Raw genomic sequence first — 144,179 nt, 5'->3', positions numbered from 1 at the left:
CCATCTGTTCGTCAACTCAAGCTGAAGCGATCTTGGGTGCTGCAACAGGACAATGACCCAAAACACACCAGCAAATCCACCTCTGAATGGCTGAAGAAAAACAAAATGAAGACTTTGGAGTGGCCTAGTCAAAGTCCTGACCTGAATCCAATTGAGATGCTATGGCATGACCTTAAAAAGGCGGTTCATGCTAGAAAACCCTCAAATAAAGCTGAATTACAACAATTCTGCAAAGATGAGTGGGCCAAAATTCCTCCAGAGTGCTGTAAAAGACTCATTGCAAGTTATCGCAAACGCTTGATTGCAGTTATTGCTGCTAAGGGTGGCCCAACCAGTGATTAGGTTCAGGGGGCAATTACTTTTTCACACAGGGCCATGTAGGTTTGGATTTTTTTTCTCCCTAAATAATAAAAACCATCATTTAAAACTGCATTTTGTGTTTACTTGTGTTATATTTGACTAATGGTTAAATGTGTTTGATGATCAGAAACATTTTGTGTGACAAACATGCAAAAGAATAAGAAATCAGGAAGGGGGCAAATAGTTTTTCACACCACTGTATGGTGAAATGCGTGGACAGTTGTTTGTGGTATTAAAACATTTTACTACATTACCAAACTGTAGTCCTTGCTTCTAAAGAATACTATCAGCCCCTCTTATTTATATTGCTGTGCTCCACTTAGATCAAACTCATTCTGAAAGAAAAGGCAGGCAGTATGGCATAGTGGTTAAGTGTCTTAGTTTAAATCCCACTACTGACACCACTATGTCACCACGAGTAGGTCAGGTCATCTGCCTGTCCTCCAATAGGAAAAACAAAAGAAATATAACAGATCATAGCCTAAATATTGGAAGTCACCTTAGATAAGGGCATCAATCCAATGATAAGTAAAAGAAAATAAGAAGTCTAACCCTAAGCCTAACCCTAACCATAAAACAAGGCTAGAAAGAGATCTCACAGAATATAACATGCTTTTCAAACCAAGTTCTCATTTTTTACTCCTTTTACCTCAGTCGTATCTCGGATATCCAGTTTTGTCTAAAGTTTTTTTCTCCAAAGGAATTGTAGGAGAAACATCTGTGACAAAGCTGATTGTTAAATGAAACTTAAATGAGAGTCTCATGAACATTCAAAGGTCAATCATTCCTATATGCTGTCACGGTGCTTACCTGTGACATCCATTTGTGTGGCCTGACTTTCAGACCACTTTAACTAGTCTTTAAGGCATAGCGGTGGGCTTGTGTGCAACCAGCAAGAACTGAGCCAGAAGTACAATACATAGTAGGCAGCTACAAGAAATAAGGAACGCAAGTGATTTGAACCCCACAAACGAAAAAGAAGCTAGTTAGTCTGATGCAGTGTGTTTTACATGTCACGCTAGAATGTTAAAAAAGAAAATAAAGGGTTGAGACTGCAGCTGAACTCAATATAACTACAGTATAAAACCTTTCACATGGCCACAGGCTCTTCTATGGCAGCACATTAATGACTGTTAGAAAAAAAGAGGGGGGCTCTTGATACCTGGGAAATGTGAAACCGTACTGAAGAGCCATCACACACTCGAGTCATATGACACGCCCAGCAATTTCTAGTTGTGGAAACTGACATACTTGGGCAGTGGGCTCAGTAACCTCACTCGTCAAGTCAGGCATCCCCTCTCACTAGAACGTGCAATCTGTGACATCAGCTTTACCTCCAAATAACAGGCTTCTAGCATTTTCCGATATGAGATTTCACTTGGACTGCACGGTTCATTGATCTGTGTCTCCTTGGACTCAAATCCCAAAATACAGACAGATGAGCCTCACACGGATTGTGGTAAGGATGGGTTCCTTGTATAAAATCAGATTTGTATTTTGTAATGCCTTTGCTGGTGTGCTAAGCCCATAATAGACAGTGAAAGTAAAAATGCAAGAGAATCAGATGGAAAACTTACAACTTCGCAAGGTTGTCCAATTCAGAGTTGAAGAGCAAGATATTTAAGTAAGGAGACTTTTGTTCACAACTTACTTTTATGAATCTTCTCCATCACCAGATCACAGGATTAAAAAGAGGAAAGTGTAAATGTGGCCAGCTAAACTGAGGCTGGTTAGGTAACTCCAATGGCCTTTCATGAAGTCAGATCAGTGCCACTTGCCTTGATGGTTCCTACTTTGCACCAAGTGCTGCTGGGAGAGGAGGATTAAAAAAAAATCTCCTGAACTAACAGAACAAGGAGTAGACTATGAACACTCCAAAAAAGAGAATATGTCCATAGATGGTCAAGAAAACACTAACATCAGCGGGTCATTGTGTAATTGATTTTTAGTAATGCCCATCATTACTGTATTCTCATTGCTTTATCAGCAGAATTTGTCAGAACATTTGAACAATTGTGATGAGGACAGGACATTCAGACCAGATTTATTCACCTAGATTGTCTAAAATAACATTTAGTCAAAATCTTAAAGTCCTGTCAGACATGCAAGCTTAGGATGTCTCTCACAATAGAAGGCCAACTAATATTATGGAGAAAGATTAGAGTGTAACACAAAATGAATGGTGAACTGGAATGGAGAACTATCCAGAAGGCTAATGATGTCCCTTCCATCCAGGACAGCATCCGCTCCTCTCCTTCCTCTTCCACCCCCCTAAACCCACCTGACCCAGGTAGTCCTAGTCATTCTGAACTAAGCCCTTAACAAAGAAATAAGTCTCCAGAGAGCCAAAACATCACAACTGACACGTCCTTTCCTTTCCAACCAACCAAACTGAACATTAGACGTAGTCACCCGCCAGTGATTCAACTCTTCTTTTCATTTCTTTTGAGTTATTTTACAGACCTTAAAGTCCTGCTCTCCACCATATTACTTTGTTATTTATTCCATGTGTCAATGGCTCTTTCGTGTGAAGAAAAAGTTTCTAACATTTGTACAAAGTCTACCGTTAACAAGTTTGCAACCATATCCTTGTGTTGAAGAATCAAAAATTAAACCAAGAGCCCTGGATCCACTGTACTAATTCCTTTCACTATTTTAAACTCATTCAGCCATGTTCCCTGTTAATCTCTGATTGCTTAAACTAAAACGGGTTCAACTTGTTCAACGTCTCCTCATACCTCGCAGTTCTGAATCAGCCTAGTCGCTCTCCTCTGGGCTTTCTCTAGCACTGCTATGTCTGTTTTGTAATATGGAGACCACAACTGCACACAGAACTCCAGGTGAGACCTCAGTGTGTCTTATATATTTGAAGAAACTGATAAAAATGTGTGATTTTAATATGGTATTTCAGTTTCTAATAGACTGTATGAGTATAGAAGTATCATATTCTTCAGGGATCCTCAATCTTTTCTAATCTCTGATATTCTCTGCCGTCTTTTCCAGTTCTTCTGCAGAGGCAATCTGCATCACCACCACCTGATCAGGGCCCCATAAGAAGCCCTCTGAGATGATAGAATGAAGGTGAGTGTCTCAGTTGTCCAAGAGACCAACTTCATCAAATCCTATCATGAGAAGCATGAAATCCAAGAGGTTTGATTTAGGAACATTTGTTAGGTAGAATACTCAGTGGGGTCTGGGTGGTCTTTTTGGCCTTGGAACTCCTGCAGATTCTGGGTTTTTTTTCCAGCCTAACTGGTCCTCCCGGCCATCTGACCTTACCTTTTTGTTACTTATTCTTAAATATTATTGCACATCTTAATTGTTTTTCTTTTCTTGCAACTTTTGTCATACTTGGCAAGCACTTTGAGCTACATTGTTAAATGAAAATGTGCTATAGAAATAAATGTTGTCGTGGTTGTTGTTGTTGGATAACTTAACCATAACGTCCCTTGATTTGTATTCTACTCATTAAAGGTGATATATAACCAGACAGACTGTGCACTGTCTTGATGTTGTCATCTGGTAACTCAGATTGGGCTCATCAATAGTTCTAGTATCAACATATCCTTCTAGAAGGGTTGAACTGGGGTCCTCGCACTGACAGAGACAGGACAGACAAGCCAGCTGACCTATGAAGTCTGGGTGACCTGCATCTCTGTTATCAGTGGAAGGTGTCATCACCACCCCAGGACACTGAGCATGGCTATCATATCCATGAGGATGGTTTTGAATTTAAATTTCAGATAGGGAATCTATCAACACACTGTGAGCAGAAAAAACAAAAATCCCAAGTTTATTTTGAAATTTCCTTTAATTTACATATTATAAGTAAACATCTCAAAAGAAAAACACTAAGCAAATTGTTCTTTTACTATAAAATAGTAGGAAACTGACATTTTGTAATGCCCTATAAAATTCAGATGTTTTTCTATCTAATCTGAAAACATGATATTTATTCTTGTTTCACTTCCAAACATTTCTTCTAAGTGGGAAGCTCACCTTTTCCAGTTACATTCAGTGTAGGAGCTCCCAGCTCATGGACAGTCCCCTCCACTTCCATCTCTTTTACGTTATATTAACGTCAGTGTCCATTTCCTTTCCTCTGATCACAACACCCTTCACTACCCCTGCTTTACACATTCAGGTTCACATCTCATGATGAAGCTCTTCTCCTGCTCATGAAGTCAATCACAGTCTTTACAGTGGCCAACATGAGTCTCCAATGCTGTCCCTCAAGTAATCTCACCATTGGAAAATTCCAGTAATCCCTAAATTTGGAGGCAGTGAAACAAGAAAGGGGCATCCAGAACTAGTCCCACCATGAAGTGTGCATCGTTTCTGCTCTGGATGCCCAATGGTCATCATACACCCGTATACCTACCAGACACACATGGGTTTAGAATATCTGGTTTTCTAAAAAAATAAAATGAATGGAAAAAATTATCTACAAGTGAAAGATTTACTAAGGGGTGTCACTGCCGGCCTGCGGAGTCGTGGGATTACAAATCCTTTCACCACCACCCCCTCATGTCCACTTTCATTTGTGATGCGTCCAGTCCAGTTAGATTAGTTCTTCCCTGTTTCCCTTTGTTTTTGCAGCTGATTATTTTTTACAACACTTAAATTATGTCCGTGTCACCCGCGGTCATCCCAATTTTCAATTTCACAGAGAAAAAAAGTTAATGAGAAGAAACAACATACAGCTCCACACTAAGGAGCTAAGAGTCCGAGTTGAGAAGAGTTCCTAGTGACCAACCACTTCTAGATCTCATAGTGAACATCTTGTGTCTTGTACTCATCCATAATTCGGAGAACGTCTTCCAAGATGGAAGGCCCCAGGTCCAAATCTAGGCCGAACAAGGACTCTGATTTTGGGATGCCCAGAGACTCACTGTTCTCACTGACCAAATCCTCATTGCTTAGGCCTGCATCAGAGTCCAAACTCAAACCTCTTCTCGGGTCTAGGGGCTGGCAACCATCCATCATGGAGTCCTCAGAAGACGCCTCCGAAAAGGAACAAGAGGAAGCAACCAGGTGCCTAAAGGCTGGAATGGAGGCAGAGTAGATCATCTCCTCACCACTGTAGTAATGGCCACTCTCGCTGCTTACAGACATGGACCTCTGACCGTGAGCTTCCTCCAGGTGCAGTCTGGGAGGTTTCGGTGGTGCCTGATCTTGTACAAATGATGGTAAAGAGACTGTACTTTTAAGAAGAGTGGAGTGTTGCTGAGGGTGGTGGTGGAAAACCCCATTTTCGTCACCAATTAGATGGTCCAGTTGGTCTGTTGCTGCACTCTGAGTTACCACTTTATTGAAGGAGTGGCGATTCAGACTTGGAAGAAGATCCAGCTTCCCTTGCAAGAAGGCAACATCACCAAACATGTCCCGCTCTCCATCTGGCCCGATGTGGGCACTGTGCCGGAAATCACCCATAGGTGGACTAATCATGTCCCCTGACAAGACATCTCGGAGCTTTAGCTTCTTGCCCTTTTTTGGAGTGTTGGTCTTCAAGTACATTGGTGTCTTGGCTGGCATTTTTGGATCAAGATTGTTGCCCAGAATTAAGCCTCTACAGGTCGGCACGTTAGTAGGTGGCTATATTATTATAACAGGATGTCTCTCGCTTCCGATCCTTGACTTTAATTGGTTTCAATTAAACAACCAAAATTGGATCAGGAAAAAAGAGGACCACTCTGCTTCTCTGCACTCTATGACAATAACTTTAGTTTGCTTCAAGCCGTCAGCTTGGCCATTAGTAGTGGGATGATGGAGGAAGGACAAGACTGGAAATGATCAATGTCACAGTGCAGACTAAACTCTGCAAGTCCAAAGGATTACACCAGGAGCAAAAAAAAGCTGGCCAGTCAAGGGGCCTAACGTTGCTGTCTGGATGGCGTTGAGTTTGATCTTCTCTCTTTTCTCAGGATCTGTCTACGTGAGCCACCTCAGCAAAGACTTGCCTCTCTGTATGACCTCACGTTCCAGAAATTCCACTCCGTGCTGTGCAAAGCCGTGGAATCTGACAGCAGTATGTGGTTCAGGAATCCTGTAAAATAAACAGAGAGGAGAAACCAAGATGAGAATGAGCCATATCAAAAGAGACACTTTAAAATGTACTGACAATGAGCAGTGGGGTCTGCAAGATCATTCATCACTTGGGGTGACCAGGCGCTTATTAAGAGCACCTTTTATTAAAATAAATGGCATCATGCCTCCCTAAGAAGACTTTGGTCGGTGGCCATATGTCAGTCTAGCAGAGATGGCAGTCTGTTCAGATTAACCAAATTTATCTTTTATTTTTCATCCCAGTAAATTCTATTCCAAGCCACTCCACATGTATGGTGTCATTTGAACCATGTGACCACAGGCATTGAAGGTCAATCAAAACCACACAACAATGATGGTTCTTGTCTTTCTAGTAAAGTTATACGATGGCCAGTCTAGCAACCTACTCAACACAAATACAGAAGTCCAAGAAACACAAAAATGATTGAAACTGTAAACAGATGTTTGAAAAACATATCATAATGCTGAAATCAAAGGCTATTCCAGAACCAAACAACAATTTGGTTAACTAATCATTCCAGTTCAGTTAAAACTCTCAGAGTAAATCAGATGGTACGACCAGCCGTACTGTCCATAACAGTATTGTGACCACACACTGTGGAGTAATGATATGACTGGTCCAACAAGTCCATTCAAGACAATTTACCAAATCTGAGCTTGTAAAACATACTGTAGCTAGACAATTGCCCCAAGAAAACAGTTTGACCAGTGTAACTTGGAAGTTCCCATGCCTGTGATACCTCCATCTTTCAAGACCTAGACTGACATTTGTTAACTAAACATTTGGAACTTCACCACATGTTCAAAGAGGACTATCTTTATTAGATCATTAGAACAACTGTAATAAGAGCCTGCCATTTAGCCCAATAAGCTTGTCCATCCTATTCACCTAGATTGATCAAAATAACATCAAGTCGAGATGTGAAGGTCCTTAAAGTCTTACTCTCCACCACACTACTTTGTAATTTATTTCACGTTGTCAATGATTCTTTGTGTCAAGAAAACGTTCTAACATTTGTGTGAAATCAGATCATAAGTTTCTAACACCAGTCGGTGGTAAGTTTCATGTCAAGTCATTCTCAAACTCGCTTAATCCAGACCAGGCTTATGAATCTGGAGTGCATCCTAGCTAGCACACGACACGTGGCAGGAACCAGCCCAGCACTGGGTGCCAGTCTATTGCAGGGTGAACACACACACAAACACACCTTCACACCAAACACACATTAGGGCCAATTCAGCATCGCCATCACCTGCATGTCTTTGGACAATGGGAGGAAACCCATACCATCATGGGGAGAAAAAGCAAGCTCCATGCAAGGAGGACCTGGGACCTTACTACAGCAAGTGTGCTATACAAATAGTAAACAATACAAAGTCCATATACATTTATAGAGTAGACCAGGGGTCCTCAAGTCCGGTCCTGGAGGGCTGCAGTTGCTGCAGGTTTTCATGCTAAACTTTTAATTAGTGACCGGTTTTTGCTGCTAATTATCTTCTTTTGAATTAATTTTAATTGACTTTCTCTTGAATCTTCAGACTCCTTAATTGTTTCTTTTTCCTTAATTAGCAGCCAAACAATAACGAGATATAAAACATGACCAGAAAACTGTGTCCAGTATACAATATCTGAAAATAAAAGAAAGATGAAGGTCTCGAGAATATTGATCTGCTCGGGTCCGCAAAACATTTTCACAGTGCTCTTAGAAAAGAGAAAATCAACAATTTCGGAAATGTCTACTATTACACAATGAGAGCAGCAACAAGCCATGGAATTAAAGAACGGATTTGATTAACAAAAAGAATCGACTCCTAATTAAGGAACTGGACAAAGTGAAATTGGTTGGAGTTTGAGGTCCTGACTTAGTTGGTCTTCTGTTGTGTTCTCATTCACTTCACATTTCATTTCTGTTTGGGTGCCATTTAAGGAAAGAAATGAAGCAATTTAGAGGAATGATAAAGAAATTCAGGGAAGCCAATCTTAAAAAAACAAGTCAATTAAAATGAAAGGAAAATGAGTCAATAAGCAGCAAAAACTGGTCACCAGTTAAGGAAAAGGTGAGAATGACAATTCACAGCCACTACAGCCCTCCAGGAGCAGAGTTTGAGACCAATGCTGTATATCGTTACAGGGTAAGCATAGTCATCTTAAGTAATGTGCTCAGAGTCGCTCATTGTCAATGACACAGCTTGAGCTGGCAGCCTTTATACCCTGGAGTGCCTTCCACTGTGAATGAACTTTGATTGTTATGTTTCAGTTCTTATCCAACTAGTGTAATGTAAGTATTGGCAAGTAAGCAGACTGATGAGAAACACCCAGTGAGTCATTAATGGGGATTATACTGAGAACACTGATTTTTTATAGTGCCTGGAATCTTGACCTCTGCAGGTTCAATACAATTATCTTACGTATTTCTGTACAGTAAGTGCCGACTAGTTAAATGGCTTACTCAGAGTCACACACTGATTTCATGGTGGAGCTTGAATGGAAAACTTTGTGATTTTATATTGTGCCCTTTACAGTAAAGTCCACTCCAGATCTCTTCATATGTTGTAACACACTACTGACGTTTTCATTGCAAGTATTGGCAAGTAAGTGGCTTGATTGCCGTTAGTCATTAGTGAGGATTTTAATGAAGAATCTCGACCTTTTATATAGTTCATGGAACCACATCTCCAAGGTATTGTACAATTCTTTCCTTGTTTCTACACTGTAAGTACAAGCATCTTAAGTGCCTTAGAAGAATTACACAAGTAGTTAGTTATAAGAAATTAACTTGAAATTTTGAGACGTTATGTAGTGGTCTTCATAGTGAACTCCCTCTTAGATTCCCTTATAGTTAGAGAACAATTGTTCCCTTACTACTTGAATGTGCCTACTCAAAGCTTAAGTGGCTTGATCAGGATCACAGTGAGACAGTTCTGATGATTTCACTGCAACCTTTGGGATTTCATAAAGCGCCTTCTATACTGAATGCCATGCCAGACTGCTCTAAAAGTAAAGGACAATTGTACCCCTAATCCTACCATATCAGTACCTACACTTTAACTGGCTTGATCAGAGTAAGTGACTGGTGAAGATTAAACTGAGAAAGTTTATATGGTGCTTTCTGCACTGGACACCCTGTTTATTAGTCATTACGATGATTTCACTGCAGACCTTCTTACATTATTACAGTTGTTTCCATACTGAATGCCATGCCAGGCTGCTCTACAGGTACAGTTCAGTTTTAATCTTACTTCATGTGAATGCTCGTAGTTTAAGTAGCTTATCAGACTCTGTGGTAAAGACTGAACTTGTAGTTTTATATAGTGCCTTCCACAGTGGACACCATCGCAGGGCTGTTTTAAAGTACACTATAACTGTTTACACATTTCTACAATGAAAGCAGTGCAAGATTAAATGGCTTGATCCAAGATAGAATGATGGTGGGGAATGAACTGAAGTAGGGACTGTGAACATCACTCCATCCCACAGTTCTTAGCAGGTATAGACCATTTGTTTTAGCTCCAGTTCAGTTCCACCATGTTAATACTGAGTTACTCAATGTAGACCAGACTGGGCCTGAACAATCTGTCTAGTTCTACTGTAGATTACAGTCCAGCATCTTAACCATTAGCATAACACTGGCTGCCACCACACAGAATGTTTTAAAAAAGGAATAGTCTTTGATGTCATAAATCAGAAGCGGATTTTAGGTGTAGATTTTAATCCTAGGGATTTTCAGAGTCAGCAGGCCTCCCTTCCGCTGTCAGAGTGGAATATGATTTACTTCTGCAGGAGATGGAATTGACGTGGCCGTGAATGACGTGCTTTTATTAGAAAAGGGAGATTAGGAGGAATGTTTCTAGTGAAGCCTGGAGATTATGTAAAGACTATTTACTTTTAAATCTGTGGCCGCTTCAACAACTAAAGGCAAAGAGCCCAAGATGAGCAGAAACAACAAGCAGTCATTTTGTCATAGAGCACCTTTATGGCAATCGTATATAAAATAAAGGAAGGAAGATAGGTATGGACTGGATTGGTCCACCAGGGTTGGATGGTTCCTTGTTTAACCAAAGGTCCCTTATAATTGACGGAGGACACGAATGAATGGATGTGCTGGCCGGGATGGTTTGTTTTCACTTTCCCAGACAAGACTGTGTAAAGAAAGGACAACAGGAGACCCTTATATGCCCCCCCCACCCCACCCCCAATGCCCAACACTGTTAGATCATGGCATCCCTTGGCTTGATCATCCGTGTGAACATCTGCAGGGTGACCTGGGAATTTCAGCCCTGTTGGACAGTCCGGTTGGGTGATGTGGATGCCACCAGGGGGAAGTTCACAGGTGGTTCCGCCTGATTCAGATGGTCTTCCACTGTATAATGTTGTGACACTGGAAATCCTCCTGGGTCCAGCATAAAAGGCAGAAGGGTGTAGCTAAAGACATCTGGAGCTCTGAAATTCAAGAACTTCTCTCAACAGCCAATCAGACTGCATATTTATGTCACATGTCAAAGCAGAAAACCTGAGAAGGCTGCAGCACAACATGACCGTGTCACTACCCAAGAGAGTGTCATACTTGATGACATGTCCTCCGCAAGACACAACTACTCGGCAGTCATAATGATTCATTAATCTCATAACTCTCCCACGACCCTAATCTTTACCATACTGTAAGCATGTTTTATGAGAACGATGCTCAAGGTATGCAGTCAGCATGGTGTGTTGGGAGGACGTCGCAAATAACCGGGCATTCATGTATAATGTAAAGCAACCCAAACATCAAAGAGGATTCAAGTGCATTGTTTAGTGCCTTTCTGATGGTATGTTTTTAAAGCATTTATTTGAGCCTGGGACTTGTGTCTGTGTAGTTGTGTCTGGGGATTGGGACACTGAGACACCCCTACAGGCCACAACACACTTATACCCACCCACACACACACACACACACACACATACATACACACTCACAATTATGTTTTTGTTTATCAAAGGCACTTGAAAGTTGCAATACGATGCACGTTGGTCAAACATGAAAGTAAGAATTTCACTGTACTCTGTACATGTTACAATAGCACTACATACTGAATAACTAGATTTATATACTAGGGGGCTTCACCCCCTGTTCGCTTGTCGACGTCCCCAACTACACATGGAGCTCGATTCACTCCTGAAAGAGACTGCTTGAGACTTACGTTTGTTTGAAGTGTTTGAATAACGTTTCTGTCTCTAAAATCTCCTGTGTATCCGCAACTCTGTGACCCAAGCGCGACAGCGTGTGTGGGTTTCTCTTTCACCAAACAACAAATCTTTTAATTCTCGCGGATACGCTTCTTCATTGGGAAGAAACACTACTTTTTCCAGATGGAAACACCACGATCTACAAGTCTCCAACTTAAAGTTTAAATTCAAACAATATATTCCATCTCTTTTCACTGTTCCGTTATTTCACCAAGTAATAATTTCCATTTGTTTACGCTAATGTGATCATTACTATTATTTTTTTTGAGACTTTCGAATTTTCGTACTGAGCTTCTCACCTTATCTTTAAGACAAAGTCCAAACACCCTGCGGAGGAAACTCATTAAAGATAGGGTGAGAAGCTTAGTTATCTGGGAGGAACTCCGAGTAGAGCCGCTGCTCCTCCGCATCGAGAGGAGTCAGATGAGGTGGCTCGGGCATCTGATCAGGATGCCTCCTGGACGCCTCCCTGGTGAGGTGTTCTGGGCATGTCTAACCGGGAGGAGGCCCCGGGGAAGACCCAGGACATGTTGGAAGAACTATGTCTCTTGGCTGGCCTGGGAACGCCTCGGGATTCTCCCAGGAAGAGCTGGAAGAAGTGGCCAGGGAGAGGGAAGTCAGGGCATCTCAAGCTGCTGCCACCGCGACCTGATCTCAGATAAGCAGAAGAGGATGGATGGATGGATGGATGGATGGATGGATGGATGGAATTTTCGTGCTTCCATTATCTCTAACCTGCTCTGCATGTGTACCCTGCCAACGTTTTTAAATTGTTTACGACGTTCTACTTTGTCATCTACTCTTGTCTTGTATCACGGGACATGAAAGTGCCTCTCTGAGAAAGTCATGTCTCGTCTCTCTCTGAGAAAGTCTCGTCTCATTCCAAGATTTCTTTCTATAACAGAGAGACATGCATGTATGTACAGTATGTATGAATGTAATAACAGTGACACTCACCAGTAGAAGTGGATATGAAAATGAGATGTACAAAATGATAAAAATGAATTACAATGTACATTAATGCAGTGCTTTTCTAAACTACTCAGTGTTTTTACACAGAATGTAGGGAACCACTTCAACAAACTAGGAGCACATGACGCTTTTTGGTGTCACACCGTGACACCGTCAGGGATTTACAGCCCAACTCCTTAACCTGTAGGCCACAGATTTAAATACACAGATGCCGGATTTGATCCTCTAACCTTGAGGTGTTGGCAGGCTGTTAATTGCTGAAGCGCAATGTTAAAGAAAACATAATGAGCCCACCACCATTACCTACAAAAATGTGACGCTGAGGCAACTTCCACACTACGATGGCTTTTTTAAATGAAAATGACCTTCACCCACAGTAGCATTTTCACATTGTTTACGACAGTATCGCCATCCGCGCTAAAATGATCATAAAATACATATGACGTAGATGTTCGCCTACACTGGGAAAATCCTTAAAGGGACAGCTAGCTTGGGATTTATCTGACTGGTAAATTATTTGCCTTTTGTGCTTGTATACAGCATTCAGAATTGCGCAAAATGCAATTTAGATGCATGCAGGAAAACATAAAAAGCACCATGGAAAACTCTTCTGTGCCAGCTATGTTGAGATATTTTGTTTTCCATGTACGGTGACCAGTCAGGGAATGAGACATTGTAATAAGCAGGATCCAGTCAGGGAAGGGGCACATAATAAGCACAAACAAATCAGAGCGCAATTACAGTCCGCATTTTCACCACTCACATCACAGCACTGAGGCTGCGTTTTCAGAAGTACAAGGCTCTGCAGATTGTCTTAAAAATGTCTTCATGCTCAGCTGGAGAACTGTGGACAAACTCTTCAAGTCACGTATCAAGATAGGGACCTCCTAAAGAGTCATAAGAGGGGAAATCAGCCTGCTGTTATTAAAGGAGAGCTTATCACACCTTTCAGTGATGGAGGGATGGGGTGAAGTGAAGGACTGGTCATCTTATAGGACCCCAAAACCAGCTGGTGTGCTCGTTGGACACAATAGTATGGGGCTGCCCAGAGACTCATTTGTGTACATTCTATAGCGGAGCCATGTCTGTATCACACAGTAAGAAAGAAAAGACATTCACATATTCATCCTCAGGAAGAAGGAAAACATTCAGCCCATCCATCAAATAAAAGCCCCCCACCTCTTGTCAAACACATCTCAGCCTACTTTTCTCCATGTATATTCTCCACTTAACTTTAATATGTCAAGAGCTCCTTTCATGAAATCAAGTCTTGTCAGTTTCTGAATAGTGTGGACTTAGCAACCAGAGTTCCTCAAGTGTTTAACTTTGGGGCTTTGGTAGTTCACAAAAAAAAAAAAACACATCACAAATGATGAGGATAAGAGCCCCTTGAGGATAGCATGGCAGTCCTTAAACTGTGCCCTACAAGGCACTGCAAACATGCTTGAGGTAGCCCTACTTTTTGATAATAAAGTGTGCCTGTTGCCTGTACCCTCCTGAGATTTGGCAATACCATACCGCAAGATCTAATTAATCTCTCTAATTATTAATACCCCTTAATAAATCCTAAAGCAGTGTGGTGTAGTGGTTAAGGCTTTGGACCTCAAACCCTGAGGCTGTGGGTTCAAATCCCATTACTGACACTGTGTGACCCTGAGTAAGTCACTTCACCTGCCTCTGCTCCAATTGGAAAACCAAAAGAAATGGAGCCAATTCTATCATAAAGGCGTCAGCAAAATAAGTAAAAGTAAAGAGTTTCTGTCTATTTACCTGCTCGTTAAATCAATGAAAATTCCTTTTATGTAGTGCCTTTAACAAGGAGGACCATTAAAACATTAAAACATGTGTCTTATCACATCATCCCCTGCTCCATTTATTAATCTGCACCAGCCATCTCTATCAAACACTACCCCTATTTCTTACCCAGTCGTTGTTATATAGTGCCTTTCATAGAATTTATCATCACAAGACAGTAGCAATCAAGCTGTCCTCTATACTTAACGCTACCCCAGGCCCAGCCACACCATTCCAAGGCGAGGAATGCAAAGGTTGGTTCCCCAATATTTATTTTATATGGCACCCATCACTTACCCTTCATAACTGTCACTGGAATGCCACTTTATCAGGCTGCCATTCAACCTAGCTTTCTAAAACAACTGTTCATAGCAGGCGGCATAATGAGGTGCCATATTTCATCAAGCCACCAATCCTTTTAGTATCATGCAGCGCCATCAGGAGGCATTATATTTCATAAATCTCTATAATGAATAGCACAGGAGCATTCCAACCAGCTTGACCACAAACCTTCTATATCAGGCTGAAAGGATCAAAAGTGATGCCCATCTACATGGCACACCTTTCACAGAGAGAAGAATTCCAAAGCTTTATCTCACTAAGCTTTTCCGCATTTTGTCTTCCTCTACTTATGGTTACTCCACCATGAGATGAAATGCACAGCCTGCTCAGACCTAGCCAAGTGAAAGGAGGCCATATTGGCCAATCCCCTGCTAGCTGCGGGCTTTTTAAATGTGTGGGCCATTGACCTCCTGGAGACATTAGCATTTCCCTGTTGCAGGCAGTCAGGCCCCAGGAGAAAAGCCCAAACTAAAGAAATAAAAATAACCCCATCTGGAGCCCTAATGGATACCAATTAGCAGATGTTATCAGCAGGGGAAAGAATGCAGCTTAAGCATCTTAAAAACAAATAAAAATGAAATGAAGTGACCCTCCAAGGCCTTTGGCCAAACCTCTCCTCCCTTTACTTCCCTCTCCTAATAAATCTAGCATTGCCCGTGTCCCTCGGTGGGATTTATTGTGGGCCCTCTGCTTTCCTTCCCACATCCCAAAGACATGCATGGAAGGTAAATTGGCAGCTCAAAATCAGCCCCTTATCTGTGTGTGAGTGAGCGAGCGAGTGAGTACAAGAGTGTGCCCTGTGATGGAGTGGCATCCTGGTTTCGGCCTCGACTCTGAACAGGATTTAGCAAATTCAAAAAACAGTGGGATGCAACCTGGCTGCCCTACTCCACGGTGCGGTCGATAACTTAATGATGCAGAGGTCTGTCATAAAGAGAGTCTCTCACAAGCCTCATGCGGCACTAGGCTGACTCATCTTGTCTGAACACCTCTGAATGGAGACGTGAGGACACCTCAAGTCTGATCCATTGTTATCCTTATCATTATCTGTGGCGGACAACTTTATCCAAGATTACAATCTAATTACTCGCACATACACTTTGTACAATGGGAGTGCAGGTAGCTAAGGTTTCTTACTTGGGGGTGAAAAGATCCTTGGCAGGAACTGAACCAACAGCCCTGTCTCTTTTCTTAATGGAGCACTTTTCTTTTAATCTTTTAATCCATTTTTCTGAAGTATACATTTTCCAAGTGCACGACAGTGTTTTAGCAGTTCTCTTGTTAACCATTCTTTCTACCTGCTGTGTTTATTCAGGCAGATAGCACTGATGACTTGGCAATTCGGAGAATGGGTTCAAAGCCTGACCGCACCACTGCCTGTGGACATAGAAAATACTCCCTGTGCCTGCAGGGGCTTTTCCCCCGATGTACCCCAAGATTTCTCACATGCATTAAGCAAATAAGAGACTCTAAAGTGGTCTGGTGGGAGTGCGTATGCATAAGTGCACCCTCAAATGGGCCGGCATGTCATCCAGGGACGTCTCCAGTTGTGTGAATGAAACTGCAAGAACATAGCGGTGAAGGCTTTGGACTTCAAACCCTGACGTTGTGGGTTCAAATCCTCCTACTGACATGGTGTGACCCTGAGTAAGTCACTTCACTTGCCTGTGCTCCAGTTGGAAAAACTAAAGAAATTGTGTCTCAAATGTTGTAAACTGCCTTGGATAAAGGAATCAGCCAAATAAATAAATAGTGTGCTTTAGCTGTAAACGGATCCTGAACTAAATAACCAGGTTCAGGGGAAACTGATGGATGTTTATTAAGAGAGAGACTAGGCTAGCAGGCTGCACATCCTAAAGGTAGGAATGAAGAGGCCATCTAAAAGGGGAGGACTGCCAGCAGAGGGCGCCACCTCTGAAACACTGGGCTGCAGGACAATAACAACAATAATCTGTTTTCAAACCAGTCTATCCTGAGCAGGGTCAAAGGGCAGCTGGAGTCATCCCAGCAGGCATCAGGCACAAGGCAGGAGCAGCTCCTGGACAGAGCGGCAGACCATCGCAGGAAAATTAGCTACACAGTTTCACCTAATCTGTGTGTCTCTAGACTGTGGGGGTAAAGCAGAGCAAAGCCACACGCACACGGGGAGAACATGCGGGGAACACGCAAACTCCATGCAGTGAGCACCTGGGATGTGAACCCCAGTTTTCTTGTTGTGAGGCAGCAGTGACACATTTACACCACTATGATGCCAATAATAAAAAGGCTAAATAGGAGAAATATATACTGTATATAGACACACACACACAGATATTATTTTTTAGATATATATTTATAACTAAGACAGTTTGTAGTATTCTGTGTGTATATTTTTCATACTGTATACATTTACACACACATATATACTTTTTATTCCTGTAAAATCTTTTTCCACTTTCATGTCAGGTCACTAATTGTTTATACTATTCTCTAATGAAAAACATGCAATTTAACTCCATATTTAATTTCTGACTGACCTCAACTCAGCTTCTCCAGGAGCACATTCTAACCATCATCCATACATCCACCCCTCTATATCCTAACTACAGGGTCATGGGGGTCTGCTGGAGCCAATCCCAGCCAACACAGGGCGCAAGGCAGGAAACAAACCCTGTACAGGGCGCCAGTCCACCGCAGGGCACACACACACACATCAAGCACACACACACACACTAGGGCCAATTTAGAATCACCAATGGACCTAACCTGCATGTCTTTGGATGGTGAGAAGAAACTACGCAAACATGGGGAGAACATGCAAACTCCACGCAGGGAGGACCCAGAAAGCAAACCCGGGTCTCCTAATTGCAAAGGCAGCAGCGCTACCCACTGCCCCAGCCACCCTATAACCATCATACACAATGCAAATATAGCTGGTACTCCATACATGTCATACAGATTGGGGAAAGCTTATAATTTTATATAGCGCCTCCCAGAGTGACTACTACAGGTGTACTATAATGGCCCCCTTTTCTTCTACAGTTTAAGCGGCTTGATCAGACTCAAACAGTCATGGGAGACTCTCATAAATAATATACATGAATGTTACAATAGTGTTGTCTTTCAGCTTTTTCCTTAGGTGCCATTAACTTTCACACATCATTCACTTTTAACTCATTTATCATATCATATGATTAGGAGAAACAACTACATGCAAGAATGCAGGGAGCCAGTAGATACTATAAAATTACAAGAACATGCGCTAATCCTACAAAATATAACAGATGTAAAGACTTCACCCCAAGAGAAAGGGCCAACTCAAAGTAATGAGGAACTAATAGACAGGAAGGAGTTTAAAAGCTGCAACGTACAAAAGGTTTCAAAATATAGAAGTTACTGGGTATGGCACACAGTAAAACATATAAATGAAGAAAAATAAATTATACTTTTATACGTAGAGATTAAAAGTAAACACACTGTCACAAAGATAATTTCTTTCATACAAATTTATAATAATTTTAGACGAATAAAATTTAAAAACCACACAAAAAAGGTGTCATTTTGCTTGACTTTTCAATACCACGCAAATCTAATCATAAATAATTCAAATAAAAGCATGAACATATTGAAACAACAGCAAACACGTATAAGAGAAGATAATAAAAGATACACTGTATACATGTGCACATTCACTTCTCATTACTTGGCTCATGCCTTTATCCCACACGACGTACACCATCGGAGCTCCAGGGGGTTACATTTCTTTTTTTCCCCCCAAGTGGAGCCCATGCAGGCAGGTGAAGTGACTTGCTCGTGGTCACACAGCGTTAGTAGCAGGGTTTGAACCACCACAGCCTTAACCACCAAATGTAGACTTGTGTAAGAAATGAAAGGAGGAAGAGCCAGTTCACCTCTTCAAGAGGGCAGCTTCTTTTCTGTCAGACTAAATTAAAGAAGACTCTATAATGTGAGAGCATATATAACAGAGAGGTGAGACCCCCGTAAATTCCCGTCATCTTACAGCACTCACATCTAATCTGGAGAGCTGACCGCCATACTGTATCTGTCGATGTGCTTTCAAATCCCAACTCAAAGCCTGTGGTACTTGATGATTTATTAATTTTCAGTCAAATCTCTGCTTAATTCTGCATGCAATAGAGACATTGTGGTATTTATTTCATATCTTAATAGTTTGTGCTGCTGTCTGAGTTACTTTGTACCAGTACTACCATTACCGTTGAACTGAAATATTTTATTGATAACATAATGGTCTGCGGTGGGTTGGCACCCTGCCCGGGATTGGATTCCTGCCTTGTGCCCTGTGTTGGCTGGGACTGGCTCCAGCAGACCCCAACGACCCTGTGTTCGGATTCAGCGAGTTGGAAAATGGATGGATGGATGGATAACATAATGGTGGTGATTTTGAAAGACTGAGCTCTGGAACCTTTGATATATTGTAGATTACATAAACATTCTTCAACTCAAGAAAATCTAGACTGCTTCAGATATATATATATATATATATATATATATATATATATATATATATATATATATATATATATATATATATATATATTTTTTTTTTTTTTGTTGTTCTTTATGTCACTTTATACAATTTCTTGTATTAGAAATTTGTTAGTTTTCAAATATCCCTTGGGGTCAGAGCGCAGGGTCAGCCATTGTACAGCACCCCTGGAGCAATTACAGGTTAAGGGCCTTGCTCAAGGGCCCAGCAGAGTAGGATCTCTTTTGGCAGTGACGGGGATTCGAACCAGCAACCTTCTGGATACCGCAAAGATCCTTAGCCCGGCCTTCTTTCTGTCTCTCAAGTTTTAGTGCCCCTGAAATAAATAGCCTATAAAGAGCATACAGATAATCCAATTAGGGTGGTAGTCAAGTCTGACCTTGCTGCCTAAAGTCTCCAACGAGAACAAGCCTTTGTGTTTCCATACACTGTGTCTGTCAGTTTAGGTCCTTCAATACACTCTTAATGATGTGGGCACTTTACTGGGTTGTGTGGTCCCTTGAAGAACCATTAATGTCAGAGATCTGCAAAGGGTTCTTTACATATGATATGGGTTCTTTGGGCATTGAAAAGGCGCCTAACAAGTAGACAAAACAGAAATATTTAGTCGGAGAACTAGCAGGACACTAACTGATCAAGAAAAATACATTGTATTGCATTGTATTTCACAAATCTGCTCCTATCTATTCATGAATATTTATGAAACCTATTCTGGACCTAAAGGAATTAAGATTTTCTTCTGGAACATTCATCACTCTGAAGAACCCTTTTGACACCTTTATATTTGCATTTATCTCTCTTTATTTCTTTGTTTTACGTTCAAGACACTCCAATGGCATTCATTTCAGATCTAAGCGCTGCATGACTCTGGGTATGTTGCTTTGTAAAACTGCTCATCATTAAAATACAATCAGTAACATAAAGCTGGTGATTTCGAAAGACTGAGCTCCGAAGTGAACACAGCCAAATACGGAAAATCAAATACTGTACAGTCAAATCAGAAAAACATCTGAACGACTGTCACAACTGTTCATTATTCTCTAAATTTAGTTTTACTCCCACGTTTCCTCACACTGAAGGTCTGTTTAAATGGTTTAAAATCTAAAATCCTTGAATTTACCGACTATTGTAAATGACAGGGGAACCAAAGTACCGGGCGGCAAAGACAAATACAAGATATCAACTTAGAAATGACATTGTTTTGCCATTTTATAATCCTGTTGATTTTATTCTAAAAAAAATCGTAATATTCCAAACTTTTTTTTTAAATGGCAGTCAGGGTCGCCAGAAAGGGGGGCTTTTCGCGAATATTTATCAAATCAGCGAAAGAAAGAAAGAAAGAAAGAAAGAAAGAAAGAAAGAAAGAAAGAAAGAAAGAAAGAAAGAAAGACCTGGCTACACTAACTGTAAACATATAACAAATGGCGTGATTGATAACAGAGGGTGCATTTACAAAAAGCTTCATTGATATTTCTCCACCTCTTTTTCTCTCTCATTTATTTAAACTACTATTTTACTTTCGCATTTTTTATTAACGACAATTGCATTTTCGAAATTTTGAGTCCACTAATTTATTTTTCGTTTTACTAGCAGAGATATACTGGTAGGACCCAAGCTTGGACGGGACGTCAGTCCATTGTGGGTCGAAGCGATGCCACGCAATTACTACTTAACTTGATCCGGACTGCGCGTTCTATATTTGACTGCGGTTGTATAATCAATGAATACTGAAACAGAGCAATCAAGAACGTCAGGATCTCCCACACTTACAAATTAGACTGGCAACTGGTGTAGTTTACACTAGTCTACTATAACAACTTAATATTAAAAAGAAATTCAAAACCGAATTATTTTGGCTACGAAAGGACTCCTAAAAGGTTTCTAAAAGTTGTACTTGCCTGACACAGAGACTCGCCAAGTGGCGCAGGTAATATTTGAGAGAGAAGCGCTGTAGAGGCTCCGGAGTGAAATCCGTCGGTACCCTACAAAATCTGCCTTTCAGTGTACCGCTGACTTCATTCAGCGCTCTGATGTAATCCTCTTAGGCTCTCAGCCGGACTGACAGACTCTGCAGGGCGGACGAGTGAGTGAATGACCAGAAGCATTGGGAGTGGGAGGAGCCAAGGGCGGAGTCAGAAGCATCCCTGGCCGTCTTGGAGTTTACAGCTCGTCACCCTTCATTTGCATTTCCACTCACACGCTCATTAGTCCTCGATTACATTTTTCCAATTCCTCTCCATCCTTTTTCCGCAATCCTTTATTTGTGTCCTTCATTCTAATTCATTAACTAACTGGAAAATTTTCACAACTTTCAGTGACAAACACACACATGTATTGTCAACAGGTACAGCTGCAGTAGTGAATCCAGATGTGCCTCCCACCCTTGAGTTTACTCATCTTTTCTGATTCATCTGATTGCAGTGCCCGAACTCAGCCATGCTAATGTGTTCCCTTTCGATTGCCGTTTTCCGACTATTTGGGTCAAAGGAAATACGCCATTACAAGCAAAATATACAATCACCTTCGCACAATACACAAACACCGTTTGATTGAGCCTCCCAGCCTATAGAATATTTGCATCGACACTCTAATCGACTTCAGAAGAACTACAAAGGACTATGAAAATAACGGCCTGGAAAGTGTTACACATCCAGATTAGTCCTATTAGACCTGTTACTCATATTAGTGTCACTCGTGGTTTATCTCTTCTTTAAGACGACTGTTCCGCAATGATGTGATGTCATTATGAATTACTCCAGGTCTGCAGCCTGCTGAAAGCTTTTTAATTATAGAGATAAACTAAACCAAAAGGGCGTGTGATGTGTTCAGATCCCCAGACTGAGTGTTCTTTATGTGGAGTACAAATTCTCTGCCCCCTTCCTTCCAGCTAAAATGCGAGCTATTAGCTTATTAAGTGAGACCGATTGTGAAACTTTTTATGTTCTTATGGCTTCCACCCCGATTTAACTCTACATTCAATAGAAGAACAATACAGAGACTGAATGAGAGACGATACGAACTAAATACCCAGTAAAGTTTAACGCCTGTAGACACACACATACACTTGTACTGTAGGCATATGGTACATTTATATACACATATATGCTTAGATAGATAGATAGATAGATAGATAGATAGATAGATAGATAGATAGATAGATAGATAGATAGATAGATAGATAGATAGATAGATAGATAGATAGAACAAACGGGTCAGTTCCTGGCGGAGTGTTCTCTCTTTCTCTCTCTCTAAGCTTTTGCGCGACAAACTGAGAGACACAAAGAGCAAGCGAGCGCACGATAGACGAGAGAGAGAGTGGGGGCGAGAGGCTCGTATGTCATCCTCAGCGCACCTCACACATGCATCATACACATATACAGTACTTAACTCCTGAGCTGCAGCTCCTGTTGCACTAATCTAGTTGCTGATGAGAGCTGGAGTATGATGTAATGCTGTATTACTTTAATTGCAAGTTAATAGCCAATAACATACAGTATGTACCGATTATGGTGCATCAGCCTGGACAGAACTCCAGGCCCGTTTTTGATCCCTGTCTATTCCAAGTATATAATTATTTTCCTGAAAAGTTGTGTTGTTAATCCGGTGAATGCACTTGACCTGAAATGCTGTTGTTAACGGTGGCAGACAGTGCAGTTCGACTACGAATGCAATCTATGGGCTCTCCTAAACGGTCCGTTTTCCGTAGAGGTGATGTCACACGTTCCGTTCTTGCAATACGGAGTTTTTCTATCATTTGTAAAAAAAAAAAAATATCAGTCTTCAAGAAAACAAAGTTTTTGGTTTCCAGACGGACGTAATGCTTGGGCCTTTCACTTCTAATCCTGACTCATTGGCCGTCTTTAACAGATATTAGGCTACAATTATGGGATCCGCTGACGGGAATTCCTGCCACGCAGTTTCCCTTCGCGGATTTCGAGACAAAGGCGGTGGACAGAAATTCCCTGATTTGCAACGTCTAGGATTAATGTGGAAAGGGGAGTGATGTTGTATTTGAGCCTTGTGAAAACAGGGAAAAAGCAAGAAGGGTTTAACTATTCTGAAATCGCTTATCCAAAAGGATGTCATTAATACATTTTTACCAAGTTCCATGGGTGAAGTTATGTGTGTACACCCTTACACAAAAAGATGCCAAATGAATAAAAAAAACAGAATTAAGAAAAAAATGATGTAGGTCTTTAACAGGTAACATAAATAGCCATCAATAGATAATATCAAATTTGGGTTTTCTTGTTGCACACAGTCGCGCAGGCTAAGTTCAGGTTTTCTTATGTGTTGCATCTTGCTTGGTAGACTATAATTTACAAAAGATTTCTATTTTATCCACTTATTAGGAACATCTTTAAAGCCCAAAGACCCAGTTTGACACAAAAAGAACCTTAAATTGTCATTTACCAGTTCTACAAGGAATCACACAACCCAGTAGAACCGTTATTTTAAGTACGTAAGTAATCTGCACACCTATACAGTCAGTGAAGCTTTATGTTCCCATGCAGCTTTTTTAATTTATAAAAACGATAAATGTTTTAAATTTGGATGTTTGTAGCCTGTTTCGAATCTGGTCTTTTTGTATCATTCCCACCTTTCAGGGTTGGTTCCTACCTGGCGACTCATGCCGCTGGGACAGGCTGTAGTCCTTCACCACCCTAATGGCCTGAGCGGTGAAAGCACTTTGAGATTAATAGAAAATCATGGGTCACAAAAAACGGTGTGTCCATTCGCAAAGGCAGCATCCCTTAGAATTAGAGCATTAAGCAAAAATGTTATTTTCTGCAGACATTTCTTATTATGCTTAAATTCCAAAGACAGTGAAAAGGCGCCAGTTTTGACCATTGTGCTACATCAAATTAAACCTATAGTTTAAGACAAAAAGTTTTAAAGAAATAACATACATGTCCCACTTATGAAAGCCTTTCCATCCATCCATCCATCCATTATCCAACCCGCTACATCCTAACTAGAGGGTCACGGGGTCTGCTGGAGCCAATCACAGCCAACACAGGACGCAAAGCAGGAAACAAAGCCTGTGTAGGGCGCCAGCCCACCGCAGGGCACACACACACATACACACTATCCTGTTGTATATATTTAGACAAAATCTGGAGTATTGGTTTAAAAATTTTGTTCCAAATGTGTGGTACTAGTTTAGTATAACACAGAAGCCAATCCTAAAATAATGGAAGGAAAGCAGGGATCAGAAGAAGGGACACCACCTTAACGTAACTGGAGAATGAAACTGGGGAACCTAAAAACTGAAGTACACTATTAAAAATCACAATTCTTTATTGTCACTTTACTGGGTAGCATGGTTCCTTATAGATGTTTTATTTGACAAAAAAAAAGCCATTTCATTCTGGGAAGGGCTCTCTGCTTATGAAGTTGGCACTTTGGGCTTTGAAAAGGTTCTATGTAGAAAAAACCGAAAGCTTTACTGGAAAGTAGGCTGCCTAACGGGATACTGAGACATCAAGAATACATGAGTCATTGTAAGTAGTAAGAGCCCTTTAAATAAGGACGCCATTGCTACTGCACATATCTCTTCTCATCTATTCATGCTTGTGTATGGAAGCTGTGACAAATCTAAACAAATTAGGGTTCTTTCTGGAACCATCCTGTGATTGCTTCTTTTGGAAACCAAAAATGGTTCTCTTATGGCATCGCTCAGAAGCACCACTTTTTCACCTTGCAGCGGCCACACGAAGCACAAGTAGGTAGAAACAAGTGGCAGGGACATGGACTCGGTTTTATGGAATCACTTCAAAGATGTCTATAGCTTGTTTTCACTGTTTACTCGTATAGGAGTAGAGCTGAAGACAAGTATTGTATCTTAAAACATTGAGGGGCTTTACAATGTTATCAGTGACAGATTGAGTAGGATGGATGTCACCACCCCCACTTCTTATTCCCTGGCCAGCATCACTGCAGGAGACAAAAAAACGGAAGCTGCCTTCAAATTCATTACATTTAATGAAAACCGCAACTGTCATTTGACTCGGACATCTTCATTTTATGAATGTGGCAGTAGAGATGACACCAATTCAAAATGAAATAAGCTCTTTAATAACCTCTATGGTTTTAGTGTCCCACAAGTCTTCAAAGCGAAAAATATTAAACTGCAAGAAAGTCACATCTTTGAACATTGACAAGGCTGCCAAAAAAAATAACTTGAATAATCGGCTTTATGTGCACCTTGCAGCTGAAGATAAAATAATGCAAATATTCTACAAATTAGCCAAGGTTCAGCATTCAGTGCACCTTATGGAAATAAAACCTTTTAAGGAAAGCATAAAAACACACAAGGATCCAGCAAGCATTCAAATATTCGTATAATATAAAGAATCCACTGAATGGCAGATCTAAACAGTTTTGCATGAACAGGTTAGGTGGACAGGTGACGCTTTATCGGCCCCCTGATGTGTGTCTGCATGTCTTCATCCTCTGGTGGGCTGGCATCTACTCTGGCGATTGCTCCTGCCTTTTGCTGGTATAAGGATACAGCTTCATTGTGACCCTGTTCTGGAGAAATGGGTTTGGAAAATGGATGGATGGATGGAGGGAAGGATGCGTATATTTAAGAATTAGTGGCTCAGGTAACACAGCTTTGGAACATATACCAAGAAGAGTGGCACATTTGTAGGCTTATAGGGTTGTTTCCTTAAAACGTAAGGAAAACTGTTATCTTGAATAACAGAAGTGTACAAGGCAGGATACCCTTGAACTCTGCTGTGATTACTTTTTTGTAAAGTGTAAACCATGGATCAATTTAAATAAGTTTTCTTCACAATTGAATGCACTGGTCAGGGTTGGTGTAGGCCTGTGGTACACTAATTATGCAGATCCAGATGGTCTGGATGACTTTGATTTATGCGGGGATGATTCCAGTTTGGCATGAAGACAATTCTTCACGTTGTCGGTTCTCACACTTCTCGATGGTCCAGGTTATTTTCTATGTAATAAACTTAATAAGTTATAACGTAATGAAAATTGCATTATTAGATCTGGACCACCCTATAGTATACATAGGACATCAGACTACTTTGTCCACATGAGATGCCTCTAGCATGGCAGCACATCACTGTTTCGTGTTTGTTCAACAATACTTTCACAACATGTACCAGGAAAAAAAAATTTGCAATAGCAGATTCAATGGGCAACAGGATGAAGCCACACACATGCAGTATTAGACCAACACATCCAGTTTTGATGGCCACAGTGCATATACAGGGTGAACCAAAGTGAAGTACCACATTTGTCAAGGTAGGTCATTGCACGAGGCAGGCGAGTGGGATGCAGTGGGGGTCCTTTGATAGGTGAACCCTTGTAGTTTTCAGTCGGCAACATACCTTGGTCCTGTGCGCACCATGATTTCACTGTCAAAACGTTCTTCAAAAACAACGAATCCATCATCACTACGCAACACGCCTTCCGAATGCACTTCAGCATTCCTCCGAATGGTGACATCCCAAATCGGAAATCAGTTCTTCAGTGGGTGGGTGGGTAAATTTAGGGAGACAGTTACAACATTGAACAGAAAATCTCCAGGCTGTACTCGGACAGGTGAAAACATTTAAGGTGTAAGGGCATCAATTTTGCAGTCTCCTAGATGTTCAGTGCACAAACATGCTTCTGCCTAAGGCATTTCCAACACGACTTTGAGGAGGATTTTGCATTCTACACAAAATGATGGTAGTGCAGGAACTTCATGTTTGTGGGGCTATCTCAAGTCAAAGGTGTACACACACTAACTTCAAAACCTTGAAGCCATCAAGGACGCTATTCACCATGAAATCGCTGCCACCACCTTGAAGACATCATTTTTAAAACAGATTCTATTTTGTATACCCTATCTTGTGTCATAAAGAAATGTAATTTATCTTGTGGGCGGCATGGTGGCGCAGTGGTAGCACTGCTGCCTCACAGTATGGAGACCTGGGTTCACTTCCTGGGTCCTCCCTGCGTGGAGTTTGCATGTTCTCCCCGCGTCTGCTTGGGTTTCCTCCCACAGTCCAAAGACATGCAGGTTAGATACAGTGGTGATCGTAAATTGTCCCTAGTGTGTGTGCCCTGCGGTGGGCTGGCACCTGCCCAGGGTTTGTTTCCTGCCTTGCACGCTGGGATTGGCTCAAGGAGACCCCGGTGACCCTGTAGTAAGGATATAGCAGGTTGGATAATGGATGGATTTTATCTTGTAGCATTTTTGTTGAATTAATGTTTGAAACGTGTTACTTCATTTTGGTTCACCCTGTGCAATGGATGGAATCACTGAACAATGGCCGTCCGTCCAACATTTTCACAGCACTCAAGGCTGACATCTTTTCAGTAAAAGTATTTAATGACAGACACAAAATCCTGAGAACACCTGGCTATGCATACGACTGAACACAATTTTTATCAAATTGACCGAAATTACTCATCATGTTTTACCTTACATGGCATAAATACAAAGGTTGACACCCTGGAGCCGATTCATCACAACGCAAAAAGTGTGGGAATGTCAAAGAGGCCATCTGGTTTTAGAGCTTACACGGCAAATTAACACTTGAAAGTCTGTACAGTGAATTTATTAGAACATTGCATGATTTTTAACAAAAATAGACCCTACAAAACTCACTAAATGCTATTTACCAATGTTTTCCAAAATAAAACAAAGTTTTGAAGAACTCTAAAGACCAAAATTGTGTTCCCTTCTCCTTCAGATGGAATGGGACCAGAGTGCTTTTAAAATCAGAAACCCACTGGTGTTGTACAGAGCTGTTATCATCTATTCGTGCTTATTTAGAGAGCCAGTATCAGATCTAAATAAATAAAGGTCCTTCTGGAACATTCTTCTTTTAAGAACCAAAAATGATTTTCCTATGACACTTCTCTGAAGAAGCAGTGTGTCCCTTATATTTTTCTAAATGCCTATGAGTCTGGTTAGAGATTTAAAAGATCTCCAAACAATTAAAAATCAACCCTTCCACTTATTATTATTATTATTAAGATTTCAAGAGTGTACTACAGGACAGATACTAAATTGTCACAGCCCACAGATATATAAATAAACTTAATAATAATAATCTAATAATAAACTTACTTTATCACTAAAGTAGAGTTGTGAGGAAAAACAATGAAGATGAAATGTCAAAGGAAATGAACATGTCATTTTAAGATAAGAAAGGCTGAGAGGAGACCTGATGGAAGTGCTCAGAATTTCCCCAAGGAATTAGTAAGGTTTTTGTGAGTTGTTAGTATAAAACACGTTTTTAACAAAATCATATGGTATATTTCTCACAGGGCTTAGAAAATATTTATTCACATGGTGAACAAGGGCACATGGAGCAGGTTACCAGCTAGTGGAGACTCGAGTGGAAGCTTGGGAGCCTTCGTTTTTTGTCGTTAATCCTTAATTGTCCGTGTTACCCGAGAGAAATTTAATGTTCTGTATTAATAAATATTTTTAAAGCCCAGCATGATCCCTGGCCCCAATAATGTGAGATCAAATGGATCAGTTAAAAAACGCGGCCGACGTGCAGTTTTTTAAGTTTAGCTAAATACAAACAGAACATTCAGTCTCGGATGTTAGTCAGCGCATGTCTCCAATTACAGTAAGGTAAACGAACATCGTAACACTCCGAAGACCATTAAGCGATGACCAACACTTTTTAAACTTTTAAAACAATGGAACATGTACAGTATATAAGAGATCGCAAATGGTTAAAGATTTGAACCTCGATCCTTGAGGCTGTGGGTTCAAATCCTGCTACTGACACTGTGTGACCACGAGAAAGTCACTTCACCTGCCTGTGCCCCTGAGTCGCCTTGGGGGTCAATAATTAAAAAGCGATATTCCAAAACATGCATCGGCTCAGTGAAATAACAGAATTACGAGAAAATGAGCAGAATGTAATGAATGCCTTAAGATTTGACTTACAGAAGCTGCCGCCGTTCTGTCGTTCCCTCCGACCCGTTTCTGCCAGGCTGAACTTTGCGCCGTTGTCAGTCTCCGAAGTTTCTGTTCTCACCTCATCAGCCCTCCGGCCTTCTTATACCCCCAGAGCCCACAGAGACGTGCGTGACTTTCATCACCCCTGCAAAGAGCGCGACGTGTATTACACCCCCACCGCGACTCGCAGATTTGATTGAGAGATAATGATGGCTCGAACGCTTAAGATGCAATAAACTCCGACCATTCAGCTAGTTTTTGATGGATGCCTCTAATTGACGTACTTGAATAAAAAGCAATTGTTTCAAATCCCCTTTACCTCTGATAAACAGTGAGAAAATAACAATATACTGTAAAATGATTTGTTGTACTCCCTTTCAGTTTTCTACCTGCAGGATATTGCAACTTGGAAATTCGACATCGGAATTAAAGGATGATTTGATCCAACACCTGTTTTATTTGCAATATTTCCTGCCAAAACATCACGAGTCTTTAAAGAAGTGTACGACTAATATAAGATGTTCTCACAATCCATTGATCAACGCTTATTGGGCTGCGAGTCAGGCTTGGGACTTGAACCTGTCTTCTGTTTTTTTCATCTACCTCCTCTTAAATCCACTTAAAGCTGATTGCTGTCATCAGAGCTGAATGAGATTATTGATCAAATGGTATGTATATGAGTATACTCTTTAAAATGGCCGATTAATGGACTTTCAGGATTGGTGATTAGCTATAAGTCTGAGTGGCTGCTAACTACCCCGTTCAAATACGACATGAATGAATGAAACGCAAAAGACAAAGCGTTTAGCCATCCATCCATTCCCGAATTGTATCGAAAATAACTTGTTACATAGATTTACGAATATTTGACAAATAACAGATAGTTACCGATGATAAAGGCAAGGACATAACGTAAATATATCCATTGAAAAATCAAATGATCCAGCCTTTGGAGTTTTTTTTTTTTGTTTTTTCTGTCCACCCTGGCCATCGGACCTTACTCTTATTCTATGTTAATTAATGTTGACTTAATTAATGTTTATTTTTTATTGTGTATTCTATTTTTCTATTCATTTTGTAAAGCACTTTGAGCTACATTTTTTTGTATGAATATGTGCTATATAAATAAATGTTGATTGATTGATTGATTGAAATGAGTGGAGTTTTAATGCTGCGCTTTACCCTGATAAACTTAATACATCGAAGATCAGAGATATTTGTTAACTTGTATAGCGCCTTGACAAATTCCTATATAACCTGGGCTAGTATGTACATCTTAAAACGTGTACTTCAGCTCCTTTCGATTTTCTCGGCGAGGAAATAATCTTTACCTTTTGTCGTCTTCATATTTTATTTTCCCTTCCGTTTTACACTAACTTCATAAGGTGGCTTAAACTAAACAATATTTTGTAAACCACTTCCTTTTTTGTAATTAGCAAAGTCTTCAAAAAGTTCAAATATAAAAAATAATCACATGGTTATTTAAGTATAGAACTCTTTTTAAATAACACTTTGGCTGACCCGATGGTCTCTGGGGTTAATAGGGGGCTGTCAGTCCTTCACCTTAATTCTCCTATCTACCTCAGGATTGTGTGTTGACAAATAAGCCACTCGACGGGGGTCGTTCCTTCGCAGGACACACACGGGCTCAATCTACACTCTTACAAATAAAGGAGAGAATAGGGAAACCAAAAGAACGATCCACTTGAACATTTCATAAAGATCCTTTATAGACGGTTCCATGATTTGTGAAATACCAGTGGGCTCCTGGATTTTAAAGGACTCCCCCTGAATGCAGTAACACAAGCTAACTTTAGGTTTTCTTGATCTGACAGCATCTTGTTAGATGGCCCACTACACAGTTAAGATTTCTGTTTTGTCCAAATATCGGGAACCTTTTCATAATCCAAAGAACCAATTTCATAAGAAGAGAATCCTTATAGAATGAAATGGTTCCATGACGAACCACACAAGCCAGTAAACTGCCATTTTAGTACCAATATTTTTTTAAGATTGATAGTTACCAGTTAAACTAAATTCACGTCTTTCGACGACACGAGGGTCCCCAGGCTTTAAACCCAGGAGACTGGAGCTGAGTGGCAGCAGCTGGCTACCAAGAAACCTAATCCTCAGAGTTTAAGGAACGCCGTATTTGCTAATGGACTTTCCATTTTATATGACCTTTGATTTTCTATTCATCTTAAAAGTGTTTTACAGCTACACTTCCATATATCCGTTCATTATTTGGACCCGCTTAGACCATTAGGGTGGTGACGAACTACAGACTGTCCCGAGGCTGGAAACAACCCTGGTCGATGGGATAAAAAGAGACAAACAGATCCAAAGGAGACAAAGCAAATGTCCAAATTTAAACCGTCTTTTTAAAATAAGTAAGCTTTATTGAAGCTTAAAACTTCAGTATCCTCACTGACTGCATATTGGGTTCTACCTGTACTCTTAAATGAAACGTTCTGGGCTGTGCAGTTCCTTGTGGAATTGGTAAATTAGCATTTAGGTGTTTTTTTTTTTAAATAAGCTATTTGGCAGCGTAAGGGTCACGCGGCTTCATTGTCTGCATAGAGATGCACGCTCAGCCTACACTTTCTTAAAAAGACTGACTCTCAAATGGCTCTTTACCGAGTTGTGTGGTTCCTCTGAACCATTGCTTGACAAAGATCCATTTCATGCTGCAGATGGAATTCGATTGTTCTTTTAGGATTCCTAAGTTGGTGGACAAAACAGAAATTTTTCATAGATCAAGAAAACCTGAAATTAGCCTGTTATTGTAAGCAGCAAGAGCGCTTTTAAGATCTGAAACCTACAGGGGTTTTAAAAATTAGTTATCATCTATTCGTGCTTGTTTGTGGTGTATGTTACAATGCTAGAACTTTCTTGTGGGGCGGCACGGTGGCGCAGTGGCGCAGTGGTAGCGCTGCTGCCTCGCAGTTAGGAGTCCTCCCTGCGTGGAGTTTGCATGTTCTCCCCGTGTCTGCGTGGGTTTCCTCCGGGTGCTCCGGTTTCCTCCCACAGTCCAAAGACATGCAGGTTAGGTGCATTGGCGATACTAAATTGTCCCTAGTGAGTGCTTGATGTGTAGGTGTGTGTGTGTGTGCCCTGCGGTGGTCTGGCGCCCTGCCCGGGTTTTGTTTCCTGCCTTGCGCCCTATGTTGGCTTGGATTGGCTCCAGCAGACCCCCGTGACCCTGTAATTAGGATATAGCGGGTTGGATGATGGATGGATGGATCTTTCTTGTGCATAGTCCCCAAGCGGCATTGCTCTGAATCTCTCTGGCACCTTAATTTATAAGAGGTTATGGTTAATCACAGTGCAGTAAAAAAAAAAAAAAATCGTCTTTAGGTTATAGCTAACATGAACGAATTCCGAAGAGATCGGTGACAATTTTCGGAAACTGCAGACCTCAGAACAAGTCTCTCTTCTAATATATGAAGGTTAAGTGGATCGGGAGGAAAAGTAATTTATTTTATTGTTTCAATACTTCTGCGCATGTCTAGGGCAACCTGAAAATAGAGAAGAAGAAGAAGAAATAGCCCTGTCAGCTGTTATGAGGCGCGAATCATCCTGCGAGCACAAAGACTGGCTGCTGACTTTAATGACTAATAAATGTGCAACACTGCCGCTATCTTGGACGCTACCAATCAGCCGAGGTCACAGTGTCCCCTTCACTGATTACCTTGAAAGAAATGTGAAAGTTGCAGTTTTTGGAAATTCATAGCACTGTTTCTAAAAAAAAGTGGCAGGACCTAACACATACACAATCTATAAACGTCGTTTGTCATTCATTTTTCAAACACTTTTAATGGCCACAATAAAGTGAATCCTGTGGCAAGGCAGGAAGAATCCCAGGACAGCTCATTATTATTATTATTATTATTATTATTATTATTAGTAGTAGTAGTAGTAGTAGTAGTAGTAGTAGTAGTAGTAGTAGTAGTAGTAGTAGTATTTTAGAACTCATTCATATTATTCAAATATTTAGTACAATATTCACATCTCATGTTGTAACCTCTGTTGGAAGTGTTGCCAACTTTTTTCTTGCCTTTTGTCAAACTGAATAAAGCCAGGTACTCTCTCTCCTGACTCCTGGCTTTTGAAATGATTGGGAGAATCACACACACACACACTTACACAGACACACACACACTTATATATATTCTTTCAGGTGTTTCAGTGGGTAGGTCTCACCATCGAACTGTGTCCAACCTCAGTCCTTTGTCTGTGTTCTCCCTGTGTGACGGTGGCACATTCCCGGAGACATGCTGGTTGGGTGAACTGTCGGTTTCACATTGGTTGCTGTGTGTATGTGGTGGGCTCTGTGATGGACTGCTTCTGTGTCCATAGCTGTTTCCTGCCTTGTTGCCAGTGCTATGGTGCCAAAGTGGTTCTTCAGAGTAATGCCACAGAGGAGACATTTTTGGAAAGAACCCAAAGAAAAATCATGTACAAGTGGTAAATGAACACTTTAAGTGTATGTATGGGTCAGCTCTTCCACACTTTTAAGAATTCATTTGACACTGTAAAAGTTTATTAAACTCTGGTGGTTCTGCTGTGCTTTCTTTAGATCTGTAGCAGGCTCCATAAACAACCCTGAATAGATGATAACAGATCTGTGAAGTACTAATGGCCTCATGATTCTAAAAGAGGCTCTCACTGCATTAAATAAAATAGAATCAGGTTCAGATTTTCTTGATGTGCTAGTATCATGCTTGGTAGCCTACTATAATGAAAATGTTTGTCCATGTGTTACAATGAAATGGTTCTTCGTCAGGCAAAGGTTACAAGTAATGTCACAACTCAGTAAAGTGCCCTTAAAGAATTAAGAGTGTAGGCACAAGCCTTCCTTGTCTATCACATGGATTCACGACTATGTATGCTAGGTTGTGTATTAAGATACATGTATCTTATATGTCATTAAATATTTTAGAAATAAATAATAAAAGATAACACAGACAATCAAACAATACCCTATTAAAATGACTGGTGGCTGTGCCTTTAAACTCTGGTTCCTTAATGGCACTTTACAGGGTTGTGTTTTCTTATAGAAACTTATATTGACAAAGATTCATTTCAGTCTGAGAAGGCTTCTTTGCATAATAAATTGGATCCTGGAGTTTGTAAAGGTTCCTAATATGTGGACAAAATAAAAATCTTTAATGTATTGAATAGGCAACCTAGCAGGATACCAACAGATGAAGAATGCCTGAATGTGGCCTTTGTTTTTGTATGCAGCAGGACATCATGAACCCATCTGTATACTTCGTAAATCTGTTATCGTCTATTCATGGCTATTTATAGAGCCTGTTACCAATCGAAATAATTTAAGGCTCTTTCTGGAACCTTCGTGTGGGTGGCTCTTTTGGGAACCAAAAACGGTTCCACTATGGCATCGCTCTAAAGAACCAATTTGGCAACTTTATTTCTGCGTGTAACGTGCACATGCAGTCAGTGGTTTAATCTGACAGACTAGTTTTGTATATTCACGCGCTTTCCTCAAATTGTTAAAATTGTCCCTTATTGTCTTAATGTTTTTGAACAATAGTATGTTATGGCATGCGCAACATGAAAATATGTAATATACTACAGTATATCTTTTTCCCCTTGATCTTTAGGATGCCACGCCTGGTGTTCTTGATTTTCACTATGTGTTATAAAATGAATAGCCAACGCGGAAACAGCCAGTCATTTAGAAAGTATCTAATCTCCATAACCCAAGAAGAGTCCGAATTTATCCTGAAACTGCATGTGTCCCTGCCACGCGCACGTTGCGCGTGCCGTTATTTGACTTTATAGGCGCTTTCTGAGTTTGCCTGACCACAGTTTTGCTGGAATCATCACTGGGACTGGCAGCTTATCTCAGAATTTAGGAACCGTAAAGAACATTGTGATAAGAAGAAACTTTCGTGCAGAGAAAGATCCAGTAAACTAAGTTTGTCTTAATTACATTCACCTCAGGAGTTGCGATGCTATGATCAGTAAATCAGCCACGTGGTCAAAGCGAAACTGGAATAATAAGAATAAAGGGCAATAAATGATAGTTTCGTCTGTTGCAATATGCATGCATTTTTTTCCGGAATATTAATCGTAAGATCTAAAAGCTGTATTGATGGAAGACAGCTGCTATTCTCGATGCACACAAACAGAAGACATTCCTGGCGCAGCTCTCAATAAAAGTTTATCGTCCTTAATTAATCTTGTCTGTGGAGACCGCATGCACTCTGACCTCTTATCTCAGATGCTGGACGTGTGCAGATTTAACAAATTCTTTAAACCCGATGATTAAGAAGAGTCTGCTAGACACCCTTTTCTCAAACATCAAACAGCTTTTGTCGCTGGTCCTCCTCGGGGTTTTGTTGATTTATTTTGCCTCGCTGTTTGGTGGCTGCCGATGACTTAATTAAGTCACGACTCTCTTCCTTAAAATGGCTCCGCAATTCGCATTTAAAATAGCCTTGGAGAAAACTGGAAGTCCTTGCTGAAAAGAGAGGCTCGTATCGGAAATGCTCCAATTCATTCTTAACAGTTCTAGCCGAGTATTTTATGCATAACACATTCCTACAGCTCTCCTTTGTGAGGGTTCCTGCGGCAGCCCCCCACACTAGCAATAAACCTGGTCACGTTGCTGTCCGTGTCGCGTAGTGACACATCGGTGCAGTTTCAGTCACAGCCTGCTCGTTGTGAATTGACGCTTAATGTTTTAACATAAATAAGGTCAAGAAACACAATTACACTATTAGGGCAGAAACCGTTAATAGACTCGATGTGCAGACTATGAGAATGTGCCCTGCGATATACCAGCGTCCCGTCCAGAGATTTTAGCTTTACTACTCACTTGGCAAAATAGGAACAGGTTTGATGTGCGAGGCAAGCATACATTTTAAAATACCGCGATAGATAGGCCGATCATTTCACTCTGGGAAGGGTTCTTTGCATATGAAATTGGATTCTAATAAGTGGAAAAACAAAAATCTTGTATGAAGATTATGAAGATAAACATGGTGGCGCAGTGGGTAGCGCTGCTGCCTCGCAGTTAGGAGACCCAGGTTCGCTTCCCTGCGTGGAGTTTGCATGTTCCAAAGACATTGGCGATTCTAAATTGTTCCCAGTGTACCTGTTTGTTTCCTTGCGCCCCTGTGTTGGCTGGGATTGGCTCCTGCAGACCCCCGTGACCCTGTAGTTAGGATATAGCGGGTTAGATAATGGATGGATAGTAATAAAAGGCAATATATAAAATAATGATAAAAATGAATGGCTCTATACATAATGTTAGATAAATATGAAACACACTATATAAATACTGTAGGTAGATTTGACAATCAATGAATAAAATTAGGGCAAACAGATAGATATGAAAGGCACTGTAAAATAGTGATTGACAAATAGACATGAAAGGCATTATATAGATATGAAAACCATCAAATGAAATAGATATGCAAGGCACTATGTTAAGTAAGGATAGATAACGATACTATACAAAATACTGATAAACAGATGTGAAAGACACTATATAGCCGATACATTTGAAAATCAGTATAAGATTAAAGGACACATATAAAAAGCATAGATAAATAAATACGCATGCAGGCAATATGAAGTAAAGTGGTTAAATCTTTGCACTTCAAATTCCACTACTGACACTGTGTCACCATCAGCAAGTCACTTCACCAAGGAAAAAAATGAAGCCAATTGTATCTTAACTGTAATAAGTGCAAAGACATCAGCTAAGTAATAATATGAAAAGCACTATATAAAAATAGATACATATGAAAGGCATTCATATAAATAATGACAGATAAATATAAGAATTACTATATTAAATAAGGATTGATAAATTGATATGAAACACACTACTCAAAATAATGATAGACGATTATATATCAAAGGTGCTATACAGTATACCACTTTGCGGCCAGTGCTACACTATATACATTAATTCCGTATTTTTGTTGTTATATTGTCATTGTTTTGTCTGGAGTGGCCTGGCTCTTGCACTGGACCTTAAACACCACCACTGTGGTTTCAATCCCCGCCTCTGGCTCATTGTTGAATCCCAAACACGTAGTTTAGTTTTCCTCTGGGCAATTCGTAAATAATGTATATAAACAAATGCACTGTATCCTGAAAGTGTACGTCATATTGGATCAAGTCTTCAGGAAATGTGCAATAATAATCTCGACGCCAGATGTTTATTGGCATTGAAACAAACATGTTAAGTGTAAGGTCCGTTAGGATTTGCCACCTAATGGAAGAGCCGGACCGACGTTTACAATCAGTGGGAGCGTTTCGGGTGGCCGGGCCTGGCCTGTCATTCAGAGCGACCAGTGAAGTAAACTAATAGTGATATTATATACTGTTTTTATACTTGAAAACGAGCAGGCGTTATTGCTCTGTAGTGGGCACAAATCCTTTCGATTTAACGTTGGATGGTTTCTTTTCTGGTTTCTGGTCGGATGGTTTCTTGTTTTCCCTTCGCGTGAGTCTCACGCTCTGGCAGTTAAACAGGAGCGCTTGTCATGAGAGGCGCACACGTCTGGTGCTTTTGTGATTAACGTCATACATGAAGATTGATTAAAAGTTTATAATATACTTTGAATTATAGTTGGATGTTGTATTGGTTTTGGTGTTTGTTACCGTGTATTTCTTTTATTTTATTTTTGTTTCAAATTTTAATGATGTGTAGCGTATGCTCACATTTTAAATTTTTTTTTTCTTTTTTCCTTCAGAGTGACTGAATAGGAAATGTTTTATTTTATTTTTTATTAATGAAACATGTACGTGAATGGAATGATTTGTGTTTTTAAATGTACCTGTTCTTTATTTCATCATAAGTTTGTTAATTAACTTGTCTTGTTTTTAGCTTTATTTTAATATTTTTAAAGTGTGTCTCTCGCGCTGTGACAGGTAAACCTTAGCGCTATGATGAGTGAGTGGCTGAATAGGTTACACGAAGTGTATTCTTTAAAAAAAAATGCTTGACAGAATTCTGTGGTACTGAGACGTTTTTTGAGTCTTTTGTCTATTGAAGAAATTAAAAGTGGTCTTTTTTGACCAACACTTCAAACTTTGTGGAAGTCAGCATTGCCATCCAGACACTGACAGCTGCTGTGTAGATTCCAGACTCACAGTTGAAATTGCAAACATAATCTATGCACTGTGACTTCCACTGACAACTACATTTTGTTGTTCAGTGCTTTTTGCACATTTGTTTTGATATAAATATAGAATTACATGTTTTGTATATTTATGAAGTGTTTACATTTATGAAGTGTTGTTCCACACTTTATCAGAAGTTGTCTTGAGACTAATATTTAAGAGTGGAATGTATGTGTAAAAGCTGAATCTACTGTCTCCTCATTCATAAAAAAATTTCAAGACAAAATCATGTTTGTTGTTTTTTTGAGTCTATGCCTGTACAAGAAAACTGATGTGTATTGTGTGGCCGGGGTTAGACTTGGGATTCCCGGTCTGAATAAGCTTCCTAGTCCGGCCCTGTCTAATGGTGTAATCATTGCGACACGTTTAGCATGTTTGGTCGCTTACGTCATCACGGGGAGAAAGTAACAGTCCTGGACGGGACACCAGAGCACACTGGCGCAGCGTTAGGGTTTGATCGTTCTGTGTTTCTGCCTCCAGACAGTGGTTGAAGATACAATCCGCGTGGACTGAAAACGCCATATTAATATTGACTCGGGTTTTCTGTGTATTCCCCATTGTTGTAACTGCACATTCGGGGTCTGACCTGTCTTGATTATTTGTTCTGTGGGGAGCGCATTTCGATATAAATAAAATTTGAGGAAAAATACCGCGACTTTATTATACATACGTAAGGCTGTTTTCAACGTCCACACGTGCTTCATCGAAAATGAAATGCTATCGCAGGTAAGTTTTGCAAATGCGCATCCCTAACGAGTTCCTAAAGGGAGAGGCGGACTGACACTTCTTATCTCTGCGGTGGCAGATTGGCGTCTTTCCTTTATCCCCGCTTTGAAATGCACGATCTGCACTGATAAGCGGATGTAGGTATGCAATACAGGGGGACGCAAGCATCCGCTTTACTGTAAAATTGCAATTAAATTAAAGAACAACACGGGTTATGCAAATGGCACAGATTTTACTGCATCCCTTATCAAACCCGGTTCAGAAATGATAGGATCGATTCAAACTAGAGATACACAAACTAGTACATAAGGAGGATCCTCCAGCATTCTGCTAGGCAGCGACTGTAAGAAATAATCCTATTTAGGCGGTAAAAGTCGGACCAGTGTATGATAAATAATTGGAAAAGAAAACCACTTTACTGCTTATTTTTCCCAGCCAAATATTAAACATGTTCACCAGATTTGCGATCTGCTGGTGCTTCGTTCAGGGATTGTTACAGCCTTGATTCCTAATGCATGCTGGGATAGGCTCCAGCTTCCCCGTGACCTGCTCAAGCTAAGCGCGTTTACAAAACGGATGGACTGGCGTTTGTTAAATATATAGACAAGAACCCAAGAAAACATATTAACAACAGAAATAAAGTAAGCCACCAAAATATTGTACTCTGGTAAGCAGTAAAAAAGTTGTAAATGTGAATTAAAGGAAACAGAAAGAGTCATCCGCCAGCTAGCTCATCTGTTTGCGCTTTTGTATCGTTAAGATTCAGACTGTGGAGTCTCACGTTGTTTGTGTGAATTTTCTCTGATTTCTTGCGCATCCCAGGTTAACGGAGTTGCCCATCCGGTATGGCCTGAATGTGCCTGGTGCCCCCTATTGGCAGAACAGGCGCCGGACCCCTGCGAACCTCTAAGTGAGAGAGCGGACCAGAAAATTCATGGTCATAATTTTGTGAGGGTACAAAAAGTTTTGCGTTTTATTTATCATGTCATCAGTAAGAATCTGTAAACGTCTGACGTTGTGAATTCTTCCTTTTCTTTTGCTGGCATCATAAATAATAATCTGTGCACTAAGCCGTCACAATAAAAATAATCCTGTTTATAGTAACAGATAATTGTTAATAAAGAAGGATATACACAGGAGGTATAAATCACAGTAAAATAATTAAAAGAATAAACAATGATGTATTCATCTGTTAATATAGTGAGAATATACACATAAACTGCGGTGGGCTGGCGCCCTGCCCGGGGTTTGTTTCCTGCCTTGCGCCCTGTGTTGGCTGAGATTGGCTCCAGCAGATCCCCGTGACCCTGTAGTTAGGATAAAGTGGGTTGGATAGAACAACAACAACAACAACAACATTTATTTATATAGCACATTTTCATACAAAAAGTAGCTCAAAGTGCTTTACATAATGAAGAAAAGAAAAATAAAAGACAAAACAAGAAATTAAAATAAGACAACATTAGTTAACATAGAAAAGGAGTAAGGTCCGATGGCCAGGGTGGACAGAAAAAAAAAAAAAAAAATCCAGACGGCTGGAGATAAAAAAAAAAAATCTGCAGGGGTTCCAGGCCACGGGACCGAAATAATGGATTTGGATGGATGGATATACACATAAAAATGAAAAAGTGCTCCAGAATGCAAAAAATTAATAAATACATAATAAATATAAGCATATATACATAGGCCTAGAAAGATGGCAACAATGAAGTAATGATATACGCTGTGTTAAATTATGTCTATCAATGAGTAAGCCATCTCAAATACACCCAAAAGAAAGAAATATCTAAAAAATATATGCATGTCAAAACTCCAAAATCCAAAAAAAAAGTTATATTTTTGGTTATTATTTTGATGATATATATATATATATATATATATATATATATATATATATATATATATATATATATATATAATGTGTTTATTTTGGATGTATACAATCTCTATATATAATCTTCATTTGGATCTTGATCTTTGTTTGTCCGCGAATTAATTCGAAGCTAAAACATAGGCATTGCATTAAGAATCTCCTCCAGGCTTATACTACTGAAGACTGTAGTACTCCAGTCACACCTCAAAACACAGACATTCAAACTAAACAAATTGTTGTGCTTTAAATTAACTAAAGAGATCTTCATTTAGATCTTGATCTTTGTTTGTCCGAATTCCAAGCATCGAGACCATCTTCCAGTTTAGTACGTTGTTGTTACTCACGGATGTCAACAATGTGCCAGAATAACGAAAGGGGTTGTGGACACTGTTACGCTGGTTAGCTCCTGAGGCCTGGTTAGAGAATGAGATTGCTGAAGATAAAAGGTATGTGCCTACGTAACATATGAATGAAAGAAAGACAGTAAAAAGAATGACAACGTAACAGCACGTTCCGGAAATTATTATTGTTACGTTGTAGCCGGCGAGTGCTGCGCGTCTCACAGTTGTACCGTGGCTTTCTCACATGTCAGTGAAGTGATCCCTATTTATGCTTTAAAGAGCCTGAATACCTATGTGTCCCCCTTTTATAACCATTGCTCCGTGTATATTGCCTTACTCTTTGGATTGCCACAAGGCAACCTGCGAGATTGGAGAAAGGTTGAGAATACATCGTGAGAGGAAACGACAGCATCGTGAAAACGAGACGGACTGTGAACGGACAGAAGCAGAAATGCTCCCACACCACCACATAATTACTATTTGGACAGTGATTCCAAGTAGGACGTTCCTATCGAATCAATATCTAAGGGTTTTCTTTTGTAATTTTGTTTCCCTTATAAAAAATCATAATGCTGTGCGACGAAGGGCCCAGATCACGACTGGCAGCCAAGTTTAAACAGGGAGCCCTTCACAGACAACTTTAACACGCGCAACATAGTTGGGCGCACATGGCTAGTAACTTATAATTTGGTAATTGTTTTTTTGAAATTATATATGTTTACTCATTGACAGCCATCAACTAATTTATGCCATTAGTTAATTGTTGCCATCTTTGTAGATCTATATATATGTTTATTATTTGTTTTAGCTTTTTTTATTCTGCAGTACTGAATCATTTTCATGTGTGTCTCTATTTTCTCACTTTGTTAACTGATTTGTTGATTACTGTGTTTTTCTATGAATATTTCATTGTTTATTCTTTTAAATATTTTACTGTGATTTATACGTCCTGTTTATATCTTTCTTTATTAACAATCATAAATAATGATCCATCACTGCTAACTACTGGATAGAAATTTTAACTTTATTAACTTGTTATAATTGCTTTCACTACTAAAATTTATTAAACTTTCTGTATCTTTGAGGTATTAATTCCTAAAAGCACCATCACATTGTCACAGCAGGAGGACCTTGTGGTCACGCGGTTCTTATGTCACATGGGGAGATCTGAGGTGGAGTGTGGTGGCTGGACAAATCATCATGTAGAAGCAGGCCCATATGGTGACACGTATGTTCACAATGTCCGGTCACATTTGGCTGTAAGCCATCCATTCATTCAAGTTGTAACAAAAATGTCTTTAAGAATGCAATGTATGCAATTTTCAGATTCAGCAGAAAGACTCATCTGTTCAGCCCCGCAATCCTATCGTTTATGGATATTATAAACGAAGGCGTGGGCTGCGTGTGAGTGGGACAAACTGGTAAAGTGACCCTTTGTTAACTGTAACGGCACGGCAGTTTTTGACGTATGGAGACTTGTGAAATGTGAGGCATTTCTGTGGTCAGAATTTACTTTCTGGTACGTTAGTCAGCTCTGTGACATGCATTCATTTTTTGAAGTTCGTTGCATTTTTTTAAAGTAATATATTTTACAAAACAAAAAGTGTTTGATTTGTTTGACCAATAAGCTCCCTTCAATAGCTGTCAACTAGAGCATAAGCTTGAAATGTCAATTTCCATAAATGTATTTGAAATCAACAGTTCCTTGTACCAAAATGAGCAGAGGGGATGTCAGAGACCTATAGTCTTTTTATAAGGAATTCTCCCCTTTTGGTTTTTCTTTTAAAATGGTGGTCTGCTGCCCTATAAATAAAATCCAGGCTGTAATGAATCTGTGTTTTGGCTCCCTATAATTCTGTTTTTGAATAAATAACACTTATTATCTTGCTGTTTATCATTTTACTATTATAAGAATACTCCACCTAACATGATTTTTATCAGAATCAGAATATCTCTATTGTCATTGTAACAAATACAATGAAATTAGGTGCAGTCACTGCGGTGTCAAAATATAAATAAATATAGTTACAAAAGGATAGGAAAGGCTAAGAAGAAATGAGGTAGAACACAAACATTCAACATAAGACCTTATTGCACATGACACACTATTGCACAAGATGTCTTCTATTGTACTGCTGCATTGGAGGTGATTAGGTGGCATTCAGTGCCCTAACAGCAACAGGGTAGAAACTGCTATTCAGTATGTTAGTCTTTGTTTTGATGCTCCTATATTTTTTCCTGATGGCAACAGTTGGAACATGTCATGAGCGGGGTGTGAGGAGTCTTTTAAGACGTTTTCCGCTTTCCTGAGGCAGCGAGAGCTGTGCAGCTCATCCAGAGAGGGTGAAGAACAGCCGGTGATCTGCTGGGCAGTCTTTACAGTCCACTGAGGTGTTTATCTCTGCGCTCTTGTGCAGCTGGCAAACCACAGCACAGGCAGATAGCACAGGATACTCTCAACAGAGCAGCGATAGAAGGGCGCCAGCAGTTTTTGGGGGATGTTATTTTTCCTTACTTCATGTAGTTTGTAGTGGTTGCTGAGTAAAACGTTTAATGTTGTATTTTCAGAACCAAAATAATAAAGTTTCTCATAAGACCCAATGGTGGTGAATGCTGGAAGACAGCAAACATTATCAAAAATGTTTGTGAAAACTGTCTCACATTGCTTGTGTTATATCCATGCATCAAATTATCCAGTTGTATGCTCATAATATGCAAAACACATGCGTTTTTCGGTTCACCGACAAAATCACGATAGACATACAGTATGAGCCCCAACAAAATGAGCGCCGACAAACTCGCTAACTGGTTTTCGACAAATGCGCACCTACAAAATCGCCACGAGAAAATTGCAAAAGAGGCCAAGAGAGTGGGATGCGTACGTGCACATTATGTACACATTATGTGCTATAGGTTATAACTGTATTCAAACATGCTAATTGCACTGAGTTTCGTTCCTCCGGAAGATGTTGGGTCCGCTTTCGATGAACTGAGTGAGAGTAGACCCGACAATCTCCAGAATGTTTATGATTACTGGGAGGACAATTACGTTGGTCGATTGAGACGCAATCGTATACAAAGCGGAATTACCAGCAGTCAGGCAGCCATCAAGTCTAAATACGCTCAACTATCAAGACGTCTTGCTGCAATTCTTCCTACATATGCAGGGCGTGATCTTAAGGACTATCTGCGTGCCGCGTCTCATAATATTGACTTCTAAAATAAACATTATTATATATGCTTTAAACTAGTAATTCATATTTAATGAAACTTTTGCGATTTTGTCGGCACAATTTTGTCTGCGCGATTTTGTCGGCGCGACTTTGACGCCGCATTTTAATGGGTGCTATTTTGTCGGCGCTCATATGTCTATCGCGCAAATGTTGGGTCACTGTGTTTTTCTGCTGAAATACTGTTAAATGATTAACTCCAGAGAATGAAGTAGTCCATAAACAAGAAGACACAGAGTAGTATTTTTCAAGTGAAGACAGGACTCTTAACCAATGAATACAATCTAAACTAAATGTAGCCTCATTTTTTTGTTCTATTTTCTTTTGCTGTTGTCAAGAGCTGGTCACCATTGTGTCCTGTTCTATCACAAACTTCATTATGTCCATTTTCTATGAAAGGATGAAACTGAAAAGTTTTCTCCGCCACCACTACAAACTACACAGAGTAAGTAGCATTTAAAAAGATATTTTTGGGTGTAGTATTCCTTTAAGATGAAAGCACCATTTTGCAATTTGTTTTGGTATAGTTACCTCCATAATGAAATGATCATCGTATGAGCGCAGTTATGTTATTTTTGGTTCCTACACCCATTGTTGCTCACGTGACACAGAAGTTACCTAATGTACTCATCGTTATTTCTTGTCTATGGAACATGGTGATGCTATAGCTTCTGGCCTAAAAGCCGATGAGTTCACAATTCAGAACGCACTGTTTGTGCCCAGTGTTATGATCTTCACTTTGTATTATTTTTTGTGAGTTTCATCTCATCTACTGATCCTTTTTTATTAAGAAAGGCATGACCACCAAGCATTCGATGACAAGCCTCCAGTTCCCATTCCCATATCTTGTCTCCACAGTGGGGCTCAGGTTTCCCTTTTCCAGGCAAGTGTACTGGATCCTTGTGAATTTTTCCCATAATGGCCTTATGAACGGAAATTCATCTCATCCCTCACCTGCTTCTCAGCTGATAGAGAGAGTTGGGGTTGAGGTGCTGCTTCAAGCAGAGGAGTTTAAGTATCTCAGGGTCTTGTTCACGAGTAAGGGAAGAAGGAAGCAGGAGGTCGACATGGAGATTGAAGCAGCATTTGCAGTAATGCAGACTTTGTACTGGGCAGTCATGACGAAGAGAGAGCTGAGTGGAAAAACAAAGCTCTCGATCTACTAGTCAATCTATCTTCTTATCCTCCCCTATGTTCACAAGCTGTGGATAGTGACCAAAAGAACTTGATTGTGGATACAAGCGGCAGAAGTCAGCTTCTTTCAAAGGGTGTCTTTCCTTAGATATAGAGTGAGGTGCACAGACATTCAGGAGGAGCTCAAAGTAGAGCTGCTGCACATCAAAAGGAGCAAATTGAGGTGGTTCAAGGCATCTGATTAGGATGCATCCTGGATGCCTCCATGGGAAGGTGTTTCAGGCATGTCCAACCGGGAAGAGACCTTGGGCCAAAACAAGGAGGTGGTGGAGAGAATGTATCTCTGGGTTGGCCTAGGAATTCCTCAGTATCCCCCTGGCAGAGTTGGAAGAGGTGGCAGGAAAAACGGATGTCTAGGTATCTTCACTTAGACTGTTGCCCTCATGACCCAAACCCAGATAAGCATCAGAAAATGGATGGATGACCAAAACTGAATCTGGTAATTCTACAATGTGCATTCATAACATAAGTGACAATAATTAGTGACAGTTTGGTGAAAGTAATACAAGCCAGTGTGAGGACATTTCTCCAATATCATTCTGACTTCTACTTCGTGTTTCTAGTTTTAATGTTCAGTTTCGTCTCACTCCTGGTATTTTGACTCATGCTTACTCCATGAAAGAAATTTAGCCTATTCCTTTATAGCACAGAGCTCTCTGGACCTGACATGTCACTTTAAGCATGAAGTAATGTACAATGGGAAATATAGAGTGCCTTCAGAAAGTTTTCAGACCCCTTTACTTTTGTTGCTTTTTATTATGTTGCAGCATTGTGCTAAAATAACTTATTTAAATTCATTTTGTCCCTTGTAAATGTTATGTAGGATACACAGGCATCCTGACTGGGATGGAGATTAAGTTCTTACCTGAACAGGATTCCATAATGGAAAGACCACAGGGCTGGAGACGCAACCTGGCCAAAATGCCCCATAATCCTCGTCCTGGCTGGAATCACTATCAGGAGTGAATTGGTTGAATGTGGATTATGGGAACAGTTCATGACGCCACACAGAAGGTAGCAGTGTTCCTAGAGCCTGATCCAAATCAGGACATCTACTGGGTTGCATGGAAATGGGTGTGTGGAAGTGTAGCCCTGTTGGGGTCCTTGCATGCCACCACAGGGTGCTGTTGGAGGATGACAATATTGTTTTGTAGGTGACCCAGAATCACTCACAACATGTAATGCGGTGACATCAGAAGCAGGGTTTGGTTTGAAAAGAAGCCCACCGCCTCACATTGGGGAGTCAGAGTCAGTAGGATACGCTCTTTGAGTGAGGAAGAATCGACAGAATTTTGTGTATTAATTATTGATCTATTGAAAAGTTGTATTTGGAAAGGTGCGGGGAATTAATAAATACCTTTTATTTAAATCCAGAATTGTGTTGGGCATTACTGTGTCTGTGGTTTGGGGCTCAGGAGCGACCCTGGTGGTTACACCATCAAGCAACACTCAGTACTCCAGAATGAAAAGCAAAAACGGGATTTTACACCTTATTGTTAATTTAATACAAATAAAAAAACCTTAAAATCACACTGACATCAATTTTCAGACTCTTTTCTTTGATGCCTGAAATTTGGTTAGGGTGCATCCCATTGTCTTGGTCATCATTAAAGTGTTTCTACACCTTGTTTGTTGTCCACCTGTGGACAGTTTAATTGATTGGACATGATTAGGAAAATCATACACTTGTCAACAGAAGGTGTCACAGTAGAGGAGAAATCAAGCTATGAGGTCAAAGGAATTTCCTGCAGAGCTTAGAGATGAGACTGCGGAGATGCACAGATATGAAGAAGGCTACAAAAAATTCTGCAGCACTGACTGTTCCCAAAAGTATAGTTGCCTTCATAATTTGTAAATGAAAAAAGTTTGGAACAACCACAGCTCTTTGTAGAGTTGGCCATGTGGCCAAGCTGAACAATTGAGGGAGAAGGGCCATGGTAAGAGAGAGATGACCAAAAACCTGATGTTGAATCTGTTTGAGCTCCAGAAAACTGGTGTGGAGATGTGAGAAACTTTCAGAAGAATAGCCATCACTGCAACACTCCACTAATCTGGACGTTATGACAGAGTGGCAAGACAGTAGCTTCTTCTCAGGATAAAAAAAACATATGGAAGCCTACTTGAAGTTTGCATAAGGCATCAAAAGGACTCTCAGACAGCGATGAACAAGATTCTCCAGTCTGATGAAGGCAAGATTGATGTCATGCCTGAAGGAAGAAGCTAGGCACCGCTCATCACCAGGAGAAAACAATTCCAACTGTGAAGCAGGGTGGTGGCCGTGAGACTCTGCGGGGTTGAGGACAAGATGAACAGAGCAAAACACTGATATATCCTTACTGAAAACCTGCTCCAGAGAGCTCTGGGCTGAATTTACTTTTTAAAAGGGCAATCAATAACCCCTGCAAAAAGCAATGACAACACAGGAGAGTTTTAACAACAGTCCTGTGAATGTCCTTGAGTGGCCCAGGATCTGCGCAGAAGAGTCACACAAAAATCCCCAATTCCAGGTGTGTGACACTTGTTGCATCAAAAACAAGAGACGACTTCAAGATGTAATCACTACAAATAAGGCTTCAACTAACAACTGAGTAAAGGGTATTAATGCTTGTGTCAACATGATTTTTCAGTTTTTATTTTTAATAAATCTGTAATGATTCCTAAAATCTTGTTTATCATTGTGGGATATTGAGTGATCCCTAATGAGGGGAAAAATTAATTTAAATTATTTCACACTAAGGCGAAATATAACAAAATGTGAGAAAGTTAAGGAGTCTGAATACTTTATGAATCCGCTGTAGGTGGTAAAAATCCTAAAAAGACTGCATACCCCACAAGATGATTTGAGGATAGAATTGTTTACCTTATGGAAAAAGAAACCGTCAACCATATGACTAGCTGAAGATGTGAAAGGACTGGTGTCAACTGCCAAGCTTCAAAGGCCAGGGGTGTGTGACTTTTAGCATGAAAGACAGAAATGTCTTAGTATATATATATGTATATATATATATACTAATAAAAGGCAAAGCCCTCACTCACTCACTCACTCACTCACTCACTGACTCATCACTAATTCTCCAACTTCCCGTGTAGGTAGAAGGCTGAAATTTGGCAGGCTTATTCCTTACAGCTTACTTACAAAAGGTAAGCTGGTTTCATTTCGAAATTCTACACGTAACGGTCATAACGGTCGATAACGGTCGACAAAATCCGCCATGTTGAACTTTCTTATTTATGGCCCCATCTTCACGAAATTTGGTAGGCAGCTTCCCTGCGCTAACCGAAACCGATGTACATACTTATTTCGATGGTAAGACGCCACTGTCGGCCGCCATATTGAACTTTCCAATGTCACTAATTCTCCAACTTCCCGTGTAGGTAGCAGGCTGAAATTTGGCAGGCTTATTCCTTACAGCTTACTTACAAAAGTTAAACAGGTTTCATTTCGAAATTCTACGAGTATCGGTCATAACGGTCAACAATGTCCGCCATGTTCAACTTTCTTATTTATGGCCCCATCTTCACGAAATTTGGTAAGCGGCCTCCCTGCGCTAACTGAAACCAATGTACATACTTATTTCGGTGGCATGACGCCACTGTCAGCCGCCATATTGAACATTCCAGCGTCACTAATTCTACAACTTCCCGTGTAGGTAGAAGGCTGAAATTTGACATGCTCATTCCTTACAGCTTATTTACAAAAGTTAAGCAGGTTTCATTTCGAAATTCTACGCGTAACGGTCATAACGGTAGACAACGTCCGCCACGTTGAACTTTCTTATTTATGGCCCCATCTTCATGAAATTTGGTAGGCGGCTTCCCTGCGCTAACCGAAACCAATGTACCTACTTATTTAGGTGGTATGATGCCACTGTCGGCCACCATATTGAACTTTTCAACGGTCTTTGTTACTTATGGGCCCATCTTCAAGAAATTTGGTACGCAGGTTCCCAACGCTAACTGAATCCTACTTACGTACATATATGTCCATAGCCTGCAGCTCAGTCACTGTGTGAGGTGGCGTTGGGTCCCCCATCCCAACGCCTCCCACATTGTTGGCTGCCTGTCTATATAAGGCCGTCTGTCGCTCCGTTCTCTACATTCCCTTTCTTACTTCGTCACGGGATTCACGTCTCCCTGCTGATAACTGCAGCCTTTTTATTTAATCCACTGCTTCTCCGCTGTTTTATTGTTCATTTATTACGATTATAGTTATTGTTTAGGTATTTTAGACTTACTTTACATTGTTCAGGTACCCATTTCCTTTATCATTCCAACCATACCCCTATTTACATGTCTATTGAGGTGATCACCATCGATCAAAGAACTGTCGCTTACCGAGTGGTTTCCATGCCCGAAGATGGCACCTACCTTTTCCATTCTCTGTGTTACATATTGCACGGCCATATCAGGCTCACTCTTGATATCTGGAGGAACATTGTGTCTTATGTATTGAAGTTTAAAAAGGTTTAATTTTCTTCTTAATAAAAAATTTAAGGCAGTACTTCGCCTGCGAAGCTCGGGTATTTTGCTAGTATGTATATATATATATATATATATATATATACAGTACACAATATATATTGTGATGCCTAAGGGCACGTAACGCCACCCTAACATCAACACAGACAGGCAGGACACTACTTGCCACACTGCACATGGTTTATTTACAGGAAACACAGTCCATACAGCACAGTCCCTTCTCTGAGCCAGTGCTTTCATCTCCACTCCACCTGACTCGCTTCGTCCACTTCCTCCTGACTCAGCCAGTGAGTGGTGATGACCGGTTCCTTTCATAGGGCACCCGGAAGTAGTCCAGGTGCCCAACAATCTTCTTCCTGCAGCACTTCCGGGTGTGGCAGAAGTGCTGCCAAATAGGGCCTTGCAGGTGCCCAGGTATCCCCTGGCAGAGGTCATACGCCATTGGAAGCCAGGAGGGCTGCCCTCTGTCAGTCCAGGGGAGAACAAACAGTCTTGAAAATCCCCTGTGTCCTTCCATAGTAAAGGCCCTGGCTGTCTACCACAATATATATATTGAGATGAGACTATTGCCAAGAGATTTTTTTCAATTCCCAACCTCCTCTTAACCATTTTCAACTATGCACACAGTCCTCTTACCTCTCAATCGTGTGAGTGCTTTTGTCAGACACACTTCCTGCGCTCTCAGCTCTTATAAATGTTTACAGTTTCCTCACTTTCCCAATAAAAGAGGACTTATTACGTCCAAACCTTAGTGAAGAATTTCATCCCAAAGGTTATGAACAGAAGAAATGAGTACACAGGCAATCCTAGCACCAAGAAACTATGTAGTCAAACAAATTAACGCAAAAATTGTTGATCAGTTACACAGCAAATTGGTTAAATGCGTATCAATAGACTATGCTGAAACAGTTGGTGGTGATGGTGTGGAAGATGAAAACATCAACTTACAATATCCCGAAGAATGTCTACAACCGTTAACACTGTACGGTCTTCCACCGGCTGAATTACTGTTGAAAGAAGGATGTATCATAATGTTATTGAGTGATGGGCTATGCATTTTGACAAGATTAGAGAGAGAGAGGTTTAGGAGCACACACTAATACAGTGCATTGCTGCCCCCTCCACACGACAAACCAACTCAGGATCCCTGGTTAGGACCCAAGTGCAGCCATGCAATGGGTGATACTTCAGCCCCACACTAGTTCAGATGGAATGGAACAGTGTTAGGTTTTTTATGGTGACTGGAGTGCCAATCCTGCCACAAACCCTCAAGTTTTTCCCTGCAGGTTGGAGGGCCTACATGCAGGGATGGCTGCAGATTAACGTCATACCTAGGATGGAGCAATTGCAGGTTAAGGGCCTTGGTCAAGGGCCCAACAGAGCAGAGTCCCTTTAGACAAGATTAGTTGTATTCAAAATTGGTCAAACAATTCTGACATGTAAAATGATACTCGTATTAAAACCTTTACAGTTTCCTGTTAGAATAGATTTTGCTATGACAATTAATGAATCACAGGGACAAACATTCAAAAAAGTCGGTTTATTTATTAGAGAGAAAGAAATGATATTCACTTAGTTACACTTTTCGTTGTCACGATGTAAGTCCAGACACGGAATCGAAATTCAATGCAATATTGACAAAAAGTTAAATTGTAAATTGTTTTTACTGAAGTTTTACAGTAAAAGTGTACGTTTAAAAAGTATTTGCACGTTAATTTCAAAGCCAAACAGAATGAAAGCGTATAATGCAACGATACCTCTAACGCAACATGAAACATAATTTTCTTTCAATTTATTACGTTTTACTATTTTTTACTATGGTTAATTACTCGCTGTAGTGTAAAATAGTTAGTTCCATTATGTATATGTAACAATTCCCATGAAAATAACAATCTGTTTAAATTGTACATCTGCTTCCCCATATGTGAGCAGCAGAGTTGTGAAGTGGCTAGCGTGTAGCGCCTGCCCGGGGGTTAGCGAGCAAAGCGAGCAGGGCAGAGCCCCCTAGTATAGATAGATAGATAGATAGATAGATAGATAGATAGATAGATAGATAGATAGATAGATAGATAATTTTATATACATATTTATATATATATATATATACTCAGCAAAAAAAGAAACGTTCCTTTTTCAGGACTGTGTATTTCAACAATAATGTTTTAAAAATCCAAATAACTTTACAGATCTTCATTGTAAAGGGTTTAAACAATGTTTTCCATGCATGTTCAATTAACCATAATCAATCAATTAACATGCATCTGTGGAATGGTCGTTAAGACCTTAACAGCTTACAGAAAGTAGGCATTTAAGGTCACAGTTCTAAAAACGCAGGACACTAAAGAGACTTGTCTACCGACTGTGAAAAACACCCAAAGAAAGATGCCCAGGGTCCCAGCTCATCTGCGTGAACGTGCATTAGGCATGCTGCAGGGAGGCATGAGGACTGCTGATGTGGCTAGGGCAATAAATTGCCATGTCCGCACTGTGAGACGCCTAAGACAGCGCTACAGGGAGACAGGAAGGACAGCTGATCATCCTCGCAGTGGAAGAGTCCGGATCCCAATCCCATTGAGCACGTCTGGGACCTGTTGGATCGCAGGGTGAGGGCTAGGGCCAATCCCCAGAAATGTCCAGGAACTTGCAGGTGCCTTGGTGGAAGAGTGGGGGAACATCTCACAGCAAGAACTGACAAATCTGGTCCAGTCCATGAGGAGGAGATGCACTGCAGTACTTCAAGCAGCTGGTGGCCACACCAGATACATACTGACTGGTACTTTTGATTTTGAGCCTCCCTTCATTCAGGGACACATTGTGAAACATTTTTAGTTTATGTCTTATGGTGTTGACTCTTTTAGTGTTCATACAAATATTTACACATTAAGTTTACTGAAAGTAAAAACAGTTGAAAGTCAGAGGACGTTTCTTTTTTTGCTGAGTATATATATATATAATTACAGTACATAGTAATTAGGCACGCAAAACACATTAAATGAAAATAACAATGGACTGTAATTCACAAAAGCACTTGCATAGACAAACTGCCAGAAACAAAACAATCAATACAAAATACCAAAATAAATAAATTCAACAAAAGAAAACAGAAACAAGGGGCAGAACGGCAGTTAAACCATAGCAGGTATTGGGTAGAGAGATCTTCAAGGAGAAAGGACAAATGTTTTAACTTACTTATACCCAATCAAAATCAAAAGAACTGGTTTCACGATCATACATCCTATTTTCTAAAACCATGAGTCACTATAGGTTATGGGAAGAGAAGCTTCCTGTGTAGAGGAACCATAAGGGGTTTCCTTTACTGCATTTGCTGGCACACACAGCCCTGTTAAGGAAGGGAGGCTTTTCCTATTGATGGCCAAAGTTTACACCTTTGACAGGATTTCAGGATCATCCAAAGGTATCAAAACAATCTGCGGTCTTTTAAGTTGTTTTCTAAATTCAGAAAGTATTCAGACCCCTTCACTTTCAGCACACTTTATTGTGTGTTTGATTTATTTATAAATGTATGCATTTTCCATATTTGCCTATTATGATGCACTCAAAAACCTTTAATGACAAAGGTCTGCAAACTTGTTAAACATAAAAAAACCTGAAATCTCTCTCTCCACCCTGTTTGCTTAAATTCTCCTTGATTGGAGTCCCCCTGTGGTAAACTGATTTGATCGGACATCATTTAGAAAGGCATAGAGCTGTGTATATAGCATCCTACAATTCACAATTCATGTCAGGACAAAAACCAAGCCATGAAGTCCAAGGAACTTTTTACAGACCTCCTTGATAAAATTCTGGTAAGCACAGATCAGGGAAAGGGTATAAAGCCATTTGTAAAGCTTTGCATGTTCCCAGAAGCACAGTGGCTTCAGTAATTGCGAAATGGAAAAAGCTTGGAAAAAATGTGATTATTCCTATAGTTTGCTGTCTAGTAGCAATGGCTAACCAGGCAAGACCAGGAACCCAATGGTCACTCTAACAGAACTTCAGAAGCCCCCTGCTTTAATGGGAGAACCTGTTAGAAAAATGGCCATCTCAAAAAACACCATCAGTCAGAAGAATATGACAAGTGACATTTAAAAGACCCTGAGGGCACAGTCTAATGGGACAAAAATTGAACTCTTTGGGCTAAACCCCAAGCACTATGTCTGTCAAAGACCAGGCACTGCTCATCAGCTGACTAATACCATCCCTATGGTAAACCATGGTGGTGGCAGCATCATGTTATGGCAGAGCAGGGAGAGGGAGACTGATCACAAATGAGGAAAGGATGAAGGCAGCCAAATACAGAGAGGTCCTTGAAGAAAACCAGAGTGCAAATGACCTCAGACTGGGTCAGCGGTTCTCCTTTCAGTATAACAATGACAAAAAGCATGTAGCTGATGCTGGTGTAGCTGTGTGGGACAAGTGTCTAACTGTCTGTGAGTGGCCCAGCCAAAGGCCAGACTTAAACTCCATAAAGCGCCTGTGGAGAGACCTGAAGATGGTTGATTATAGACACTTTACATCTTCATCCTGTTTGTAGGCTTGGCATGTCAGGCTCCTTAGCTAGTAGGCCACAGTGTATTACACATTCATAATTTGTTGAAATGCCATTTTAGTGCAGAGAAGGCACTGTCTCTTAACAGTCCTGGGTGACAGCTTATAATAATAATAATAATAATAATAATAATAATAATAATAATAATAATAATAATAATAATACAGTTTATTTATACAAGGTGCCTTTCTAAGAAATCAAGGACACAGAGCAAACAATAAATAAATAAATAAAAAAACACATTATAAACAACTTAAAACATAGGAAAATACAGAAAATATAAAAATTAAAACTAAACAAAGCCACTGTAATCATAGAGAAGAACCCATTTTAAACAGATGCATTTTAAGTTTACATTTAAAGGTTGAAAATGATTCGATATTTCTAAGCTCGGCAGGTAATGAATTCCAGAGCTTGGGAGCAGAACGGCTGAATGCTCTTCTCCCCATGAAGGTTAGACGGGCGAGAGGGACGGTCAGGTGGATGGAGGAAGAGGATCTAAGGTTACGGGAGGGAATGACAACATGAAGAAAGTCAGACAGATATGGAGGGGCGAGGTTATGAATGGGCTTAAATGTTAACAGCAGAATTTTTAAAATCAATTTGAAACTTAATTGGGAGCCAATGGAGCTGCTGCAAGACCAGACTAATATGGTGAATAGTCGAGTAATGATGTGAGCAGCAGAATTCTGGACTAGCTGAAGCTTATGGAGAGATTTATTAGAGAGACCAAAGAGGAGTGAATTGCAGTAGTCCAGATGAGAAGTAACAAGAATGGCGGTGGTATGGGGAGTGAGGGAGGGGCGAATGTGATTAATATTACGTAGGTGGAAATAAGCAGACCGGGTGATGTTATTAATGTGAGATTGGAAAGACAGAGTACTGTCGAGGATGACACCCAGACTCTTGACCTGAGGTGATGGGGAAACAACGGAGTTATCAATAAGAAGAGAAAGATTTTCAGCTTTAGATTATGTTGATTTTTTACCAATGAGAAGAACCTCAGTTTTGTCACTGTTTAATGTAAGAAAATGTGAAGAAAACCAGGATTTGATTTCAGCAATACAGTCAATAAGCAAAGATGGTGGAAAAGAAGAGTTGGGTTTACTAGCAATGTAGAGCTGGGTGTCATCAGCATAACAGTGAAAATTAATGTTATGTTTACAAAAGATATTGCCAAGGGGAAGAAGGTAAATAAAAAGAAGAGGCCTCAGGACAGAGCCCTGGGGCACACCAGAAGTAACAGCGGTGGGTTGGGATGTGAAAGTTTTAAGATGAATGGACTAAGTTCGGCCTGAGAGGTAGGATCTGAACCAATCACGTGAAGTGTGGGTAACTCCAATCAAAGATAATCTATTAAGGAGAGTGATATGACAAATAGTATCAAAGGCCGCACTCAAATCAACGAGCATGAGAACAGTAATTAAACTGGTGTCAGCAGCCATAAGAAGGTCCTTGGTCATTTTAACAAGTGCCATTTCTGTACTGTGAAGGAGGCAAACTCAGACTGGAACTCTTCATATTGATTATTATGAGACAAGTGGGAGTGAAGTTGGATAACTGAATTTTTTCAAGAATTTTGGAGATTAAGGGGCAAGTTAGTGATAGGGCAAAAATTACTGAAATTAGTAGGATCAGCACCAGGTCTTGTCAGTATTGAGGTTATTGCAGCAGTTTTAAAAGATGAAGGAACAGCTTCTAGTCACCAAAACTGAACAGTTCTGTTGGCAGTGAAATTAGTCTGATTTGTTTTGCATGTGTTAAGTTAAAAGGTCACCATAATACTTTTAGGGAATTCTGTTGATGTGTGTCAGCATTTGGTTTGTAATATTTCTCCTTCATTTTACAAACGCTGTACTATTTTTAAACTAGGATGCAAACTTCATACCCTTCACTGTGTATTTGAAGTTCAATCCAAACATGTGGCAGCTGTATTAACCCAACAAATAAAGAAAGAAAAGGGAAAAAAACAGAAAACTATCATTGGCATTCAGTGTAAGCAATGAGTCACTGTGGATTATGGGAAGAGGGGCTTAATGTGTAGAGGACCCTTAAGGGCTTCCCTCTGCTGCGCTTGCAGGCGCACACAGCCCTGTTAGGGAAGGAAGGCCAAAGTTGACACCTTTGACGAGATTTCAGGATCATACAAAGGCTATCTATCTATCTATCTATCTATCTATCTATCTATCTATCTATCTATCTATCTATCTATCTATCTATCTATCTATCTATCTATCTATCTATCTATCTATCTATCTATCTATCTATAAGGAAATCCTATCTAAGCTATAGGAAAATACAATCTAAAAACTCTTTGAATTAATGAAAGAGTCAGTGGGACTTTTAGTGCAAAATTTGGGAGAAATATGAGCATAAAAGAGTCAGAGCCCATAGTGTTTCAGAAAGTATTTTTGCATATAGCAAATATGGAAACATAGAAATGTGTTTTGAAGGAACATAACTGCTGTATTAAATGAAAGGATGTAATAAATATTGAGCACTGCTAGACTTACTGATGACGCTCAGTGCAAAGCTGACCCATTTAAAGATTAAGCAGATGAAGTGCAGCTATTTTAAACTGGGCAAGTGGCCCGAGTTCCCAGCCTTTAAATAACTGGGAGCACACTAAGAGGATCAACAAGAAGAGAAGCGTGCGCATGTGTGCATTGAGGAGCATGTGAATGTGTCAGCGAGAGGGTGGAGGGCAGCTGCAATGGAGACAAAATGTTCCTAGTGGTTGCTAATGACTGTATCCACCACAAAAGTGAGTACAACATTACAGAGGTCTTCAAGAGTTAGGAAGCACACTTCCTGCAAAAAATCATATCTGATTATTCATTTACGATATGTTTTGTTTTGCAGATTTTTAGGCCTGTAAGTACCATGCTGTTAATGGTGTTTTTTAACATAAGCACATACTCTAATGGAATGTGTGCATACAAGTAATTAGATATCCATGCATCCTTTCATTTAACCTGATCCAGTTGCAGAGTATTAACGCTCAGGAGTGTATCGAAGGCAGCATCAGGGGATGAACAGGAACTAACCATGGAGAAGATGGCAGTCCATTGTAGGCTACATGCCCTCAGAAAGTGCCATCTTAGACTTGACACCTGCCAGGATGGATCTATAGATTAACAAAGTGCTCAGCTAATCCTTGTCTTCCGGGCAGTGTTGTAAACTAGGATTCATCAGACCTCTGCCCATATTTATCAAGCATCTCAGGATTACTCCTAGGAATTGCATTAAAAGTCTGACTAGTGTCACACGTGTGCATGGGAGGCAGCGAAAGGGCACAAGTGGATGTAATTACATACCGGACCAGGAGATGGCAGTCTTCACAGATCCTTTCTCTCTTTCTTCTGTAGAAAATCCCTCCTGTGTCTAAGGACATCACTTCTGATTCCAGTCATTCAGACATCATTTTAGGTTCTTTTCGTTCTTACATCACTTCTTCCAGTTCACTTATATAACCACCATTTTTATTTTATTACTCAGTCCTGTTTTGGACACCAGTCTGTGAAAGACATATTTTCTTGCCTCCTTCTTCTTCTTTTGGCTGCTTCCGTTAGGGATTGCCATAGCAGATTATCTTGTTTTATATCTTCCTGTCCTCTGCATCTTGCTCTGTTACACCCATCACCTGCATGTCCTCTCTCACCACATCCATAAACCTTCTCTTAGGCCTTCCTCTTTTCCTCTTCCCTGGCAGCTCTATCCTTAGCATCCTTCTCCCAATATACCCAGCATCTCTCCTCTGCACATGTCCAAACCAACGCAATCTCGCCTCTCTGACTTTGTCTCCCAACCGTCCAACTTGAGCTGACCCTCTAATGTCCTCATTTCTAATCCTATCCATCCTCGTCACACCCAATGCAAATCTTAGCATCTTTAACTCTGCCACCTCCAGCTCTGTCTCCTGCTTTCTGGTCAGTGCCACCGTCTCCAACCCATATAACATAGCTGGTCTCACTACCATCCTGTAGACCTTCCCTTTCACTCTTGCTGATATCCGTCTGTCACAAATCACTCCTGACACTCTTCTCCACCCATTCCACCCTGCCTGCACTCTCTTTTTCACCTCTCTTCCACAATCCCCATTACTCTGTACTGTTGATCCCAAGTATTTAAACTCATCCACCTTCGCCAACTCTACTCCCTGCATCCTCACCATTCCACTGACCTCCCTCATTTACACACATGTATTCTGTCTTGTTCCTACTGACCTTCATTCCTCTCCTCTCTAGAGCATATCTCCACCTCTCCAGGGTCTCCTCAACCTGCTCCCTACTATCGCTACAGATCACAATGTCATCAGCAAACATCATAGTCCACGGGGACTCCTGTCTAATCTCGTCTGTCAACCTGTCCATCACCATTGCAAATAAGAAAGGGCTCAGAGCCGATCCCTGATGTAATCCCACCTCCACGTTGAATGCATCTGTCGCTCCTACCGCAGACCTCACCACTGTCACACTTCCCTTGTACATATCCTGTACAACTCTTACGTACTTCTCAGCCACTCCCGACTTCTTGGTGCAATAACACAACTCCTCTGGAGGCACCCTGTCATATGCTTTCTCCAGGTCCACAAAGACATAATGCAACTCCTTCTGGCCTTCTCTATACTTCTCCATCAACATCCTCAGAGCAAACATCACATCTGTGGTGCTCTTTCTTGGCATGAAACCATACTGCTGCTCACTAATCATCACCTCACTTCTTAACATAGCTTCCACTACTCTTTCTCATAACTTCATGCTGTGGCTCATCAATTTTATCCCCCTGTAGTTACTGCAGTCCTGCACATCCCCCTTATTCTTAAATATCGGCACCAGTACACTTCTTCTCCACTCCTCAGGCATCCTCTCACTTTCCAAGATTCCATTAAACAATCTGGTTAAAAACTCCACTGCCATCTCTCCTAACCACCTACATGCTTCCACAGGTATGTCATCTGGACCAACGGCTTTTGCATTCTTCATCCTCTTCATAACTGTCCTTACTTCTTCCTTGCTAATCCACTGTACTTCCTGATTCACTATCTCCACATCACTCAACCTCTTCTCTCTCTTGTTCTCTTCCTTCATCAGCCTATTGAAATACTCTTTCCATCTTCTCAACACAACCTCCTCGTTTGTGAGTACATTTCCATCTTTAGATGCTGCACATCTTTCCCAGCTCAATCCCTCTGTCTAGCCAATCAGTACAGGTCCTTTTCTCCCTCCTTGGTGTCCAACCTCTCATACAACTCATCATATACCTTTTCTTTAGCCTTCACCACCTCTCTCTTCACCTTGCCTTATCTCCTTGTACTCTTGTCTACTTTCTTTCATCTCTCTGACTATCCCACTTCTTCTTTGCCATCCTCTTCCTCTGTATACTCTCCTGTATTTCATCATTCCACCACCTGGTTTCCTTTTCCTCCTTCCTCTTTCCAGATGTTACGCCAAGCACCCTTCTTGCTGTCACCCTTACTACATCTGCTGTAGTTTCCCAGCTGTCTAGTAACTCTTCACTGCCACCCAGTGCCTGTCTCACCTCCTCACTAAACTCAGCCTTGCTGTCTTCCTTTTTCAACTTCCACCATTTGATCCTTGGCTCTGCCCTCACTCTCTTCCTCTTCTTGATCTCCAACATCATCCTACAGACCACCATCCTTTGCTGCTTAACTACACTTTCCCTTGCCACTACTTTGCAGTCTTCAATCTCCTTCAGATCAACTCTTCTGCATAGGGTGTAATCAACCTTTGTGCATCTTCCTCCATTCTTGAACGTAACCATATGTTTCTCCCTCTTCTTAAAATACGTATTCACCACAGCCATGTCTATCCTTTTGGCAAAATCCGCTATCCTCAGACCTTCTTCATTTCTCTGCTTGACACCATACATACCAATCACCTCCTTGTCTCCCCTGTTCTCTTCACCAACATGTCCATTGAAATCCGCTCCAATCACCACTTTCTGTCCCTTGGGTACACTGTTCATCACTTCATCCAACTCACTACAGAAATTTTCTTTCTCATCCATTGCACATCCAACTTGCGGGGCATATGCACTAACAACATTCATCATCAAACTTCCAATTAACAGCTTCATAATCATTAATCTGTCTAACACTCTTTTCACCTCCAGAACACTCTTGACATACTGTTCCTTCAGGATAACCCCTACGCCATTTCTCCTCCCATCCACACCATGATAGAACAATTTGAATCCATCTTCAATCCACCTGGCCTTACTCCCCTTCCATTTGGTCTCTTCCACACAAAATATATCAACCTTCCTTCTCTCCATCATATCTGCTAACTCTTTCCCTTTACCAGTCATACTGCAAACATTCAACGTTCATACTCTCAGTTCCAGACATATTTTCTTGCCTAATCTGTATATTTGAAGTATACAGGAAGGCTACCCCAAACCGTTTTCTGCTTCTTGTTGTTTTATTTCCACACTAGCATAAGAATTTGTCCTACTCTAATCTGGGACCAGAGAAAAAGTTAAGAGGTGTCCTAAACCCCCTCCCAGTGAGCACTTGTGTGAGAATAAATGACTTCATGATTTTACAGCATCCTGAGCTGCAAAATGGCACTTATGAAGATACTCGGTGGTTCCCTTGGAAATCATGATGGCATTTTCTGATATTAATGCTAAGGTTTCACCACAAACAATAAAAAATATTCAAAATAGTAGTAGAAGAAGAAGGAAAATATAATAAGGTAAGATATGGCACTAACCTGCACGGAATTGTTGCCATTTTGTAGCAACATCAGGAATAATTCTGAAACGTGCACCACAATGGAAAGGCAGAGATGCACACACAGAATTAGAGTTATGCCCGATACCTGGTATGTTTATTTAACAATGAAGGATCCACAGCCATATTTTCTGGAGAAGCAGCTTCCCATAGTTTAAGCCTCAGGAAATGTCTCATAAAGAAACACTGACTTGAAGCTGCCAAAGATATTCTGGCGCCGTTCATTTTTCCAGTGTTTCCAAACCTCTTCCATTGTCAAGTACCGTTTCTCTCACCATGACCTCACTTTATCTCCCCTCCCATCAGACAGGAGGTCCAGCACAGACTCCTCTATAGAAAACCCAGGTGGGCAGCCAGTGGGTTGAGGTCTCCAGAACTGTGATTTTTTTTGGACTTTCTCTAATACAGTTTTCATCTTCTCCATTGTCAATTGGCCGTAGTTCATCAATTAATTAATGGACAGATACTGTTGGTTCCATTTAAGTTTTATCAGTTTCTACCTTGTCCTTTTGTGTGATTTAACATATGTGCATTTATATGTGTATCAGTTCTGTATTATTACTTAGTATAATCTATGCTGCGTTTTAACTGAGAATTGTTCACAGTGCTCCGTGCATGCATTCAGTGAAGAGCGTTATCAAAAATAAGTTGTATTGTATTGTATCTTCTCCTTGGGAGTCATCTTGTTATGAACTAAAGAGTTCATAAGTCCTGTAAAAAAAATACTCAAAATGCCAACTAGAGGGGATGAAACCTCTTTGCTTATCAAAAATAAACTCCATGGAGCAAAAGGCATAGAAGACAATGCCTTCAAATCAGTGACGTGCAGTGAGGTTCATGGCTGGTGAGGCACCGACTCCTTCAGAGTCTGATTTACAGTATAAATATGTGAACCCAAAACAGTAGCGTATTCACTATTCAGTTGGCAGCTTGCACATTAACTACTGGTTATGTTTCATATCTCATCAGCATTCTTTAAACACACATACGTAAGGTTCATATTTGGCTAAGAAAGAACGTTACATTTACAGCGGCGAGAGAGAGCAGAGCAGTGGCGGCACCAGTCACTTCAAACCAACAGGTCCTCGGCAGGTCCCAAGCAATGAAGCACACATAGAACAAAGTAATAAATGCAAAAACTGAAACAGTAGGCATAGTGCATGGTTTGCTAATTCAGCAGATCAGTACAGCAAGTTAACAAATTCTTGACTTGTCATACTAGTCCAGTAGCCCACAAGTGTACGTTCATTTTAGCATAATGCAACAATTAGGAAGTAGATGAATGAATTTGTCAATCGCACAATCCAAATCTAATTTCTTCCCCATGTCAGCATGCAGGGAAATTACTGCAATGTTTTGATCAACATAAGTTTGCTAAATGATCTCTCGTCCTCAGAAGATGTCACTGGTATTGTACACGCGATTTGCAGTAGGTGTTTTGTTTCGTAGAAAGCGTCTTCATACTTTTCAAAGAATTGCAACATGTCCAGCAAAGAACTGGCTACAAATTCACAACTCTCCTTCTTTCGTGCAACTGAACGTTGTAGTTGCTTTATTTCAATGTCTAAATCGGTGGTTGTTTGTCTTGTATTGCTCTGCCAGAGGAGTCAAATTCTCAACGTCTAGGAACTTTTCACTGCTAGGGACGAAAGAATCTATTGCTGAGATCCCGCGATTCAGTCCATGTCTGTGATGGGTCCTGTGATGGACCTGGATGGACCTGGTGTGGTGCCGCCACTGGCGGGTAGACAAATAAAAACCCACCAATTCTGACAAATATCAAGCATTGATTAACCAAGAATGGGCTGCCATCAGTCAGGATTTGGCCCAGAAGATGACTGACAGCCTCTGCCAGGGCGAATTGCAGAGGTCTTGAAAAAGAACACTGCAAATATCGACTCTCTGCATAAACTAATCCTTCTATATAAAAGCGGTCGGGATTGTCCTTCCGTCCCGTGAGTGCTACGCAGGCGCGGAGTTTCACACATTCCCTGTCCATTTTGCAATGCACGATGGGATTTGTAGTTTCGTTTTTCCAGGTAAAAGATGATTTTCTACTCCAGTCTGTGCAATATCTTCTTCTTCTTTCTTACTATATAAAGCGGTCAGGATTGTCCTTCCATCCCGTGAGTGGAAAGCGTGAGGTATTCCGCTTATCACAGACTTACTACTTGCAGCTTGCGGTACGAAGCGACATGATGTGAACAGAGTTCTGGTGCTCCCATCGTTCCCTTGCTTTTGTGTGCGCGCGCTGAAAAATAGACAAAATTATGTCTCTGGAAATAATTAATGTTGATGGAGTGCAAATGCCTCACCGCGTAGTAAATATCAGGGGGGTTCAAAAGGGTGAACTCAATATAGAAAAAAAGTTTACATTTCATCACAGAAATAACAGAAACTGCAAGTATTAAAGTAATACCGCTCAAATGCAATATAACCAAATTAATGAGTTTGTATAAAATATCAAGTTGATCTACATATTGAATTGCCTTAAGAAGTGGTCAACTTAAAAGTCGGTCGCCTTAAAAGGCGGGTGAGCCAAGTTGTCAATAAAAGCCTTTGAAACTTATTAAATGCTTGTAATTCTACTTCAGTACACCATAGAAACTTCCGACAAAAAGATCTAAAACACTGAAGCAGGAAACTTTGTGAAAACCAACACTTGTGTCATTCTCAAAACCTTTGGCCACAACTGTACAATTTAAAGGAGATGTGCAAATGATGAGTGTGAGTGTGTGGTGTGTATGCCCGTGCACACACATACATGTACATACACTGTACACACACACACCTTCATACAGTGGATGACAGAAGGCAGATGGCATTTTATGGTACTTTACTGGGTTGTGTGGTTTCTTGTAGAAATATTGCTTGACGTGAAAAGACGTGGATTTCATTCTGGGAAGGGTTCTCTGCATATGAAATTGGTTCTTTTTGATTTGAGAAAACCTTCTTATATCTAAACCTGAAATCTTCACCATATGGTAGGCTACCTGGCAGCATACTAATAAATTAAGACAGCCAGGACTAATCCTGCATCACTGTAGGCAGTGGAGTCCTTTTCAATTCAGGACCCATCGGTATTTCACAAATCTGGTGCCGTCTATTCCTGGTTATTTACTTTATGGAGTTTTTTTTTACAGATCTTAATAAATGCAAGTTTTTTCTGGAACCATCTGAGTCTTTGGGGAACTGCTATGGCATCATTCTGAAGATCCGCTCTGGCACCTTGATTTTTTAAAAGTGTAGCTTTTCCTGTTTTTAAATCATTTGTATCCCAAATTGAATCAGCATGACATTTCCTCAGCTCAGTAACTTTTCACACTCCTTTTTTAACTTTTTCAATTTTAACGTTATGTTGTTTCCTTAAGATGGGTAATGTAATGGAAAGGCAGCAGCATGCTGTCTTTCCTGAGTGAGATCATTGCCTTTTGGGGCCGAATCCGTATTGTTGTTGCTTTTATTTTTATTTATTTATTTTTTTTTACTTTTTTCTTGGCTGCAGCTTCAGCAAACTGAACAAGGAAATCCCGTGTCTGAGGTCACCGCAGCTTTAACCGTCAGCATGACCTCAATCCTGTTTATGGCAAGGAAGAGCAGCATATCCTTGACAGAAATGCACCTCCGGAAACAGCGACCAACCTAAAGCGCAAGAACCACCTCCTCACGGGGGCCTGGAAGCTGCAGACGGAGCAGCCATCGCTTAAAGGGACATAAAAACTGACAGCAAGTTAGATAATGAACTCATGGCCTAGCATTCGGGCAACTAAACTGGAGCATTTCATACTTTTGATTTGCTTAATCCAATAGTCCAGGGGTCCTCAATCACGGTCCTGGAGAGCCGCAGTGGCTGCAGGTTTTTGCTCCAACCCAGTTGCTTAATAAAAATCACTTATTGCTAAAGTAACACTTCTGCTTCACTTTAGTGATTTTGAGCCCTTATTGCTTAATTTTGTCTTAAACAGCTATTTTAATTGCTTCTTATTATCGATAACATGCAAATGACAAGAGAGATCAGCATTTCTCCATTTAGCTTATTTACATTTACACCTGTGTGTATTTATCTGCACTATTGGGTTTAATTAAATACTTGGAAGAAAAATGAAGAGAAAAAAGTGAAGGACTGAGAATTACTCGTCCATTTTAGCCTTCAAATCATTTGCATGATAGAAAGGGAAAGAAAATCTAGGATATGAGAATGACCTGACATAGCAGAGTTAATTTAATTTCATAGCTTGTTAGTGCTTTATTGGCAAGAATTGCTTTCTAATTAAGCAACCAGGTCAGAACAAAAACCTGCAGCCACTGCGGCTCTCCAGGACTGGGATTGAGGACCCCTGCACTAGTCAATTGTTACATTTTTGATTATTAAAAGAATTTTGTAACAATTGAAAGGGAACACTGACATCCATCCATCTAACCTGCTATATCCTAACTACAGGGTCACGGGGGTCTACCGGAGCCAATCCCAGCCAACACAGGTCGCAAGGCAGGAAACAAACCCCGGGCAGGGTGCCAGCCCACCACAGGGCACACACACACACCAAGCACAATTTAGAATCATCAATCCACCTAACCTGCATGTCTTTAGATTGTGGGAGGAAACCCACGCAGACATGGGGAGAACATGCAAACTCCACGCAGGGAGGACCCGGGAAGCGAACCCGGGTCTCCTAACTGTGAAGCAGCCGTGCCGCCAGGAACACGGACAATAAAATGCAATTCAGTGTGTAATTAGTCTCTGTTAAATATGTGCTTTGTAACAGCACTTTATAATGGAGTTTAAAACAAGTGCAACAAGGTTTGTGAGGGCTCAAAAGCTTTAATTCAAAGCGGATTACAATTCAAGTGATGATGTATTTCATTGATGGAGGGTCTATGACTTAATTCTTTTTCAATACAGGTAGTCCCCAGGTTCCGGACATCCAACCTACGACCTACGAACGGGGCCGCAGCATGCGACACATGCGCCTCAGTAACTGCCTCTCCGTCATCTTTGGCCTGGGGACACTGCAAGCGGTGGCTGGACGGAGGCTTGATTTCGCTGATTGCACAGTGTAGTGTCACTTAGGCGGATCCCAGTGGCAAGCTGTTTCACTGCCCACCCACCACACACGGCTGCCCCGTTCGTTCTCGGTGGGCGGCTGGTGATGCTGCAAGCGGTGACCTGGTTGTGGCTGAACGCAGGCCATTGAGGGTGAACTGGGCGGCGGGGGGCAGCATTGTAGTGTGCATCGGGTGGCTGCCTGTTAAATGGGGGCGGTGGTGGGCGATTCACTACCCGCCTTTGGCTGCACCGTGTTCATTCTTGGTGGGCGGACACACGCTGCAGGCAGCATACTCTAGTGGAGGTGACTGTGTGGTGGGCGGGTGATGAACCGCCCATTGATGCTCCCATTCATTCTCAATAGCTAAGCCTGCTTGTACTGTTACGCACATAGCAGGAAGTTGTCTCTTGTCAGTACATCAGACGTGTTGACGACGGGTGCCTTCCTGCTGTGATAGCGTGTACAGTGCTGTGCAGAAGAGCTCGTCTTAACCTTTTGTCTTCACCCTTCAAGAATGTCTCTGAAACACAAATCTGATGCAAGTGCTGGTGATACGTAAAGAAGAGAAAAACCATCACCATTGAAAATAAAGTAGAAATAATAAAAAGGTCAGAGGGAGGTGAAACTCCATCATTCATTGGCAGAGCATTTGGTTACAGTCTGTCAACAAGAGCATTTATTAAAATAATGTATCTGTTCTGACTTACATACAAATTCAACTGAAGTACAAACCTACAGTCCCTATCTCGTACGTAACCCGGGGACTACCTGTATTCTTAACTCTTGTGACTTTTGTCAAAATTCAGGGATAGAGGACGGTAATCAGCTGTAAACAGCAATAAAACTCGCCGTTACGCTTTAGTTTGACTCTCTTTGCTAGAAGGAAAGTTACATAGCGTTGTTGATTTAACCCTTTGATTCCCTACACGTGCAGGAGTAGCGAAGAGCAAACAACCTCTAAAATGGCACCGACATCCGGCGAGAGACCAAAGCAAAATACCCCATGGACGTTTTATGTAATTTCATTGAAAAAGTGATCTGGAGATGGATATCAAAAATGAAAGTGATGAACCAGGATCATCTGATTGGTCCCCAGCTGATCGTGGCAGTGAACACTTTCGTGTGGCTGATGCGCCTAAAGCACAGTGTTTGCCTGGGAGGACCACCACTTATGATGACGAGAGGTACACACCAGATTGCATCACACTGCGACCTCCACTGCTTTCTTTTACATTTTGCATCTGTAATGGCTAACACAGTACAACACTCTGGTCCTACTGCTATCTCTCTAAAGGGCTTGTTTTTACTTGCATGGACAGCTCTTTGGACCTCATATTAAGAATTCACAGTGACAGCTTCAAATGCAGATTCCACACTTGGAGTCAATTCCAGACCTTTTACCTGCTTAATAGTTAATGAAATAATGAGGACCTGCTCCCACCTGGCTATGGAACATCTTGTCAGTCAAATGCCCTTATACTTTTGTGCCCCTGGAAATAGGGGGCTAAGCAGAAAAATGGCTGTCATTCCTAAATGACTCAAAACGATATTTTTGGTAAACCGCTTAAATTAAAGCTGAAAGTCTACACTTCTATCACATCATGGTGGCTTTATTTCAAATCCATTGTGCTGCTGTACAGAGACAAAATTATGACAGTTGTGTCATTGTCCAAATACTTATGAACCTGACTCTATTTACCCTGTGTATTTTGTAGTGGTGACTGAATAAAACTGTTAATCTCATGATCTGCACTGATTTAAGGAATATCACCAAGCATTAGCATGGGTTAGGTTAGGTTAGGTTAGGATAGGAGCACGCGCTGATACAGCACATTGCTGCACCCACATGACAAACCAACTCGGGATCCCAGATTAGGACATGAGTGCAGCCGTGCAACGGGTGACACCTCAGCAACACACTAGTTCAGATGAAATGGAACCAGTGTGAGGATTTTTATGGTGGCTGGAGTGCCAATACTGCCACCAACCCCCAGGTTTTTCCCTGCAGGTTGCAGGGCCTACTTGCAGGGATGGATGCAGATTAATATCATATCCAGGACGGAGCAATTCCAGGTTAAGGGCCTCGCCCAAGGACCCAACAAAATAGAGTCGCTTATGGTGTTTACAAGATTCGAAGCGGCAACTTTCTGCTTGCCAGTGCAAATCCCTAGCCTCATGGGGCTGTGAAGGAATGCCTGCTATTGAGGTTCAATTCGTGTGTGTTCACCACATCAAATTTCTGGCAAGACAGCCCCTTTAAGATGGACATGCCAGTAAACAAAGTGGCTTTGGTTTGACATTTGAAGAACGTTGTCGACTTTGGGTTGAGATGTTCAGAAAAGTTCAGGTTGTTGCAGTGCAAGGTTGGTGGCTGTCAGGTGGCTGAGTGCAGTGTAGACTGTGAGTCGTCATCACGCTGACCCCCAGCATCCGTGACAGACAAGGGGTCAGTGGATCCAACTATGGGAAACTTCTGACAAAACACACTGACGTTTCTTCGGGCAATTTACTGCAAAGTGGGGGCCGGGACCCACCTTTAAAAGAAAACTGGAATTAGGAATATTCTAGATGGGTTTATTGAATGTAAAATATACTCAATTATGGAAGACATTTAGGATGTTTAAGTTCAAGATGGACAGAGGGACAGGCATTCTAGGAGATAACAGGCCTCATGCAAAGGTTTAGCTAATTACACATTTTGTTAACATTTGAAGTAAAAAACAGTAAATACAACTTTGACAGCAATCAAACTAAAACTAAGGCATTTTTATGGAGATGTTATATGTGTACATACAGTTTATTTGGGGGAAAAAAAAGAAGATAAGAGTGAATGTGGCATTTTCAAAAGTCTGGACACCCTTTCAGTTGTGAGGTCTCGGCTCTCGTCAGATGTTTAGCCTGTTAAAGAATTGTCATCTCATGACGACTGACGAGCCTAATTTGACAAAGCTCGATAATTTTTGTTTGGCTGACTGGGGATCTGAAAATAAAACCGGTTAATGCCTACAAAGCAGCGGAAGGCGATAAAAAAATTACCAAAGCGCTTCCAGCTAGCAATTTCCACAGTCCAAAATATCATTAAGAAAACAGCAGTTGAGAGGAAACTGTGCAGGTTCAGGACACGATCTGGAGGATCAAGAAAATGGGCACAACAGCTTGAATTTGTGCTGGTGGGGTCCTGCTTTACTGAGCAGCGTTAGTGACATGGACATGGCCTTTAATGAACAGCTATCGGAGAGAAGTGTTACCTGCGAGCTCATCACAAAAATGTTATCTCCCAACTCCAGGACTGCTTTGAAGGCAAAGACTTGGATGTATGTTTTCATCAGACAGACTTAGAGACACATACGTCATCTGTGCTGTTATATATTAATTACTGTGTGGACGACGTCACAGTCAACAAAAGGATTAAGGCTTACTCAAAGAAGAAACTGTCAAACAGCTGCCCAGGGGAAGGGACAAAGCCTTTAAAGTAGGAGACACCTCAGCCGATTGAGCTGTCAGAGCTAATCTCAAGAAAGGCATCAAGCCTGCAAAACTTCAGTACAAACAACAGATTGAGGAGGACTTTGACAGTAACTCAAACTCTCAGCTGATGTGCCAAGGTATCCTATTAAGCACGGATTACAAAAAGAAGAATGACATCAATACACGCTGGCCAATAACAATGCAACTGAACGGTTTCTTTGCACGGTTTGACAAGGACCATGCAATAACCAGCCTCGAGCTGACCAGAGACTCACAGCCTTTGATCCTATAAATACACGAAGTACGGCGGGAACTCATCAACATAAGGAATGCAGCAGGTGCTGATGGTGTGTCAGGACGTGGGCTCCAGGTCTGCACTGACCAAAAGGCGGAGAATTTTTACACACATATTCAACGTCTCTCTGTCTCCTCATGTGTACTCTCCATGTGACTAAAATCCATGCCCACTGTGCCTGTTCCAAAAAAAAAACCTATAATGACCTGTCTAAACAACTATCGACCAGTCGCTCTCACCCCTGTCATCACAAAGTGCTTTGTACGAGTGGTAATCACACACATCAAGACCCCCATGCCAGCTGATCTAGACCAACACCAGTTTGCCTACTGGACAAACAGATCAACTGAGGATGCCATCTGTGTGCCTCTGCATGCTGCCCTCTCGCACCTGGAAAAGCCCAATACCCACATTAGGATGCTCTTCACTGACTACAGCTTGGCTTAACACCATCGTACCTAGCCAGCAGATCAAATGTACTAGGACTTGCCTTCTTCATATGCAACTGGTTACTGGATTTTCTCACCAACTGCCCCCAGTCTGTCTGGTTGGACAAACACACATCGTCCACCCTTTCCCTGAGCACTGGTGTGTCACAAGACTGTGTACTAAGTCCCATCCTCTACGCACTTTACACCCATGATTGTTAATCCACCCACAAATCAAACATCATTGTTAAGTCTGCGGATGATATGACTGTCGTTGAGCTAAGACAACGATGAAGGTGCATATGGTGAAGAGGTTCAGAACCTGACAGCATGATGTAACATCGACAACCTGGTGTTAAATACCAAAGAAGTTATTCTGGACTCTAGGACCACTAAAAAAGACCAATCACAGTCCAATAACAATCAGTGCAAGGGCTGTGGAGATAGTTTCCAGCTTAAAGTTTCAAGGAGTCACCATCTCAGATGGTTGGTTGTAATAGGCAAAGCACAACAGCAGCTTTATTTTCTGAGGAAGAGAAGGAGCTCCCCCAGAAGCTGCTGGTCAGTTTTTTATAGATGCACTATAGAAGGCCTTGAGACTAACTGCATGATAGCCTGGTACAACAGCTGCGCCAAGGCTGCTAAAGAAGCCCTGCAGCGGGTCGTAAAAACAGCAGAGGTCACCATCGGCACTGAATTGCTATCGTTCTAACTCTTGTATAAGATCTGTATAATACTCATCCTGGAAATTCTTTGTTTGAGCTCATCCCATCAGGGAGATGCTTCAGATCAATTCCCATACACACAAACGGACTGAAAATTAGATTGTTCTCATCTGGCATAAACTTTCTGAACTCTGAATCCCCTCAGTCGGAGATCATTTTCAACTGAATATGTACAATACACTCTATTGGTTAGGTTGGGTTGGGAGCATGCACTGATACAGCACGTTGCTGCACCCACCTCATGACAAACCAACTTGGGATCCCAGATTAGGACAGGAGTGCAGCCATGCAACGGGTGACAGCTCAGCACCACACTAGTTCAGATGGAATGGAACCAGTGTGAGGATTTTTATGGTGGCTGGAGTGCCAATCCTGCCACCAACCCCCAGGTTTTTCCCCACAGGTTGCAGAATCTCAGAATCCCACACTAGGAACCGAGTAAAGTCGTGCAACGTCAGCATCACAGTAGTTTGAATGGAATAGAACAGCATGAAGCATTTTACAGTGGCTAGATTGCCAATCCTGCCATCAACTCCCGAGTTTTCCCTGCAAGATGGAGGACCTGCTTGCAGGGACACTATATTGATAATGTTCAATATACTAATATAATACAATATATAACATGCAATATACTATTCATTAATAGGCACACTAACAATTTATGCTGCGGTATAGTGGTCAATAATTTGTTAGCCTGGGGAAAATTGATATTAAATTTATAAATTAAAAAAAAATATATATACAGCTGGAGTGCAGTGAGTGTCTCAGGGTCACAGAGCCTGGCAAATTAACGACAGTAAATGACCCAGTCAGCTTTTTAGCCTGCAATCTAACACTCTGGCCACTAGAGGCCATCCCCTTCATTCAGCCCAGATTTTGGTCAGCTGTTTTGACAGAGGACAGTTAGTTTAATTTTGCACATTGATTGTGTTTGGTGAATACATGCAACAAACTATCATGCCTTCTTGGGTAAATTCCTGATTTTTCATTTGTTCCTTTATGCCCGGACACTGATATTACCAAGATGACAGTAAAGCAGACCTTTTAAATGTTATCCTTAGCAACTTTTCAAAATGACCTCTGTGAACTTGTATCTAATTAATTCCCAAAATTTCATGAATCTCTGGCTTTGTTTCATTCTGTAATAATAATTCATTAGAAAATATCTACTCTCTAGACAACTACTGTACAATATACTAACATTAATATCTATTTATCATTCCATAAAACGACATGATGACATATCTGTACTAATGCAGTTACTTCTGGAGTTATACTGCTTACCTTGCACAGAAAGTCAAAACTGAAATACCTCAAAACTAAATATAAATGTACAGTGCATCCGGAAAGTATTCACAGCGCATCACTTTTTCCACATTGTTATGTTACAGCCTTATTCCAAAATGGATTAAATTCATTTTTTTCCTCAGAATTCTACACACAACACCCCATAATGACAATGTGAAAAAAGTTTACTTGAAATTTTTGCAAATTTATTAAAAATAAAAAAATTGAGAAAGCACATGTACATAAGTATTCACAGCCTTTGCCATGAAGCTCAAAATTGAGCTCTGGTGCATCCTGTTTCCCCTGATCATCCTTGAGATGTTTCTGCAGCTTAATTGGAGTCCACCTGTACTAAATTCAGTTGATTGGACATTATTTGGAAAGGCACACACCTGTCTATAGAAGGTCCCACAGTTGACAGTTCATGTCAGACCACAAACCAAGCATGAACTCAAAGGAATCGTCTGTAGACCACCGAGACATAATTGTTCGAAACCACCAGGACTCTTCCTAGAGCTGGCCGGCCATCTAAACTGAGCGATCGGGGGAGAAGGGCCTTAGTCAGGGAGGTGACCAAGAACCCAATGGTCACTCTGTCAGAGCTCCAGAGGTCCTCTGTGGAAAGAGGAGAACCTTCCAGAAGGACAACCATCTCTGCAGCGATCCACCAAACAAGCCTGTATGGTAGGGTGGCCAGACGGAAGCCACTCCTTAGTAAAAGGCACCTGAAGGACTCTCAAGACCATGAGAAACAAAATTCTCTGGTCTGATGAGACAAAGATTGAACTCTTTGGTGTGAATGCCCAGCGTTACGTTTGGAGGAAACCAGGCACCGCTCATCACCAGGCCAATACCATCTCTACAGTGAAACATGGTAGCGACAGCATCATGCTGTGGGTATGTTTTTCAGCAGCAGGAACTGGGAGACTAGTCAGGATAAAGGGAAAGATGACTGCAGCAATGTACAGAGACATCCTGAATGAAAACCTGCTCCAGAGCGCTCTTGACCTCAGACTAGGGCGATGGTTCATCTTTCAGCAGGACAACGACCCTAAGCACACAGCTATGATATCAAAGGAGTGGCTTCAGGACAACTCTGTGAATGTCGTTGAGTGACCCAGCCAGAGGCCAGACTTGAATCTGATTGAACATCTCTGGAGAGATCTTAAAATGGCTGTGCACCGACGCTTCCCATCCAACCTGATGGAGCTTGAGAGGTGCTGCAAAGAGGAATAGGTGAAACTGGCCAAGGATAGGTGTGCCAAGCTTGTGGCATCATATTCAAAAAGACTTGAGGCTGCCAAAGGTGTATCAATAAAGTATTGAGCAAAGGCTGTGAATATTTATGTACATGTGATTTCTCAGTTTTTTTATTTTTAATAAATTTGCAAAAACCTCAAGTAATTATTCTGGACTAAGGCTGTAACATAACAAAATGTGGAAAAAGTGATGCGCTGTGAATACTTTCTGGATGCACTGTACATACACACACGTATATATATTACTAAAATGACTACCAGTCCACATAAAAACACTAAATTGCTGTATTTTTGCAGTGCTTCAACATTCCCTCTTTCACACCAAACAGCTTCAACACATTATGAGGAAAAAGGCAGACCTGACAGCCATGTACTTGAGTGACATGGGTGGGGTGGTCTTCATTGAAACACATTAAGCGCTTCTGAAGCATTTCCAATAATTCCCCAGGAAGAATGTGTCTGCCATTATTAGAACAGTGAACAGTAGGTAAAGTGAAATCCCAGAGTACAGTATTTGGTCAAAAATCATTAGAGCAGACTACTTTTGGAGGTTTGCGACTCGAACGTGCCCTTTTCATACATCTGAAACATTTTTGCGAACTTCACTTTAGGCTTTCAGGCATCACGTTTTCCAACATTCAGCTATTGAATTTCCCTATTTTCATTAGAGAATGACATCTTTGGCAATAACAACTGAGTGACAGAAAATTTCTTGAGAACCCTCTCTCAAGTTGGCTGGCAAAAACGTTTAGAACTGTCAAACAAATAGACAAAACAATATTTATTAATATATAAAACTTTTTAACAAAAGAAAACTCTTAAAACATGTATGCGATACTCATTCAAACAACCGTTGGATAAAAACAATTTTCTCATGGGGTGGACATCATGAAACTTCTCATTACAAATGAACTTTGCTCATTTTTGATGGGCATAGAAGTTGTAGCAGCTCTTGATACTTTTTGACCCCAGCAAAAATTAGAGTTCAATGAAGTCACTGAAGGCCGGCTTGATGCACACAATTAGCTAGGAGTCTGTCTTTGTGCTTAACAGCTTTAATGCCCAATACAATTTTCATTCTCTCTGAAAATTTCTAATTTTTAACAATTACTACTGGAATTTTCAGGGCATTTTCTGAAGAATTTAGCAGGATATTGGATGAAGTAAAATTATGCATTTTAAAAAGTTCCGATATTCCCATACGTAAACAATCCATGGGGGTGGAGGGTTCACTTAAAAGTATGAGCAAGACTTCCCAAAATTTGAGACAATGTGAGTGCTTATCATATATCATCATTTAGACCACTAAACATCCAGGTAAAAATAAATGTACAGCTCCATTAAATAAACAGTTCTTATATGAGACAATTTAAAGCAATACACATTACATAACCAATGCCTTTCAATTAAGATTTGTCAAATACACATTATTGTGTTCTGTCAACAGTATAAGAAGCAGCTATTCGTAAACATGGACATTAGGGTAAGCCGACTCCACACAAGTCTGCTTTTAATTTAACAGACTGCATCAATTTAAAGGGAATATAAACATCTCAACTTTCTCAGCATCCTTTCTTTCCATACCTTCAGGTTTCAATTAAAGACTAGAATGCTGAGAATGTCTACAATGTTGTGTTATGGAAATCATTCTGTTAAGAAGCTTGAACTGCCAGTCGAATTTTAGGCTTCTGTTGCCCCCTTCTGGTGCATTAAGGTAGTAAATTTGAGAATATTTTTTGTCATCTTTTTTGTTTTTCTATGGAAATGCTCCTTAGGGTTTCATTTAAAAAGAAAAACATAAAAAAGTTTATAATATAAATGTTTATGCATAAGACACTAAAATACAGTCATAATAGTGTCACATAAAACTGTTCATCTACAATCTGCACCTTAAGATGGTTATCAGAACTAATTTATCCATCAGTCAAGGATTGCAAGCATACATTTTTCATTACGGCTCAAATGTGAATTGCTAGTTTTTATTAATAAACCCAAATGGTTTTTAGGCTGACCATGAGCACAAACAAGTGGGAAAAAGAAATTGTCTTAATTGTAATATGTTGTCCCATTAAATCAAATGGTAACAGTGAGTCTGTAGGATTTTGAGTAAATGACCACTTTTTGAACAAATGCTGCAAAGATTAAAACCTGATTTAGTGTCTTAAAATTTTGTCTAACACATTTTAGGAGAGTTATGTGAACTAAATGGACTGACAGGATCTCAAAATTTATTTTCAGTTTTTATTTGGTCACCATGAATTCAGATTTATGCACATAGAGCATCGTGAGCCAAAGCTGTCTTGAGCCCTTGAATGTATTTATCTTCTGACAATTAAATACTTAAACCCATGCACCATTACTCTAACCTTATTTCACCAATTACTTGTGAGTTTCCCAAACCAATGCTAAAACAGACATCTAATCCACCAGAACCTCTAATCTCCTGAAAGTTTTAATTCTCATGTAATTCTGAATTTGGTAACACTGATGATACAAATATAAAATACCAAAACTGCCTGTTATTGAAAAACAAAACTTTAACATTCTTTTCATTACAGATTAACTCCAAAACTGAAATGGGTGTGAGATACAAAAGCCCTCACTTACGCAAAAATCCACTAAGCTCTATTAAAAACAGAAGCAAATGAAAAAGTAATAAATGAACTCCAGTTCTAAAGAGCACAATTCCAAAAGAACATGTAAATGTTTGTCACTGGCCAGAAATCATACTGTTTGGAAAGGAAATATTTGACTTTTAAACGGAATCAGACAGTTGTAGAACTGATTACAAACATTGACTGAGGATTAAATAGTCATGAAGCATTTTAAGGGGTGACGTTTTTATCATGAAGCATTTTTAAGGGGTGATGTTTAATTACTGGTACAGCTTTGCAAACCATGTTCGAAATTTCCTACATAGTTTTAATCTGCAACCAGTCCTAATGTCCATGATTTGTTTTCTAAAAATATATTAGTAATTCAAAAAATGTTGGAAGAGAACATATAGTATTTAGACAAACAGTACTGCCAAAAAAATACAAAAACATCTTACAACAAAATGTGTCAAAATTGCTCTGCTTTAACCTTTTAACAAAAATAGAAAAGTAGAAAAAGCTTTAAGCATGATTTTAATCACATTTGTCATTTAACTGTTTTGTGTTCATATCCAATTCCAAAACCACCCCCTTCTAAAAGTGGACAAATCAAGAAATGTGAACATTATGAATTTGTATGTTTTTTTGTGTGTAAATTAAATGTGTGGTTTGCTCATAAACACAAACACATATCCAAAAAAAAAACGCAAGGTGTTTTGGGTCATTTTTAAACCATAGAAAGGCAGCCTAGAGCTGACCCTCTCAAAAAAACTAAACACAAAACCTTATTACTGCATTTTGACTGTGCCTGCTTATTAATGTAAGCCTTAAGCAATGGTAAAAAATACATACATACAAGATGCAAGGAAAAAACAAATGTTTCCACATAAAGACCTATTAAACTGAAAAGGTGCAATTTGTTAAAACAATATTCAAATTTTGTAGAGCAGAAGCACTAAGTGCTAAACAGAACAAGTCTTAAAGGACTCGTACAAGCGTGTCTATGTATGTAAAGTGTGTAAAAAAGCATAATCTGCTGAAACAGTAAGGAAAAAGCATGAAACATAATAATAAATAAATAATACATTTAAAAAAAGAAAATCTAAATATTTTATTCTTAGATTCTTTTTCAATGGACCCACCCCAAAAACTGCTGGCAGTGCATGCTTTGTGTAAGACAATATATTAAAAACATGCTTTCAACAGATTCACAGACTTATGAAAAACCCTAGATATAATCTTTGATGTAGACAGAATACAAATATAAGGACAAACACTGGCTATGTAATTACTCTGATTTTGTTAATAAAAAAAGAATACAGACAGAAAGTTTTCAAAAGTATACATCTGAGACATAGATATATATATACATATTTTATGTAATCTGAATGATTCTATTATTTTTTTCTCATTTTTTTGGTTAATGTAATAAGCTGAACTTATTTAGAGTGAATATATATACCATGTAGAATCTTTCATAAAACAAATACAATGATGTATGAAATAACCAACCCCCCATAATGTTTGCAAATACTGATTGAATAATATAACTATTGACAGAATGGAGAAGCTGTCGGGTCAAACCCCTTAAAAACGTCTTTCAAAGAAGCTGCATCTTGGTCAGCATTTTCCTGCTGTGCTGGACTGTTTCCACCAAATGGACTCCCAGATCCGCTGGGTTTGGTAGCCTGCTTGACAAGCCCAAACAGTGATGGTACAGGAAGGTTATGAATTGCTGGCTGCTGAGCCTGTTGTCCACTTTCTGGGCTGGTAGAGGCAGTGCTTACAGATGTTGAGGAAGGTGTCAGACCACTTACATTAGAACTAGCCCCTGTTGCAGGTCCTGAAGTGGTCTTAACCCGAGGTCTATTGTAGCTGTTGTATCGGTCCGTTGTTGAGTCTGTTACTGCCTTTTCAGCTTCAGGCTGGTCAAGAGCAGACTTGCGGACAAATAAAGGCTCCTTAGGCTTGGGTTTAACAACATCTGAAGCAGTGGTTGATGGAGTTGTAGTGGTATTTGAATTACTGCTTTCTGGTTTTGTTACACCACTTGCATTCTGAGTTCTAGGATCATAAAGGCTTATTCCACTGAGCACACTGCTCTGAGTTGTCCCTACCCTTCCTGTGCTCGAACCCCCTGCTGACAAGATCCTAGGATCATAGGGAGCAGTTGCAGGTGCAGAACATGAGACTGTCCCAGATGTTTGGCTTGCTGGGGATGTGGGCAAATCACTAGACTGTTTGAGTGCAGATTTTTGAGGCTGTAAACGGGGATCTGTGGGAGCTTTTCTGACAATGCGGGGATCAACTGGCTTCTCGGAGCTTCCCGCTGTTGTGCCTGATACGACTGCTGTCCCGGTACTAGCTGATGATGTAGTCTGAGGAGATGCTGAAGTCCCAGATGCAGCATTTACAGTCTTTAGTATTCGGGACAACAACTCAAAGTCAGGGATGGATGAGAGCACAGAAGATGGCTCTGTTGAAGGTACTGTCGTCCCATGGGTTGTATTAGAAGGTGCTGTATGTTGCTGCTGTTGGGCACGACACAGTCTTGGATCCATTGCTGTTAATGTTGGGATGCCTGGGGGTAGTGGAAGGAGGTCTTGTTTCGGAATAGGCAGGGGGATTAAGTCTTCTGGATTCCAAAGGACTGTTTTAGAGAAGTTGGGTTTGTGAAGGACAATGTCTTTCCTAATGTGGCTAAACTGCTGTAGCTGGGATCGTGGGTCTCTAAGAGTATGTCCAATTAAAGGTTCCAAAGGAATAGATACTGGTTTGTCCCGCAACACCCTCTCACCATCGTCATCCTCAGCAGGAACAGCAGCCACAGATGAAGTTAACACAGGCTTGTGTCCATGAGAGGCACTAGAATGGGGAGTATGTGAGGAATCTGGCTTTGCAGCCAGAGTGGTGTGACGAGCTAATCTTGGATCAGTTGGACCTTGAGATTCCAGAGAGCTAGCCGCAGCACTAGTTACAGCCGCACTCTGTCCTGTATCTCCAGTCCGGGCAAGTCTGGGGTCACGTGAGAGTCTAGGGTCTGCTGGTCTGCCTGAAGAAGACTGGGACTGTGATTTCTGCAGACGGGGATCACACAGTGTGCCACTACTGCTTGTACCGCTGACTCCACTGAGCTCAGACTGCTGACTTGTTATTTTGGTTCCCTGAGTTTGCTGCCTCAGAGTCTTCAGTATAGAAGTCACACTACCACCACCATCCTCCTCCTCACTTGAATACCAGTTAGCAGAATCACCTGAGGAGGAAAAAAAAATGAAGAACTGTAATAAACACTGAAAAGTGTTAAGCACAGATTAATCACTAAATCAATCAATCAATTCCTTTCAGATAAACAGTTTCTAACTAAAAGAAGCTACCATAACCAAATGACAAGTACCAAAGTAATCAATTTTACAAACACCCATCCTTCAGAGCCTGCTTCTGATTAAACTCTTGTTCTTACAATTTGGAAATGAACAGCAGAAAAATATAATGGTTCCTATATCCATATTTTTAATTTAACCCTATAATGCCCTCAAGTCAAATTTGACCCAGATTTTTTACATCAGTAAAAGCACTCTAAATTTCAACTGTTCATGAAACTTTGTGACATTTTCAACATTTCTCCCAAATAAGTTTTTTTTTTTTTTTTAAAAAAAAGGTAGATATCCTAATTTGTACATCTTCTAAATGACCTAACCTAATCCATCACCTTTTCTGCTCAGAAATGTAAAGGATTTAGTAAAGTGCTCTAACACAGTAACACAGCAGTGATTCAGCATTTTGTTTGTTTTTTCCCCCAAAATGTTTCTCCAGTCAAATTAGTAGATAACAAAATGACATCTACTATTTTTTGGATAGTATGTCTCTATGTGGTATTTTTTAGGTAAACTAATATTTCCTTCAAATGAAAGTTCTCTCATACATTACCTAGTCTAAACAGGACACATTTTATCTTGCAACCCTTTTACTAATGTGACCAGTAGCAAAAGTGAACCCAGAAGCATTCCTTACAAATAGTGTGCATGTTGAAGTGAAAATGCTTAAAAAACTGCTTATATTTTATCGATGTATGACCAAACAAAACGTAACGTTTTTGTGGTACCAAAGGCTAGAGAGAGCATCCTGACATGAGAAACAACCACTTGCCAAATTTAAGCTACTTATATAAGTTCAAGTTTTCAATCAAAGCTATTTTATCACAAACATGGTATGTATGCATTTACAATGCAAAACAGTGTTTTAAAGTGCTTTCTAAATAAAAAAATATATTTAACTTGGCCTCACTGGCACTTTACATTGGAGGCTATGGGGATGGCATTGAAACACCTTACCAAATACATCCATTTTAAAGTTAATGCCATGATTGTGAAGAAATAACCTCAACTTGAAAAACACAGACCTTGTCTTTTAAGTGCTTCTTAGTTACTGTATTGTATTTGTCTCAAATTTTACACACAAAACTGAGTGCTTTATTTATTAATTTATGTACTTTTGGAATCGGAGCTTCATTTGGCATAATATTTCTTCATCAGCTGGTGCAACTGGTCCATGCTACATTACTGTATATTACTGGCGCACGGCTGCCTTCTTTTGAGAGTGTAAATAGAACAAATGCTACCTCAGAAAAGCAACCCTACTACCAAAGATCTTAGATATCTTCCTTTTTCTCCCGGCTTCCTTCTGGCAAACAATACAAGACCATTCGCACTTATAAGGTTATCAGTGACCTCTACAGCACACAAAAAAGTTTTCCAGGTCATTTCAGGGAGCATGTTTGACCCATTAACATCAAAAACCTAACAGACTATTGTAGAACAATTAACATCCCCTTATAGCCACACTGATCTCTGTGTTCTTTCAAAGAAAAATGTAAGAAGCTATGCTCATTCACACCTCATGATCGCATATTTCTCCAGGTCACAATGACCTACTAACTTTTCAGTCTCTCCTGTCTTAACCAATGACAACTTTTTCTCACCTATTCTCACCTTTTCTCCTTTCATCTGCCCTGGCTTTGTTTCTTCCTTCCCCTCCCTTATATGAGTTGCCTGCATTTTCCTTTTCACTTGCACACCTGATGAAGTCTATAAGACAAACTATCATCAAACTCCATCATATATATGCTGCACACACATGAAAGTAATTTTAAAAACGTACTGCCTTGCCTGAAAGTACTGGCTACAGCTAATTGGTAAAGGGGTATTAAACCATTTTTGGAGGGTCAGTAAGACATTTAAAACTCCACTAAACCAATGAAACTCATGTCAGAATCAGTATTTGGCAAAACACATCAAAAAATCAAATCGAACTATAAATGTTCCAGTACTGATATATAATTTACAAATTGTATATTCGTTGTAGAACACTGATAAAGTACACCTAAGCCCACCATCTAAAACACAATGACATGTAGGTGTAGATGTAATCAATGTCCAGAGTTAAAACACTTAATTGTACTTGTGTAAACGCTTGAAATTAATTTTTGAAATTGGAGGGAAGCTTTAAGACAGCTGAGTAGTCAGCATAAGACTACAAACAGTAGGTGGCTCATTAACGCAGACTGTTTCAGGACTCTATGGTCCTAATGAACTGCACTAGGCTCCAATGCTGCAAGTTTCCATGCTCTCCCTGGGTCTATTATTATTCAGGGTACTGCAGTTTGGTTAAATGGTCAGTGTGAATATTGATGTGTGCAAGAGTGGACCCAGTGAAGGACTTGTATGCTGACCAGGCTCTTTTCCTGTATAGTGCCCTACACTGCCAGGATAGTCACTTCCTCCCTACTCCTCTGAATTGGAGTGGATTTGAGAATAGCTATGAGTATGCTTTTCAAAATATCAATTTTTAAAAGACCATAAGAAAATTTTAAAGTGAACTGTGGCATCCTAGGAACAGTCCCAGTTTTTCTGCTTTTATCTGCTTTTCTGCTTTAATATCCTTCTTTTCAGAGTTACAGAGATGGAAACCTTCTGTAGACCATTTTCATAATGCTCAAGTAATCCTTGAGCACTATTTGTAATCTAAGTGTGTGCGTCACTTAGTTTTACTTGTCAGATTTATATGTGTGTCTAATAATCTTCCTCTGATGATGACATCTGCTAGGTTGTTGAAAGCTTAGGAATAAAAAAATCTATTTTACGATTAGTGACTCATTTTCTCTTTTTGTGGATCTCTATCTACTATATATATATATAACACACACAAGTGTTCTCCCCAGGCAAATTCTCGCAAGGAACGAGTGGGCGGGAGTGCAAATATTTTAGAAGTTGCGAAGGGAGAGGAGTGAGACGGGGTGTTGCCAATCATAAGGTGCTAAAGCTAATAGCGGGGACGAGGCTTAACGGTGTTCACAAGCAAAGAGTATGCGGAGGTGGGCTTTCGAGACGGGGTTATGTGGTAGTAGCGGGGGCGGAGCAGCTTAGTTACAGTAGCAAGGAGTATGGAGAGGTGGACGGGCGAGAGGAGGCTGTACATACTAATAGAGGGAGCAGAATGACACTTCACAAGCAAAGAGGATGTGGAGGTGGGTGGGCGAGAGGAGGACGGGTGAGAGGAGGACTGATAAAATAAAAAAAGTCTAGTGGAACCAGCCTATCAGATATCAGAAAAAGGGCATCAGGAAGTGACGTTTCTGTTTTTAGTGTCAGTGCAGTCTGTGTAGTGCTGCTAAGTTTATGTCGAGAATAAAGTCTACATTTCCACTTTATTCTCGCCATTTATCTCGAGATTAAAGTCGACATGTTGACTTTATTCTCGCAGTTTGTCATTACAGTAGAACATCGTAAACTAAACTCCATCTTAATATTAATATTTAATTTACTGGATTTTCTCAAAACCCCATCATAAATTATGTAGCGCATGAATGCTTTATGTTATCGTTTGATGATTGGTTATGTGGATAAAGAAAAAGGAAGAATAGGAATTGGGGTTTTGGTACATCAGATAGAGACAGCACGCATGCAATATTGAAAGCCTGCTCAGAATAACATCCATTGAATTCTGTGTTTGTGTCTCCGGTCACCAGATCACAAACCCAACATTAACACAATATTTAAGCGATACCCATTCAAACATCCAGATTTTTGGAGTCTCGTCACACCTGCCATAAAGTTCTCTACACTGAACGTACACCTGTGGACCCCTTACTGCGAGGAAGCAGCACACTACCATGCATGTTTACTACATGCTTTAATGCATTTGATCATGGAAATGATATCAAGTTTTTATCTTGGCATTTGTAAATGTTCAGAGAGCAGGAATATCATTAAGCGAATGCATTCTGTGCGACGATCCCTACCAGTGCCTCCTCCGTGCAAGAGGAAGTCCGTTTAAGAAGCGCCTAGTGGTTAACAGCTCGGTCGGGAAACACTTAACACAAAGTATTTAATGTACTACATTACCTTATGACGGAGTTTGAGAAAATCTAGTAAATTAAACATTGATTTTAGGATAAAGATTAGTTTACGACATTCTACTTTAATGATAAATTAAACTATGAGAATAAAGTGGAAAGGTTGACTTTAATCTCGACATAAACAGCAAGAATAAAGGGGAAATGTCGACAATAAAGTCAACATGTCGACTTTATTCTCGACATATAGTTTTTTTTTCTTCTTCACCGTGGCCCTAATACGCTTCCGTAGTTTTATTAAAGTGACCCATCTGCCATTTTTTGTTCATATCTTGCCCTGCCGTAGTGCAAGTGTGCATTGAATATCCAACAGGCTCTCACTTTCCCACTCCAGTCTTATTCATAGGAACTTTTAATTTTTTCCAAACGTTTTACAAATATAAGCAAAAAAAGCGTTCAGAAAACAACACTGCTCAGTTATTTCAGAAAAGAGACGCCACAAACTAATGAAGGTGCAGCGTCATCTCCTCATGTGGCAATTTCAAACAAAGACATTGCAGAGGCTGGTCCATCAGGGGAAATATCTTCAGCACACACTCGGCCAATTGCTAAATCTAAGTACCGCTTATCTGGCATAAACAAACAATGGTTTAAAGATTTTGATTGGCCAATAGTCAAATAAAATGGTATGTGGTGCTCATTGTGCATGAAATATTCAAACATCCCCCAAGGAGGGAGTTACCTTGGGTAAACGTGCCTGCACAAGAATTCGAAAAGAAAGCTTGCTGGACCATGAAAAAAGTAAAACGCAGTCTTCTGCTGAGCTTTTAGGGCTCATTTATACTTCACGCTCAGAACGCATTCCCAGCGTTCATTTCACATGTCCTCTGAGCAGGTCCTCAGAAATTAGCACGACGCGTGCGCGAGTTGCAGTACCAGCAAAAAGCCAGGGGCCGCAGTGTGCCAAAAGTCAGAACGTGACGTCAGTGTCTATATTTACTATCTACATGTGACAGAAAGCCTCTATGCAGATCCTACGGGATGAATGCTTCGATGTGGTGAAGCAAAATGCCGACATACAGATGCATTCGTGGTGCTTTTATATTCAAGCATCGCATATTCCCGATCGTAATGACACAATACATTTTAAGTCTCACATACCATCTTTTGGGCCGTCTTTTTTTTGCAACTTAATTCAGCAACATAATGTATAGCGCTGTATTTGAGCCACTGAGAAAAAAATAAAGGACACGGTGAAAATGTGTATTTTGTGATTGAAGTAGAAATTTCGGCTTTAATCTCAAAATGTCCACTTCAACCTCATAGTTTACTTTATCATTAATGCAGACCATTGTAAACGTCATCCCAGTTTTTAATCGCTACGAGCTTCTTGGACCCGACAGCAGTGGCAAGCAGCAATAGATCACCACACAGAACACATGACATGTATGATATTCCAACTCTCTGCATATTTAGAATCTTTAGATTTGTACTTGATACCACTTTCAAGATGAAATGCATTAAAGTGTGTATGTTACATTTAACATATAATTTCGTTTAAATAATGAATACTGTTAATAATTACACACATGGGGGTGTCACGGTGATGGAGTGATAGCACTGCTGTCTCGAGTTATGTTGCTGGTATTTCAAGCTTGTATTTCACACTGTGCTCTGGTTTCCTTCCAAAGATATGCAGATTTGGGGATTTGGTGCTGCTACAATGACACTAGTGTGTGCGAGTGCTTGTATTCACCTTGCAATCAGCTGAGGCCTCGTCCAGGGATTGTTTCTCATTCGTGCCCAATGCTTGCTGGAATGGACATATCCCTGGATTGATGGATTTAATCAATAAACATAATTTTCAGAGATATTGCGGTAAGGTTTCATCGGAATTTAATGAGTGTTCCAGGCAATTCACAACACAGAGAAGACAAACATGTTCTCACCGTGATAATATCTCGCATTGGCACCTGGTGGATTCCTCCAGATTTACGTAAAGTACGCGCGCAAATATGAACACTACAACGCTTGCGTAGCAGAAGCATCCGCTGCAGCATGAATCGCGTGAAGTATAACTCCGGCCTTAGGAAAGCGTGTACTAGAGCAAACCTGAATCGGTCAAATTCAAAGATCTGTATCTGTGTTAAATAACTTACAGAGAGATGCCTTTGTGGGAGTTTTAAGATCCATGTAATGGGTGGCAAAAAATGAGTTGCCACATACGTTGTTTGAAAAGCTGTTGGAACACTGTAAAGAAATGGGTTGTTCCTTTTTACAACATCTCAATGTTGGTAAAAATGCACCTTACACCTCTGAAAGAATAATGCAAGAGTTGCTGGATGTCTTCAGACATCGGAAATAAAATCTAACATACTGAAAAATATACACGCTGAAAATTTTTTCAGTATTCTGTGTGATGAAACCACAGACATCTCCGTTGTAAAACAATTATTTACATTAAATAGGTTTGCCAGGTCACTAAAGAGGTCAGAATTAGTTTTGTATCAACCCGCAATATGATTGATGGCAAAGCGGAGACTATAACCAACACACTGAGTGAGACTATGGACACTCTAGGCTTGAAAACTGCTAATCGGGTTGGACTAGGATCAGAGGGAGTGGCTGTTATGATTGGGAAACAGAAAGGTGTGGCAAAACTGCTTAAAGAAAAAATATCTGGACTCTTGGTAAACTGCCATCGTGTAAACCACCGATTGGCCCTTGCAAGTGCCCAAGCACCAGCTGCTGTACCTTATTTAACAAAACTGAATGACATCTTAAGGCAGCTATTCTATTTCTTCCAAAATTCTTCAGTTAGGATGGCTGGTTTAACGGAAATTCAAAATATTCTGAACATTCCCCAGATTAAGCTGAAAATGGCCAGTGACATTAGATGGCTGTCTCATGACTTTGCAGTACAGTCACTACGACAGTGTATGATGAGTGTCATAGCTGCACTGGAAAGAGAGGCCACTTAACGAAATGACATCACAGCTGAAGGATTAAGCAGATGTATTAAAATGTACAATTTTGTTTCCACTGTGATGATGCTTTCAGACGTATTACCTTTGTTGTCCAATTTATCTTAGGCTTGGCAAAGGCAAGATGTCAATCTTACCGAAATTGAGCCAGTTTTGCTCGCCACAAAATTGTCTATATTGGAGTTGAAAGACACTCCTGGGAGATATTTTCAAAGCCTTCATCATTGTCTGGCATTAAGAATGGTCAGATCTCCACATTGTTTATACACGGAGTGATGTAATGTCATTTAAAACTGCAATATATGATAAACACCTAGAGACAGTTGTTAAGCACCTAGATGCAAGATTCCCTGATATGCCAATTATTTACAGTTTTTCAAAGGTTTTCAATTCAGAAACTCACGATTCAAGTGAGTCTGTTGAAATTCTTTTCGATCATTACTCCAAAAATGGTAGCCCTCCAATTTTAAAATAAGAAAATAACAGTTGCGTCAAAAAGATCAGAAGTCAATCATACAAAGACTTCAGTCTAAAACAGATTTTACTAAAAATGGCAACGACATCAGAGCTCAAAGAGTCGTTTCCAAATTTAGCCAGACTAGCTCATATCGGGCTAGTGATACCAGTGAGCACAGCTGAATGTGAAAGAGGGTTTTCTGCCCTTAAAAGGATCAAGACATGTTTAAGAAATCGCATGAATCAAAGCACGCTAAATAATCTCATGCTGATCTCCTTGGAGGATCCTGGGGACTTAGATTATGGGAAAGCTGCAGACAATTTAACTGAAGACACCTTCTGCATATGCAAGTTGGCTTTGAAAAATGTTTTAAAAATTTTCTTCATTAGGTTTCCCCATACGTTTTTTTCCATTGTTTTCACTTTTCTTCCTGACAGTGACAATACTTGTGCCTCTTGGTTTATGTCATAACAATTGTTATGTAAAATTTTTGTTGGGTTGCAGGATCCTGAATTGGATACTTCTTAAATTTAATAAAAATATTCTGTCAAAAGTGTCAAACATTAAAAAAGGAAGTCATATTGAGCATTGGAAAATAATAATAATTAACTAATAAAAATAGTGCACATTTAATTTTCCCCACCGCCAAATTTCCCCGTCCCGCCCCACCTGGCTACTTTTTCATGCCACCCAATATATATACATATACACATACAGTGGAACCTCTAGATACGATCACCTCTGTATACGAGAAATTTAAGATAAGAGCCAGGCTGTGGTTATGCGTGATGCGTTTCCCGATCCGCCTCGACTTGGGGATTCACTCAGTGTTCCTTGTTCTCCCGTAGCGTGAGGATCTATGCGTTTGTGCGCTTGTGATTTCATTGTTTCGCTGTAGCAGTTCGCTGTACAAGCGTATCCAAAAATATCGCGGACATGCAGACAGAGAATAGGAGACGATTGCCCGAGAGAGAGAGAGACACGTGCACGAGCGAGAGAGATAAGGAGAGAGAGACGTGTGCGTGAGCGAGAGAGATAAGGAGAGAGAGACGTGCGCAAGCGAGAGATGCGCACAAGAGAGAAGAACCATCAGCTCAGTTATGCTCACATGATGTTCCTGAGCAGACAAAGTGTATCCATACTACTTGTATTGCAAGACATCGCTCGTTTTATCAAGTCAAAATTAATTTAAAAATTTAGCTCATCTTGCAAAACACTCGTAAACCGAGGTTCCACTTGTATATATTATTTATCAGTGTTGTTAGGAAAATTGATTTTTATGTTGATATTTTTGGGGGTGCGGAACGGATTAACTGGATTTCCATTATTTTCAATAGGGAAGTTTGTTCTAGATACGAGAAATTCGCTATACAAGCTCAGTGCTGGAACAAATTAAACTTGTATCTCGAGGTTTCACTGTGTGTGTATATATATATATATATATATATATATATACACATATATATACACATATATATACACATATACGTATGGAAGAGAAGGTCTGTGATACGGTTTGCATATTTGCAGCTGGAGATCCACAAAGGGAGAAAATTAATCACATATCAAAAGTAGTTTTTTATTCCTGAGCTTTCAACCCCTGCCAGGGGTCTTCATCAGAGGATAATGTTTAGAGTTATACGAATCAAAGGCAATATACAGCGAAAAATTATGTTGGGGGAGGGTTTATGGGGGACGTGGCTAAATCAGTGTGGTCGGGGGTGGGTGAGGGGGTATTGGGTGTAAAGTCTTGTTTATTATGAATATGTTCTTCTTAAGTTTGCATATGCTGGATTTATGTCCAAATGTCTGTTGATGGCGTTCTCATTTGCTAACCAGGATTCGGCTAGCTCTCACAAACACACACACACACACCCACAATTAACAGTAAGTGGAGGGCAGAATGCTGATCCCCTCCATCAGAATACTGCTCTTCTTTTATGTTCTTCGTTTTGCTGTAAAAAAAAAAAAAAAAAGAGCACACTAGACTAGGGAATCCATTCCCAGGCTCCCCGGGTTTCCCAGACATTTTCTGCTTTAATTTCCGGGAAACCGGGAACGACCATGCTTGTATATATAGCGTATAAAAATCAATCAAAAAATAACCGAGTTATAGTTGAAAATAATTAAATGGCACGGTTTTTTGGCCCACGGTGTAGTATGTTGCCGATTAATTCAGTCAGCAAAAGACCAGCAGCAGTCAGTCCCTTGGCCTTGACAAAGACTGAGCACAGCAGACCAGGAGGAGTCTGCATTCTGCAGCTCATGAATACCAGAGACAGGGCAGACTTCATTGACGTCTGTCAGACAACAGCTTTGAACAGCAACTTGAAATTGCAATGTGTCAGTCTCTTGCATCCGCATTATCTGTGCCAAGAAACTTGCTATCACAGAATGATGACAAGAAACTGGATGCATCAGTAAAGGATGAAATGCCGGTGTTTCAGAGCAACGGCAAGCGCAGGTGTTGTTTAGAAGAAGTGTATCAGTATCTGATGACTGTGCCGCCTACTTCAGTGGAGAATAAGCGTGCTTTCTCAGCGGTTGGCACACTGTGCAAAGGTGCGCTCTTACCTGGACAACCGCACGCTGGACACGTTGTGCTTTCTACGCTCTTATTACCGCAACTACAGTAATCCCTCCTCGATCACGGGGGTTGCGTTCCAGAACCCCCCGCGATAGATGAAAATCCGCGAAGTAGAAACCATATGATGGTATGGTTATTTTTATATATTTTAAGCCCTTATAAACTCTCCCAATCTGTTAACATTATTAGAGCCCTCGAGACATGAAATAACACCCTTTAGTTAAAAGTTTAAACTGTGCTCCATGACAAGACTGAGATGACAGTTCTTTCTCACAATTAAAAAAATGCAAACATATCTTCTCTTCAAAGGAGCGCTGTCAGGAGCAGAGAATGTCAGAGAGAGAGAGAGCGTGACAGAAATGCAAACAATCAAAAAATCAATGTGTTGTTGGGAAGCGGTGAAAGTCGAAGCGCGATATAGCGAGGGATCACAGTAATCGCTTTTCAGAAGGAAGTCAGTTTCATAGTTTTTATGAACAGTTCGAAAGTGCCTTTCCACATTTTCCTTCTTTAGAAAAGCAATGATAGATTGACAGATCAGACAAATGCACTTCGACTGTGACATTGTGAGAATTCCACATCTAGTCCATACCCTCCCCAAACAATTTTTTTTTCTTTTTTTTAAATCCCTTCTTTAGTCGATATAAATTGGAAGGCTAACTAGATCACAGCCGGAGTTTTACAGTAGCACGCTCGTTTGACCGTGCGTGCGGGATGACCAGTGTGTTAGAAAAAAAGAGATCTCAGACTGGTCGCCCTATATGTCAATCAAGTGGCAAATGCCATAGGGAGGATATATGATAGACTAACATTTTGAATGCAACGCGATCTACCTGCACTACCTTTGCGATCTACTGGTCGTTCGCGATCTGACGCATTGGGTACCCCTGAACTAGATACATGTACTTATATGATAGCATGAACTGCTTGTAGATAAGGTTAGTCTTTTATTGGTGTCAACATAGTGCAGTAGTTTTATTAAAAATAAGTGTTGGTCATTCTAAAACCGTTCACATGTGAGATGCCCATGCACTGTGTCATCCCCGGAAGCCCGGGATTTGTGGGAATGACATGCGGGATTCCCAAATTCCCAGGAATGGATAAACCCGTCCGGGAATGGATTCCCTACACTAGACTACAATTTTCACTTTATACCTTTTGTCAGCAGTCTGTTTCTCTTTTACTCTCAGTCTACTAACAAATGTTCCCTTATGGAACTTTATCCTGACAGATAGCTCCAATTTACCTCTTATTCAATATTAAAAGAAAGTCCATTATTATTGTGTCAACAAAATCTCACTTGCCTATATGTTATTGTTTTTTTTTTTGGCAGAACACATCAAAAGACCAACACCACAACCCTCTAGGAAAAAAGTAATAGTTACCTATTTGGTACAGTGCTTCACAAGTTTGTGGCTGTAGACTTTTAATATTTCTAAATGTTACACAGCCTGCCTTCTCACTGTTTTATTTTGAACAAATTACAAATTGGGTACAGTAGTGTGTTGAATTCTGTATATTTTCTTACTGGCTCACCTTGACAGTTGGTAGGTGGTGAGCAGTATCAGGACACTGATCACATAAAAAAAGAAGCTGGCAACTGTAACAACTCAGTAAAGGACAAAAATGGGCAAAATCTATATTTCAAAAAAGCCATATTTTATTTTATACAGCATCTTGAAGAAATCATGCAGTTCACACTGAATGGTATCACATTCTCTTAAATTTTGTTATCTGCTTTTCCCCAAGTCAGATTTCCCTAATCTTAGCAACATTCTCCAGCTCCATCTGGGGAATTACTGTGCGTTTCCAGGCCAATCTGAGAGATGGTATAATCAACACCATTTCCATGGTTAGACCCTGTGTCTTTTCCCTTACATAATACACCTTCTATTGTACATGACCAAAACCATTTAAAACAGGATCCACAAGATATGCAGAAAGGACAGCCCTCCTCGAAAATATTGTTCAGTTCCTGTCCCCACTACAAACTTAGCTTAGCAATTTAGCACAAAAACCTTATTCCAGCTGCTTTATCTGCAGCTTCAAAGTTTCAGTTAAAACTCAAAAACATAAAAGCAGGAATGAGAATGTAGATTAAATGTTAAACTTTCAGTAGGCTTTTTCTTAATCAAAATGCCTGCTACAGCAACCCCAAGATTCTGCAGCCACTGTAGTGTTCCTTGATTGCTTTCACAATTAGCATTATCTTCATTCATGAAACAACTCTACTAGTTACTTGAAAGAAGGCACCTCTCCTTCTAAAGAAAGCTGAATAACTTCAGACCTGGAGGTGATGAATCTCAACAGTACTGTGCTGCAGTCGCTATTGTGCTCCGTGTGGGCACACCTGAAACAAGTTCTACACATTTATTTTTTATTGAAGAACATCATAAACAGGGCATGAAAAAGAAGAATGAATGGCTCAGTTCTCCTCCAGTTTAAAAAGATGCACCTTAAAGGATACACCAAATGGAAACTACACATTTACAACATCTATTATGCGGAAAAAGCATACTGATGTAAGCCTTGCCTACAAGCTAACATTTTGTATGCACTCATAAGATTTCTCCAAGCCCGTAGAACATGCACGGATGGGATTAGCACCTTCCCCTGGCATCGCAAGTATTTCAACAAGGATGAAGAACTGGCCCATTGTTCCATAGTTAAGGCAGAACCAATATTATTAACCCATCAGGATCAGAGGTTGTCAGATATTAGACAGTGGTCACATTCTGGCACCATGACATATGATTTTGTGCAAACTTGCATTTAATAATTGTCATTTAAGGCAAACAAATGGATACAATCAATCCACATAATTTACCAACTAACTCAACCAAACTCACCACATCAACGTAATTTAGTTCCTGATATATTTATTCCACCATTCAACATCTACACAATACCCTAAAATGCCAAAAATGTTATCAACATAAAGTTGGATATGTATCAATAATGATGTTAGGACAAAAAGCAGACTGCAAATGGCTATCCTAAAATTTAATGCAAGAATTATGAAATATTCCCAATACAATTCATAATAAAGTGCAAAAATCTTGCCTGGACAATTAGTAGTTTAGTGAATTAAACAATTCATCTATCCACCCATTTTTACATACTAACCGGTTAAATGGCTGTGGATAGCTGGAGCCTATCCAATCAAAATGCATTAATTACAAAAATTGTCTCTAAGAGAAAATTAATAATATGCTATTTGCAACTTTCTGTTCTGGGTGATTGCAGATCTGTTTTTGGCCATCACTCATTGCCTTTTTTAACCAGAAGCATCTCTTTTCAATCTCAGTTTCACATCCAGATTTTATACTACACCTGCCTACTGTATATTAATATAACTCTTAAATTGTGTTGATATATGATAACCTCCACACAAACACTAAACATGAAGATACAAAACATGAACTTACCCTCCTGGTCCCGTTCCACATTGCCATCACTTTGCCGCTTAGCTCTTTCATCATCAAGCTGGTTCTGCTGGATTCTCATAAAAAGTGCCCTCTGGGTGGCAGGCAAGAAATCAGGAATGGCCTGCTGCTTCGGAGTGTCTGAGGCAGTGATGTCCGAACCAGTCATTCCAATATCAGATGTGACTTCACCTTGCTCAATAAAACCCACAGTGCTCTCACCTTCCTCCATTCCTTCATATTCCTCATACTCTTCTCCTGATGGAAGATACAAAACAGTTATAAGATAATGAAATGCTAGTTTTCCAGGTTGTTAAGTAATGACTGTGGCAAACTTTACACCAAGGTTTACAATAATAGTTACATTTGCATATAAAAAGGGAAAAATGATTTAGTGATTTAAAAATTGTACTTCTCTAAATGATTAGAACTCAATTTTCTTTTATTACAATTATTATTACTGCAATTTGTTAAGGGATTATAAGATATATATTATATTTGGTTTTAACCATTACTAAACTTTAAACTGCAATGCTCTATCCAGGTTGTAATTCTAGTGAAATACAGCTTAATATAACTTGTATAATGCAGAATTCACGTTATCTGTTTATAGAATGTTCCAAGACCAACGCTTTACAATGTTTAGGTAGCAGAATCTAAAATTAATTTGCATGCTGCAGGCATGATTTTTCCTTTATACTTATTAAAATACTCACCTTGAGTTTTATAAGTAACACAATTAATGGAGTATACCTAGCCAGATCTGTACAATCTTCACACTGCAGAAACTAAAATGTCTGATGTATGCATGTCATTTGCTTTCTATATAATGAATATAAACTTGAAAAACACTTTTTAAGACTACATCCCAAAAAATATTCTGGTAGTTTTCAGGGGGAAAAGAAAAGTCTGAAAGTAATAAGCATTAATCCTAAAATTAAAATATATATTATATTTCAACAACTATAGTGCTATGAGCAACTCGTAATTGTTAAAGAAGTTTGTACCATTGCAGAGTCAATGCCAAAAAGCAATTCTTCTACAGACTCCAGATGATTTTCTGCTCCACAAAACAGCCTCTGGCACTCACATACATAATTCTCTTACCTTCCTCTCCTCCAGCCTCTGCATCAATCTCAGACTGCTGATGGTAGAAGTTATCATAATAATTGGGGCCAGGTGGAGGCCCAGGTGGCATCATCCTAGGTGGAGGTCCCTCACCTGGTCCAAATGCCATCATGGGTGGTCCAGGTCCAATAGGTGGTGGTGGGCCAGGAGGTCCCATTGGCATGTCATGAGGCATAGGTCCAGGAGGCCTCATTCCGGGCGGACCAGGACCCATATGTCCAGGGGGACCATGTGGACCGGGAAAGCGAGGTGATGGACCGTTTGGACCAGGAGGGGGCCCTGGTGGCCCGGGTGGTCCTGGTGGTCCTGGAGGACCAGGTGGAACAGGTGGAGCACCTGGAGGTCTACAAAGAAGTAATAAACATTGAATTATTTTCTTTACTGCTATTCATCCTTCCATCTTCTGAACCACCTTCAACCAATACTGTTCCAAGAACAAAGATTTTCCCAAAATGCCCTTTGTAATAGGCATAAACTAACACTGGAATGAGTGCTGGCCAATCACAAATAATTTATAAACATTAAAACTAATAAAAACTGTAATTTCAAAAACAAACCTTTAAAGAGCTGTCTGAAAAATAATGCACTGTACAGACACAGACAAATATAAATATTCATCAAAGTGTTTAGAGATGGAATATCATACTTCACAGTAAAGAAAGGAAATTTTTCTAAAAAAAATCAATAAATCTTAGAAATTAAACCATTAGTTTTAAGAAGGTAGTTTACAAAAAGCAAGGAAGGGTAATCAAAGCACCTTTCCTTAAAAACAAGGCTAGGATTATTATGTTAAAATATTTTCCTAACTTTAGATTGATATGTTAACCTCTACATAAAACTCTGACAAAAAAATGGTTAATATTTATATCTGTGTCACAAAAAATACCAATAAAAATTAACCAGAATTACATATCAAAATGCTTTTACATCACACATTCTTCTCTTACCTGACTCCCAGCTTCTGAGCTAACTGGCCTGTGGGCTGTACCACAATCTCAAATAAAGAGGGAATCTTCTTTTGAGAATTGTTGGGGCAGGGAGGTGGAGGTGCCATAGGTGGGTGCATAGGACCAGGTGGAGGTGGTGGCTGTCCTGGACAGGGTCCATTAGGACCCACAGGCACTCCCGGTACAGGACCTGGACCAGGCCCAGTAACTGGTGGAAGAGGTCCTGCTCCCGGAGATGTTGGATCTGTGGGAGGTAGACGTGGAGGGGTAGGGAGCAGTCCAACCCCTGGAGGTGGCTTAGGAAGAGGATTGATCCCCTGTTTTTTCAGTTCTTCCACTTCCTTCTCATCTTCAGCACCAGCCTCAGCATCCTCCGCTAACATCTAAAAAAATAAACATAATATTTTTAAATGATTTTTGCAGTTCATAAGAAACTAAAAATTGCTTATGTTTGACAGGAATGGAATGCATTTACATAAATCTAATACTAGATACAATTATTCTGGCCATAAATATTTTCTATGTTACATACGCATTTTGACCTTTTCATTGAAAAAAACATTCTTATTGTTTTTTTTTTCCCTTTAATGCTTTTTAACAATATCTTTTTAGGAATTTTTCCTGAATTGCATTTGCTACATACTCATTATGCCTCATTCCTCAACAACTATTTTAAATGCAAGTAAAGAAATAACACATATTTCCAAAGGACCTTTAGGAAAACACAAAAACCTCTGAGAAACACAACACTTACGGAAGTCCACAAATATAATAAAAAAAACATCAGCTAAAAAAAATTTGTACTATATAGAGATTTTTTCCCCCATTGGCACAGACTGTAGAGGTGAACAATGGCACCTGAGCAAGCATAGAGACATATATAAAGACCAGGGAGAAACAGAGAAACTTTTTTTGGTGCCGTAAGCATGTGCTTATTTTACTTAATGGTTAATCCACTGCTACTTTATCATCAGTGTTTGAAGCGGAATAAACAGTTGAACTATCTTGTCAGTTTCTTTTCATAGTGTTCAATGATCTCAGGAGTGGTGAATTATCCTCTTCAAAGTCTGTTAAAATCTAAAATAAATTCTTAATGAGAAGGGGAGCAGTTTTGGAAAAATTGGGGAGAGCAATGGGAGTACTCTTCATGACCGAAGACACAAAAACATTTTCAAAATCAGGAGGAGAATTATGGATGTGTGCTTTTAAAAGGGTCAGCTGTGCCCGAAGAAGAATAGCTACTCCCCATCATGCGCCATCTCTTTACCCGACAAATAACAAAAGTGGTTCCTGATGTCTTCTACCACAATAGAACTGATAAACAAAAATTTCTACCAGTATACTGGGCACCCCTAATAAACCATAAATATGAAACATAAAATCGCAAGGTTTCTGGTTTGTGATGGTTATAGAAATTTCACAAGAAAGGTGTTTGGAAACAACTACTGGCAATAGCTATCCATCTTTACCTTAAAATCAATGTCAGTGTCTAGGAATGTTCCTTTCAAAAGTAACATAGTTACATTATTCATTACTTGCCAAAAAAGTAACAGTTAGTTATTTAATATAAAAAGGTAATAGGTCTTTTTTCTGTTGTATGAAAAAACATAATTTCACTTCCCAGCCTTTGTTATTAAATCCTAAATCAATGACACTTTGACCATATTCCTTGTTTTATAAATACTCAGGATCTGAGAGGCACACATTTCTCAGTTGGCTAAGAGCTGTCTGAGGGGGCATAATACCTGGAGAAGCCAGCTATAAAAAGCAGGCTCCTGAGAAATGTGATGGGGAGCACAGACACAGCACTGGAGAGGCCTGAAATTGTGTTTCCCTACTGCCAAAGCACATTAGCTTCTTGCATTACACCCAGTGTTGCAGCAATGATCACTGGCTCTCAGTTTCTCTAAACTGGGAAGATTAAATGCAACTCTAGGCACATGCAGGATAATATGTATACTTTTAAATTTTGTTCAATATATTTTGATTTGACATGTCCATAAAGGTGATGTCAGATGAATGGCAAAAATGATGGAAACATCCTGTTGCACACCACATATGGAAGTTTTCCTAACTATAAGGCAATGCAGACGCATTGCCACATATCCTAAGTGGTGAATTTCTCATAGAAGCTGTTTACCTGAGTGTCAGAGTGACAAGCGATGAGCTACGTATAACACAACAAATCATCACAGGTAAGCACAAAATATATCTGGAAAAATAACTTAAGTGTATCTGTTAATCATGTAGGTCACTCACAAGAATATTATAATGACCCCACCCTTTGTCACTTTTGGTTAATGGGTCTAACACTCCACCGTTTCCTTTCTTTCCCCCCTACTTAAAGCCAGTAATAATATTCACAATTCTTCTTCCATCAGCAGTCTCACTTCCTCTGCTGTGAAACTTTTAGGTATGTAACACTGACCAAACACGGTCACCTGCTGACTAAAATATCAGCACACTAATCGAACAGGCAACCACAAACAAAATCAAGCCTTATTCAGACAGCAGCAGGCAATGTTCTTTCAAAAAAAAAAAAAAAACTTCTGCAAACCAACACTTTTTTTGGGAGTGGCAGGAATAATCCCACAAAGTAACATAGTAATTCATACCTGTTTTTCTAAGTAATGCAGGTATTTTTACTTCAAGAAAATAAGTATTATGTTACATAACTCATTACTTTCCTAAAACAATCTATTTGAACATGCATTATTTTTACTCTGTTACTTCCAACACTGTAGCAAGCACCCCACCAGATTTATTTTTTGCTGCACCAGGAGAACAATTTTGTGCTGTGCAAAGCATTACAAAAACAAACACATATCTAGGTTCAAGTGAAAATTGCAAAGTGTATCTCTCGAAATACTGTTCCTCATCCCTAAAACAACTACTTAGTGATCTGAAGGTATTTTCTGAAAAGTAAATATTTCTAGGTTTATTATTATTAAAAAATGAAATACAGTAAGTTATTTATTTCTTGAATACATGTAGTAGCATATATTTGTAAATTCTTCATATATAAAATGGTAACAGTTGTCTGTCTGTCACACAAAAAACTTCCACACCTTTGGCAGTTGATGCATTATCTTCCTCTCAATTGACAGGTAATGCCGTAAACAAACGCAACATGACCGATGATTTTGATGTTCATCTCAGGAGGGTCCAGAAATTGGACTTTGATTCTGTGTGTTATCTCACAGGAAATTCACTGGCATAAGTGCCTTCATCAATCACATTGCACAGACTGTAGTTTCTTCTTACTGCAAGCAGCAACACAACTACACACTGCATGCACCAAGATGGACAAGAAACCAGACGATCAATTAGGGTTCAAGTCTGGCGCACATATAAAACTGGGCTTTGGTTCCTTTTCACTGCATGCAGCATGACGGCCAGGACAGTGGCCACATGCCTCAGGCTGATACGCAAACATCGTACATTTAATCCCGCCTCATGTCCGGCATGCAAGTAAAAGTGGGCTTTGGTTCCTTTTCACTGCATGCAGTATGACAGCCAGTATGGCGGCCATGTGGAAACAATGACCAATCGAATACGGTTACATGAAAACAACAACATGAAAAAACAACAGACACATACGCAAAAGGCACAGCTTTGCAATTATGAAAAATTACGACAATAATGTGCTAACAGTTGACATCACATGAGACCCCCAATTGCTAATCCCACTACAAATATCTCTCATCATGTACTTAAAAAAGTACAAAATTTCATTACCTCAAACAGACATTACATCCAAACTTTTACAAATAGAAGGTAAACTGATGCAGCACAAAGTCAAAAAACAGAAAAAAATCAAAAAGTACAGAATAAGCAACAACTATGTTATGATTCCACATCAAATGATATCACTGCTGGGTTCACTACAATAACAATGGGCAAACATCACCAAAACTAGTTCCAACAAGTTTTTTCAGCTGTAAATATGCTGTATCAATAGCCCATTAGAGCCTCTAATTCTTCAAGACATGCTGCCTACATGTTCATAATTCATAATCAAGTTTACCATAATACTGGTAGGCATTCCCGCTTTCAATAAGCTTTTACTTGAAGACAAGAGGTTGTCGTGTTCAACAACTATCTGTGGCTGGTAAACTGATCCTCTGTTATAAGCAAAAAGAGGTAATGTACATCTTCATATTTCATTTCAACCAGTGGGTTATACACAAACAAGTATAAATTAAACAGCTAACAAATAGCACCTGAAAACTCATCACATGATGATGAAAAGAAATAAAAAACGCTTTATGTTAAATATTCTACCCAGCTACAAAGCCACCCTGATATACAGGATCTTCCCAAGTGCAAAGTATTAACTAACTACAAGTTTAAGAAATTTCAATTAATAGAACTCAAAAATCCCAGCTCCAACCCATCAAGTACATTTTAAACTGAGTAAGAGTCAAGAAGGATGCAACATCTACCAGCATTATTAGCATTAAACACATTACCCTTGTAAAAGGTACACAGAAATGCTTCTAAAGGCCTGAAAAAATTAATACTTAAGGAATACATACCTTGTCCAATAAATCCTGGGTGTCTTCTGACAAAGGCTCATGGGAGAACATACAGTCATCCCCATTAACGCATGATCCGGTGGTATGGAAGAGCTTGCAGGGAAAATCTCGTACAATATGGTTAAAGCAAACAAGTTTAAAAGAAATCATATTTAATTTGACAAGTTAGCATCATTATTGTCAAGATATCTGTTTTGACCTTTCCATTTTCCTAAAAGCAGAAAGATTTAATGATTTTAAACACTAACAAGACAACAAGATGACAAACTGGTTAGCACTGCTGCCTCATGGCTCCAGAATTCTAGGTCAACAGAATTTTCAAGTTACCTACATGTCCATTTGAACATTTGAAATACATCAGTATGTGTGTAATGAATGAATCTAATATACAAGTTTAACTTTTTGAATGGAATTACTGAAATAAATCAACTTTGTCATGATATTCTAATTTTATGACTAGCACCTGTATAGGAGTTTCCTCTAGGAACCATGGCTTCTACTCACATCTGAAGGAGATGCAAGTTAGGTTAACTGGTAAATCTAAGTTCACCCAGTATTAAGAGAGTAAAGGTGTGTGCAAGAACACATTATCCCTTAAAATGGTACACTGTCTAGGAATGATTCTTGGGATGCATCTTATGCTCCTGGGTTTATGAACTAGGCATAATTAAAAACAGATAAAGGCCACAAAAGTCTAGCCACATACTTATGCAGACTGCTGCTTTTTAACCTAATTATGATAAAGATTGCTTGAATTTGAAACAAAATGCATCTTTAAAAAATAACAATGTAAACCAATTGGAAACAATTAATACAAATAACAAGAAATACAAATGATAGATAATATTACAGTTAAGTGTGGGGGAATCTTATAACCAAATTCAGAAAATGTTTGCTAAATTCACTAATGCATGAACATAAACAAAAACTATAAATCGTCCCATGAATTAAATTCTGAGCTTTAAGGTGTATCAACAACAAAAATAATGCACGACTGTGCAGTAAATACCACACATTTAGTGAAAATAGCACAATTCTATTAAAAATATAAACAAAATCTACTTCCTAGTTATTACTGATAACAAATGGAAAGACGCAAGTGACTGAGGCAGACAACAAACAGAAAATGCCTTCAAGCTATACTTAATTGATATTAACTAGAATGAAAATAGAAAGCCATTTACGTTAAAAACCAGCTCTTGCAGGTTAAGCGAAAATAATACTTTTGGCAGGAACCAACCCTGAACAGGATAACAGCACTTAACAGAGCACATTCACATATATGCTCAACCTCACTAACACTCATAACTGTACAATTGCCATTCAACTTAACTACAATATATCTCATACAAAAAAGTACTATAAGAACATCCAAATAGAACATATGAAGAACATGTACAATCCATAAACATAGTACCCAAGCCTGGAAATGAGCCTAGCCTCCTGGACCTGTAAGGCAGCCATACTAACTACTGTGCCACTATGCTGCCCAAGCAGAGGAGTTTTGTCATTTTTTTTTTTCCTAATAATTATACGGGTTAACAAATTTTAGTTTATCTTGCAAGTGAGCATATTCAGTGGATTGTTAGGGAAGATGTCTTTCTAAATTGCCAGTTTTTATATATGCCCACTAACACTTTCACATACAGGTAAAATATAATGGAGATAAAATTGTTTGAAAATGCAAGCTTGATCTAAAAATACCTATTTTGTAGTGAAACGCTCTACAAATGAGCTGCACCCACAGTGAAATTTACCAAGATAGATCAATAACATCTCAGAGTTACCAAGTGAGGCACTTTATTGGAAAAGACAGGCTTTGCATTCAGAACTGAACCTCAAAAAAAAAACAAAAAAAAAAACGGAACAACTAATTTTTAAATCACAACATCACTACTACGAACATGGAGAGAAGGCTAATAAGATTTTAGTTCAACAAATCCACAAGCAGGAAGTTCACAATGCAATTATAGCAATTACAAACACAGATGGAAACAAAATCATTCACCATAAAAAATATAATGTACACATTTAGAGACTACTATAAGTCCTTATATTCTACTCAGTTTAAAGAAGACAAGACACAATCTAATGTGTTTTTCAAATAATTACAGATACCACACATTCTCAGTGCAGAGGAATTAAATAAACCTCTGACACTTTCAGAAGTACTAGACACTATAAATATACTTCAGAGTGGGAAAGCAGCAGGCCCTGATGGCAACCCTGACGATTTTTATAAAACAAAATTCAAATAAGTTAGCTCCCCTTTTATTAGCTAAATTTATAGAACCCAGAGACAATAAAATTCTACCTCAAACCTTTCGCCAAGCATTAACGCCTTTTCTAAGAAAAATAAGGACTTTTTACAATGTGCATCATACACAGCAATCTCACTTCTGAATAATGATTTTAAGATACTCTCCAAAGTTCTAACTAGAATGACTAAGAAAGTGCTTCCCATGGTAATATGACAAGACCGAACCAGATTGATTAAAGTCAGACACCTAGCTTCCAATCTTTGACAACTGTTTACTATAATATATTCACCCACAAAGTTTAACACCCCAGAGATCTGATTATCTCTGGAAAAAGCATTTGATATGTTTGAATGGGACAAACTATTCACTACACTGCACAAATTTGGGTTTGGCCCACACATATCTGCATGGATCAAAGTACTGTATACCAGTCCAGAAGCTTCCGTTTGAATTAAAATTATTGTAGACTACTTCAAAACAGAATGTGGTACTAGACATGGATGCCACTGTCACCACTGCCATTTGCAATAGCCATTGGCTGTTCACTTTCAAAATGCTTCTGGGATAAAGGGGATTATCAGAGCAGAATTTGAATAGAAAATGTCACAATGTGCAGATGATATAGTACTATATATATCAGATCCACAAAATACTGTGCATGCATTCCTAATACCACTAGCAGAATTTCAAAAGATATCTGGACTAGGGCTGCAACTAATGATTATTTTGGTTCGACTAATCGTTCAATTTTTTGTTTTATATTAGTGTGACAATCACAATAAAAAAGAAATACATTAAACAATACAAACTAAAGTGCATATAGTCTTTAAGCGAAAAAAGTGCATTTAACTTAAACAAAAAAAGGCCACTAGTGTGTCTTAAAGTTTATAAAAGATTCAGTTCATATATTCCTGATTGCTGTGCAGGAAAGTGAGCACTTTAACATGCTCTGGTGTGAGGTTGGCTCTCTTCCTTGAGACAATGTTCCCTGCTGCTGAGAAGAGACACTCGGAAGGAGTAGAGGTAGCAGAAATACACAAGAATGAATTTGCAGACAGAGAAAGATGTTTTAATCATCACACTATGAAGGAAAAGTGTTGTAGTTTATCACATTATGTACTATATTATGCCAAAATAAAAAAAATAACGGACTAAAACATGTAACAAGCTAAATACTAATATACTCCAAAACACAAGTTACCTAACGTTAGTTAGAGATTTACTATTCATATGAACTCAAATACTATACGAAAAAAGAAGGAAAAAAAAATAGGACGGCTCAGCTACTCGTATTCCTCGTTTACTATAGCTCCAAACACGTTAGCAAACATAACTGAAATATTCACTTAACCCTTAAACCGGTGCAACTTGCTAGAATCAGCTTCCAGAGCAATTTGGAAGCACGCCAAAGTGGAGTATATGCAGCAACATACATTCATTGAACTCCGCAATCAGCTAAAGTTGTTACTCGGTGCAATTTGCCAGCACGCAGGGGGTGAGTATATTTGGCAACGTACATTCATTGAACCACACAACCAGCTATATTTGCTTCACAGGGCAATTTGGCAACACGTCAGACCTGATCAGTCAGTCCCGTACATTCATTGAGCAGCCAGCTCATGAGCACTGCTGACACCAGGCAGCAGAACTCTCTCTGGGACTGCCCTTGATGAGCCTGCAATCACCAGCATTTACCTCTGTGTGTTTGCATGCAGTCCAGACAGTTCAAATGCAGTTGGCTTGGTGATTTACTGAATTTCATCAATAACTTCAGTAGCACCTTGAACATATAATAACAGATTGTTGCAGTAGTGTTTTTATAGTTTGTACAGTTCATTTGCAGTGTGTAAAATGATCAGTGTTGCAGTAACTATGATGCTCTTTGCATGAAAAAAAATGTGTTCCGTTAAAATTTCACATTTTCTTTGTGAATTGTGACGTTTACTCAAAAAGTGCAGCTAAAAAGTATGTGGCGTCCAGGGACGCATTAACCCCCAAGTATGTGTCGGTTTAAGGGTTAACTATCATTGTCGAAACCTTGATATACACATTATAGTACAAACAGCAACATTAACACGTGACATTAACTTTACTTGCTAAAACAGCTCCAGGATTTATGTATTTCAGATGTGCTTTCAACATGTTTTTCTTTTTCAGTGAAGTGCTCCCACACTTTTAGAAAGTTTCTGTCTCAATTTTTTTCTATCTCCTTCCCCCTCCTCTATCCGACTCGCCATTGCAACCACGTTTATTTTCCTCTACATTCTTCTTCTCCTCAGACGTTCTTCTTCGTTGGTAGGGCTGTGTGCAGTCTTGACAAACAATACTGCCCCCAGACGTTCATGTAGTGCATTGCAGTTACCAATAACAATGTGGTTCTTTGTGACTGGAGCGTCTATTGAAGTTTCTGTTTATGATGCGGCGACAATAAAAAATCTGCGTTGACATCGCCAATTACGTCGACTAATCGTTGCAGCCCTAATCTGGACTCAAAATTAATTTGAATAAAAGTGTGCTTTTTTCCAGTGAACTCTTTACCAAATAACATTATATTAGACACCTTCACGTTTATCACCGTAGATCAGTTTAAATACCTAACAGTAAACATCACAAGTAAAAATAAAGGTCTTTTTCAAGAATATTCTGCAGACTGCATGGAAAAACCTAAATAAAAAGGCCTATTTTGCCCGTGTTCCTTACCCTGGATTACCTGTTTAATTACAACTAATATTAAAACTTAGTAACTGTTTAATAAGCAGAGATTATGAAAGCACAGAAAGGATATCATGCATGTAAGGACAATTCTCTGCTCGGGCACAGAATCCAGTAATATAAAACTTGCATAATTCTTTCTTCTTCGGTAGCTCAATATCATGGCTGAAGTTGCAATGTTCACCCTAATACACAATGAATAAAAAATAAACATTATTTGTACACATAAAAGAGTGATAAAACATATTAATTGTGATGCATATAATATACATACAAACACTTGAGGAGCAGGACCAGTTGCACAAAAAATCAATTCTTCCTTGTAGGAACAACTAGGTACATTTTTCAGTAAAATGCAACATCATATATGCTACCTGTCAACCACATAATTAAACTTTACATTTACATTGCCAAATGAACTGTTATTGTTATTTTCTAACTCTACCATGGAGTAGTGCTACGCATGGATAACACCACTGCAGCATTTACTTTGACTTGTAAAAAATGTATTATGAACCATGACATAGAACTCTTTATACTATGGAAAATATTTGCAACCTTACTTAAAACATTTCCGGGTCAGAAGATATAAACTACAAAAATGTGACAAAAGCTATATGATTCATACATTTAACAAGCAACATACCAAAGTATGTCTGTGAAATACAAATTGTTTTATAAGACAACTAAATATATCTTCCTGATATCCTACGTTAATAAAGCAAAAACTGAGCAGCAGACAAAATTTGCAGTAACAACTCTCACCCAAGTGCATCGCCCTTCAATGTAGTACTTGCAGATGACTTTGCCCTTCTTATCAGACAGTTGCTGATGAGACTTATCCTGATCATTCCTACGCTGACCACCTCCTCCGTCATGCTAAAATGTTTGGAAAAAAGATAATTGAAGTAAAATATAAGGAGTCAAGCCAAATATAGGTAGATATGTTTATCTGTATTTACTTAATTAAAACTTGCTTAAGTGCAACCAGAATCAAGACAACATATTCAGCACTTTAACCAAGGAGTATGCAGGCAAAATATATCCATATTTAAACCTTATATACATATTTTATTGTTTCTAAAAAATCAAACAGCCTAGTATAACAAAAGTATAACTTTGTCACTTTACCATTCATTACACAAAACAGAAAAATATTGAAATAAAGGTAAATAATCGCAGATATTTTCAATCCAGTGTGTGGAGTAATAACAAGTCAATGATTCACAGTAATTGATCCATAATTACATAAAATGCCCACATGTAAAAGTTATATTATGCACCCAAAACTGACAAGAGGCCAACATGATGCAAGATTATTCACAACGATGCTACCTTATGCTTCCAAACTCATCCCACTGCTAAAAAAAAATGGTGGCAACTCCAAGGTGCTTTAGCCATAAAACTGTTTAAGCACCTAATGATACAACAATATGCACTTACCTGTCTGTCAGAGCGAAGAATAGTGGGACCAGAAAACTCATTTAAGGTGTAAAATGCTGAAGCAAGACCCACCCTCCACAGTTTTTGCACCCCATTATCAGAGACAAAAAAATAGTTTCAGCAACCCTTTTTAGGTTTGGAATCGTTACTAAATATAGCCTTGTGCACTTGTCTTCAAAAGCAATACACTGTGAAAGAAGAAGGGTATATTGGCACATACAAATGAGTGAAAGAAAGCTTGAGTAAAAAGATATGAAACTCATTCACTTGTACAGAAACAGATTTGGGGAAGAAATATTTTACGTAACAAAAAATAAAATACATCTATTTCAACTAGTACAACCTGCAGATTTTGTAATCAAACACAAAAAATGTCAACATATATATTAAAAAAAGTCTTAAAGGTGTCCAACCATCCTCTTCCGCTTATCCGAGGTCGGGTCGCTGGGGCAGCAGCTTGAGCAGAGAGACCCAGACTTCCCTCTCCCCGGCCACTTCTTCCAGGAGAATCCCATGGTGTTCCCAGGCCAGCCGGGAGACATAGTCCCTCCAGTGTGTCCTGGGTCTTCCCCGGGGCCTGCTCCCAGTTGGACATGCCCAGAACACCTCTCCAGGGAGGTGCCCAGGAGGCATCCTGATCAGATGCCCGAGCCACCTCATCTGACTCTTCTCAATGCAGAGGAGCAGCGGCTCTACTCTGAGTCCCTCCCGGATGGCTGAGCTTCTCACCCTATCTTTAAGGGAAAGCCCAGACACCCTGTGGAGGAAACTCATTTCAGCCGCTTATATTCATGATCTCGTTCTTTCAGTCACTACCCATAGCTCATGACTATAGGTGAAAGTAGGAACGTAGATCGACTGGTAAATTGAGAGCTTTGCCTTATGGCTCAGCTACTTTTTCACCACGTCCGACCGATGCAGAGCCCGCATCACTGCGGACGCCGCACCGATCTGCCTGTCGATCTCACGCTCCATTCTTCCCTCACTCATGAACAAGACCCAGAGATATTTGAACTCCTCCACTTGGGGGCAGGATCTCTCCCCCAACCCTGAGAGGGCACTCCACCCTCTTCCGGCTGAGGATCATGGTCTCGGATTTGGTGGTGCTGATTCCCATCCCAGCCGCTTCACACTCAGCTGCAAACCAATTCAGAGAGAGCTGAAGATCACATCCTGATGAAGCAAACAGGACAACATCATCTGCAAAAACCAGTGACCCAATCCTTAGTCCACCACACTAGACCCCCTCAACACACTGGCTGCGCCTAGAAATTCTGTCCATAAAAGTTATGAACAGAATCGGTGACAAAGGGCAGAACTGGCGGAGTCCAACTCTCACTGGAAATGGGCTCGACTTACTGCCGGCAATGCGGACCAAGCTCTGACACCGGTTGTACAGGGACCGAACAGCTCTTATCAGGGGGTCCGGTACCCCATACTCCCGGAGCACCCCCCACAGGATTCCCCGAGGGACACGGTCAAACGCCTTTTCCAAGTCCACAAAACACATGTAGACTGGTTGGGCAAACTCCCATCCACCCTTCAGGATTCTGCTAAGGGTGTAGAGCTGTTCCACTCTTCTGCGGCCAGGATGAAAACCACGCTGTTCCTCCTGAATCCGAGGTTCAACTATCCAAAGGACCCTCCTCTCCAGAATCCCCGAACAGACTTTTCCAGGGAGGCTGAGGTGCGTGATCCCTCTGTAGTTGGAACATACCTCCGGTCCCCCTCTTTAAAGAGGGGGACCACCACCCCGGTCTGCCAAACCAGAGGCACTGTCCCCGATGTCCATGCGATGTTGCAGACACGTGTCAACCAAGACAGTCCTACAACATCCAGAGCCTTGAGGAACACTGGGCGTATCTCACCCACCCCCTGGGGCCCTGAGACCAAGGAGTTTTTTGACCACCTCGGTGACCTCAGCCACATTGATGGGGGAGCTCACCTCCGAGTCTCCAGGCTCTGCTTCCTCATTGGAAGGCATGTTAGTGGGATTGAGGAAGTCTTCGAAGTACTCCCCTCACCGACCCACAACGTCCCGAGTCGAGGTCAACAGCGCACCATCCCCACCATATACGGTGTTGACACTGCACTGCTTCCCCCTCCCGAGATGCCGGATCAGAATCTCCTCGAAGCCGCCTGAAAGTCGTTCTCCATGGCCTCCCCAAACTCCTCCCATGCCCGAGTTTTTGCCTCAGCAACCACCAAAACTGCATTCCGCTTGGCCTATTGGTACCTATTAGCTGCCTCCAGACTCCCACAGGACAAAAGGGTCCGGTAGGACTCCTTCTTCAGCTTGACGGCATACCTCACCGCCGGTGTCCACCAACGGGTTCGGGGATTGCCACCACGACAGGCACCGACCACCTTACGGCCACAGCTCTGGTCAGCCGCCTCAACAATAGAGGCACGGAACATGGCACATTCAGACTCAATGTCCCCCACCTCCTTCGGGACGTGGTCGAAGTTCTGCCGGAGGTGGGAGTTGAAGCTACTTCTGACAGGGGACTCTGCCAGACGTTCCTAGCAGACCCTCACAACACGTTTGGGCCAACCAGGCCTAACCAGCATCCCCCCTTTAAAGGTGTGCATTGATTAAATTAGTATTTGATACAGACATATTTTTAAGAAACAAAGAAAAGTTATGTCAACAATTAGCAGTGACAGTTTTATTAAGATATGTCAAATGAACACAACTATGTTTTCCATCTTGGAGCAGACTGATGAAAATTGAGAAATAGTATGGCAGGTGCATTATAAAATGCAATTTAAGCCGTACCATATTTTCCAGAACATACCCCCTTCTGTTAAAAAAAAAAAACAACAAAAAAAATCTCTTTTATGGGGGGGACCTGTATAACCCGCATATTTGCTGTTTTTCACTAGAAAGAATATGTATTAGCAGAATACCTAAACAAATCAACACGACCACCTGAAATTATTGCACATTTGGTAACTCTTGTTTTGCTCACCATTCTTTTTAGAAATCACAGATGAATTTATGTTGACTACTGGATTACAATACTTTGTATTTACAGTGAACTCTTTTTTTGTGAAGCACTGTATTTTCAAGGGAATTTTTCCAAGACCACCCTTGGACACCAAAATCCACAGATTCTCAATTCCCTTATATAAAAAGGCATAGTATTTGGATATAACCTATGCACATTCTCCCTTATACTTACAATTATCTCTAAACTACTTACAATATCTAATAATATAAATTCTATATAAATAGTTATACTGTATTGTTAACAGTCAGCAAGCAACATGCTACTTTTCAAAAAACCTAAGATTGTTACTTTCTTGTTGAGAGACAGCACTTTATGCTCCCTCCTAGCCAATGAGGGACTGCTTTACCACTTGATAACCTTACCTAAATTTAAAGACGGTGCCCTGGCCAGGAAGCAATGGTTTAAGAATGACCGATTTCAGTATAACTTTTTGGTTTGTGATTGTTTAGTATGCTTTGAGTGTCTTTCTATTCCAGAATAGGCAAAGGTTCTTTGTGTCTTGTTTAAGAGCTGCAGTACTACCGGAAGTGTAAAGATGGAAACCATTTCCCAACCTGGCAATTGGTAGTGCTCAAAAGTTGAGGCAGGATAGGTGAGCAAGAAAGACCTTCCTTTTAATAAAGGAGGCTATTGCTGAGAATGGGTTTGATCAATCCATAGAGAAGAGTAAGGATGCTTCATGTGAGATGAGAGAGACAATTGAAGAGCAGTGTGAAGGCTCAGAAACTGGCTGCCATATAGGAACTGTAAGTTTACTCCTATGAGACACTTTATTCAACTCCTATGGCAGGAGGCTACAGCAGGGTATGCCAACAGATCCCCTTATGCATGTGGATTCAGCGTAGTATTCAGTGCAAGCAAATTCAAGTTTTTCTTTTGGTACTTATTGGATATTCTTTTTTTTTTTTTTGAATCCATGGATGTGGAACCCACAGATATAGAGAGCCAAATGTATTATGATTTTGATTATAATTATTTATTAGCATATTGCATATTGTAAGAAACTTGACCGGTTTAAGGGCAGTCTGCTGTCAGTTTATTCAATTGAAAACTGCTAACAAAAATAATCACTGGAAACATTTGCTCAACATCAATGAGTGAAAAGGTTATCTATATAAAGCCTAGTGAACAAAAAAAAATTGTGGCTTTTCAAAGCTTTTCTGAACTGGAGTTGTGGATAACAGACTGTGAGCCTGTATAGTATAAAATGTAGTCTTGTTCATATCATCTGTTAATTTTTCACTGCAAAGATAATGAATATTTAGATAATCTACAGTGGGTATAGAAAAGAATCACCCCCTTCGAAATATTCCCATTTTTTGCTTTACAGCCTTAAATGAAAAGACACACAAAAAATATTTCTTCCCAGCTTTACTTACTCAATGCAATCTATAACATTCAAGTGAAAGATATCACAGATACAGTTCAGAAAAATTATAAAAAAAAAATCAAAAGCAAGACATACTGAAATTAATAAAGGATCACCCCCAATGTCAATAATATGTTGAACCACCTTTTGCTTTAATGACAGCCTTGAGATACTGCTCTGTCAGCTTTGAACATCTAGATTGAGCAATATTTTTCCACTCTTAATTGGATGGTGAGCGTTGGTGGACTGCTATCTTCAAATCTTTCCACATATTTTCAACGGGTTTTAGGTCTTTTTCTCCTTCAGCCACTGTGTGGACAATTTTGCTGTGTGCTTCGGGTCATTGTCGTGTTAAAGGTGAACATTCTGCCCATCTTCAACTTTCTGGCAGAGGGTAGCAGGTTCTTCTCAAGAATTTGACGGTATTTTGCCCTATCCATTTTTCCTTCTACCCTAACGAGAGCCCCAGGCTGTGGCAGAGAAACACCCCCACAACATGTTGGTGCCACCTCCATGCTTTACTGTAGGTATTGTGTGTTGTGAATGGTGAGACGCATTGGATTTTCACCAGGTGTACCGTATGGTATTGGGGTCAAATAGTTCGATTTTGGTCTCATCTGACCATAAGACCACTTGGCATCAAAATCTTCAAGGTGCATTCTGGCAAGGTTCAAACGAGCCTTAATGTGGCCTTTCTTAAAAAGTGGCTTTTTGCTTGCGACCCTCCCGAACAAGCCACAATCTTGGAGCGCTTGTGAAATTGTTGTCACATGCACACAATGACCACTCTTTGCCATAAAATGCTGTAACTCCTTCAAAGTGACCATTGGCCTCTTGGTAGCCTCTCTTACAAGTTTCCTCCTTGCTCTTCCATCCAGTTTGGAGGGACGGGCAGATCCAGGGAGGGTCCTAGTAGTACCAAATACTTGCCATTTCTTTATTATGGACTTTATTGTGTTCCTTGGGATTGATAAAGCCTTTGAAATTGTTTTGTATCCATCTCCTGCCTTATATCTGCCCACAACTCTATCCCCGAGATCTTTTGAAAGAGGCTTGCCACCCATTGTCAGTTGTTTGCTGTCATTTGCACTACCAAGCAAGGGAATGCTCCAGGAACAGCAGTTATTATGCTTCACTAATCACACTGATTACAGCTGATCACAAGTGGAAGCCAGTAATCAGGGTCTGCAATGGAAATGGTGGTAACTTATACCTGATAGAGTTTACAAATATTGCTTAGGAAGGTGATCCTTTATTAATCTCAGTATGTCTTGTTTTTTATTTTTTTAAATTCTTCTGAACTGTAGCTGTGATATCTTTCACTTGGATGTTATAGATTACACTGAGTAAGTAAAGCTGGAAAAAGTACTGGTTTGTGTGTTTTCATTTAAGGCTGTAAAGCAAAAAAAAGGGAAATATTTCGAAGGGGGTGATTCTTTTCTATACCCACTGTATATCCTCATACAACACACACGTCCCTTCCATTTACTGCATATAGACTTTTGGAATAAATTCAGGTAAGAACAGTACCTTTCCTTCCATTTTAAATTGTAAACCACATTAACACTCAAATACTTCACATATGCAGCATTACCGCATTAATTTCTAGAAATAATGCTTTTATTACATTATAGAGATTAAGCACACACCGTGCAACCTATTAAAATCACATGGAACTAAAACATAAATCTATACATACTAATGCCATCATATAAATTATTTAAATGTCTTTGTCTCTGTTTTAAATATTTTTAAACAATAATTTATGTTATGTATACAAGATGTTTATTTCTTAAAATGCTCAATAGCTCTTCCACATTAATAACAATTTAAGCAAAGTGGCCTTGCTTACGAAAAGGAAATATTCTGTGTTTTAAAACACACTGCTGTTCAATTACAAGAATAAGAAAAGCAGTTTGAGATGAAATAAGACATGCACAAAAGGGAAACAATTTTATAGTGCACACAGTCTGTGATGATTTAAGGCATTTGTATTTGAGTATATTTTCAATTTACTATCAAACACAAAATAAATTATTTTAACCTAAGACCAATCTATAATCAAAATGGCTCAGAATTACAGGCACTCAGCTACCATAACTGAAAGATATCTTCACTACTCGCTTCGGCAGAAAAGCAAAGAACACTTGTAAAGATCCAACCCAACCCGGCTATGGCATTTTTACTTCTCTGCCTGCTGGCAGGTGCTTTAGAGCCCAGCATGCCCGCACTATCTGACTTAAGAACAACTTTTATCCCAGAGCAATCAGCCTATTAAATGCACTGATCACTACCCCTTTCTATAAGAGAAACCACCATTGATTGAACTGAACATCTGCATCAATCACACAGTAATATACTTACACACGATCCATGTGGAACTCATGACAATTACACTGACTGTAATCTTCACTGTGACTTCATTTATTATTATCTATTTATACTTACATGTTTACCTTTACTTTTACTGTTTATATTTGGAACTGTTAATAGTAACTGCATTTCTCATAGTTTAATGTTTACTTAGTTTATTATGTACTCTTATATACTTTTATGTAAAGCATCTACAGGCTTTCTCCAAGCAATATTTCACTGTATTGTACAGTGACAATAAAGATATCTTGTATCATGCATTTACCAGTACTTGCTATAGTAGGTTTCACAGTTTATAAACTGTATTTTTCACTATCACATAAAACAATTTGACGCTTCTCAAACACCTTGTGCAGATGTTTCACAGTGTTTAAAATATTACTTAAATAACTGATTATGAAACTCAAGCGCAGGTCATGAAATAAGCTAATATCCAATCTCAATACAAACTGCACATGATCTACATTTTTGTGCATGTAATATCAGCACAAAATTTTGGAATGTTTAAAACTTGCAGCATTAAAAAGAACACATTTTAAATTTCCGGTGCTGTTTCAAAACATTTTTGTGTGTATATTATATTCATATATATTTGTACTTCCAAACATCTTTACACACTATGAAGACTGAACAGATCACATTCTCAGTTTGGGAAGATAGAAAATATTTTAAATTAAAACAAAGGAAATGGGTAAACTATTCAGATACAAATTCCATGACAGCACATAAACACTAATAAGTCCATTGTTTTAAGAATGCAATCATATCTTACTCTACCATGTGACAAAAAAATTAAGGAAACTTACAAATTCTACATTTCTGATGGTTTTTCATTGTTTCTATTATCTTTCCCACTAAACACATTCACTGTACTGAGAGATGTACAAAAGCATTTTACTTACTCCCATTTCCACATCTCCATTGTTTTCTTCATCATTCCCTCCACAGTCACCTCTGCCTCTACCTCGATTGTTTCTACCTCGGCCACGACTCATACCACGACCTCCCTTTCCCCGGACACGTCCACGCCCTCCTCCTTTGGCACCTGCAGCAATGAAAAGATGAGAGAAATAAGAATACATAACTACATTACTAGAAAAGGCAAAATTCCAAAGAAAATTTACTTTTTTTTTTCTTCAAAATAGCTGAAATGTTTTGCTGTTTATTGAGATTAGGAATGAGTTGCAGATTCACTACAACCATTACCACAGTATTTTTAAAATTCATAAAAAAAGGAATATTTAATGCTGCAAATAAAACAGCATGAATACATTAATACGCTTTTTAAAGCTCAACTACAAAAAAGCTTCATAATTGGACAATAATTTTCAAAGTGATAACCTTAATAAATGATAAGTACTAACTGTATTAACTATCTAAAACAGGTGGAAATCTCACTAAACAATGTAGCCTTCAGTGGATACAGCATTAACATTTGCAGTGCACCATTTATTGGAAAGTATATTGTAATGCATGCAATAAATAAATGCACTGCATTTTTTATTCCAACAGATGGTGCATCACAAACGTTACCACTTCTGTTACAAATCCTATATCAATTACAGTATAATAGACCCAGCCCCAGATACAGACACAAATATTCAGACACTTGCATTTTTATTGAGATGGATTAAGAAAGGGATAAGCAACTCTGAGAAAACTAATTTAAAATAAATATAAATATTACACATGAAATTAATCCACCACACCTTGCACACTATGTGTGCATAAGCACACAAGAAAACAATTTTATAAAAATAGTAAATAATATCCAAAATCTATCAATTAACAAGATGAAAAGATTCACAGTATCCATTTATTCACTTTCCTACTTGACAAATACAGTAGATTAGAATATGGTTATTTTATTAAAGGTCTCAGTGACAAAACGCCGAGCTAAACACACCAGGCCATCCTTTCCCCAAGAACACTCTTCAGTTCCTCTTAGGCAACTGCCAAAGCACACATAGGCAAGTCAAGATACAAACATATGTTTCAGTTTTCAGAGATCATTCCATGGAAGGTGCCCAAATCACCTCAAATAGCTTGCCTTCACCCAAAGCAGCTGCAGCTCTATTCTGAAGTTATCCTGTACAGCTCAGCTCCTCATCCTTTCATGAGCAGTGAGTCCATTAACCCTGTACAAGAACCCCATTTTGGCAAGGATATAAATGGATCAGTAAATCAAAATCTTCAACCAAGGACATGGCTGCTGTTTCACCAACACATTTTGGTACAATAATCGAAAAACTATTACTGCATTAATAATTTTCTTGTCAATCTTACAACCACTAACACTGAATCGTCAAAAAGATCTACTGTAGCTACTTCAATTCCTCAACTTGAGCCAGCTGCTCCTCCACAACCTGTAGCTGCAAATGGCCCTAATACGCACACAAAACATCATAATCTGATGGAGCCAAAAGGACATGTTCAACCAGAAAAAGCAAACATGCAACTCTTGGGTACACAGGCACAACCACACTTCAAGCTTCAGCTGGGCCTATATAACCTTTCTATGAAAAGCAAAAATATGCAAGCTGAAAAGACGCACCCTCCAGACTAGATTTAACACCACGTAGGTCAACACAACTCTTGTGCAGTAAAATCAAGCACCACACGGTATCCAGCATTTGTCCCAGAACCATATACTCCTTCTATAGGGAAAACAGTCACAAGCCACTTTTGTCACAGGAAGTAAGCACTAATATAAATGGATCTATGGTGATACACTACAGCATAAAGTTTATGTTTACGTAAGTTAATTAAAATTAAATATTTGCTATGGTAATAGGAAAGGGATGCTGTTTTGTCCACCGCAGAGACCCTAGGCTGATTCCAGAACTGAAAAGTATGGCCTATGTGGAGAAACTGAAGGGGTTGAGCCTTTTAATCTTAAGCAAATGGAGATTAAGAGGTGGAATGATCAAAGTATTTAAAATCAATAAAGGAATTACTACAATTGATCCCAGCTATTACTTTAAAATAAATTCTGCAACAAGAACGTGGGGACACAGTTCAAACTCATTAAGGGTAGATTTTGCTGAAATGTTTGTAAGATTTTCTTCACGCAAACAACTATAGGCAAATTAAATAGGGTACCAAACAGTGTGGTGGAGTGTAGAGTTTAGGAACCTTCAAATGTCAATATAATGCTAATTTTGGATAATCTAGATGAATGGGATGGACAAGGTTATTTGGCTTAATGGCCTGTTCTTGTCAGAATTGTTCTAATGTCTCATTTTAATAATTCTGTCAATTAACTGAAGAATCAGCAACACCTTTGGTTTTTGAATTGCAACACCAATATTAAGATGGGATTTGCAGTACCCTAAAAAGCTATTAATTCATCAATCAATCAATCCATTTCCATTACTTAATAAACCAAAGCAATCTCAAAATGTTTACTTGTCTTGCCACAGACCAAAATTCACAAAATAATTTATTTTTAGAAACAAAACATTCAGATGTTTAAAGATCTGGGGCCTCATGTATAAACGGTGCGTACGCACAAAAATGTTGCGTAACGTTTCCACGTTCAAATCTTGATGTATAAAACCTAAACTTGCCATAAACCCACGCACATTTCCACAGTAGCTTATACCCTGTCGTACACAAGTTCTGCGCTTGGTTTTGCAGACTGGCGGCACCCAGTGTCAAAGCAGTGCTACTGTTCCTGCGTGATTACCCTTTAATAGATCCACATCCCTGACATGGCTTTATAAATACACGGAAATTAACCGCATATTGTTTATTAGTTTAATGCATCTGATTGTAATTAACCTGTAACAATATAATGGTCCACAGAATGGTCAAACTATTCCAAATACCATAACTGATTTAGTGTTGTTACTCTCACTGCACCTTCGTCTTTCAGCTGCCCCTGTTAGGGGTTGTCACATCAGATCATCTTTTCCCATATTACTCTCATTGCACCACTAGGAGTATTTATATCACTGTATCTGACTGTGGAATCACAGCTGTACAGCAGCTGATTGGACAAAGAATTATTGGTATACAGCATCAAACACACGCTGCCTCAGCCATGCTGTCTATTGAACTTCTCTCACAAGGCAAACGCTTCAGAGCCTTTCTTGTATGGACCTTGTGGTTCAGAAGCAGTTTCATCCCAAGAACTATAAATGTACTGAATCAGTCCATCAAGTGCTCCTTGTAGAACTGTTTGTACTTATAAGTACAATTACCTCACTGTAAGCTTGTGATACAGTTATAATATTGCACAACCTGAGCCACTTTATAAAGCGCATATTTACATATGATGATGACATCATTTTTAAGATGAAATGCAGCAAAATATGTTTATTATATTACACAGATAAAACTTAATTTAAATAATCTATATTGTTAATAATTAAACATGTGAGGATATGGTGCCACAGTGCTAGCGAGCCACTGGCACTCCATTCACAGGTTGTTCCTGCCTCGTGCTTTATTCTTGCTGGTGCTGACGTGACACTGGAAGAATAGATGGATAGAATAATTAAACACATACCACGAAGATATTTCAATTTTCCTTATAAGTTTTGAAGAATCTGCGATCTAAGCTTACAGACGGCTTAACATCAATTACACAGCTGACTGTATGGCAATTGGGTATTTGGAGAAAGAAAAGGACAGGAATTGGAGGTTAGTACGATTGAAAGAGACAGTATTGCTACAATAAAGTATTTCATCAAAGGTCACGTATGGTGCAGCAAGCATCTTGCGTGAGGCATGAACAATCACTGCACCACTGTGTTCCCATGTTTAATAACATGCTTTAACTCCTATCATCATTAAAATAATATCACGTATACATCTCAGTATTTTAATTATTCAGAGAGCTGTAATACCACTAATGTAATGGATTCTGTGTCCTTTCTGAGGAAGAGAAAGCCTGGAAGCACGTAGTGATTCACACACACAGAATATCAAATACAAGACAAAGCATTTAACGTGCTATTCTAGTTAAGATGGAATTTGAGAAACTAGGAAATTAAACAATTTTAAGATTAAGTTTATGATGTTCTACTTTAATGACAAAATAAACTACATGATTAAAGTGGAAATTACGATATTAAAGTTGACATTTTGTGCTTTTTTCCCCCACTGTGTGCCTTTTTTTTTTTCTTTTTCTCTGTACCCTAATAAGGTTTCATATGACACTCAGACGGTGGGCTACGACTCGCCTTTTCACGGCGACTTTGATATCTGACAACTTCTTTTTTATTTCAGGCGCTGTGCGACTTTGTGAACTTGAGCTTTTGAGTTTCTCCGACACGCTATGTCACAATCGGCTTCCTTTTGTTGTTTATACCACTGTTTAAACCAACAAATAGTACGTTTTTCCTTGCCTCCACTTGGTATTCACTGAAATTCTATTTTCCCTTGTGCTTTTGCCATTGACTTTTCACAGAACACTGAGCTTAAGGGCTGTTTATATTGATTTACATATTCAGAGAGGCGTAATTCTGGGAGGAGTTGGGGTGGGGCAGCAGGCGTGTGCACATTTATTAATTTTCACACTGACCGGGATTTATGTAGCGGAAGAATGTGGAAGCTGGCGTTCACACAGATTTATGCATCTGGATTTTTCTGTGCGTAAGCACATTTACGCTTTTGTGCTTACTTCATGTTATAGTGTGAATTCTACGCACGGTGTTATACATGAGGCCCCTGTTGTTTAAACACTCATTTATAAACCCCATTTTCTTTACTATCAATCCAGCACAAATACTTTAAGACCTTTAACAGCTTTTCCCATAAACCTGATAACTCACCCCCGCGCCCTCGATTTGGACCCTCTTTACACTTCCGATATTGGTTCAGTTCTTTGGAGTAGTCATCATAGTCATCATCACCCATGTTGTCATAATCCTCATCACCATACTAAAAGACAGGTTTTGAGAAAAAAGAATATGAAAAAAATTGATCTTATGAACACACCTTCATATAAATTATGAAACAACCTATACTGGTCCAAAATCACTCTATTACTAGCAAGATGTAAATTTGTGGTAGCAACTTAATGCTCTATTCATAGGTCACTTTAAAAAGAAAGCCAACACGTTACTGATTACAATTGTTCATAAGTACTTTTTATCTAGATGTTACACGTTTTTATCAGAAACATTAACAATGAGGCTGCATCACTTCCAATAACCACATACAAAATATTCACACTTTCAACCTCACCTCCATATCTTCACTGTATATCATGCCATCACCATCATCAGTGTCACCTCCCATTTTGTCCCGACCTCTTCCTCTACCTCCACGACCTGCTCGTCCTCTCATTCCACCACCTCTTCCACGACCTCGCTGGCTCTTTCCACCTCGACCTTTTGCACCTGTAACAGATAAACCTTCGTAACATATTCAAACTGTGAACACTGAATACAAGTTCTTCACATATCAAGAAGAAATATGTTATGTAGTTGAAATTGTTGGATTCTGAATACACAGCACACACTAAATTGCTGGCACTGAACCATGACTGTTTTCTGTACAATTATTACATAGTACATACCAGGAATAAATGTAATACTCCATCAAAATATTTATTTCACATAACTCAAAAATAAATTCATGTTTTCATGGAGAAATGAAAAACTTTCTGATACAATAGTCTATAGTAGTGACTACTATCAATGCTGAAAAACAGCAAACAATTTTAAACATCCCATGCTAAAAATCTCAAATCACTTGGTTCACATAATCTACATGCCAGACAGGGCTCTCCACAAATTAATAAGAGAAGAGGCAGGTCTTCCAATTCAACACTTCCAATTCCCCTGAACACACTTCACTTTCATGCAGTTTTCCAGAAGAATATATTAAAAAAATACTTCAGCAAAAATATACATGTTTTAAAAACTGTGGGCATATAACTGTAAAATTAACATGAATTATGCCAGTAACTTGAAATTTTATGTTTTAATATTGTTTGCCGTTGTTTTGTGTTGTTCCCACTGGTCTCTATTGAAGCCCATTTTATCAGAAAGTTACCCTTATCTTGGCCATCACTAAAATAATATGGGCTAATGGGAAAAGATTTTGGCAGGAATACCGATTAAACATAAATAAACATAAAAACTGTGTAATTTAGCTAACACCTACAGCAGTTTTCTATGCACTTTTTTCAATGTCAATGACATTTTTTATCTGGTTTCATAGTTTATAAAAGAGAGTAGATAATTAAATATATCTGCTTGTTAAATTCTGAAATGTACTATAGTATGATGTCCAAATATCACAAGCATTAATTCTTTGTTGTTATTTAGGTTTTATTTTTCAACACTCCCTATAACTATGCTACCACCCCTTTTAACTGACTGATCATGCCATTTTTAATTTTTCTGAATTCAAATAATTTTAGTTGATATGACCAGATTTCTCAAAACAAGCCTCTTTCACTTTAACATACTAAATGGACATGCAGTACACTGTGCCATAGCCTTTACTGCCTCTGACATAGAAGATCTTGGAAGTCTTCTGATTCTTAACACTCATCAAAATGTGCTCTAGTTAAATTTCACTTTATTAACACATTGAGTTCTGACCTGAACCACTCTACCAACTCACCTCTGCTTTTGTTGATGCCACCTTCCTTCGCCTTACGATACTGGTTCAGTTCTTTGGTAAAGTCATCATATTCTTCTTCCCCCATTTCTTCATCTTCTTCCCCCTCATAGTTGTCTTCATCATATTCGTCATAGCCGCCATAGCTTTGCTTTTCCATCTTCATGTAGCCCCCCTTTTTAGACATTGGAGCACCATGAGGAGGAGGAGGGTAGCCTGGATGTGGCTATTAAAAATAGGCTCACATTAGAATGAGAACATAATTGGCCCAGTTTAAAAACAACATCAATTTTCTATATTTTCCAACAAGCTTTTTTAAAAGTATCTCTAATTCACTCTAAAACTAGCACTGAAACCTGATTTATTGTGTGGAATTATAGTCAGTCTGTGGAGTTAACAATACCAGTAAAATATCATGGGGAACAAAGTACACAATATAAATGAAGATACATTGACACAAATATCTTTATTCTAAACATTAACCGATGACATAAAGAGGGCATATTGTGGAACATAGGATATTTCTAACAAAAATATTAAGGTACCAAGTGTTCAGAGTAAGGTTTTGTTAATATTAATAAATGTTAGAACTATGCTATATGGCTTCTTAACAGGTTTTCTCATATTTAAATAGGTTTAATTTTTAAATGGGACATTGGTTAATTGATGATTACATTATGACACTGCTCTTATTGTCTTGACGATTTTAATTCCAGAATACCATACAAAGCACTTTACTAATGTGTTTTCCCATTCGTTAGCAATAATCTATTTCTCAGACCTGCTTTATCCAGCATGAGCACATGGTGCACATGGGGAGCTGGAGCTCATGTTGCCAACCTGAGGAATAATGAAGACACCAACTTAGTATGCTGACAAAAGCAGCTGCAGGACTCAGAAAAAAGATACAGGACCACTGTTATAAATCAGTGGTTTTTAAAACTTTTTTTAGCGACCAAATTTTACCTTTTTGTGTCTTCGTGACCCAGAAACATTCCAGAGATTAGTCCCTCTTAGAGAACCATTAATGCATATTACAGCTTAAAGTACCCATGGCAACCCCTTATAAGAATCTTCAAAAACCATATGTTGATTATATTTGTAAATCACGACACAACCCAAAATCAACAATATGCAACCCATAGTTTCACAACCTATGCTTTAAACTATTCCATCACTCTTTAAAAGAATACCTCATCACAATACAATTTACAATGCACACAAGAATGCAACTGAAAGGAATAAGGCTGTGACAGAGAAGTTCAGCTACACACTCCCAGTTGATCTAGGGAGCCTCTTGAACCTGCTACCACTGATAAAGTACCCTAGGGGTGAGCCAGCAGATGAGGACGCAAGAAATAATACAAAGGGGTAGGTACAAAAGTTCTCCAGTGCTTTTATTAAAAACAGTCAAAACAAAGTTCAGTTGAAAAATTCAACTGTGGAAGTTAAAAATCCCAATAAATAAATCCATTAAAAATTAGGTTAAAAACACATGCAGGAAACTGTCCTTTACAAATCACAATTCCCTGGTGCCTTCCTTTTAAAACTGATGTCTCTCCGTCTTATCATAATCGAGCCCCGCAGCATGGACAGCAGTCCATCTAACAGGCACAGACAACTTATTATTCTGGCCTGTGTTCCCAACACCAATCGCATGGCGTTCCACGTGGAGCCACCGAGCCCAGCTCTGCTGCCAATCACTGGCTCCTACCAGCAAGTGCTCGCTGTCCTCTTGTCTTGCACCAGCATTCGCTCACTCCTGCCTTTCTCTCAGTTCCTCTCTGTAACCTCCTTGCTTTGATCTTTCACTTTTTTTCCTGTCATTTTCTCCTTTCCAATTTTCTCGATCCTCCCCACTTCTACCCTCTACAGGCTCCTTTATCCTGTGATCCACTTCCTAATTGGGTATGGGTGCGAGAAGCCCCTCCCTCAGAGGGAGTCATTTAGGGGCCTGACTGATCTGCCCATCTCCACATTTGTATGCAGTGCAGTCAGCCAATTCTTCAATTAACTGTGGCACGAATGCACACTCACACCTGATTGGAGTCTGTACATTCAAGGAACAGTTACTTATTTAAAAATCTGCCACCTTTTTTTGAGCAGCGAATCCACTATATTACAAAAGCAAAAAGTTCAGTGCCATCAAACATATAAGCAAGGAAATTCCTCTGGCAAACATTTTGTTCTCCCTAAAGAACCAGACATTAATAAAATAAACTAAGAGATACAGTCATGCCTATAAAGACAGTCACCTCTCAAGAGATGCTGCTCAAATAAAATATAGTTAAGAAAAATTTGAACAAATACATATGCCAAATATGCTTCTAGTGTAAATTGACAAATAAGAAAATAATCAGATAAGTAAGCTATTTATGCATCAGTAGGCAGTGAAAAATTAACTCCAAAATGACACTTAACATAAAGACTAATTTCCTATAATATTTTGATCAAAATTTATGTAGTGATCATTTGCTTGTGGAACATAATACAGAATACAACTGCATAATGCCTCACTGTGACCACCAATTCAGAAGTTTTCTTTCATTTTAGTCATACTGGTATGTGTTCAGACCACATTGTGTATGTGTGTGTTTTTATATATGTATTTTATCTATTTAAAGAGGTCCTATAAAAATGCAAAGCCATCATTTTTGAACAAACATAAATAAAACAAAAAACTGCTTTTGGTTATTTTCAACACTGTAACAGAAAGAGTCAAATATTTATGTCAGTCATATATAGTCCAAAAACATAAAAATAAACCTGCAAAAAAAGTGTAATTTTTAATAGTCTATTCATTATTACATAATTGCCTCATGTGCACAACAACTGTGTAGGCTTAAAAGTCATACTCCAATTTGCATACTGATAAAAAGCACTTTTGTGGGGAAAAAGCTAATTCTAACCAATTTATTCTTCAATAAGAATAAAGTTTTTTTTTCCCTAAAATTAAATCAACAACAGATGCTATGATGGAATGGACAGCAAGTACAGAGCTCCTTTACTGAAATAAAATAGATGGTTCTATTACTTACTGGTGGTGGATACTGGGGGCTATACTCCCGATACTTCCGGTGGCTTTTTTCTCCAGGGCTGTAGTCAGAATCATCACTGAAATCAGTGTAGTCATCACTGGATGATGCATGACGCTACAGTGAAATCAAGTTTATAAAAAAAGACAATGAAAACGTATTCTCTATTTCTTCCTAATCCCTAAATTTAAGTAAAAGTAGAAAAAGCAACCTGTGCTCTAGTAACACTACTCACTTTATGTTTAGATTTACGCCTCTTCTTAGATCTCCTTTTTTCCTTTTCTCTTTCCCTCTCCTTCCGTTTCTTTCTTTTGCGACGGTGCACTTTTTCATCGTCAGAACCACTAGCATGTCTCTCTTTTTCTCTGCTGTGCCTCACTTTTTCTTGAGGTTCAGGAGTTTTGGGAGCCTCAACTTCTCCGCCATCATCCTCAAGTTCCCCTTCTTCTAACTCACCATCCTCCCTGCTGTATGAGAAAATTGAACAAAACATCATTTGATTTGATATCCTTTTTATTTATGCACTCTTGAACAAAATGGGTGGCTGGCCCTTTAAGACCCCTTACAATAAGTCCCGTCCTTATAATTAAAATTGACAGATTAACGGCAAGCAGAAAAAGAGTAACCATTCCTTTCAACAGAATGTTTTTTTCTTTCAATTAATATTGCTACTTGGAAAAGATTGTTACATAAATCTGCAGAACAAAATTAATTTGGAAAATCTTATATCATAGTTCAGTAAATCATTGGCAAAATCTTACAGCGTAATCTGAATTTAACAATTCCTTTAAGCCACTTCTGCTGTCAATAAGTGGTCAATTATTTGACAAAAAGATAAGGCACCAACCAAGGCTTACAAATAATTGTAATATCTCTTACTTTGATTTTTAATAATAATAACCTCCTACTATAAAAAATGAAAACCAAGCAAATGTACTTAGTTTTATGCTTCCAAGTGTAAGGGTTAAAAAATGCAAAGTTCATTTTAAGTTGAGTATTGCAGCCACATTGAGGAGGAGGTTGTTTATAATACTGTATAATCTTGAAAAAGCAATACATCTAGAAAATGTGGGTTATCAATAGAAGTGTTATAAAGGTTTGAATTTTCGTTTGTTTTAAAATAGGTCAACTTCCCTTAATGTGGTTATTTTGTTGTAAAATACACAAAGTTTAATGTTCCAAATCATTTACAATTCTTAAGACTCCATGTAAATAATGACTACTAATGTAGTGTTGAGAGTACAGTATTTAAATATGAAAGTTGTATTCTGCAATTGACCAATATTTTGAATGAGCAACAGTTTTGGCACTTATAAAAATGGGAAAAGGTGTACAGTATATACTGTATGTATGCTGGCCTAATATCTCTTAATAGCTCACTAGACAAAAGGTAATGCAGTATACACCAAATATCACCAAAGAATTTTTAAAATTTAAGACAGACCATGTTTAATTTGTTATAGTTAGTTCGCTGGTAGACTGGTATAAAATCAGTAGAGACACCTAAAAGAAAAATAACCAACGGGCACTTGATTCACTTCAATGATTTTTTTTTCCATTTTATCCAGGTTTTTACTTAAATATTTATAAAAACAAAATTCCCAGAAACAGCTATTGTACCAAGAACAGTGATTAAATATATGTTCTGTAGCTTTTTAGTATAAATATCACTGACCACATGCACATTCATATTTTTGTGAGATCATGCTAAATGTTGAAGTTAGCGAACAAAAATGTAAATAATTACTTTGCAATATAAAATATTGATGTAATAAATGCAGCACTTTCATCGGATTACCTAGCATTTAAAATAATTAAAAGTTTGTGTACAAAATGACACAAGTCCTCTCATATCTGTATTATGTGAGGAAATACTCCAGTAAAATAAAACACAAATATTCATAATCCAAACTAATAACCAGACAATTATTCCAGATAAAGTGTGGTCATGGGTAGATTACCCTTCTGGAGTACCTTAAACAGATTTATTTCTTGTCTCACTTTTAAGTTTCCAAGCAAATGTGTATGTAAACTATGTGAATATCTATTAACCCGTAATTTGGCAACTAAATCACAAATGAACAGTAATGAACACTCTGAAGTAAAATAAAATGTTATCTGTTCAGCATTGGAGGAATCTAAGCTTTGACAACAGTGAAGAAAAAAATGTCAACTCTATGATATCCCTGGTACATTTTGAAACTAAGATCATTACAACTGCATACCATTATTAGAACACAGTGTCTAGAACACAGTTAACCTGAACTTGCAAAATATGTTGTGGATACCGCATAAAACATTTACTTTGCTAAAAGAGACATATGAGGAAATACACTAACAACAGATTCACAGAAATAGGTTTTTAAAATTGCCTAAATAAGACTGAAGCTCTTAACTATGTTACCAATTCATCTATAGGTACTTTAGAAAGAAAACAGGCCATATGACTGTACAGTGTAGAGAACACGGACAAAAGGAAATACTAACTAAGCAACAGTGTACAAATACAAGAAAAAGCTTCTACTGGAATGTTGTGCAATAAACAGAAGCTTTTCAAAACAGGGCAAAGGTGAGTCTCTCTCTAAATATTTATAAAACACACTGCCTACATAGATACAACTTCAACTGTCCCCTAGTGAAATAGAAAAAAAAAATCAGTGACTGAGGCTAGTTCAGGTAAAACAAAATTCTTTAATTTCATAAGCAAACAATGAGCAATCAGGATTGAAATGCTAAAGGAAACTCCATAATTTAGATAAAATAAATTGTAAATCAACAAATAATCTTGAAACCTTATAACTTGCATCACTTTTAATGAATTCTGCTTAATAGTTTGTCAGACCAGTTCAGGCAGCATTATAAGAGTGAGATCAATGTTTACCCTGAAGCCTAGGGCCATTTTCTGCACAATAGCTCATGTACTAATTTGCACCTCATGGAAAAATATGTTGTTACTCTATTTCTTGACTCATCTTTTATCAAACCTACATACAATGTTACAAGAGATATGACTAACTAAAATGTATTTTTTTAATTGCAAGTATAACAGCATTTAGTAAGCTAACAACCTACTCTTAACTTTCGAAGCAGTTTTTCCTTCAAAATTAAAAACTACACTTGTCCTGAGACCTCACAAAAGAATAAATGACTAAAACAAAATATTTATTTAGTTTGAGGCCAAATATGTGAAAATATGACCTCATACATATTTAATATACTATTAGAAAAGGCAAAAAGAAAAATATACCACACAGCAGTATTGAATTTATTGAAATTTGAAACTGCAAAATATTTTACTTAATTAAAGATATATATCCTAAATGTCCCTATTTAGTTTTAATCAGTTAATTATTGTATACATTGCATTTTTGCAAGCTAGTTGGTGGTTAAATATGGATCTATGTACACGTTATTAAAGCAGCATATGCACCTATATGCATAAGTTATACACTCTGCTGATGTATGACAAAGTGCACAGATTTTAACTATGTGGACCATCTTCTATAGATGCAGAGTGGAGTCCATCCTCCCTGGCTGTATCAAATCCCAGCATAGCACCTTTTCAACTCAGGACAGCAAATCGCTAGGAAGGGTGGTGAAGGTGGCACAGAATATACTTCATGCATGGTCCTTTGTGCTAAGGATATACATTTTACACACTGACTTGGAAAAGTAAAAAGCATCATTAGGGACCTCACCCTGCCTTCGTAGATGCATTTCTTATTTATCCACCTTGGCAAACGCTAAGGGACGAATTACACTCACAAAACTAGGTTCAGAGACAGTTTTTCAAGACAGGTCACAATACTCAACAGCCCTGATATATAAACACACACTCCATACAGACAACTGCATTGTAGAACATAATGTGTCTTGCTTTATTGTACCATACGATAAAACTTCCAAACCCTGTTTAATCCTGAGAAGAGTCAGGGTAGTGAGCTGGAGCCCACCTATGCAAGCATAGGGTGTAAGGCAGTAACAATCCCAGAATAGTGTGTCAGTCCATAATAGGGTAAAGACATGCACCAGGGCCAAATTAGAGGCAACAATACAACTAATCTACATGTCTTTGGACTGTTGGAGGAAACCTGTGCAGTCACTCCAAGAAAATGCAGCTCCATGAAAAGGATGACCCAGGACGCAAACCCTGTTCTCCTTAATTCAAGGCAACATTGCGCCATCATCTTGCTCTCTATCTATTGTCTGATAGACAATCTGTTATATTCTCCATATTTTTCCATTATTGTACAGTGCTCATTGGCCTGACAAATAAGGGCAAAACTAATTTTATTGTACTAAACACACCACAGTAAATTTGAGTTTCAAGCACATTATTATCATTTAATTCTATCATGCAATCTTTTAACTTATACAAAGTACAATCTATGTTCACATGATCTAAAAAGAAAAGTAACAATAAATGTAGCTTACAGGCTAACCCTGGATGAGATACTGGTCCACTAAAGTACATACACATGCACATAACAGCAGTCACCTTTAAGGACTGTCAAAGGAAACCGGAGTCCCAGGATGAAAACCATGGGAACATGAAAAGAACATGAAAATTACACATATGAGTTACTCAGCTCAAGGACCGTGAAGCAACAATGTTAATTATTGTGTCCTTTTAGAAACCTAATAACTTAGAAATCTTTTATGAAGCAACGCAGTTAAAGCAGAAACCTTGACAACATTTAAAAAGTATGTGAATAAGATACTGGGACAACTTTGTTACAAGCTATCCAAATGGTCCGGAAAGCCAGAAAGGGCTTCTCTCATGTCACATTTTTTATTGTCTTAAGATAGATAACTATCAAACAGACATTTCCTTTAATGTATTTCTAAATAAATAGCATGAACATTTTAAATTCAATCTCTTACTATTTTGTGTATGCAGCTCTGTGCCTATAAGGGCTTTAATTATAAACACTGGAGCTATGGCGCTGCATATGACGGGAGAATAATCTCCAATAAGCACCATATGCAGATGGAAAAAAAAAATTATCCATATATATGTTTATATTTTGTTTGCATGTAACAATGTGTGCACTTGACAGATGTAGTTGGTTCATACTCAGCTTAGACTACAGACCTCTGTCACAAAGAATAAAATTAAACAAAAAGGATGGATAAAATATGAAAAACAATGTACATTCTAATGTTTTTATCATTATAACTAAATTACTTCATAAAAAATGTGGAAATTTATTATCTGAACCTCTAAAAATTCACTCTGTTAAATTTAATTTCTGGTGAACTAAACAGAATACTGTACATTTATTTCTGGTCAAAGTACGACTAAAACCAGAAAACAGTCTAAAATCATGTGTAGATCATTACTAGCGATTTAGAAAAAAGGAATAAAAAGATAAACCTGAAAAAACAACTAATTACTGGCAGCTAAAGTTTTTTTTTTTCCAGAACCTGTATGACTGATTGGCTAAATAAATTTAAATCAGAACACTACAGCAAAAAGCAAGCTTTAATCTATGAGTTCACAAAATGCTAATTCTAAACTGATAAAATGTCAAACTACTAAATCCAACAAAAATGAATTATATCACATTAGTTTTATCATATTCACACAGGAACATAACAAAACAACTTGCTAAAATGCTTACTTTATAAGCACAGTAACTGTAATACTAAAAGTTCTTAGCAGAATAGTGGTTTATTCTTTAGACCAAATATTCCTATTCCACAGAAGAAAGCTTACAGAAATGCATATGAATACTTCTAAAGTAACTGGCATATTACTAATATGCGGATTTTAAGTTTTGAAATAGTGACTTTCAAGCAAAAATGGATATAGGTAGAATGCTCAAAGAAAACAATTTATGATATGTCATGCATATTACCATGAGTGTTGCTAAGTGGCAATTATTTTCATATTTATTTTCAGGCTGACAATACTGTTCACTTTCTCCTAAACATGTTCATACCCAGCCCATAAATGTGTGAACGGTGCCACTAATATGTATATATGAAACGTTCTTGTTTCAATGAGCATTCTACATACTTTGTATTGACATGTCAATTCTCTATTTTCATATATAAATGAACTGAATTACATGTTAATGCAAAAATAAAAAATAATTCCTATGAACTAAACTTAAAAATAAAGCAAATTAATTCAACTACTTTCAAGCACACTAAATAAAGTTGCACAATTGGGTCTTGAAGGGTCTATCCCATCAGCAAAGTATGTATGGCTGAAACTAGCCATAATCAGGATACCACTGCATTAAAGAGAACACTCTGGCAAACTTCCACTCAGTTAATTTAAACTTGACAGTTAAAACTGTTTATCTTTGAGATAAACAGAGGAAAACAATACAGACACAAGGGAGAACATGCAAGCTCTACACAAGAAGTGAATGAGCTAGTACTTGAATGTTTCTGTTTTACATTAATTAAAACAGTGGCTAAAAATGGAAATATAGGCCATTGCTACCTTTACATAATTTTAAGAAAATAATTAATTTAGTTTAAATTATGTCACAGATAAAGGATATAATTAAATGGTGAGAACTGCCAATTCATTTTTATTGTTATTCTAAAACACTCTGGATTGTCATAATGAAAAATGACAATTCATGTTGGTATTTGTAAGCTTTCTGCTATAAACGTCTATGAATAAACACACCTTTCGGTTACAAGTTTTCACGCTAAATAAAAAAAAAGATCATTTATCTTCTTGACCCATCTAGTCCAATGCTGAACTGCAAGAACACTGTGCCTATGCCAACAAAATTGGACATAAGGCAGGAAGTGGCCCAGACAACAAATTAATAATAATCAGCACCACAACATGCTTATATTCATTTATTTTGAATGAACTCAGAATTCCCTTTTAGGGAGTCAAAGACTATCCTGGAAGGTTGCCAGTTTTTCACTGCGCACACTCACATGCATCTATACTTGTTACAACTGACCCAATTTTATAGTCTCCCAATAAAACTGACTTGGAAATCTTTGGGATATAGGGATAAACTGAGAAACCACTTAAAAACATGCAAACTCCACACTAATCTAGAACTATAAAGCTATGACACAGTCCTAACATATGATAATTCTGCCCAATACAAAAGGTTCAGTAAACATAAATATTTATTTATATTTATGTTATATGATTACTCTGCTGAAACTGAACTTATAAGGAAAGTTCAAAAGAAATCTGCGTTCAAACTAATAATGGCATTACACCACTTTATGGTAGATTTATGGTATTAAATGTAACTGACCAAAATTATGTGACTGGTTTAATCCCCAACTATGTGGGATTTAATTAAAATCATTACTACTGAACAAGACAGACAAGGTCAAACCTTTGGTCTCCCCTCATTTGTAAAGACCCAAATTATTTTGTAAGTTGGCTAGGGCTATTTTAATCAGTACTCCATCTAAAAAAAAAACACTGACAACATGCATATTTTTTAAATTAATTTAAAACTTATGCATTTATTATTGAAAGTAGCAGATAGGCTAAAAATTAGAAAAATGCTAAAATTAAGTTGGCTAAGGGTAGTCAACATCTAGTATGATACGAAACTGCATAAGTAAGTGCAATAATTTTCAGAGAAATCAGTATCATGTAATAAAATGCATTAGCAATGAATCAGAATGGAGATAGGTAACAAAAATGAATGCAAGGCAAGCACCAGCCTGGACGGAAAACCTATAATGTCTGCTGAGGAAGTTTCTACTGTGAATTAAAAAAAAAAAAAGTATTGTAATTTGAGGTGAACAAGTGAGTCAGTATCCATACTAATTTCCAAGTGGGCCTAACCTCTCAAACATGAATTTTACACGAACAATACATATATAAACATACACATATATATATATATATATAAATATATATATATATCTCTCTATATATATATATATATCTCTATCTCTCTCTATATATATATATCTCTATCTCTCTCTATATTTTATATATATATATATATATATATACACACACACACACACACCTATCAAACTTCTTATCCTATTTCTTCTGATAAGAACTGCATGGAGCCACAGGCTCTCCTGGTACCATTGGGCTCAAGGTCATAGGCAACTCTAGATAAGCCACTGACATTTAGTGAGTACACTAACATATAATAATGAACCAACATGCACACATTTGAGGATTTTATTTCAAAACATATTACTATATATTTTTAAAATATTCTTAAAACACAAAAAACATCATAACGTAATGTCAAATGCTTGCATCCATTTAACTATTTAAACCTGGTGGTCAGGACCTAAATGAAATTTGTGCTTTAAAAACTGATAACTGGCATAAATAATCGACAAGAGATGCCTTTTAGTAAACTTGTTAAAAGTATCTTTGATACACCTAAACTACACGACAAAATATGCTAATTAAAAAAGTACAATACAATGTAAATGAATATAATAAAGTATCTTAACCTCAAACATCTTAATAAAAATGTATTTTGGGGAATCACACATGCAGATATATATCTCACTGTAAAGATGATACACTTGTGAAAAACAAATTGAAACTTACCGCTGGCAACCTAAAATTAATTATAGTTCATCGTTACCTTCTTAATTCTGAAGGGAATTGGGCAATCCACAAAAAAACAAGTGATTTACTTCTGGCATTTATTAATTTGTGCACTGGGTCCTGGTGGTACTCTGGGGGTTACAAGGTGGTATTTTATTACTTTTTGTTGGCTGCTGCTGCTTTTGGAACATTGAGGACTTGGAAATAGAATTATGAAGGCTGCAAAAAAGTTGATTAATTAGAAAACTCTATTTGTAACTTAAAAGAATAAGTACATACTGGACGAGTGGAATGATGGGGTGGTGTTTGGGCAAGGAACAACAGGTTTAGCAACATATGATTATTTGGGAAGGGAAGGGCAAAGCAATTATTACTATGTTATACATCTGGCATGATTTCATATATAATATACGTTTATATATTAGGTGTAAACTAAATGCATGGGGACAAAAGCTGTGCTTTTCATTGAAATGCTTCATAAACTTTGAACATTAATTCATGCTTTAGACACTGTAAGAAATATATTTTACCAGTAGCATGCATGATAAACTGGGTTTTACAAAAGACAAATAAAATAGACAAAACTCAAAAGTATGCAGTAATGCATAGTTCAACTTACTCTTCTCATTAAATAAAAACAGAAACAGTCACATTGTTACTTAACTGGGGTGTGCCATCGACTATTGTCATGATCCTTATTTTACTTCTTTGCATCATTAGGACAAATATTCTAGAAAATGATTCTGTACGTTTCAAAAATAACTTTTTTATGCATAAGAAAAGGATGGTTACACGTAAGAAACAAAATATGCCAGGACTCAAAATATTTTGGCATCGAAAATAAAGTTTTAAAACTTGAAGAATATAAATCTTATGCACCTAACGGAAACTGAAATGCTGAAGTTTTCATTTCAGTCCAAATAACTATGGTACAAAGAACTGTAAGCGTTTTAAGCCAGTTTTATAACTTGATTGCACATTTCTTAAATATGTTAATCAGAAGATACTTAGCACAGTTTTCACTAATTATTTTCCAACACATTTAGAAATACAACATATCGAAATCATTCTAACAAAAATATTTGTCCTCAACGTTAAGGATTTCTGCGTTATCCCCCCCTCCCTTCATTTTACAGTCGGGTGTTTTTAAAAATACCACACATTTTTTAAAAATTCATTTCCCATCTACGCCCACTGCTACGCTTACCCCGACTTGTAAAAAATCTCTATACATCTAACCAAAAAATCTACCTTAAAAAATATAAAATAAAAAAACATCTTCCTTTCTTCGGAGATTGATTTTATCGTAATGTTTCAAAATGGCGTTTGTTACCTCTGTTGACTCGGTCCCCAGAAAAATAGGCGACTTTTAATCCCTCTGAGAAAGAAAACTTTAAAAATATTAAAATAAAAAGAAAACAATGCGAACCCGCAGAGCGTTTCTATTTCTAAAAAAAGAAAGCCCCAAGGATAAATAAAATTGTTGTACAGAAATATGATTGTAGAATTACTCGACCTTTCGTCTGTGAGGTTGTTGATGTGTTCATGGTTGGAGGTTGGTGGGGAGGGATGATGGACATTCATGCTTTCCAGAGCCATATTCCTCTTAACATTTAAGTAACAAAAAAAAATTACAATTCGATAAAATATTTACTGTTTATGCGTCACTGAATTGGAGCTACTTGGTTAATCAGAATTTTGTTTTTTGGAAAATGTTTCAGTTCAATATAAATATTTCTCCATTTATAGGAATATATAATTAGTTTGCCTTATTAAAAAAAAAATAAAGAGAGAGGATGACTTTTTTAATTCCAGCAGTCCCTTACAGTTGCGCTGATACTGAAATTCGTCCACATAAAATGGCGGCCGCCAGCAACTAAATGGGGAACGAGAGACGACAGGGAGAGGCCGGAAGGCGCCGAAGGTGGAGCTGACGAACAATGACGAAAGTGACGAAATAGCACCGCGAATAGGGGCGGGCACAGCAGGCCCCCAATAAATAGACAGCGGCGATTGGTGGATCGCATAGCGACACCCTCACGGAAACACTCGAATATTATCTTGGCCGCGAAGGGGTGGGATTAGGGAAACGAATAAAAGGTGAAAAAGGGTGGGCTTTGCGGTTGCGTCATCGGAGGGGCGGGTCCGGCGAGCTCAAGAGTGGCGGCCGAAAAGACACGAAGATGATGTAACGGCGAGGCTGTTGTAACGCGGGTCAGCGGAAAAAGACGAACATTGTTGTTAGCTTCCTGGTGATGGCTGGCGAAGCTGCGCAAAAAGCACGTGCCTGCCACGCAGTGTCGGTGGGGTGATGGGGTGGAGTGACTAATTTTTCTTAAAAGCGAAACTTTAAACTCTTAAAGGTTTTTAAGAGCATCTACGTGTTTCCTTGCACAGTATTTTAAAATTATACACCGATCTTTATTCTACATAGCATTCTTGGCTAATTCTGTCAAGAATGAACTATATTCAAATAGAAAAAATCACTGTCCAATCACGATATTAACTTTTTATCATAAATGCAACGATTCTCTTATATAGTGTGTACACACACATATATATAGTGTACTGTACATACACTTTAATGACACTCTGCTTTCTGCAATAAGCTTACAATATACACACTACCAGTGAAAAGTGTTGGACACACACAGTCATTTTCACGTTTTCGATAGAAATTGATACCCTTTTTATCAAGTTACCATTAAATTGACTTAAAACACGTCCAAGACATTACTAATATTGCTAATGGCTATTAAAATAACTGATTAATTTATTATTCGCTTATAACTCAAAACCCCATTTTCAGTGTCCTAATGAACTCCCATAGCATATTCTTAATTACTCATGTTTAAATGCTAATTTGTTATTAGAGAAACCTCTGTAATTACAGCAATGAAACAGTACATTCTGGTTAGAAAAGCAAGTGAATGGTCTTTCCTTGAGTTGTAAGGTACTGGTATACCTAAAGTTCAGTTGTGTGTTTAAAAAGGTTCAAACAAAACAGATTTCTGAAGAGTCATCCATCTATTGATTATTTATTTATTTTATTTTTTGCTGAATTAAGGTTATTCCAGGTGACAGACTGCCAGAAAATTGACGATTCCATACAAAGGTTGTCTATACCTGTCTTGTGAGAAGAGGGGAAACTAGATCTAGGGGAAACTAGATCTAAAAAGGACAGAAGAAGAGGGGGAAGGCCCAGGTACACAATTGTATTAGAAGATAAGGACAACACAATGTGTAGTTTGAGAAACAACGCCTTACAGGTCGTCAGTTGGCATCTTCCTTAAATATATGCCAAATACCAGAGACATCTGCATTAGTGACTGTGGTTTTCCCCAAACTTTCCAATCACTGTAACAGGATAACTATTTCTTTAAATAGAAATTCTAAAATAAGCATTCCATTCAAGGACTGGGGGATTCTAAAATAAATGTTCAGTTTGAAGACCTAGAACGCATTTGTGCTGTATTATAGCAGATCTGACCCAGGACAGCATGGTGGGCCACTGTGTCATAATGTCATCTCACAATAGTTGCTTGAGAATGCCTTCTTTGTAGAGTTTGGAATCATCTTGCACTGTGTGTTTGTTTCTGCAGAGCCTCCATTTTTTTCCAGTAAGCAAAAGATATTGTAGTTAATTAGTGTTTCAAACTTCTATGACATGTTTCCTTGTAATGGATAAGGTTTGCATTGTGCTTTTATCCCATGCAATTAGAAAAATATAAAAATGAAAAAAAAAAATTGCCACCAGTTTTATTTAATGATGTATCATAATCAGGTTTTTAAACTCTCACATCTCTTAACTTAGATTTAGATCCACGAAATTAGTGTATATATATATACATATATATATATGCAAACTGTATATATATATATATACTGTATATACTGTATTATATATTATATATATATAAATATGTTTTTTAAGTAGATTCTTAAACGTCTAAAATCTTCAGTGGTAAGTGGTATACAAAAGTATATTTGTCACTGAAGCTTTCTGAAGAGTTGGAAGAATATGAAATTCTAGTACTCACTCTCTAGTGCTTGAGTGTCTCTGTACTTAGCACTTCCAACGATTTCCATGCATCTTGACTGCTGGTTTACCCCCTCCCTGTCCATTCTAGGTTTTGCCAAAGCTCTGTACTAAAAGTTCCTTTCTGTCATTTCCCTTTCAACCAGGCCACCCAAACATCCTATCATTGCCAAATTAAATGTCAAACAGTAATCTCATGGTTTACTTATTGAATTTATAAATACCAAGCAGCATTTATTATTATTTTCCAATGATTGTGTGCAAAGAATGCAGGACCCAACCTCAGATGGTGTGTACACTCACACACAAGCCAAAATTTATTCACAGTGGATAAATCTGGAGTCACCAATCAATGTTTTAGGGGAGATAGAGAAACCCACAGTACCAAGGAAGACACAAATAAACATTGCCCAGGCTGGGATTTCAGTCAAAGCATTTCTAACTGTGATGCAGTAGTGCTAAACACAACACTACCGTGTCATTCCCCCATGCCCTCCTCCTCAAAAATAATTAAAAGACAAAAATAAATCATTTCTTTTCATTGCCTTTGTGGATTAGACAGATTAATTAAATTCTATTTCTTTTTCTGTTAGATGCCCTGGTTTTCAGATGCTTCTTATATTTTTACAGCCCAAGCAAGATTGGAAAAAATAATTTACGTTACTTATTCAGCAGATGTCTTCATCTAATGACACTTAAAATCATAAGTGCAAGAATCATATACTAGGGTACCAATGTAAACACACAGTATTGGTTGTACTTATGTGCAAGTGAAGTATGTAGTTAACATGTTCAGCATAGAAAAAATGTATTTGTGTGTATCTGACTTCCATCTACAAGCCCAAGGCATTGTACACATGCAAAAATACAGTACAATAGCACCTAACCTGTTGTGCAAAGGTCTTAGGTACTTTAGATGGTTCATATAAATATGTGTCTTAGATGCCTATTTTACAGTATGTCTTCTGGAGTGGTATGTCAATAGAGAAAAAGCATATTTTACCGTTCAAAACAGTCCTTTGTAAAAAATGAAGGAATACAGTAAAATATTTGAATGTCCTTAAAGAAAGAAAGTAACTTTGTAATAGACAACTTTCCAGATAAACAAATGTGAAATCTTAGTATAAACTGAGCCCAGTGCATGATTAAGGTGGTAATGATCAATGATATCATGTGTAGGACAAACCAAAGTGGACAAATGAATCAGAAACATGCCAAAAAGGTAACACTGTAGATGTAGTAATTTTAACTTGTAAATCTTATACCATGGGAACAAATTGCACAGTGACAAAACACAGAGTGATCATCCTGCTTCATCGAGGTCTCTCACAAATACAAATATATATATACAAAAATAATATACATATACAAATATATTTTCAGATGTGCTACAGTGTGTGTTGGCCATGGAACCGGAGTGCAACAAATGAGATATCCATGAAGCTTACATCCCTTCAAAATCAAAAGATGTCCAGCATTTCTATCAGCTCAGAACTTGCAGAATCCACTGTGATCCTGGTACACCAATCTACACTCTAGAAGTATTATCAGAAGTTGTCATCATAGAAGAGTTGTGACCATAATATTCCTGAAAGGTAGAAATAAGACGGGGTACAGTAAATGGCAGCAGGTACCTTAGACTGATGAGTCAAAATTTGAAATTTTTGGCTTTAACATAAGGACATTTTGTCTACTGAGGGCTTGGAGAGGACTGGATGGATGTCTGCAGGCAACACTGAAGTAAAGGTTTCCTGCAGGTTTAGGGCTGCATTTTCGCAAACAAGAGTTGATGAGAATTACTAGATGCTATAAACTCACTTCAGAGTGGAAAAGCAGCAGGCCCTGATGGCTACCCTTCCAAATTATATAAAATATTCTCAATTAAGCTAGCTCCATTTCTATTAGCAACATTTGCAGAAGTTAGAGTCAATGAAATTCTACCTCAAAATTTTCATCAAGCTTTAACTACCATCTTTCTTAAGCAAAATAAGGACATATTACAATATGCATCATACAGACCAATTTCACTTTTGAATAATAATGTTAAGATATTCTCCAAAGTCCTAGCTAGAAGGATTGAGAAAGTGCTACCTTTGGTAATATCACAAGATCAAACTGGATTTATTAAGGGCAGACACTTAGCTTTCAATCTTCGATGTCTGTTTAATGTAATATATTCACCCACAAAGTCTAACACGCCAGAGATATTATTATTGTTGGACGCAGAAAAAGCATTTGATATTGTAGAATTGTACTACCTTTTCACTATATTGTAGAAATTTGGGTTTGGCCTGAATATTTGTGCATAGATCAAACTACTATATACCAGTCCAGAAGCTTCAGTTTATATTAACAACATTATTTCAGACTACTTCAAAATAGAACATGGTACTAGACAAGGATGCCCCTTGCATTGCACTGATTTTTGCAATGACCACTGAGCCACTGGCAATTCACTGTCAAAATGTTTATGAGATAAAGGAGATTATCAGAGAAGGGCTTGAACAGAAAATTTCACTATATGCAGATATGGTACTATATATACATCAGATTCACAAAATACTGTGCCTGCACTCCTAACAGCATTAACAGAATTTCAAAAGATTTCTGGTCTCAGAATTAACTTGAATAAAAGTGTGCTCTTTCCTGTGTGCTCACAAGCACACAATATTAGATTGGACACCTTCCCTTATATCATCGCAGATCAGTTTAAATACCCAGGGGTAAACAACACAAGTAAACATAAAGTTCTTTATCAACAAAATTTTGCTGTCTGCATGGAAAAACCTAAGCAAGACTTGCATAGACGGTCTACCTTTTATCTCAGTGGAGATGAAAGCTGGAAGAATCAACACTGTCAAGATGAATATCCTTCCTAAGCTTCTTTTTCTATTTTAAAACATTCCAATATACATCAATAATTCATTTTTAAGAAGCTAGATTCCATCATAGCCTAATTTATTTGGAATTCAAAACATCCACGTATCCAAAGGGCGACCCTACAAAGACCTAAAGTGGAAGGTGGCACGGCTCTACCTAACTTTCAGTTTTATTACTAGGGACCAAATATACAAACTATAAAAACCTGGACATGAACACAAATAGATGAACATACACAGGTTTGGTCCACAATACAAATAAAATCCTGTAGTACTTCTTTATATTCCTTGATGTGTACCCCAATAAATAGAAATTATCACCAATATACTAACAACCCAATTGTGCTTCATCCACTCAGAATATGGAACCAATGTACACCGTACTTCAAGACAGATAAACTTTTATCTGTGGTACCTCTGCACAATAACCACCTTTTCCCACCCTCTCAAACATACAGTTTTTAATGTCTGGAAAACATTTGGGATTAAATCACTCAGAGACCTGTATATAGACAATGTCTTTGCATCCTACAAACAATTACACTCCAAAATTAACTTTCCAGCAACACAACTCTTTAAGCACCTCCAAATTAGAACATTTGCTAAACAAAATCTGCCAAAATGTTCCTCACCTCCTACCTACCACTGTTTCAGAAAAAATATTGATCAGCCTTGAGGATTCAGACAGCATTTCAGTAATATATATAAAAATTTTGAAAGTCCCTCCCTTTCAAAGATCCCAGAGTACAGTGGGAAAAGGGTCTATTACTCAACATTTGAGAAAAGGAGTGGAAGGTAGCATTGCACAGAATTCGCTCGCGCTCTATATATGCAATGCATACAATTATTCAACTTAAAATTATCTATGGAGCACATTTGTTTTGATTAAAAATGTCCAAAATGTTTTCAGGGCAAGATCCAACTTGCAAACATTGCAATCAAGTTCTAGCCTCATTGGGCAACATGTTTTGGGTGTGCACCAAATCAATACCATTTGGGACCAAAATCTTTAAATGCCTTTCAGACAGCCTTGGAGTCACAATCCCTCCTAATTCACTAACAGTTGTGTTTGGTGTACTTCCAGATGGGCTTAAAGTGCAGAAGGACAAACAAACTAATTTAATTGCCTTCACTTCACTATTGGCTCGTAGACTTATCTTGCTCAACTAGAAGAATCCTAACTCACCTCTTTTAAGTCAGTGGGTAACTGGTGTTATATATTACTTGAAATTGGAACTTACTTAGAGGTTCTATGTAAAACTGTTTTAAAACCTGGCAAGATCGATCAATAACATTTTAAAATAAGCATTTAAATTGAGGAAGCTTATTCTTTTCCCTTTTTTCTATTTATTTATTTATCTATCTATTTATTTACTTTTCCTACTATTAAAGTTTTACTCTGTTGGCCTATTTCTCTTTCTCATTGGTGGGGGTTGATTTGATTCGAACCTAGTTTTGTAAAATTTGACTTGCTTATATGGAATATTATTTGACTTTAATACATTCAATAAAATGTTTTTAAAAAACTGAAGGCCTTCTCATTGCTGATAGGTACAAGCAGATTCTTAGCTATCCTATAATATCATCAGGGAGACATCTAAACAGTACACTCTATACCATGGCAATGACCCCAAGCAGAGGAACGAAGTCATAAAAAAATATCTGCAGTTAAAAGAAGAAAAGGGAATCTTGCAAGAGATTATATGGTACTCATAGTGCCATTATCATCATAAAGTCAGTCCAAAACTACTTGAGAGACCAGAAGCAAGAAAGACAGCCAAAGTGTGCGGTGGAACTGTGGCAAGCTTTATAAGTTCTCTAAGAGGCTTGGAACAACAGACCACATGAGGATCTTAAAAAACTCAGTGTACCTAAGAGTACTGCTGCTGTTTTAAGGCTAAGAGTACTCACACTACATTTAATTTATGATTTCATCTGTTTACCACACCTTCTAGGAAGTTTATTGATTAACAAAAACCTATTCATTGCATTGTAATTGGAAACTAATTTGCTTCACAGCATTTTTCACAAGTGCCTGAGGCTTTTGTACTGTAAAGTCTAACGCAACAAGCATGTTCTGTTCTGCTGAAATAAACATAAAACACAATATAAAATACAACAATAACAAGAACTAAATATATGGAAACATACTAATATATACTGTACATATTGTAAGCTGATATACGTTTTATATATACTGTAAATTATTAATGTGCTTGCATATGAAGGATTAAAAGGAAGATAATGAATATGTTAAGTTAAAGACAACCTTACAACATAATATAATTCTAAAAAGCAATTTCGAAGAGGTAGGAACTGCTTCCTGTAAAGACATGTTGGAATAACAATCCAGTTCTAAAGGGGAATATCACCACTGTACAGACCTCTATTTTAGAAGTAGAATTAAAAACGTAAGCAAGAATTATTCTTCAAAATAATTTTAAAGTTTAGTTTTTACTAGGATGTGACATTAAGGTTAATTGGTTAATCGAAATGAAAAATGGAGGCATGTGTGTCACATTCTGAAGTGTTGTTTACTCACTGTTTTTGATTTGTTTGCCAGGTTAAATAATTTCTGAATGGTGTTTGGGTTTCCTTAATTAACTTTGCTTTTTGCTTTTTTCAAAATAATTTTTCTAGGAAGATACAAGAACATGTTATAGTTTACTGAAACACATGGTGTTAGGTTGATTAGTAAGAGTACATTTTTCTTCTGTGAGTGACTGTATGCCCTTAAACACATCTAGAGATTGTCCCCTGCTTCATGTCAAGCTCTGGTTCTACATGGTTCTGTATTGGGAATTCAGACATTACAAAATGTATAAAAGTTCTGTAGTAATTACTGGACCCTTTCTGTTTGCTGCAAGTAACATTTACAGTTTTGAATTTTTTTGAAATTCGTAAAAAGTGAATTTCTAGTTAAGTTTTTACCATTAAGAAACAGTCATGTCAAATAATGCCTAAATATTGCTTTATCTTTATTTTTAAAACAGTTGTCCATAATATATCCAGGCATAAGGAACAGTACACATACAAAACAAGTAATAGTCTGTACATAATAACATTCTCAAAGTTACTTAATGCCATTCACTGTTGTGAGGGATCCAGAGTCTTAAGGTAGTATTAAAAAGCTAGAAGAAAAGCTAAGAAACACACAATGATAATAACATCATAAAGATGAACCATTTCATTTTTAAAGAACTTAAGCAGATTTGTGGACCTCACCTAACTTAACAGGGTTTATACAGCATATATTAAATAATAATACAAAAAATTTAAATAACTGTTCCATTTATATTTACAGATTAACTTTTTCCCAAAAACAAACTGCTTGACCTTAATAAGTCAGGCTTTAAGAGGGGCAATTCAACAGATACGGCTCTACTTACCATCATCAATTATGTTACAGCAGGCTACTGCTACTAACATGTCATCTATCCCCAACTGTTAAATATCTCCTCTGCTTTTGACAAGGTCAATCAGCATATCCTCCTTGCTATCCTCTCTGACCCTGAAATCACAGGGATTGTTGCCCACAGATGATTTGAGACCTAACTCTTGGGCGGCTCCCATCATTTGTCCTGGTGCAGAGAGACGTCAACGGTGCATCATACAAGCATGTGGGTGCCCCAAGGATCAGTGCTGGGCACACTCTTCTTCTTTCTATACACCTCCTTGTCAGGATATACCATTCTGTCCCATGGTTTATCTTTTTGAAGTTATACTGATGATACACAGTTGTACCTGTCTTTTCTCCAGAGGACCCACACGGTGTCAGCTAGAATATCTACATGTCTTACTGATATTGTAGCTTGGATAAAGGAACACCACCTTCAGATCAACTGGGCAAAGATTAACCTTCTTATTATCCCAGCTCATCTTTCTATTATACACCACTTCTCTGCTCTGCTTCACTCAATATTGCTACTGCTAACATCCACCAAGTTTGTATGCAGCTTTGGGGTGGTGATCGATGACCAGGTCTCCTTCATTGACCATGATGAAGTGGTCTCTCGGTCTTACAGATTCATTCTATACAAGTATATAGTATGCATCACAATCTTTGGTCCAGGCTTGGCCTTGTCAAATCTGAACTACTTCAACTGTCTGCTGGCAGAAGTACTAGTATGTGCCACCAAGCTGCTGATGATGATTCAGAATACAGCATATATCTGGTGTTCATCCAGCTGAGGTGGGTCTCTGTAGAAGCCTTATTGAATTCAAATCTTTGATGATTGCCTATTGAGGGGCTACAGAGTCAAAGGGTTAGCAATTGCATATATGAAGGTCCTATGCTCCCTCTCAACTCCTCAGGTCTGCTGATAATTGGCCTCTGGTATCTCAATCCAGACTCTTTTCATTTATCGCTCCTACCTGGTAGAACAAGCTGCCTTCCTCCATTCGAAATCCTTACTCCCTCAATGCATTGAAGCAGTGTTTGAAGACTCATGTTTGGTGAACTTCTGTCAGATACTAGGTTTTGTAACCTAGAAAGTGGTAACTTTTAGTATTTCGTTGTGAGCTCTTCACTTGTGATAATAAGTTCTGTTATCTAGTTCAGTAACCAGTGTGGTGCTAGATTTTTATTAGAGCGCCAACCGACTGTTCAGTAGCTAACCCGTGTGGCTGGGTCCCGTCCCCCCTTATGATCTGCGCCCTAGGCGAATGCCTAATTCGCCCTAATGGTGGCGCCGGGCCTGCCTGAAACACTTGCATCCAAACAGTCCCCCAGACTGATCTTTTGTAAGTTGCTTTGGATAAATGCGTTTGGTAAACAAATAAATGTGGTCATATATACAAAGGTAAAACCAAAACATACGTTCGCATAAAATAACATAATGTAAATAAATAAATTTCTGTGCAATCCACAAAGACTGGTATTTCCAGAGAGGTT

At 38.9% G+C, this 144,179-nt stretch overlaps 2 protein-coding genes across 4 annotated transcripts; both read right to left on the bottom strand.

The window, feature by feature from the left end:
• Positions 1–4,184: 4,184 nt before the first annotated feature.
• Positions 4,185–29,279, bottom strand: zgc:154093 (uncharacterized protein LOC777623 homolog). The gene is made up of 2 exons (XM_039768263.1): positions 29,200–29,279; positions 4,185–6,406 (listed from the first exon to the last, which is right to left on the bottom strand). The coding sequence occupies exon 2, from the start codon at positions 5,893–5,895 to the stop codon at positions 5,122–5,124; it is 774 nt and encodes a 257-aa protein (XP_039624197.1). The 5' UTR covers positions 5,896–6,406; positions 29,200–29,279; the 3' UTR covers positions 4,185–5,121.
• A 48,439-nt stretch (positions 29,280–77,718) lies between these two features.
• On the bottom strand, positions 77,719–134,187 carry zc3h4 (zinc finger CCCH-type containing 4). 3 transcript variants are annotated; one of them, XM_039768260.1, is made up of 14 exons: positions 133,884–134,187; positions 124,073–124,304; positions 123,841–123,954; positions 120,806–121,028; positions 119,417–119,571; positions 119,002–119,110; positions 114,124–114,266; positions 105,788–105,901; positions 105,096–105,207; positions 100,050–100,159; positions 95,512–95,894; positions 94,544–94,908; positions 93,440–93,694; positions 77,719–79,885 (listed from the first exon to the last, which is right to left on the bottom strand). In XM_039768260.1, the coding sequence occupies exons 1-14, from the start codon at positions 133,964–133,966 to the stop codon at positions 78,183–78,185; spliced, it is 4,101 nt and encodes a 1,366-aa protein (XP_039624194.1). In that variant the 5' UTR covers positions 133,967–134,187; the 3' UTR covers positions 77,719–78,182. The 3 variants fall into 3 exon arrangements, with proteins under 3 accessions (XP_039624194.1, XP_039624195.1, XP_039624196.1); XM_039768261.1 differs by having other exon boundaries at positions 124,073–124,301; XM_039768262.1 differs by having other exon boundaries at positions 94,658–94,908; positions 133,884–134,186.
• Between the last annotated feature and the right edge of the window lie 9,992 nt (positions 134,188–144,179).

Source organism: Polypterus senegalus, chromosome 11 (assembly GCF_016835505.1).
Source record: "Polypterus senegalus isolate Bchr_013 chromosome 11, ASM1683550v1, whole genome shotgun sequence".
Taxonomy (NCBI): Eukaryota; Metazoa; Chordata; class Cladistia; order Polypteriformes; family Polypteridae; genus Polypterus; species Polypterus senegalus.
This window is presented reverse-complemented; position numbering and strand designations above follow the sequence as displayed.

Coding starts and splice junctions, on each gene's coding strand:
- zgc:154093 (XM_039768263.1), bottom strand. CDS start 5,895: ATGCCAGCCAAGACACCAATGTACTTGAAGACCAACACTCCAAAAAAG.
- zc3h4 (XM_039768260.1), bottom strand. CDS start 133,966: ATGGCTCTGGAAAGCATGAATGTCCATCATCCCTCCCCACCAACCTCC. Junction 123,955..124,072: donor GGCGTAAATCTAAACATAAA/GTGAGTAGTGTT, acceptor ATTTCACTGTAG/CGTCATGCATCATCCAGTGA. Junction 119,572..120,805: donor TGGCATCAACAAAAGCAGAG/GTGAGTTGGTAG, acceptor TATCTGTTACAG/GTGCAAAAGGTCGAGGTGGA.